A 123,599-nucleotide genomic window follows, 5' to 3' on the forward strand; every position below is an offset into this window, starting at 1 on the left:
TTTTATTCAAAATTTTGGGATTTTGATAACAAGGCTACGAAAGCAACCAAATTATCATTCTAACTATTATTAAAACTCGTGGGTTCATTATTTTCGAACTTGGAATAATTCAAAGTCACTTGCATGACATTTTTGTTGTTTTTAGGTGGAAGACAATCACTAACAATGTATCTTTTTTCTCGACTTTTATTGCCTTCAACTTAAAAGGATTTTGATAGGCTTCTTTCTTTGGTTTTCTTTAGGGTCACCCTTTTAGGCTTTTTAGAGGATGGAAGACTTGTCGCATAGGCTTGTGGGGAACCAATAAGCTTGTCTACTCTCATCAAAGTCAACATTCTTGCCCCACTGCCTTGAGTCTCTGTAGAAAAAAATCTCAATATTTAAATTTTGATAACTTTATAGTACAAATATCTTCGTAGGTAGTGTTTTGGGGAAAGAATTGTAGGACAAATTATGGGCAAACATTGATGAGTGAACCACTGAAGAACATATATGTGAATCATTGGTGAGTTTCCTGAGTGTTTGAACTATCACAGCCACTTCATTGAAAACTTGAAACATCTGCACCGTGTGGAGGAGGGATGTTCATGGTGTAGACATTTTTTTCCTCTGGAGAAGATGATATTAGGGAGTGGAGAGAGACATTCAATGTGTTGAAAATGGGTTTGGAGTTCCAAGTGGACTGACCCCACATGACCCAATATTTTAAAATTGAAGGGAATTGTTTTAAGGAGTTTTTTAAGTACCCACAAACTGCTGCTGACAATAAGCAAACCCGAATTCAAATGCTTTTCAAAATCAAGGTACTGCTTGGCGTTGTGCATGACAAAAGGGTGCATTGTAACAGCAAGGTTGGCTCCCTATGAATTGGACCCTTAGTCGGAAATCTTCGATACGAAATTATCATCATTGCCTACACATTACCAACACTCTTAGAGTCCATACTGTTATTGAAATTGATCATGGTAGTTGACCGCATCCCTTGAACCATTGGTTAGTTTTTAGTTGCCATTCATGGGTCATTCCATTGGTTAGTTCTTTTGTTCTCACTCCTTTGGAACTCTTCAACGACTTTAGGAGATGTGACAACAAAGATGACCTCAATAACCAACAAATTTTTTACTTATTGGCGGTTCAGGAAACTCATACCAACAGCCGGCCGTGATGGGTGTAGTATTGTCTGCAATATGCAAAGGTTGAGGCTTGTAAAAAACCCGAGAGAAATCTAAAATTGGTTGATTAACATAGAAAGGGTTGTTGAGTGTTATATTATCAATTTTCCTAAAAGCTTAAATTTGCAGGATGACTTGGGTTTAATATGCATATTGTAACGTTCTTCCCCATGTGTGGCCCCATCCTCACACATGGAGAGAGAAGAGAGAGACACAAGCAAATGCAAACAACCCTTTTTAGACTTACAAACATGCAAATCGCGGAAAGATGACTCACGAGACCTTAGTGGCCTTTTAGGTTCAATATGCATATCTTAACGTGGAGCAAGTGCGATTGGTAGAGGATGGATGTTTCTCACCATGGCTTGTGGAAATATGCAGTGAGGAATTAGAAGGGCTTTGTTGAGATTAAAGTTTGCAATAACATATTACAAAATAGTAGTGCCTCTCTTGAAGTTTATTCTGCAGCTCACACTTCTAAAAAAAATTATCCAAGGAGAAAAGCCCACCAAGTGCTCAATTGATTAGGTGATTGACACACGATCCCAAGTTCTATTCCTACCATTGGTTGAATGCATTAAGTATCCAATTATGGCAGAAGTGATCAACACACTGAGATTTGGGTCCTTATGGAAAGGACGAAGGGCTCTAATGCTAGTTGTGATAGGTGCGGTCAGCACTCTAAGGTTTGAATTCTCATAGAAAGTTGAAAGGGCTCAGTCATGAAAGTTGCTTGGTTATAAAAAGAAAAATTATCCAAGGGGAATGGAAATCTAATCCTCGTGTTCTTGATCACCCAATACTGGTTGAGACAGATGCGGTCATAAAAAAAAAAATAATCCAAAGAGAAAAGAAGTCTAATCTTCGGCCCCACTTGCAGAAACTTACAACAGCTCACGTATTGGGTGCTAGTCTTTTTCTTTTGTTGTTCATACATATGATGAAGTTGCCACAGCAACAACTGTCTTATCAATCATCCTTCCAATTCTTTGGCTTCAAAAGAAGTCCTCCCATTTTGCTTCAACTCATCTATATTACTAAAAGTATTAACAAACTTTTAAGCTGTATTTTAAAATTTCATGCTTTAATAACAATTTTTACTATTTTTTAAACACAATATTCTTAATCAAAGCATGTTCAACTTGATTAAAGCTCTCCCTCAGATGATTATGAACTCAATATATTCCTCCAGTTGCAGCCTTAATTTCAGCACCAGATATGAATTACAGTCTGGGATTGATTTATGAGTATAAATCCTACACCTCAACATACCAGTGATGAAGAACAGAGCAATTGAACTAAAAATCATGCTCTTCAATGAGGTAGGAAGGAAAAAAGCAAAATACCTCTTTTATTTCTCCTCAACTCAACTCCTGAGAATTGTATGGAGCATTATCAAAATCATATGAATGAACACTGTCTAATGTCTTCTCATCTGTCCTTTCCCTGAAATATTTTCAGAAATTCAAAGTTAAATATAGGAAGCAACCATGGGCGAATGAGGGAATTCTGAAACTGATTGTATGCCAAGTTGGATGAACACCATATTTCAGAAGGAAACAAGTTTATTGATTTTTTCATTCAAATCTATACATACATTTTCAAATTCTAGCATGAATTGTGGCCAATTATTTATAAGCAAAATTTTCAGACAATTCAAGCCGTAGACTATAGCCAACCAAGTCTTCTTGCATAACTATATCACTTCTTTGACCAAAATCTGTGTGAATAAATCATGGAGAGAAAACCAGAATCAGTTGAAGTCATCTTGCATGACTAACCAAATCAAAAGAGTCTCTTCAATTTTGGCTCAAGTAGACATGTCAAAAATGGCTTGTGGAGAATCAAATAGAGTTCTACAATAGATCAAATTACTTATGAATGTGATGACCTTACCCTATCAAAAGTATCAAAATATGGCTGCATTGATGTATTGGCCAAGTACCAAAGGCCTCAAAGATTGGAAGAGTCCCAGCTAGCATAAACAGCACCAATGATTTTCTCATGCAGTGCAGCACCAGAGCAAACAATGATGCCCCGATCAAGACCTTCTAGGTATATTCCCCTCGAGAAGTCCAGTGGACGCCCTCCAGCATCAGTTACCACACCACCAGCCTCTTCTACAATGAGGACACCAGCAGCATGATCCCATATCTTCTCCTTGTATCCAGCTCTTGCAAACTTCATAAAAATCTCAGCATCTCCCCGGGCTATGGCTGCATACTTCACCATGCTATAGACGCGCAAAGGCTGCTTTCTGCCATTGGAATATAGAAATATATTTATGAGAATCAATTTTAGGCATAGCCCAAGTTAGACAATTTAATGGTCGAAGCCATCCTAACATATTGGTAAAAGCATCCTAAAGGGTGAATTTAACTTCAAATCTTACCATTGACCTCTATGTCTATAACACAATTCAGACTCCATTCTTAGTATATCAAAATCAAATTATAGGCATTTATTCCAACTTTTCAAGTAGACGGTATTAGACTTCAAATTTGTAACAAGAGGGAGATGATGGGCATACAAACCTAAGCCCAACACTGTGAACAAGTCCCTTTGTGAAGGAGTGGTTTGAATTTGCCTTCTCCACCGGTTCACAAAAAGTAGCCATTGCTGGATTGTCAATGGAAGAAACTTTAATCAATCTTGCAGAGTTTGGCCACTCAAGCTTCTGATCTCCCAGGACCATTGGCTGCATCCATGCTTCACCACTTCCTCTCCTTGCATACATAACACATCCCTTCTCCCATGAATCAGAAGCGGGTGGGGACTGTTTTGACATAGCTTGGTAGAATTTATTGTGGTAATTTAGCCATTCCTTGTTCATTGGGTAATTAGGGCAACCAAGAACTCCAATGACAACCTTTCCATCCTCAATCAAGGCTAGAGCTACAGCATACTGATCCCCTCGTACAAACCCTAATGTTCCATCAACAGGGTCAAGTATCCAATGCCTTCCCTTGGGCCCTCCAGTTGAGTTGCATCGGCTGATGGCATCAAGAACTTGTGATGTCCTGAGGGCTTTATCTGGGCATTTGAGACCAAACTTAGGTGCTTCAGATAAGCATTCATTAACTGTGTTCACCACCGCTTCCAATAAATCGGCTGAATCAGGTTTGGAAAGAGTTTGGATCTCTTCTTCTGCAACAATGGACACATTTTGACTTCCAAACACTTCCGCCAATATCCAGCTAACAGTTGCTTGCACACTCCAATCTGTTCATGCAGTGGCATCAAGAACACCATCCCATCAAGCATGAGAATAGGCAAACACAATATAGTACAACAAGCTATAGATTCAAAATCAAGAGGTCGAGAAACTTTATATCCATGGAAATTGAACAGATAGTATATTTGTAGAGAGCATATTATCATTCTCCATATAAAAATATTTACATATAATAATGGGTTACAAAGTAGAAACAAAGCTTACAGTTGCACCAGCACTATGATCAAATAATAGCAGCGCTTACCAATTTCTAGTTTACTATAACAAGTTGATAGCATTACACTATACATGACAATACAAAAACCTTTTATGCAGTAATTTTTTTCATTGTGACACAGTACAGCGACAACGATAACCAACAAGGAAAAATATGAAAGATAAAGGCAATGTGACCATGGAGAAAACCTTACTAGCTATTAAACCAAATTGCTAACTACTATATTAAAAGCTGAAAAGAAGTCGAACATTTTGGTCCCCAAGAATCAAATCTGCAATCGGCATATTTCCCACCAAAGAGACAGACAAAATAGCAGCATAGAAAGCAGGGTATATCAGGAGAAGAAAAAGAATTTAGTACCTTCAAAAAGGATAGTGTACAAGGATTTGGAATCTGAATTTTTTTCATAGGCAAATGGATGACAAATATGCATTAATTGACACCAAACAGAAAAGATGTGCTATGCATTAATTGACACCAAACAGAAAAGAGGTGCAATCCTAGTACATGGGAAGTAGACTAGGTGCACCAAGGTTGAAAAAATGGAATTAGCCAAACAACAGCCATATATTAGAAGACAACCCCCTCCACAAACTATCTACAAAATCAAGCAAGGAGTAGATCATTTCCAAACATAAACTGCACCCCCCAATGCTAGCAGCTCAACAAAGAAAGCAAGGACTAGGAAAAGAGGGCTTTCACCGGCAATAAAGTGCAGTATGAGCCTTCAAATATTTTTATCTTCTTCTCTTTCCAAATAGTTCGAAATAAGAATAAAGAGGCCATTTTTTGAGCTATCTTTCTAATTTTACTGGCAAAACTGTCATTCCACCCATAAAGACACACAAAACTTCTTTGGGAGGGCCTAACAAAGAAAACACCATACACGAAAAAACGACAACCACCAGAAATGGATGAGAATATGGTTGATCTAATCTTCCTGTTGGTTTCAAAGACAAAACCTATTTAGCAAAGGCCAACCTCTTCTCTTTAGATGATCAACTATGATGGTTTTTCCCTACACCACCTCCATTTTTTTTTATCAAAGACAAACAATTGTATTAAAAGAGAAAAACATGAGAAGGATGAGAAGTTCTCCCCATGAAGTACAAACCTGACCAAAAAACTAAAACCTCCACTAAACCAGGAGGGCTATACAAAAAGGACAAAAGGCCTATACATGTATAGCAAACCCAGACCCTATAAACCCAACCCTAGGGTGTACAGATCGACAGCCAGCAAAGCTATTACTACATCGCCTCCAATTCAAAGAAACTAATCTTGGAGAGCACCTTAGAAGACCAAATCTCTCCAGATGGAAAAGCGGAAACAACTTTTGGACACAAATACTTGCAGCAGGACCTTATTGAGACAATGTCCTTCCTGATTCCTCCCCATCAACTTATGGTCAAAATTAACTTTAAGGAGAATCAAGCTCAAAAGGTGCAAAAACTCCTCCACCATCTGCAATTCTCAATCAAAGGGGCTCCTACTAAACCTAGGACGCTAGGACTACAAAAAGCTCTCATCTGGGCCCTCTACATCTCAATGGTCCACCTCTATGAACAGATGAAGCAAACAGCACCAGAAGAGATACTCTCTAAAGTCAACTCCCCATGCCACATTGGATTTTTCAATAATGTCAATTATAATCATATATTATAGAAATTAGCATTTATTTTAATGTATTATTTCAAGAAGATATAGGATAAAATACTGGGAGGTTCTTTTACTTTTCTGCAAGAAATTTGACATATGCTGAAGGTTACCAAGGAAACAAAAGCTAAACGCAATTTCCTGCCCATTTAGTGATTCACATCCTGTAACTTTGCATTTATGGTGCTGCCATGTAATACATCACACTAACAAAGTAACTGGTTCTATTCCATTTCTGATCATGACTTCCCTTGTTCAGTTTATAATCAGGCTGGAAAGAATGAGAAACAGAGAATGATGGGATCCTAGCATGGCACATGTTCCAAAAGGACAGATTTTAAATACACTAGAGCCAGTTTTAACTACAACACTCGATATGCTAAAAAAAACTAGCTTATGCTCCTAAATAAACCCAATTATGTCAAATATTCTGTGCTTCATTCATCGATTGGGTCATAAGCATCATCTCTCATGCTCATTCTTCCATGTTTAACCCTTCCTATGAGAGAATAAGAAAAACTACAAATCTAAATCTGTTAGAATTTCACTAGTCATAGGTTTTATCATAAATACCATTTTGGCTTGTCATGGGCTTTAGAGGCCTAGGCCAAAACGTTCCACAGAGCACCAAACATGGAACAAATAATTTTTTAGAGCTCCTTGGATGGTTCATGAGTGCTCAGGGCAGTAACTCCCCTCAAGAATCGAATATGTCCTCCATAATCCTCACAAAAAGATTCTTCAGTAATTCAATCCAAATTAAAGGAAGAAAGAGGAAAAACAACAAAATCTAAAAATATGCAGGTTTCCTTCAACCCCCACCCCTCAAACATACAACACTTCACCACCTGGCCGGTACAATACTTAAACAGAAAGCAATTCAACATCAACCAGAACAAGTTTGTCAACATTTCCCTAAACTTTGTGAAGTTAAATTCCGGACTCCAGTGTAAATATATGCAGGCACACTACAAAGATTTCTGTTTGAATGGAAAATGAACTTATGAATAGTATGTTTTACAATGTTTTGGCTCCCAAAATGATAAACACACATTACCTAAACCATTCTTTATTACTCCTAAGACCAAAATTTTTTATTTATTTCTGTCTCAGCAACCAAAAAACTGAAAAATATATGTCAGTCAGACCCCACACCCCAAATGCAGGTCATTTCAAGCCTAACAAAATGCCCCTCATTTCAAGCATAATTGAGAGGAGGTTTTTGCACAATCGGACCCCAGATAAATGAAATCCATGACCCAAAATTCTAATTTTCATTTTTGTTCTCACATTTTCTCAGCAAGCAAATAGATCATAAACACAAAATCGTCGGTAATTAGACAGCATATTCCAAATGCAAATCACCCAACACCCAAAAACCAAAACCAGAACCAAAACAAACCCAATCACAAACACAGAATTCAAAGCCTAACCCGCAAAAGAACAGAACCCAATTCAACAAAATGGGGATTGAAAACAAAGGAAATAAAAAAATACCTGCAACTGTAACAGGTGAATCATCATCCTTGGACTTCACCTGCTCACTGCTCGTCCCAACCAACCCATCCTGCACTCTCTGGCACAAACAACACGCCATATGAACAACTCTAACGGCAACAGCCAATTCCTCTGAGTACATGGCATTATCCATGGCTAAATTTGGACGATTTAAGCCCATACCCAGATGCGAATCAGCCTAATGTGAGAGACCCACCTCCAGAATCATGCAAATTTTGATTTTCCTAGATGTCTCTGAGTTTGATTTAGGAGGGCTCCAAAACAGATATTTGGAGCCCAAATAACGCTGTCGTTATCTTCATTCATTTTTTTCCCATTTCAAAATAAAGTCAAGAAACTCGGTAGACGATTTGATTAGAGTTGAGACGACGTAATCGATTATGATCGATTCCACTGAGATTACAATTACGCCATTTCCATGTGACTGACGTGAGGTTTCAGACCAATCTTGGACCTTTCAAACACGTATTCCCAATTTAAGGATCCATAAAAATGAAAAATATTCTAAAATCAGCATTTATTTTTTGGTGAACGAAATAATAGCTTGATTTGTATTTTCCAAAAAATGTAATTCCCTGTTTTAAGATTTTTTTTGTGAAAAAAATAAAATCATTAATAGAAATAAAATATTTTCAAGATTTTTAAAATCCCTTGAAAATATTTATAGGAACAGCATTTTTAGGTTTTTCCTCAAAGAAATCGTAAAAGCAGTTATGGAAATAGTCTTTTCCATGTGTTTTACAAACATAAAAACATTAATAGGAATCAATGGTTTTAGAATTTTTTTTCTTCTTCTTAGAATGCTTAAAATGTTAATGGGAATTATAGTTTTAATTTTATTTCATAAAAAAAGTATTTAAAAACACTACGGGAAAAATATGTTTTGGGTTTGTAATATGTAAAATATGAGAACCCAACTTCCAATTTTTTAAGACAACTCTTTCCAATCCTAAAAATAATTTCGAATCCATTTATATCCAAATTACCCTCTTTTTTCTTGCGCTCAACTTCCGAACAAACCTTAAAAAAAATACAATTTTTATTTAATAAAGTTTTTAAATACCATACAATAAATTAATAAAATTTTATCTAATTTAAATTTTAAAAATATCTCAGGTACCCATAAATTTAATACAAATTATTTTTAAAATACAATTTTCAAACCTCAATTAATCACACAAACAATATTAATTACTTTTTCTTTCACTTTTATTATGAAAACAATTTTTTTTCAAAAAAATATATCCTAAGACCTAAAATATGGTATTTGGAGGTTAACATTTGTGGGTTTGGTCAAAGATGGACAAATAAAGAAAATGATTCTATATTTGGAAGGTCAGCGGCCTTGAATAATTATGACCAAATTTTAGGTAATTGACCATTAGCTTTCTACAAGCATCTTCCAAATGAGAGGAAAACAGGTATTTAGGAATAAAATTAGTGTAAAGAAATAAGATATAATATATAAATGTATTTGATTTTAAATTTCATGATATTATTACAAGGTTTGTGATGCAAATTTAGATAATTTAAGATTTTAATTTTTTGGGTATAGTATTATTCAAAGGATTTTTAGAAGCAATCAAAATGTATACAAATCTTAAAAAGAAATAATCATTTATCCAAAGATTATGTAATGTGGGTTGGGCTTGGAGTTGCTGTGCTACAAGCTTAATGGGCCAAAACTGATCTTGGGCCCAATAAACAATTAAGCCATGTAATTTGGTTTCATCCCCAGAAACCAATTCGAGCAAATCCCTACATCAACTCATCGGAGCTCAAGCTCTTCCTCTTGTTTAAACCTTTTTCTTTTTCCAAATTAGCTACCTACCACTAACCAAAGACAACTATTTGATATGGAATAATTGATTACTCAATGTTTGTGATTGCAAATGGATTAGAGGGTTTTCTCGGCAACACTCATCCTTGTCCTCTTAAGTTTCTTGATCTGCGGCAACTCATCATCAACCTAGAGTACTCTTTATAGCAAAGATACAATAGGTTTATCATGAGTTGGTTCTATGCATCCTTATTTATGAATATAATGACTCAAATAGTTGGATGTAACACTATTAGTGAAATTTGGTTAGCATTAGATCAGATCTATGCCTTAGCTTCAATGGCTAGACTTACCGAGCTACGTACTCGACTCAATCTCTAAAGAAAGGAGGTATGTTTACCTTGGAGTATAAAAAATTAATAGACTTTGTAATAGGTTAGTTGCTAATGGTGAACTTATTTCTAGAAATGATCAATTGATTTACATGTTTAATGGTCTTGACTTTAAATATAATGCCTTTGTAACTTTTGTAAATAATCGATTTGCTTGCCTAGTTTGGAGGCGATACATAGCTTGTTTTTGAGCTACGAGTTTAGACTTGAAGAAAAACATATAGTTATGCAAGCTAACAATGCTCGGGTTCAAGCTAATAATGCTTAGGCTCAGTTGATTGCCTTTCATCACAATAAGAAACTCTTCAAACCCTCATCCCACTTCTCCAATCCAGATCCCCATCTCTCTATTAAGACAAACTTTTATTAGCAACATCCCCATCCTGTTGCAAGCTCCTTTCAAACAAGAATCTTGGGTACACCTCAAGAAAATCTTTTTCCAACAATTAGCTATCCAAACATATCAATACTCTTAATGGTCCTAAACCATAATCTGAAATTTGTGGTAAATTTGGCCATACTACTTTTATTTGATACCATAGAGAAAACCTTAATTATCAACCTCAACCTCTAAAGAATTTTAATACTATCTTCGCTTCTGATTCACCTTCTCAAGCCTTCTCTCATGTGACTAGTCATTTTGCTACATCTTCCCCTATAAAGGATCACCCTTGGTTCATGGATTCTAGAGCTAGACATTATTTTGTTCCATACATCTCCATGATATAGAATCCATTCCCATTCACTAGTAATAAGCAAGTCATGGTTGGCAATGGTAAGAAAATTCTCATATCTCATTTTGGCTATTCTCTTTTATTTATCCTCTTATCCTCTTAAATTGGATAACATTCTACATGCTCCTACTCTTTCAAACAATTTTTAGAGTGTAACTAAACTTTGTGTTGATAACACTGCATTTTTGGAATTCTATCCCCACTTCATGCTTGTGAAAGAACAGGTCTCAAGGAAAGTTCTTCTGTAGTCTAACTTGTTAATGCTCTTTATCAAGTTTCTTTAGCTTTAGCATGTCACTCCAAAGCTTCTCCACATACTTCCAATTTCTCTAAAATATTTCTCTTCAGCACTCAAGCAATCAACCTATGGCATCATCATTTAGGACATCCCAATTCTAAGATTGTCAAAAGAGTCTCAGACCTATGTGATTCAGGTATCAAACATTTTGATGTGGATTTTTTCAGTTCTTGTTAGTTTGCTAAAAATCATAGGCTTACTTTTGTAGACTCTAATTCTTGAGCCACATCTCCTTTGGAGTTAATACATTCTGATATTTGGGGTCCCCCTATTAATTTTGTGAGTGGTGTTCAATATTTCTTGTTATTTATTCATAACTATTCATGTTGCACCTAATTGTACCTTCTTAAAACTAAAGATGCGACTCTTTCCACTTTTCTTTAGTTCAAAATCTTTGTAGAGAACCAATCTGATGATAAGATAAAAACATTACAGACATATTAGAGAGAAGAGTATAAAACAGTCTATTTTCTTGGCTTCTTATGATATATCTCATCAAGTTTCTTGTCCTTGCACTCCCCAACAAAATGAACAAGTTGAGAGGAAAAATCATCATGCTTTAGAAATGGGATTAACAATGCTCCATGTCATCAATAGGCTTCCTACACCTATTCTTAACTCCAAAAGTCCTTTTGAGATTTTTTTTTTAGAAAATCTCTTAATATACCTCATTAAAAATTTTTGGTTTCGCAAGTTTTCCTTGTCTTTGATTGTATAACTCTCGTAAATTGCAGCCACAATGAACCGAGTATTTGTTTTTGGGCAACACTTCCCTAGGATAAGGGAACTTATGTCTTGATGTCTATGTAAGTCGTATTTATGTTTCAAGACACGTGGTCTTTAATGAAGTAGTTTTTCCTTTCAATACTTTTAGGTCTATATCTTCTCCTTCTGATATTTTTCCTATTATTTTTTTTTCTACTCATTTTCCTTCTACTATCAACCCCTAATTTCCAACTTCATCATTCTCTTGTAGACCATATTCTCTAACTACTTTTTTCTATTTCTTCTGCTTGCTTCCTTATTTCTCATCATTCTAACCCACATTCCATTTTATTATCATTTTCTTCCTTTCCTACTAATCCCCATTACTTTTCTAATTCAGATTCTTTTCAACCTCTCTTATTCTTCTACTTAGTATCTTACAGTATCCATAGGGCCAAATTGTTTAGTCTCTCTACTTTAGACACCTCACTTTCCATTTTGACATAACCTTATGGTTACCAATAGGCTTGTAACCATTCTATATGGCAAACTGGCAATGCAAGTTGAGTTTGATGATTACGGGCTAATGACACTTGGTCTCTTATCCCAGCCCAACTAATTGCAACCCAATTGGATGTAAATAGATGTATAAGGTTAAGCTTGAACTGGATGGCAATCTTGAGAGATTTAAGGCTTGTTTAATTGCTAAGGGTTATACCCAAACTGTTTGATTGAATTATTTTGAGACCTTTAATCTAGTGGTTAAGCCTATAACAATTTAAATTGTTTTTACTTTAGCTATGTTTAAGCATTGGTCTATTAAACAATTAGATGTGCATAATAATTTCTTACATGATGACTTGGGAGAAGAAGTGTTTATGATTCAACATACTAAATTTGTTCATTCCAATAATTCTTCTTATGCGTGTAAGTTGAAAAAGGCTCTTTATGGTCTTAAGCAGACACCATGAGCCTGGTATACTAAACTCAATTCCTTTTTAACTCGTTAAGGTTTCACATAATCATAAATAGATTCCTTAATGTTTATCTTTCACTCTATACTATTATGCTAGTTGTTTTGACATATGTGGATGAGATATTGTTCACGGGAAATGATTTCAAACTATTAGCCAATCTAGTTTTTGCTCTTCACACTATGTTTCCACTTAAAGATTTGAGAGATTTTCGTTTTTTCTTGGTATTGAAGCACAAAGAACAACTAGTGCTTTGTGTTTTAGTTAGGCTAAGTACATATTTGATCTTTTAGTTAAAGCTTCAATGGTACACTCTGAGCTAATCCTTACTCTAATGGCTTGTGATCACACTCTATCAATTCGTGAAGGTCAACCTCTTGAGGATCCCACTCTCTATTATAGTATGGTCAGAGCTCTTCAATAGTACACACTAAATTGTTTAGAGTTTCGTTTTGCGATCAACAAGGTTTGTCAATTTATGCATAGTTCTATCGATGTGCATTGGTAAGCAATGAAAATGATTCTTTGATATTTAAAGAGTATTGTTTCTTATGACATCCTCATTGCAATTTCATCAAATCCTCATTGACATATTATACAAATGTTGATTGAGTCTCATGCTCTAATGGCAAGTGGACTACTAGCGACGACTGCACGTTGCTTGGTTCTAGCTTGATATGTTGGAGCTCCTCTAAATAGAAAGTGGTTTCTTATTCAAGTACAGTGGTTTCTTATTTGAGTATAGAGGCTTAGCAAATACTATTGTAGAGTCAACTTGGGTGTAGTTTATTCTTCATGAATTGAAGCTTCCATTCTCACATCCCCTTTTACTATTATGTGACAACATTAGTACCACTTATCTTGTTGCCAATCCAATTCTACATTCTCAGGCAAAGCATGTGAAGATTGACTATTATTTTGTCGGTGAAATAGTATCAAATGTCTCCTTAGTTGTTCACTTTACTCCATTTGAACCCAACTTGTTGATGTAATGACTAAAGCATTGCCTACACAATAGTTTCTTGCATTGCAAGTAAACTCACAGCTTTCCCAAGATCTATGATTTTGAGAGGGATTGTTAGTACTAATACTGTATTAATTAGTGAAAATTAGTTATATAATACTCTCATATGACACTTAAAGAGTCGGTTAGCCTTCTTTGTCTCATAGTGTTATAAACCTCTCTACTTTTGCTCATTTCAATATAACAGAGGATCAAAATCCCTTTCTCATAATCTTCGTTCTCTTCTCTACTCTTTCTCTAAAATAATCTTTTTACATATATATCTTTGTTGTCTAATATAGAATAATACATATCAAGAACACATTCAATTTAGATTTTGCACTGTAAAAATTTCAAATTCCAATCACGCAATTTACTTTATAATTATTTTAGGTTTGGACATGAACTAATAAAATTAAGTCCAACTCATAAAATGGTGGTGAATCTTATCAATTTTTTTTTAGTATAAATAATATAACATGTATTAAATGAACTCAATTGAAGAGTACCTCAAAAATAAATAAACATCCTTAAATTTTTTTTAGATGTTGTGCCCACTAGAGAATTAACTTGGGGAAGTGGTACAAATCACATTCCCTCCAAGTTTTGAATATGACCGATCTCAAACCCTACTATACAAACCCATCCCTATAGTATGTGACATAAATATAGAATTGATACTCCCAACAAACGCAACAGTCCAATTGAGCAATCATATCCTCTCGCAGACTTTGAAGAATGTGGAATGCCTAAAAATATTCACATGGGTCCCTCGATTTTACACCTTCAGGCCAAGTGATGACCACTGCCCAAAATCGTGCCACAGGATTTATTAGGCCGGCCTAGTTCCTGTTCCACCCCCACATGCATGATGGTTGGCCGTTGATTTTTCATACTTCTTTATGAGACCTGATGCAAGGGATTAAATTCGATCCAAGAAACCATTTTCTGCAAAATTCTGATGAAAATTTAGGAGCATTAATAATAATTAAATAAAAAAAAAGGGGATTAATGAGGTGGTACGTTTTTTACAGGTTTACAGTTACAGTGGTGTCACAGGCTCACGGCTGAGTGCATTTATCACCCCAACCATATTCTCTACACGTGGCACCCACTCACACGTCTATCATGATAGCTGTGCAGGTTCCAAGCTTCAAATACGTGAAAGTCTAAATCGGCCTACTTCTTCTACCCCAAAATAGCCACGTGTCAACCATCAAATGGGCAGCACCATTTTGATGAAACCTAAAACTGTTCGCCATTTAACGTATCTTCGTCTATATAAAGCCAACAGCCCCATATCAATCTAAAGCGCCACCACCATCCCTACACCGAAGGCTGAAAAAACTTTTAGGGTTTAGGCCATGGTGTGCTTCTGTTTTCTAGTGGACCAAACAAGGAAGGTGAGGAGGAGCAAGCCGGCGGCCGGAACATGCTCCCGGTGCGGCAGCGGAGCGAGCGTGGCGGATATGAGGACGGCCACCAGGTTTTGCCACGTGCCTTTTTATTGGAAATCTTGGAAGGCTATCATGTGTACATTCTGCGGAGCTATTCTGAAATCTTATCGATGAGTTTGTATTAAGGCATGGGTACTTTTGCTTCGTCTTAGTATGAAAAAAAAAACTTGGATTGTATTGATGGAGGCCCCGAAGCTTTCTGGATATGATGAAAGTTGATGGAAGAGTCTTTGTATATTAATGGAAGCTCAAGGTTGGGTTTTGAGTGATTTTGTTTTTTTTTTTTTGCTTTCATTTTCTTCTTCATGGGTGTTTTTGCTTTGATTTTCTTCTACATGGTTTTATTTTTTGGGGGGGGAAACAGTTAAGAGTTAGGGGTTGCCATTAATGAGACTAATGGACCCAAAACTTTCTTCAAGCTTATTGGTCCAATGGGTTTAGAGGCAACTTTCATGTGATAAATGAACGAATTTGATGTCAAAAAGTTGTTTTTATTTTTTTATTTATTATTATTATTTATTTAATATTTTCATCTATTAAACATATTCTAATATCATTTTTTATTTTTGAAAATTAAAAATAATTATAATTCTTGACAATAAAAATGTACAAGTGTATTTGAAAAACTTAATTGGCAATAAATATTTTTTGTTTATTTCTTAAAGAGGAAAATGATTAGATTTGAGTGGGGAGTACTGTCTTTGAAGTGATATTTATTTTTGAATTAATTGGTTAATTGAGATAAAATAATCTTTATATTTGTAAATTTATCATTTTTTATATTTTTATTTTAAAAGTAATCTATTTTGTATATAAATGTTTTTTTATTATTTTAATAATTTATAATGTGTTTTAAAAAATATTATTTAAAAAAAATTAATGAAGACATTTTTGTTAAAATGAAGTGAAAAAAACGGATGAATGTTTAAATTTCTAAAATTATGTTAGAAATTTCTTTTGTACTTTTGCATTAGCATGACTTGCTCTTTGAATGAGCAGTGAGCACCAAAGTAATATATTTGGTAATGATTTTTTGTGTTTTTAAAAACAAAAACAAACTAAAAAAATAATTTTTTATTCTTAAAAACAAAAAGTATTAAGCTTTCAAATAATTTTTTTTTATCATTTTTAATTGTTTTCACATTTTTTTAAGGATTATTTTTTAAAAATAATTAACAAATTTAAAATAAAGCATTATATGTAAAATTTATTTTTAAAATTATCAAAAAAAAAAGGTTAGAAATATTTCAAATTTTCCAATAATATTTGTTTTATAAAACATAAAAAAATTATTTTTAAAAATTATTTTCAAAAACTATTTTTCATAACCTCAAAAATAATTATCAAATATGACATAATCGGTTGAATTTTTATTATATTTGATTTTTAAAATATTTTTAAAGATAAATTAAGTAAGAGAATTTGAATTTGTCCTTATATATGTCCCTTTCCCATTGAGACAAAACCTAGCTAATAAAAGCCTAAAAAAGGACCAATCAGAAACTTAATTTAGCTCTAGCTATTTTCAGCTTACTTGACCATGAGTCTTGTAATTATCATTATATTTACGTAGTTTCCATCTTTGCAACTAAATAGAAAGGAACAAGAGCCAATCACTAATGAACATTGAAGCCTTCCAACTAATTTCTTTAATGGCGGAAAAGAAAATAAGTTGCTCACGTGACCCATGCATTAGCTCAAAATTAAGTATGAATTTGACCACTCCTCCCATGATAAGGGGAGAAAATGGAGTCAATTAATGATACAACCTCCTGAAAATGATTAATTTAAGGTATGTTTGGTCAGAAAATTCTTAAAGAAAAAAAATATCAAATATAATTAAAATTAATTAAAAAAATTATATTATTTGGAATTATTCAATTTTAATACAATGAAGAAAATGATTTATTAATTTTTTTTCTTTGATTTTTTTTTCTTATACTTTTTTAGATATTTTTTAAGAACCAAACCCCAACACATGAATTCTTATAAGCTATGTAAGCTATGTTTGTTCCAAAAAAGTGAATAAAAATATGTAAATTGATTAAACAATTCCTATTATAATTTACTTATAATGTTTATATATATATATATATATATTTTAATGAGTAAAAATTTATAAATAAAAAAATAAAAGGAGGAGATCATATTTATGAGGAAGAGGTAGTACCAAGGAGAGTGAGGAAGCATTAATGAAAGGAGTGGAGTGCGTCTCCATGTATCATGGGCAGAAGGGAGAGTCAACTGTGAAGGCTAGCCGAGTTCATGAACCCCTCTGCCCTCCCCCACACTCACTCCTCTTGATTCTGCCACCCATAAATGAAGACTATGAATCAGCCCCCATGACCCAACGCTTAAAATAAAAGACATTGAAGAAAAATCTGACCATTTTTGTATAATATATATATATATATATATATAAAAGAATGTGAATAAAAATATGATGTGTAAAAGTCAAGGGCCGTACACAGGGGGTGGGGGCTGTGGTTCATTGACTAAGGGCGGATGGCTCGAGGGGCATGACCATCATGTTCTGGAGGAGTTGGAAGCTCGAAGCACGCATGGAGATTGGAGACAATGTATATTTAAAATTGGGCTTATGGGGTAGGGATGACTGTGTGAGCTATGAGAATGGGTGTCTAGTTTCAATCCATTTAAGATTGAGCATCAGAAAAATATTTAGAAAAATACTATCCAAGTTTATTGGGATTAATGCCTTTTTGAGGTATCCACCACTCTTGCCATTTCATGTATTTCCTCTTCTTATAAAAATATTAATATTTTATTATTATTTTAAAAAAATTCAAATATATTCATAAATAGAGTGAAATTTAATAAAAGTGGGACTTGAATTCTATATCAATTAAATTTTTATTTTTATTCTAATTTAGAAGAAATAATTTAAATATGTTAAGATGATTAAGGAGTTATTTGGAATTATTTTTTAGAATAATTTTATGTTTTTTATAATAAAAAATATATTTGATAATAAAAATTTATTTTCTATTTTTTGTTCTTAAAAAATTAGACATGATATTTTTAGAAAATATATTTCAATTGTTTTATATTATTTTCACTTGTTTTTTAAGAAATAATTATATAAATGTGTAAAATGATTAAAAATAAAATATTAAATATAAAAATTATATTTAAAAATATTAAAAACAGATTAAAAATATTTTAAGTTTTTTTTAAAAAATTGTTCTATGAAAATAAAACAACAATTTTTAAAAATTATTTTTCATAATTATTTTCAAAAATAGTTATTAAACATGTCCTAATTTTCTATTTTCATTCTTTATTTCATTATTTTAAACATGAAAAACAAAGATAGATGAGGAGAATTAAAATCACAATAAAAATAAATATAATAATAAATTAAAATAAAATATTTTTCTCCATTCCTTTATATATATATATATATATATAAGTTGTGGGTATGAGTCATGAATTTCAAAGCATTAATCGCAAGTGACAAAACGTTTGTGTGGTGTGTCATACTTTTCTTATGTCTCTTGTTTTTTTTTTTTTAGGTTGCTTCTCTTAGAAGGTCGGTCATGTAAGCTGTTGAACAGCTGAGGTGGCAATGAGCAGTCTGACGTGTGATTCAAATATCCCCTTGACAACAAGGTCTGAATAGTGAAGATACGTGTCCAAATTTAACTACAATGACATCCACGTGGGCATGACTTCTTGGATTCTTAAATCAACATGGCACGTAAACAAGGAAACTTATACAAGAAGTTTGGGGTTAGAAAAACTTTGGTTTGTGACAACTGTTCTTCAAAAGCTCTTTTAAAATAAAAAATAATTTTTTAATATTTAGATTCCCGAAAGTATTAAAAAAGAAAATATTTACTATTAAAAAAATCAAATATAATTAAAATTAATTATAAAGACATATTTTAAATTTATTTAATTCTTATATAATAAAAAAAGAAAAAATGAAATAAGTTTAAAAAATTATGTAAAACAATTTATATATATTATTTTTTATTTTCTTTTTCTTGTAATTCCCCACAAATTTTTCAAAACCCAAATTTTCTCATTTGATTGCATGATTATTTCTTTCACTTTTCCTTCTTTTTCCCTTTAATTTCCTTCAAATTTTCGAAACCCAAGTTTTCCCATTTGATTGCATGATTGCTCAATTCTTTTTCATTTCATTTTTACTTGAATGCTAATGCAAAATAATGAATATAAATAATAAAGAAAAACAAAATAAGAACACCCAAATTTACGTGAAAAATCTTAAATGAGAAAAAATTATATATAAAAGAGAAAAAAATCAATTATATTAGAAAAAAAAATCTAATTTAATATGCATAATATTAATGTTTTATCATTTATTAAAATTTTATGCAAAATTATCATAAATATTTTCTCTTTTCCCACATAAATTTCCTCAAAATTTCTGCAGGATATTTTCAATATCTCTGTAAAATAAGTTTTCTTTCAACACAAACAAGTAAACAAAATCCACGAAAAAACAATTCTCTTTAACAAAAACTTCGCACTGCCTTCAACAACTAGTCTTCTGTTTGGTTGCTGAGAAAGCACAGGAAAAAGTTAAAACAACAGAAACTAATCAAAATAATTTAAAAAGAAAAAAAAAAAAAAAAAAGACCCATTATCCATTTGCGCTTGCTGGGCCAGCCAGGACATCGCAGAACCTTCCTTTCCATAGCCATATCATTCTTCACTTCATCATAAGATTCCTTATCTTAATTTTTGTACTTGCCTTCGACTCAGCAGTTTCCTTCAATAAAACCACAACAAATGCAAAGAAAAAAAATGGTAACGAGCAAATGATACAAGAAATGGACATTGAAAATGGAGGAATCTTCACTCACACTTTCTCAGTTGAATACACCAACATCCAAGACAGTTCTCACACTGGCAGGGGCCATGTGCAGTTGGTGGGTGGCAAATTATTTGATATTCACATTCAAATGTTCAACATCAAAGAACTTGTGCCCTACAATCACCAAAATTTCCTTAAAAATCTGTTCGGTAATACCAATGTAAAATAAGTCTGACTTGTTGCATAAATTTTTTTGTTTTCTTAAGCCTTTGTTAATCAAGGGCATAAGCGTCGCTTCGGGTGCAAAGGTCTCTTGGAACCCAAGGGTGGTCACCTTCAGTGTAAATGTCATCTAGAGCCTAAGCACAACACAAGCTTGACCCAAGTCCTATTCCTAATTCCACCTTCTTTTCTTTTTTCCCTTCTTCCCCACTCATTATTTTCCTTACCCACTTCATTTTCTTCACTTCACGTTCATCCTATCTTCTTCCCCACTTCAAGTTCCGGTGGGTGGGGTGGGGGAAGGAATAGAGGGGTGCAACTGTCGGGAGCCATGGCTGCTCCTCATACGTTACAAGGTACTGAGGTAGATAAATAATCTAGGTCCAACTACTTTCTTTGGTAGGTATTTCTTTGGTAACTTAGCTTTTTCGGATAACCCATCTCAAATAAAGCCCAAAGTGTGATTTCTGTTGGGCCTGGGCCCAACACGACTCAACCCAAGAGGACCCGACCCAGGAGCACTACAAGTCAACAACTATCATTATCTGCATTAGCATGGGAAATGATTGGGTTTATTGTGGGATTTTACCTAAAGAATTTCGGATCAATCGATGTGAAACCATGCATGAAAGTTCGAAAGACCCCACACAAGCGCATCCTTATTACAGCCATGCACGGACCACCACAAGGGTAATATCGTCATTTACTAAGTTGTTCTTTTCAAATGTAGGAAACTTCTCCACCTCCAGTCTCCAGCTCAAAAAGACCAACGTCAGTTGACTTCAAAAAGACACTTGATTTTCTATTTATTTTTTAATTAAAAATAAAACTAAAAAATCACGACGCGCTATTCACGGCCACAACGTGAATGACGGTGCGTCTAACTTCAAGTGACAGCACATTTCACCAAAAACCAAAAACTGCACCCCACGTGGCGCTCCCTTTGGCTGAATCAGACAGTTCCGTGACGGACTTGCTACTCGGATTCCGCCTCATCTCACAACGTCCCTACCCTAACGTGACACGTGCCTGTGCCTCCTCCCTGGACCCTGGTTGAGTGAGGGTACGTGGCGTGGTGTTAGTTAGCTTTCCTATAAGTAGGTGAAAAGCATGTGAATTAGTCTTCTCCCTGTGCTGAGGCGTCTAGCTCTCGTTGGGGAAAAAAAAATAATAAAAAAAGAGAAAAAGAAAAGATATAGATTTATGACGGAGAAATAATAATGAAAACGGAAACTGATGGGGACGTTAGGGATCGTGGCCATGTGCTTGAATGCGGCGGTTTATAGAAAACAACTTAGCTTCACACGTCACTTGTAACGGTAAATCATTTCAAGATTCCATCGTTACGCCTCCTAAACGCCGTCACTTCATCTTCACCCAACCCACACACCCGTTACCGTTACTTTTCCTCAAAGCCGTGAAGTTGTTAAAGTCGTTAAGCATATCACAGATGTGCATGATAAATGGGTTGGATTTAAATGTGGTAATGTTATATGGTGTTTACATAAAAAGTTTTCAATTGTTTTAAGTTATTTTTACTTATTTTCTAAGAGGCGTTTCAAAAAATAATTATTTAAATATAAAAAATAATAAAAAAGTAAAAATATTATTTATGAAAAGTTTTTAAAACATATTTAAAAATATAAAAATAAATTAAAAATATTTTAAAATTTAAAACAGGTATTTATATTATAAAATATTAAAGAATAATTTTTAAAAATTATTTTAAAAACTATTTAGAAATATACTTCTTATTCAAGTTTGGTGACTCAATTTCTTTTTGGTCAAACTTGAAAAAACTTATGTGATGAATCTAAAATTATCAACTTGGTCCCGTAACCCACCATTGATCCCTTTGGGGGTGAAGGGATTTTGCCTTATGATGTGAACTTGCTTTGTTAATTATTATCATGATGATGTTAATTTTTTGGTGTATATATATATATGATGTATAGAGTTTTAAAATTATGATGATGATTATACCTTTATAGTACCCATTCACGATTTTTCCTTTTTGTATCAATTTTTATAATATGGTGGATCTTCTTCTTTTTTACGTGTAGTTATTTTCATTTAAAGTTTTTTCACATAAATCTGTATATTCTTATTCTGTATTTCTTATCGTCCATTCTATTTCGTAATACTTCCCAAGCATGATTTTAGTCTTATTCTTCTAATAGGAAAGACAGGATGAGAGAATGGCTCCTTGGCCCAAACGAAGCATCACCAAAATAAAGGCATAGAGTGGAGGACAATTCACAATGCTATAGAGTGGAGGACAATTCACAATGCTAGTCAAGAAACATTATGATCAAAGTGAGGGACAACTACCCTTTTAGCTCGGGTCATGTGCTTCTCCAAATTAATGCATAGCCTTAATATGGAGCGGCAGCCGGACAAGACGCGTTACGATCCAAGTGTGTCCCCACCATTCCATGTGTAAAATGAAGTCATCGGTGAACGGTGATCAAGTGGGAGTTGAAGTCAAGAGATGCGGCAGCTCAAAATCATGCCATGCACCACCCAAAAATAGATGATCATTTCGAATAATTAAATGAATCATATTTGATAAAATAATTTAGTAGTGAAAAATGACAACTTCAATAGCTTAACAACAATAAATAGCAAAAACTTTAATGTCATTTGTTGTTATAAAACACGAAATTGAAATTAATAATGTTTATATTTATGGATGAGACACAAATTATTAAAATATTAAAAAATATATGCAAAAAATAAATACAATTATTATTACTAAAACATTTTTTTTTGTAAAAACTTTACATTTAACATGCCTTTAAAAAAAATTTAAAATAATTATGTACCGACATTGTCCAATCCTTTTAGCGATCATTGTTTTTAAAATAATTTTTGGGAATTATTCTTCAATGTTTTATAAAACAAATATAGTTGAGAAGTTGAAATGTTTTAACATTTCTTTTTTATGTTTTTGAATGTGTTTTAAAAATAACTTTTATATGTAGTTTTTTTTTTCATATTTATATAATTATTTTTAAAAATGAATTTTAGAAAATAAATAAAAGATATTCTTTGAAAAAAATTATGTTTTTATTTTTAAAAACAAAAAATTATTTTCTATTTTATAGTTGTTTAACATATTTTATTGTTTTTTTTTTCAAGAACATTGACCGTTACCAAACATGTCTTTAATTTCTTGCCAACTTCTTATTACAATCATCTTTTTTTTTTCTTTGGCTTGGCTCGTATAGATTTATCGATTATTTTAAATTTAATTGTTTTATCAAATACTTTAACGCTTAAAAGTAAAAAGTAAGAAATATTCTTTAACTCAATAAAATTCAAATTAAGTCATATTTTATTTAATATTATACTATTTGTTATAGTGTAATAATGTCACTCGAATATGTCACAACTCTTGAAATAAGCATAAAGTTAATTTATTTTATCGGATATTAATTGATTTTGAGATCAATGTAATAATCAAAATTCAATATAAAAATTGCTATCTCAATCAAGTACGATGAGTTCCAATCATTTAAATCATGAAACATCATATTGAGGTGTCATGATATGATCTATGTTGTCCTCATCCCAAACCCTAGAGGAGAGGAGATGAATCATCCAAATGCCCTTGCCTTTTTGAATAAAACGTCTTATAAAATGATATTTTAATATATTAATAAACGCCTTATAATTATGTTCGCTTATAAAATGTTATTTTAATTAATTGATGAACACCTCATAATTTTCTTCTTTTAGAATAGGGTTCCCAAATTTGATGTTTCATTAGCTTTTATTGTGTCACACCCTAAAGTTTGAAGTCTATGATATATTTCTTGATTCCAAACTTTTGGTGTGACAACTAATATATCAATTACGTTCAAAGTCCCTGACAAATGTTTTCTTAAAAGCTTCAATAAAAAACATCTTACATTTAAGCTATTTAAGCTATATTTGATTTTAGGAAATTTGAGAAAAAATACAAAGGAAAAAAAAATGATTTAAAATCAATAAATTATTTAACTTATTTTAACTATTAAGATAAAATAATTTGAAAATATATAAAATTTAATTATATTTAATATTTCTCTATAAAATAATCAAATATGAAAAAAATATAGTCTTTTTCATATTTTGCAACAACCAAACAAACGCTTAATAAAAATTGACATTCGATGCTAATAAAAATGGTCAAAGAGAATATTTTTTGAAATAAAATCATTAACAAATGGTTTTTTACTAAACATCTATATAAAAAAAAATTGTAGATTTTATGAAAATTTGTGGCCAATGCTAAAATAAAGAATGATTACTTTTTATTTATTTATTAAGTGACGCATTATTAAAAATAATATTTTAAATTATATTTAAATATTTACTATTTTTATTTTATAAAAAATGTCATTATTTTAAAACTATTACAAGGTTTTTGGTAAAACCAATAATTTAATTTAAATCATTAAAGAAATTAAATACGTTTTGTAAAATAACTAAATAATTTAAAATAAAAAATTTTAAATAATAAATAAAAATAATTAATTATTTTTAAATTCACATTTTTATTTTATTCTTTTATGTCTCTAGCTCATAATTATCTTCTCAATTTCTTTTATTATTTTACTTTCTTCACTGTTACTTAATTTTCTTTAATCTAATTATTATTTATAAAATAAATATATTAATTTGATGATTTAAAATAAATTTTAAGTTAATTTTAACAAATAATCTTAATACTTAAAATAAAAATTAGATAATAAGTATTAAATTAACAAGTTAAATATAATTTAACTTAAAAATAATAAGTGTTAAGTTTTACCCCCCATCTCTTAATTTCATGCTCACGAGAATTCCTAAATATTATATATCAACTAATCATTTTAACGATACGAAATCATGTTTAATAATTTTATAAACAACAAAAGTCACGCCCATTAACGCCGTCAACTGGCCACAGCCGTACGCCCTCCCACAAACGGTAACACCATACACCACGGTCAAATGACGCCGTCATCTGCTTCCTCTCCTTCTCCAAAGCGCGTAAGCATGGGTCCCAATGATCGTTGGTCCCAGCAGAGCAAACCCCATCCCGCTGTTAGCGCATGTACATGTGTATGAATCTCTCTCTTCCCATAGGCCTTAAAAATTCAAAAAGAGAAAAATGAAAAAGGAAAAAAATAGAAACAAAGCTCTGCTGCAGAAGTTTCATGGAGATTTCTGAAATTTAATGCAGGTCTTGGTCAAGATATTCGGTATAAAATTCAAACTACAATATCTGTAAATAACAGCTGTTAATTTGGGTGTATAGTTTGGTGATTGTCTGTGTGTTTTTATTTTTATTTTTTTTGTTCTTTTCTTTTTCATGTTGGTAGTCTAGTGGGTCCTCCCTTTTCTCTGTATATGACAGCCTAATCAACAGCCTGGAAAGAGTGGGTGCAGCTGAGCTAAAAGGGCGTGGTTGATGGGTTTTCATGGCGCCATTCATGTAATCTCAACTGGGTTTCCTCCCTCAGCCAGACCCAGTTCAGTGGATTTGCTGACTGCAGGCATTTGGGTGTCTAGATGAGGTAAGGGCACTGTTCTAAAAAAGCTTTGATCTTTCTCTGTTTTGTGTCACAACATTTCATCTGCACCTGAGTTTTTGGTCCTTATATTAGGCAAAGCTGTTGATTTCGCCGTGTTGGTCTGTAATTTTTAAGAGATTTTAGTGCTTTAGTTGCTGCCTGAGGTAGAGGGTGTCATTGGTTTTGTTAGATCTGGGGTGTTTGAAGAAAAAGGGTTCTTTAGGTGGGAGCTATTAGGGCATTGAGGGCTTACTTGTAGGACCTTTTGGGTCTTGTTGAGTTGAGTTTTTCAGATCTTTGGTGGATTGGAGGCTTGGGAATTTGAATTGGTGAGGTGTTAGGGTAGTTTCTGTTCTTCAAGGACTCAAGGGTTTGGGGTACCAGTACCACAAAAATGGAGAAAGTGAAATGGGGGCCTTTGATTCTAGCCGTTATTCTTTTGGGGTTCATTGGCCATGGATCATATGCCTCATTCACCCCCGTTGATAACTACTTAATTGCCTGTGGATCTTCAAAGAACCTCACATTCCAAGGCCGTACTTTTGTTCCTGATTCAGTGCAATCTTCAATTGTATTGAAAAGTCAAGCAAATTCTGTCACTGCTGTCTCCAGTTCCACTGTCTTGCCTCCCATTTATCAATCTGCTCGTATTTTCTCCGGGATAGCTTCTTACAAATTTGAAATTGAGCAGGAAGGGCGGCACTGGGTTCGTCTCTATTTTTACCCTATTTCCAACTCCAGCCATGACTTGACGTCAGCCTCAATAACTGTAGTCACTGATAGTTTTGTGCTCTTGAACAATTTCACTTTCAAGAACTATAATGGTTCTTACTTGTTCAAGGAGTATGCAATCAATGTGACTTCGGATACCTTGACCCTCACCTTCATCCCTTTAAACAATTCGGTTGCTTTTGTCAATGCGATCGAAGTTGTCTCTGTTCCAAACGAGATTTTTCCTGATCAGGCTCTGGCTCTGTCCCCGTCTGCTCCTTTTAGCGGCCTTTCTGAACTTGCCCTTGAAACTGTCTACCGGTTGAATATGGGGGGTCCTTTGCTCACTGCTCAAAATGATACACTTGGAAGAACTTGGGAGAATGATGAGAAATACCTCCATGTGAACAGCTCTGCCAAGAATCTTTCGGTGAACCCTGGAAACATAAAATATACTACTGCTGTCACAACAGAAACAGCGCCGAATTTGGTTTATTCCACTGCCGAATCCATGGGTAATGCAAATGTAAGCAATGGGAACTTCAATATAACTTGGGTTTTCTCTGTCGATCCAGACTTCATGTATTTTGTTCGGGTGCATTTCTGTGACATTTTGAGCACGTCTCTGAACAATCTTGTCTTCAACTTGTTCATAAATTCTGATATTGCTCTGGAGAGTCTTGATCTCTCAACCTTAACTGGTGATTTGAATGTACCGTATTACAAAGACTTCATCTCCAACTCTTCAGCAGATTCAGATGTTTTGACTGTTAGTGTGGGTCCAGATACAATGGCTGATGTTACTAATGCAATTATGAATGGCTTGGAGATCATGAGGATCAGCAATGGAGCTAAAAGCTTGGATGGGCTTTCTTCAGTTGAGAGTCTCCTTCCCCAACCACCCACAAAAAGGAACATGATAGGAATCATTATTGGTTGTGTTGTGGGAGCTTCTGTTGTTGTGGTGTTCATAATTCTCTGTATTTGCTGCTTTGTTGCCCGTAGGTCGAAGACCCCCACCCAGGGGCATCCATGGCTTCCCTTGCCCTTATATGGAAACTCCCAGACCATGACGAAGATGTCCACGACTTCTCAAAAGAGTGGAACAGCGAGCTGCATCTCATTAGCTTCCACCAATCTTGGCCGGCTCTTCATGTTCCAAGAAATCATGGATGCAACAAACAAATTCGATGAGAGCCTGCTTCTTGGAGTTGGTGGTTTTGGTAGGGTCTACAAAGGAACGCTTGAAGATGGGACTAAAGTAGCTGTCAAAAGAGGAAACCCCAGATCTGAACAAGGTCTTGCTGAATTCCGAACTGAGATTGAAATGCTATCCAAGCTCCGTCACCGCCACCTTGTCTCTCTTATAGGCTATTGTGATGAACGATCAGAGATGATTCTGGTTTACGAGTACATGGCTAATGGTCCCCTAAGGAGCCATCTTTATGGAACAGATCTACCATCTCTCTCCTGGAAGCAACGACTTGAAATTTGCATTGGAGCTGCAAGGGGGCTTCATTATCTTCACACAGGTGCAGCTCAGAGCATAATTCACCGTGATGTGAAGACAACAAACATTCTCTTGGATGAGAATTTTGTAGCAAAAGTTGCTGATTTTGGCCTCTCAAAGACCGGTCCTGCCCTGGATCAGACCCATGTAAGCACTGCTGTTAAGGGTAGTTTTGGGTACCTTGATCCTGAATACTTTAGAAGGCAGCAGCTCACAGAAAAATCTGATGTGTATTCATTTGGTGTGGTCCTAATGGAAGTCCTCTGCACCAGACCAGCTTTAAACCCTGTTCTACCAAGGGAGCAGGTTAATATAGCAGAATGGGCAATGAGCTGGCAAAAGAAGGGTATGCTGGATCAAATCATGGATCCAAATCTGGTTGGGAAGGTGAATCCAGCTTCTCTTAAGAAGTTCGGAGAGACAGCTGAGAAGTGCTTGGCTGAGCATGGGGTTGACAGGCCGTCAATGGGGGATGTCTTGTGGAATCTAGAATATGCTCTCCAGCTTGAGGAGACGTCATTGGCTCTCACAGAACCTGAAGATAACAGCACAAATCATATTGCAGGTATTCAGTTGACACCAATCGAGCAATTTGAGAACAGCGTTAGTATGATCGATGGGGTGCACTCTGGCACAGACGATGATGCAGAAGATGCAGCTACAAGTGCTGTATTCTCTCAGCTAGTAAACCCTCGTGGAAGATGAGAAGAAACAATTTCCATGATATTGTGATCTCAGCTGCTGGATGCCCCACTAAAGATTTGGCTGACCTGGCCTCGAGAGTACAATCTCCAAGTAAATGCATGAAGGTTATTTCTAAGTTCATTGTTCTGGGCTTTTACCTCATTTTTTCATCCATAATATGTTTTCGGTTGTAATATAGTTGATTGATGGGTGCCAATTAATCCATCAGAAATTGTGCCTAGACCACAAGGATTCTATTAATGTCTTGATTGAATTCATTCTGAGTATATGGATTGTATTGGCATTATAAGTTTATGTTCACAAAACGAGTACAGAAAATAAGGCAGAGTATGTTATCTCTGTAGCAAAAAATTTCTTGTGATTTTATATCATCTTTGTGTAAAATTTCTTATTGGCTGCACTAGTATTTTTCAGAATTATGAGAAATCCATTCTAGGTTAGAAAGATGATCTTCTCTACCTGACTCTGGAGAAAATGCAGGGATGAAGTGAGATCAAAGTGTTGAACCTTAAATTTTTCTTTATTGGGAACCAAGAATACCCAGAAGTCTAATCAGTGAGCCTAATGTAATGCTTTAGCCTTTAGCTAGCCTGGAGTTTCATTGTTTTGGAGATGGAAAAACAATAATGAGTAACTCAAAATCTTGAAAATGATTTTCCTTGCCGTTTCTGTGTTAACCAAATGATGGTTATGAGAAACCTTTTATGAATGGGGCTGCCAATGTTTATGAATATTTAGGTTGTCTCTTAACTTCTTAAGTTTAGTGCCTTCCCAAATCCTCGAAATTGCTTAGATCGAATACATACATTTATTTTGCCAAGCAAAGGTAGAAAACACTGCATTGATTTTGCATGTTTTGATTGAACAATGAGAAGGAAGAAAACTCCATACTGAATGAACTGGAATTCATTACTTAGGGCAGGACAGGGGGCTCCTTGCTCTCTGCCAGCCAACCCCAATTATTCTCAAGAGGCATAAACTTCAATTATTCTGTCACTGTATGATTCATTTTCTACAGACTATTCCCATCCCACTGGTGGCTCCACCAGTGCAGTCTAGTGTACCATAGTCCATAATCAATGTGTCCTTTTGGTCGAAAACTCCTGCTGGTGAGAACAAACAAGAATGGCAATCTGCAGAGAGAAGTGATGTGGTTCGGTACTTGTCTTCACCTCCTACTACTGGCATTGCTACGCCGGGCTTTACTGGATTCTCAAAATCTGGCTGGTAAGTCTGGCCTAGGACTCCCTCAACCTTGGACGAGAGGCCAAAGAATCTGAACTGTACTTCCAAGTGGGCAAAACAGTCATCAGAAGGTATCTGGTAGTTATGGATTCTATCATCCTCCTTTGTAATGGGCACAACATTGATTAAAATCTCTGCAATTTCTGGTAGAGTGACAACAACACTGTTTCTGTTTGATGTTCTTTCCACTTTCAGGTCATTTTCTGAGAAGTTCCATGCAGAAAGATGGCCTTCTGGTATATCTAGTTCCTTCCCATCATAAGAGAATTTCAGATGGTCAATCTCATCATCCCAGGCCGCTGCTCGGGTAGCCTCCAGAGAGAAGGTGTGGGAGTCAACAAGGATTCCCAGAGCTTGAATCCAAGTATAGTCCCGGGTTCTCCCAGCTGGACGGAGGCCAATGAAGCGGGCATTGATCTGGAGGTTGAGGTCAGAGACCAAGCTGAAATGCTCATTTCTCTTCCCATGGAAGTAGAAGACAATGCCATCTCCACCAATGAACCGTGGATCCAAGCACGCAGCTCCAGGACTGTTACAATTTGCTTTACGATCTATGATCATCAAACCAAAACATAAGGTCAGTACCAGACGTTTGAACACAGCCAAAGAAGTTTAAATGATGAAAGTGAAATAGTTGAAGAGAAGACATCTCACTCTTGCACTCAGCCTGGCATAAGGGTGAGTTACAGTTGATATAGCAAACTTTAGCTTTCGAGTTTGTTGATGATGATGTTGGGCATTCACTTGGGCAAGTTATCCGCTTAAGAAAGCATGGACTGTTGCGATTTGTGCAGGTTCGGCTTTCTGCATTGATTTGTGTTACACCAGCTACAAAGCATAGCAGAATGATCAACAAACAATTGCTGCTCAAGATCTCCATAGCTCGTCTTCAATGGCAGATTGATCAAAACCCATCTCTTTCATGCTGTTTTGTAGAACCAGACAAGTGGGGTTTGCTTATAGTGCTACTCTATCCATCAAGTGTTCTTTAAGCTTTCTTTTACATAGTCTTTGACTGAAATTTGAAGCAGGAACATGGGCATGGTTGGATTTCTTAAATACTTTGCTTGATTAATAATCTTGGTCAATGCTTTGGGTTAATAACTTAGTTTTATAATTGGCAACTTGAAAACAGAAACTTTGGAAGATCAGAACACTCCAACTCTATATGTGTGTAAATTATGACAATATGAATGCATCCATGGAAAGTTAAGAGGCCTTATCAAGTAAAACCAACGTGACAAAGTTCTGAGTTGCTGGGTGTGGGCTGCAAGATCAAGCAAAGTGCCTCAGGAGAGGCGCTTGTCCCATGTGTTAGAAGCATGGTGGCTTGTGTTTCGCAGGGCTGAACCGACATCGAAACCTACATTTGTTTGCTTAATCGTGTTTTCTGCTTTGTGTTTCCTGATCCCGTATGAAAGGATAAATCATTCTTACCTTTTCTTGCAGATACAATACTAATTTTCAATCCTGCATGTAGTTGCAATCTTGCTTGTTACAACCGCTCTTGGAGTTCCACTCTTTGTATTTTAGGCTGGGCTCCTCTGATAAAGGCTCAGTGATGCATTCCAATGCTAGTAAACTAATAAAGATTCTATTTGGTAACTGCTTTTAAGAATAATTTTGATTTTTTTTTTTATGAGAACCGTTATTAAAAATTATTTTTTGATGTTTTATAAAATCAAAGTCTATTTGCAACCATAAATATTTTTAACCTGTTGAGTTTATGTTTTTAAAAATAATTTTTACATGTAGTATTTTGTTTATTATTTTTAAAAATAATCTTCTAAAAATAAGTGAAAATAACTCAAAAATATTATGAGAAACACCATACTTTCTGTTTTTAAGAACATGAATTGTTTTATGTTTTTAAGAACATAAACTATTTTCTGTTTCTAAGAAGGGGAATTGTTTTTTTGTTTTTTGGTTGTCAAATATGTTTTTTTGGTTTTTATTTTTAAAGAACAAAAAATTACTTTTGAAAACGATTATCAAACAAATTCTAAATGTATCAAAGTGGTATAAATGATTAAAACATATTTAGAAATCTATTCATATCTCCTTACGTGTCCTATTGGGGTGTTAAATGGGTTGTGTTTTGTTATATTAATATCAGTGTCAAAGGTAAAATCATCGTAAGATTGAGAAAATCAGAATACTATCTATTTAATAATTGTATCCAATTTTTTTTGAAATGAAAATCATCTGATTATTTTGAAATAAAGATCATCCGATTACCATGTAGGTGATATGACATGATTCCTATGACTTATTTAATAAATAAGTTGAATTAAGTTGGGTTGAGATATATTAAATTAACTCAAAAATTAAGAGTAATTCACATAATTTTCAACCACTATGATTCATTTAACGCAATTATAACTTGTTTAACTTAGTTAAAGCTTTAAATTTATATGAATTATTAATTAGTTTATTTTTTTTAAAATTGATTAGCTAAAAATATAATAAAAAAAATTATGATTGTGAAAATAGGTTGTTTGAAGTGGATCAACATAAAAACAACACAAACACGATTAGCCTTAATCTAAAACCTTTAAATTTTTGTTGTTTCAAGTCTTATATGGTTACTCATGTAAAAAATCATCCACTCTAATGTATATTTAGGGGTATGAACTTGGGCTATTAACCAAAAATTCGACATGACTCCGTAAAAATTTTTCGAGTCAAAGCACAATTCAATTTGTCACTAAGCTCTATCCTAACCCAACCTGACCTCTCTAAGGCTAGGCTAGTACTGATTTTGAAGCTAGAGCCCCAATTGAGTATTGAAGTTCGAGCTCAACCGACGAGGTTTTGAAAAATATCCTTAAAGAATGTCTATGCAAAGGATTTTGAAGGGGAATTTAAAGACCGTATAAGACAATGCCACTAAGTCAAACCATATCACATATAAGTAAAATAATTGAATTTTATTAAATGTATGGCCGTATGGGCTTCTATAGAAATTGAATTTCAATCGAACCCAATAGGATGGTTCATCTTGATTAAGGGTTGCTTGAACTAAACCCATACCCAAGCCTACAGTGAGCTTGACCGGTTTATCTATGCTCAAGCTAATTCCAATCTATAATGTTAAAATAACATAGTATGAGTTGGTAGATTGTTAAAAGAGTAATTCTATTTCACATACTATGATGGTTTATTTGAAGAAAAAGATATAAAAAAAAAGACAATATAATAAAAGGGTATTTCATAAAGCTTAATATTTATTATTTAATAATTTAAGTTAATTTTAAGTTAAATTATATTTAAATTTTTTACTTAAATCTTATTATTTAATTCTTACTTTAAATATTAAAGTTCTTTGATAAAAATAATTTAAAACTTATTTTAAATCATTCAAGTGACATATTTATTTTCATAAATTATAATTAGGGTAAAAGAGATCAAGTAACATTAGAAGTCGTGGTGTAGTAAAGGAGATTGTGAAGATATTAAGGACAAATGAGGATAAAAAGATAAAATGAAGATATGAACTTAAAAATAAGTTTATTATTTTTATTTATTATTTAAAGTTATTTTTAACTTTAACTTATATTATTAAATTATTTTATCAAATTCACTTAATTTATTTAAAGATTTAAATTAAGTTATTAAATCATTTTAATTAATTAAGTTGGTTTACCAAACACCCATTAATAAGTATTTGGTAAAACTTAATACTTATTACTTAATGACTTAAATTGACTTTAAATTAAATTATCTTTAAGTTGTTGAGTTACTTTAATTATTAAGGTTGTTTAATAAAATTAAGTTAAAACTTATTCTAAATTATTAAATTGATATATTTATCCTCTTGAATTATAATTAGGACAAAGAAGGTCAAGTAATAGTGGATGACGTAGAGTAGCAAAGTAGATATCATTAAGATAATTAAGACAAATGAGGGTAAAAAGGTAAAATAAAGATTTAGACTTAAAAATAAATTAATTATTTTTACTTTAAATCACATTATTAGTTATTTTACTAAACATATATAATTTATCTAATAACTTACATGAAGTTATTAAATGAATTTAAGTTATTAAGTTGGTTTATTAAACACCCATTAATTAGTTTACTTAAAAAAGGGAAAAAAAAAGAAAAAAAAAATTCTAAATCAATAAAAAAAATAAAGTGAGTGAAAAGCAAAGCATTTATTTTCCTGCCTCATTTCACTATTTAAATCTTAGGGAGGAGGCAAAAAGATCATCTATCATGCTACCCTATGATATATAAGTTAAGATGCTTTTAGGCTAATTTGTTATTTATTTCTCCATTTAATATTAATTAATTATTTCTTTTAAATACATAACCCAACTCATCAAAAGTTCAAAACCCATGTCTGAAGAATTTACATTGGAGAAAATGAGAAAGGAGGTACAAACTCAAGCCAGAGTTGGAGCTGGGATTGAAGCCTTGTGGATAGCCTTGGCCAAAGATTTCAGGCTAATCATTTAAAAAATTGTAACAAATTTAGTGAAAGACGTGGAAGTCATTGAAGGAGATGGTGGCCTTGTCACTGTCTAGCTCTCTCTTCAATTTTGGCTCTGGTAGGACTAAATCTTTTAATAATTACCTCATTTTTCTAATGTTTTCAATCATATATTCCCTCTATTTTTATGGACTATCATTATTATTTGGTAATGATAATTTTGTGAAATACATGATGGTAGATGTAGCAACTATGAGGTATCAGAAGGAGAAGAATGTGGAGCTTGATGAGGCACTGCATCAAATTGGGCTACAAGTAGTAAAAGGGGGTCACTTGAATAGTGGGTTTTCTTCATATAAAACAACAGTCCAGTTGACTGCCATTGGAGAGAAAGAGACTCAGATTGTTGTGAAGGTGGTGTATGAGATTGAAAGAGAAGAGACCCACATGCCTAATGAGACTATTAAGTCAGTATTGGCTTTCATTCAGTGCCTAGAAAATCATCTGTTGAATGGTTCTTCATAGAATCCTGTTAAACCTCCATTCATGGAATATTCGGATTCGTGAACCATGGTAGTCTATGTCTCAAAAGGACTAATAATATTTAAGTTCAGATTAAATTTTTTTAACTTAAACCCATCTAAGAGTAGTGAAATCGGACAACTCATCTCAGTTGCACCCTACCTTGAAAGCACTGAAATAAATAGAATAGGAATATTGTAAACATTGAACTCCCCAATTGATTAGTGTACTGTCTGTGATGTTGTGATGAGTCTGATGACCCTTGGAGCACCAAATCTTGGAGTTAGGGTTTGGTATCTAATAGAAAATCCACAAATGGATATGAACAACACACACTTTTATTTAATTACCTTCCAATAGCTTTCCTCAAAGACATACAAGACATAAACACAGAAGAAACATAACATAGAGCAACAGACACGACAACATATTCCCATTATTCCCAAAGAAGCAAAAGCTTCGATAGATCACTTCCTGCAAACTATTCCATTTCCACTGCCAGACTGGTGAGTGCAGTCTAGTATGTTATATCCAATCAGTGGTGAGTCCTCTTGTTCTGCAACTCTATCAGGATTGAACACACATGACCTGCAATCAGCTGAGAGAAGAGACGTGGTTCTGTACTCATCTTCACCACCCACCACCGGCATTGCCACACCTTGCCGCGCAGGATTCTCAAAATCAGGCTGGTAAGTCCGGCCAAGCACTCCGCTCACCTTAGGGGACAGGCCATAGAATCTGAACTGCACCTCCAAGTGGGCAAAGCAGTCATGGGAAGGCACCCGGTAGCTATGAATTCTGTCATCTTCCTTTGTCACAGGCACTACATTTACAGACATCTCAACAACATTAGGGAAAGTGACTACCACACTGTTCTTGCTCGAAATTCTCTCCACTTTTACGCTCTGGTCCGGGGGATTCCATACGGCAAGAGGGCCTTCAGGAATCACTATGTCGTCCCCATTGTAAGTGAACTTAAGATGGTCGATTTCATCATCCCATGTTGCTGCCTTGGTGGCCTCTACAGAGAAGCTGTGAGAGTTGAAAAGGATGCCCAGGGCTTGAATCCATGTGCAGGCCTGTGGCCGGTGAAATGGGCATTGATTTGGAGGTTGCGGTCAGAGACTAAGCTGAAATGCTCGTTGCTCTTGCCATGGAAGTAGAAAACAACGCCGTCTCCACCTATGAAACGCGGATCATAGCATGCTGCACCAGGGCCATTGCAGTTTGGCTTCCGATCTATACCAACATCAGTACAACAGAAGTCATATAAAACCATTTCTAACAAACACTAATTGATAGAACAAACAACTTTTATTTCAAATCAAAATGAGCATCATCTTTTTCGAGCATTAAATAGAAGTGGGTCTTACGTTTGCACTCGGCCTTGCATTGAGGGGAGTTACAATTGATATAGCAGACTTTAGCCTTGGGGTCTTCAGAATAAGTGTAGGGGCACTCAGATGGGCAAGCCAGCGTCTTCTGATAGCATCGGCTCTCCTTGTTGGTGCACTCAACATAATATGCTTTCACTTGTACTACACCTGAAACAAAGAACAGAAGAAAGACCCATATGCAACTGCTGATTGAGATCTTCATGATTCTTCTTCTAACAGTTGAAGAAAGAACCAAAAGAAGAACTAGAACTAAGCACTGATACAAGAAATAGTTGCCTCTTGTGCTGTATTTATAGAATTCATGAGGAGCAGGTGCTTTCTGGTGTTAAACAATTTCTGGGCTTGTGTTTATCTGATCTTGAACTCAAAGTGGAAGTATGAACACTTTGCGGGGTTCTTAATCTTGGTCAGCCCTTAGGGGCTCATAACCTTCTCTTCTAAGCACAGTACTCATGCAGTTCTTTATTTATGAGGAATAAACAAATAAGAGCAACCCAGTAATTAAAAAAGAAGTTTTTAATTTGAAAAAATAGCTTATAGGTTTGTTGATTTATTTTTAATTTTTGGAAAAATTATATCACCTGTCTCATTATTATTACATTGAAATAAGAAAAAAAGGAAAGATCATTCTATTCAAAACCTTAATCATAAGCTTGATCTATCCAACTTCATGGAATGCACCTTTTTCATATAGAGAAATGTGCTTTCAAAAGCTTATGATAACCTTAATTATAAGCTTGATCTATCCAACTTCATGAAATGCACCTTTCTCGTATAGAGAAATGTGCTTTCATATTTTATTCATCCCCAAAAGTTTAGAGGAAGAAAGAGTTTTTTTTTTTCTCTTTCTCTCCCTCTATTTGAATTCATCACTTTTTATAAACCAAAGATCAAGATCTCTCTCTCTCTCAATAAAGGTTTGAGAATCTGTGTAAAATATGGCTGAAATCCTCAGTAATTGTAAAATATGGTTAAAATCTACGGTTGAAAGATCCTACAAACTAGGAAAAAATAAATATACATAATAACAAATAATCTAAGATCAAGGAAAGAATCAAACAGTAGAGCTCTCTCTCTCTAAGTTTAGCATGTTATGTCGTGGACAAATAAATTTCAACGAAAAACATTAAAAATTCAAGGATGGTTGTAAAAATTCTAACTAATCTTTCAGAATTAAGCATGTTATGTTGTGGATATCTCATTCATGTTATGCCGTGGATATCTCATGTATATATCTATATATATATATATAGAAAAACAAATAAATTCCAACAAAAAACATTAGAAATTCAAGGATGGTTGTAAAAATTCTAACTAATCTTTCGGAGTTAAGCATGTTATGTTGTGGATATCTCATTCATTTTCTTATCCTTTCATACTTAGATATTCAAATGAGAATGAGAATAAAATTAAAATCAATTTTAAAAGAAATAAAATTTCATTTATAAGTGAGATTTCAATGAAGTATTTTGATTTTTTTGTACAAGTAATTCTTAAAAATATTTTTCAAAAATTAAAAAATCAAAAAATTTTTTGGATAAATTATTTTTTAAAATATTTTTATTTAGATTTTGTAAAAAATATATATTATAAATTCCATTTATATGATATAAGCTAAATTTAGTTCAAGTCATTAAAAATAAAAATAATTTTGTAATTATAAATAAATTTAAAAATAAAAACTTATTACTAATATTATTTTATTCTAAATGAATTTAAAAACAAATAAACTTTAATTTTTTAAAGTATAAATGAGTCAAATTTTTTATTAGATGCATACCTTTAATACTCACTTAAGAATATGATATTCTGAATTGTTTTATTTAGTATTTGAAAATTTTTTATTTAATGTATAATTAATAAGTTTTTTTTTTAAATTTAAAGATTTATTAAAAAAAATTTAATCATTAATTATGTCTATTAATTTTTATAGTTATTATATACATTTTTGAGTTTTAAATTATTTTTAAAAAAAAATTATTAAATTTATTACTTTGTTTTTAAAAATTGCTTCTCAAAAACGATAATTAAATAATGGTATAAAATTTTAAAATAAATTTGTTTCAAATCACACACCAAAATAATTTTTTATTATTTAGCAAAAAATCTCTCAATTTTTTTTAAATGAAAATAAAAAATTACTTTAAACTATGCATAATGTTAGATTTTTTTTAAAATAAAAATAAATATTTTAACATTAAAATGAAAACAAATAATCATTTCAACCTTACATTTCTAAATAAAACCTTACATTCCTAAATAAATCAAAACGAAAAAATTGAAATTATCGAATTTATTCATTTTCAAGAATGAAAAGAAAATATTCATTTACATTCTTTATTCTCATATATCAAAATCTTAGACTAAAAAATACAAATTTGAAAATATTTGCATTATAAAATTATTATATTAATTATTTATTTTAAAAGTTTAATTTTAAAAATCTAGTCATCAATTATGATTTTATATTTAAATTTAAATTATAGATGATGGCTATGATTAATTTGAACTTTAAATCCGTTAGAGACTATATTTTTGTTCATTTAAAAAAAATTCAAAATTATAGTTAATAATTATGATTTTGTCACGTTATTTTTAGGCCACGTGTATCTGAAATTTAATTTACTTAAAATTAATTAATCAAATAATTTTATTAATTTTGTTTTTTTTTTATAAAACAACTACTATTTTATCATATTAACGGGCTGACTCGACACGTGGGCCTGGATAACTGAGTTAACCCACTACCACTCTGTTCAAGATCGCGCCAGAAAAACAAAACCCTAACTCCCTGTCAACTGACCCAGGAAAACCCAAATCTCAGATTCAACTCAGATGCAGAACGGTACGTTCTCTTCCTCTTTTGGTTCTTCATGAGCCTATTGCATGATTTGCTGTTCTATTTTGGGCTCAAGTTTTTCATCAATTTGACCAGTCAATCCAAAGTTAGGGTTCAAATTCAATTCTTTATTTGAATTTTCTTGGGTTTAAGTCACTGATTTGAGTGAAGTAAAATAGGGTTTGGATGAAAATCTTGACTTGAACTGAATTTGGCTTTTTAGTTCGGGTTACTCTGTTATTGGTTTGGGTTTTGAGTGTCTTGGATTTTATGAAGACCATGTGCGTGGATGATTAATGGGTCTTGATGGAATTGGTAGAAAGAAAACTCCATGTTGTTGTTGTGCTGATGTAGTATGTAGGGGTAGTATTGAAGGGAAATGTGCTCTTGATGGTTTTGTGAGATCAATGCTTTAAATTTGAGTTGAAAAAAGGTGGGTGAAAGGACCTGAAACGAAATGATGGATTCTCTGGGTTCGGGTGGGCCTGGCCCAAAGCGTTCATTGAGGAAGAAGGCGGGTTTGAAGAGTTATGATGAGAATTTGATGGATGATCTTATAGATAAGCATTTGGGTGGTTCCATGAAAAAGAAGAATAGAACGACACAGGACATAGAGAAAGAGACAGAGACAGAAGCCATGATAGCACTATCTGTAGGGTTTCCTATAGATGCATTGCTTGAAGAGGAGATTCAAGCAGGAGTAGTGAGTGAATTGGATGGGAAAGAACAAAATGATTACATAGTTGTGCGGAATCATATACTTGCAAGATGGAGAGATAATGTGCATTCATGGCTTTCAAAAGGTCAGATTAAAGAAACTGTGAGTAGTGAGTATGCTCATTTGATATCTTCGGCTTATGACTTTCTTCTGTATAATGGGTATATTAATTTTGGTGTTTCACCATCCTGTATGTCCCAAATTCCTGAGGAGGCTACTGAGGGATCAGTGATAATTGTTGGTGCTGGGCTTGCTGGATTAGCAGCAGCAAGACAACTGTTGTCATTTGGTTTCAAGGTTGTGGTTTTAGAAGGTAGGAATCGACCAGGGGGAAGAGTTTATACACAGAAGATGGGCCAGAAGGGTAATTATGCTGCTGTGGATCTTGGTGGCAGTGTTATTACTGGCATCCATGCCAATCCATTAGGAGTTCTTGCTAGACAACTATCCATTCCCCTTCATAAGGTTAGAGATCGGTGTCCCTTGTACAAGCCAGATGGAGAAGTCATTGACAAAGAAATTGATTCAATGATTGAAATCATCTTTAATAAGTTGCTCGATAAAGTCACCCAGTTAAGACAGATAATGGGTGGATTTGCAAATGACATTTCGCTTGGTTCGGTTTTGGAGACATTAAGGCAGTTGTATGCTGTGGTTAGAAGCACAGAGGAAAGACAATTGTTTGATTGGCATCTTGCAAACTTGGAATATGCAAATGCTGGATGTCTTACAAACCTGTCAGCTGCCTACTGGGACCAGGATGATCCTTATGAAATGGGTGGCGACCACTGCTTTCTTGCTGGGGGTAACTGGAGATTGATCAAGGCATTGTGTGAAGGAGTTCCTATATTCTATGGAAAGACTGTTCATACTATTAAGTACGGAAATGATGGTGTTGAGGTGATTGCTGGGGACCAAGTGTTTCAGGCAGATATGGTCCTGTGTACTGTGCCTCTTGGGGTCCTAAAGAAAAGGGCCATAAGATTTGAGCCAGAATTACCCGTAAGAAAGCTTGCTGCAATTGATAGATTGGGTTTTGGGTTGCTGAATAAAGTTGCCATGGTTTTCCCTCGAGTTTTTTGGGGGGAAGACCTGGACACCTTTGGGCGCCTTAGCAATTGTAGCCATAAACGTGGAGAATTCTTTTTGTTTTACAGTTATCATACTGTTTCTGGAGGTCCAGTACTTGTTGCTCTGGTGGCTGGAGAGGCTGCACAAGCATTTGAATACACGGATCCTTCCACTTTGCTACATCGTGTTCTAAACATACTCCGAGGTAATACACAGCTTTGCAGGGGATAACAGAGTATCAATGCACTTTCTAGTTTTTCCACTGGGCCTAACATAGTGTTTCACATTTTTCTTGGCTATTTTTTCAGGGATATATACTCCAAAGGGCATCAATGTGCCTAATCCCATACAAACAATATGTACAAGGTGGGGCAGTGATCCCCTTTCCTATGGTTCATATTCTCATGTCAGGGTACGTTCCTCTGGCAGCGACTATGATATACTTGCAGAAAGTGTAGCAGGTCGGCTGTTCTTTGCAGGCGAGGCCACAAATAGGCAATACCCAGCCAGCATGCATGGTGCCTTTCTGAGTGGCTTAAGAGAAGCTTCATGCATTTTGGGAGCTACAAGGTCTCATCAAAGTAATTCCAGGAAATTAACGCAGAAAAATATTGGACCAAGCAATGATGTCTTGATAGATCTATTCAAAAGGCCCGATCTAGCATTTGGAAAGTTTAGCTTTATATTTAACCCATTGACAGTAGACCCAAAAGCAATGGGGATTATGAGAATTAGTGTTGGAAATTCCAGTAGTGAAAACAGTAGTGAAAAGGAAATAGAGAACAGTAGCCAGAATTCTCCAGACCTACCATTGCAGCTTTACACCATGTTATCTCGCGAACAGGCACATCAGCTTCAACTGATTGCTGGAGAGGATGAAAGTAGGTTGTCTTTCTTGCTTAAAGATCTTGGGCTGAAGCTAATGGGACCTAGTTCAATGGGAAGCATAGGCAACTCTTTGGCCGCCACCATTGCTAGTGCACGAAGAGGCAGGGGCAGGTACCGAGTTTCTTCTAAATATGATTTCAGTTCAATGCACTAACTTTCAGACAGGATTAATCTGGAGTTGTCTTATGTATGCATATCTTCATGAAAGGGATGCCGAAAGATGGGTATCCCTTTCACTGATTCAGACTACTTGTATATATATTCTAGCTAAGGAGGTTGGTCATTGGCTGGAGGATAAATCAATTTGTTGAAGCTTAGATGGGGTAGTTCATTTGTATTGTTTTCTTAACATTTCTAGATCCGAAGGTGGCTAGTTATGGGGGGTTTCATGTGGGTCAAAGTTTTGTAGTTGAGGAAGAAGCAAGAAAAGAGTATCTCAGTAGTTCTGCTTAATCTTGGAAATCTCATGTATTCCAGCCCTATGCCCATAGATTTTATTGTAGGAAATTTGTTGTATTTCTTGGGAACTTCTTGCTTTGTTGAAGTTCATGTGCATTTAAATTTCTAAGGTGGCATTTGGATACAATTTCTATTTTTTATTTTTTTAAATAGAAATTTTTATACTAAATAGAAGAATTTTATACAATTTTTTTTTTTTTTTTTTTTAAAAAAAGTGTTGTTAAGTACATAAGGTATCTATTTAAAATAAAAATAAAAATAGAAAATGTATCCATGTACTAAATGTTGTATTTAAAATTTTAGTTTTGGAATATTAATCTCAAGAGGGTCGTGATATGCGTATTCAATTTTTCATAATCTGATATGTTTCGAGTCTTTGTCTTGAACATGACACTTAATCAACAAAATGCCTTCATCTCTTCATGATTAGAAGGAAGAGGAGTTGACTGAAGATGTGCTATGTAACTTTTCCAATTTTCGAATAAGCATTCGGGTGGAAGTATTTGGTAACATGTCCATGTGGGAGACAGATATCTTTTAATCTTTTATTCAAACATAAGATTATAAGTTTCGCAATTCCTAGAAAAAGAGAGATTCAACCAAAAATAAAAAATGAAGAAAGTATAAAAAGAAAGAAAGAAAAACAGAGTATAATGATTGAGAGTTGGATATATTTGGTAATAGATATTAGAGAGAGATCCAGAAGAGATATTCAAACATAAATTTAAACAAAAAAAAAAAGACAAAGAATAATGATTGGGAAATACACTCGAAGATTTTCAAAGATAACGTTATTTATTTGATTACAATACTTGAAAGAGATGAGAGAGAAATCCATTAGGAGACATTCAAGAATAAGTTGATATATTTGGTAAAAGATCCCTAAGGGAGAGAGACAAAGTGTAATGATTGAAAAATATACTTACATTCCAACATAAGGTTATATTTTTGATAACATATACTTAAGAGAAGGGGAGAGAGAGAGAGAGAGGAAGGATTAATTGAAGAATTGGTATGCGAGACTTCAAATAAGCATATAAATAGCAGAAGGAAAAAACCGAGAAGCAAAAAAATGATGATTGAGAAATGTAATCAAAGATATTGAAACATAAAGTTATATGTGTGATGCTAGATCTCGGGTTTCAATTAAGCAATACACATAAAAGAAGGAAAAAAGAAAGGATGCAGAGTATGACTATTGAAAATGTATTTAGAAAAATTTTAACATAAGATTATGTATGTGGTAATAGATTCTAGAGAGAAAGAGAAAGCGAAGTATAATGATTGAGAATTGCACTTAGAGAAATTCAAACATAAGGTTAGACAATCAGTAAAGTATGAGGGAGAGAGAGATGATGATAAAAATAGAATATAATAATTAAGAAAAGAGGTTCAAACATTGGGTTAAATATTCGGTAATAGAAGAAAAAGGCAAAAAGTAGAGTATAATAGAGAGAACATTCTAAACATGTAAACTATTGTTGCTGGTTGGTAACAATTGTCTCAGAATTTGGGTTTTAATGCTATGGTTAACAGTTGCTGGTTGCATGAAAAACACCAAAGGATTCTCCTCAAGACTACCATCCAGAATTTCATGGTCTTGTTGAATGTAACAAGAAATGAGGCTTTTATTATGGCTGAAAATAATAATAATAATAAATAAATAAATAGAAGAATTCTCGTAATCACATCCTTTAACTTACAACAGCTGAAACCAGAAGATTCTTAAAAGTAAAATCACCTGAGAGGAAAGTTTTTTAGCATAGTGCTTGCATTTGTTAATATATAGTATGACTGCTATTAGTTTGAAATTTCAAAAAACGCCCCCCTCCCCCCTCCCCCCTCCCCCACACACACCAAAAAAAAAAAAAAAAAATCATTTAACATGATTGAAAGATTTCTAATTTTAAAGGTAAAATGAGTAAAAATCTAAAGATGAATTTTAAGGTTATTCACAAGAAGGTAAAGACTTTAAAAGATGATTTTGAATGTTATCAATTAATTATGTTTCTTGCTTTTTTTCTTGTGCCTTTTTCAAGTTAACCATCTTTTAGCATAACAATCTTCCCTATCCAATATATTGCAAAGCACTAGGCAAAACCCAAAAATATTATTGTTTCAAATATTTTATTCATAAATAAAATAATGAATATTTAAAAAGTAAAATCATAAAGAAATAAATAAAAATTGTGCTCTAATCTTTATGCTCAAAAGACCTCAACTTAAATATATGAGTCTATAAAAAATATAAATGGTCATTTATGATCATTTAATCATATTTTGATTTTTCATAAGTTCATATTCTATAGTAAAGAACACAAACACACTAGTATTTATGCTTCAAACTTTAAAAGGACATCAAAAAGTACCATAACATATAAAACATTAGACTAGAAAATTTTCAAATTTTAAAAATTTAGAAACAAAGTTTAGAGCACTACGATAGACCAAATCTTTAATTCTAACTCAATTTAAGAAAAACAACTCACAAATTTACATCAAACTTGAGCTAGAAAAATAATGCATCCAAAGGACATTTGAATTTCTTAAATAAGTCTATATTTAAAACTCATATGATGTAAGTTGTAGGATCGTAGACTAGGTCATCACAAGGCACAATAAATAGTGCAAAGTCTATATTAAATGTACAAAAATTGTGCATAGGCAACTATTCCAATAGGGAATTAATGCAAAGAACAAAACTCATAACTGTCATCAAGAGGCACATTGGTTTTTGCCCAACTCCCTTGTTTAGGGGCCTTGAAATTTTGTGATTTCAAGGCCTTAAACAATGGGATTTAGTCCAAATTAAAAACAGCTTGCACCATAGGATGGTTGTGAATTTTGGTTTTTGATGTGATTCCCTCCTAAAATGGATGTCCATGATCAAATTTTCTGATTTAACCTAGGTCTCTTGCACTATTCACTATGCTTTGCCATATCATGTAGGGCCCTATAATCTAAAGCCTTACAATAATCTACATTGATTATGCAAATCAAGACTAAAACTTCAACTTTCCAATTAAAAAAAACAAATATTCAACTATCTAAATTACAAACAATGCTTACTAATGAATAAACATGATGCTAGAACTTTACCTTGAGCCATTTTAGAAAATCAAAATGAATCCGAAAGCTTCCTGCACTAATTCTGAGTTGTGGAAGCCCTAGATGATTCTTAACCTTATGCTTTTTACTCCCTTTTAGTTCTTATGTTAGTGTTGGATTCTCACAAACCCTAATACATGAGTCAAGAAGAACCATCGTTCTTTTAAAGAAGACCTCAATTAATTTTTCAAATATTAAATGAATCCTATGGGATACGCAATCTCAATCTTTATTATTCATAATTATAAAGTGGAATTTATTACATTATCAAAAATGAAATTCAAATTTTATAAAAGAAAATTCATAAATGAAGGGTGATATCTACCTAGATTACATACAAATAAATTAATAAGCTAAAAGAACTACCCACAATAAAAGGCAATTTAAGAGTAAGTTTAATCCTCACCACTTGATTAATTGTTACCTTCATGTCAACGGTAAGGTGCACCATTTTATTATAAAATCATCAAACCTTTTTAATTGAAACCAATTAATTTTCTTGACTAAATGGTAAAAAGACGTTAGTCATCGTCAATGGTGTTTTGAAAATAGGAAAAAGTATCTCTTAATCAAATAAAAAACAAATAATTTGAATAGGGGTAAAAAAATTTCCCTTACGTGCACATGAGGAAAATAATAATAATTTGATTCACATGTACCAAGGATGAAAACTCAAATATTACATTTTTGAAGTCTTTATGCTCATTTTAGTGATTTTGGTTTGTTAATTGAGAATTTTTTTTAAATACCCGATTAATATTTATAAAAAAAAAATTAAAAATCTTTCTTAAAAGGAAGATTGATCTTCCTTAACTATTTTTTATCTCAATGTTGAAAGACTACCATGCCCATAATATTTAAATGGCTAATTTTTTTACATCTAGGCTAAGAATAGTCTTTCCATGCTAAGAAGACACTAACTAGTGAATTTTAATTTTTAGAGAGATGGTAGGTTGAGAAGGGTACTAGATTAGTTAAAAAAGTCTTAATACAAAAAATTTGTATCATGTCATTGAGATCGCAATAGTTTTGGAAGACTATTATTTTTATTTTTATTTTTAATATTGTTTTGATATTATTATTTTTCCCCCCTCAATATAACAACCCAAAATCACCAAATAAAGTATAGATAAGATTTCTGAAATGTAATTTTTGAGTTTTCATCATTGGTATGTGTAAGTCATGTGGACACAAAGAAAAAGTGAAAATAAAATATCTATTTTGGTCAAATTATTTTGTTTTCTTTTTATATGACTATGAGATACTTCTTACTATTTTTTAAATGCCATTAATGATGACTAAAATTCATGAAAATTAATTTATTTTCAATTAAAAAAAAACTTGGTGATTTTATGATAGAATGTTGCACCTCATAGTTGACCCAAACCTAACAATTAAATAAAAATTGTAAGGTTCATGTTTTTCTCTTAAATTGTCATTTTTTTAAGTAGCTCCTTTTAGCTTATTTAATCTATCTATGTAAAAGGAATGCAATATATGTAAGTAGATACTACTTATTTATGCATTTTCTTTTCTAAAACTTGAATTTCATTTCTAACAATGTAATAAATTCAACCTAATTCTATATAATAAAGATTGAGCTTTTGCATATCCCAAAGGATTCATTAAATACTTGAGAAATTAATTATGGTCATCTTTAAAAGAATTGTGATTCCTCTCTTGACTCATGTATTAGGGTTTGTGAGAATCCAACTCTAACATAAGAGGTGAGACAAAGTAAAAAAAAAAACATAAGGTTAAATATCCTCTAGGGTTTCCATAATTTCAAACTACTACACAAAGCTTTCAAATTAGTCTTGATTTACTGAAAACGACTCAAGGTAAATTAAATTCTAATATTATGTTTATTCACCACTAAGCATTATTTAGAACTTATATAGCCGAAGATCCATTTTTTAATTAGAAAGTTGAAGTTCCAATCTTGATTTTCACAATCATAGTAGATCATAAGGCTTTAGATGATATGGTTTTACAAGATTATTAATTGGAAAACATAGTGGATAGTATGGGAGACCTAGGTTAAAGGTAGCAAATTTGGTTATGGACACTCATTCTAGAAGGGAATTAGAGTAAAGAAGAAAATTTATAGCCAACCCATTGTGTAAGCTATTTTTCAACCAAATGCTTTGTTTAAGGCCTCAAAATTTAAAAATAAAAATAAAAATTAGACCCTAAACAATGGAGTTTGACTAAAAAACATTGTGTATATGACATAATTTTGCATTTTGTTCCTAACACTAATTTTCTTCTGGAATAGGTGTTTATGACCAATTTTGATATGTCTAACCCAAGCTTCACACTATTTATTGTGCCTTCTGATGATCTTGCACACCATATTATCGAGGTTCTTGCAATATACATCATATAGATTGTAAATATAGAATCATTTAAGAAATTCAAATATCATTTGAATGCAATATTTTTTTTTACTCAATCAAAGTTGATGTAAATTTGTAATTTCTTTCATCACATATTTGGTTGGAGTTTAAGGTTTGGTCTCTTCAATTATGAATCCAAGCTTTGTTTTTAAATTTTCAAAATTCTATAGTGTAATTTTTTTAGATGTTTAGGTGATTAAGTAGTACTTTTAGTGTTTTTTTTCTTTTAAATTCTAATGCATAAATATTATGGTTAATTTCACTCACGTCCTTAAGGTTTGGTGTAAATACACCTAACCACCATAAGTTTTGAATTTTATCAATTAGTACCCCTATAAATTAATTTTTATTAATTTCATTTATTTTTTAGAGAGATTTTAGATATATATATTTTTTAAATAGGTGTGTTTAATAATTCTCTAAAAATTAAATTTTATATATGAAATACATTTATAAAGATGTTAATTGAAGAAAAAATATATTTTATAAATAAAGTAAATTTATGGAGGTGCTATATGACAAAATTTGAAACCATTGGTGTGGTTTAGTGCTTTACACTAAATTAACCTCAAAGGTTGTGAATGAAATTAACACTAAATATTATTTTGTTTGCTTTCTTTACCATAGAGTTCATGCATATATATGAAAATCAAAATATAATTAAATGATCTTTTATTTGTTTGATCTATTTGTGTTGAGGCCTTTCAAATCAAATATTAAGGTGCCAATTTTGTTTTTATGGTTCTGCTTACCATGCACTAAAAAGATTTGAAACACTAATATTTTTAAGCTTTACCTTAGTGTTTTGGAATCTATTTGATGGGGAATGTAGTTCTGCTAAAGAAAGAGGAAAAAGAGAAAAAACATAATTGATTTATAACATTAATTTAAAATCATCTTTAGGTCTTTAGCTTCTTATTGAATAGCTTTATAATTCATCTTTTAGATTTTTATCAATTCCACTTTCAAAATTAATTTTGCTTTTTTTAATAGAAATTAATCTTTCAATCATGTACTTAAATGTCTCTATTCTACTAGAATTTCTTCAATACCTTCTTAGAGATATGAAAAGCTTTATTATTTTTATATTCAACAAGATCATGACTTTTGGGTGATTTCAGGCAACGACCAACTATTAACCAATGCATAATTAGAATCCAAATTCTTACAATTGTACATCACATACTGCTCTCTTCCCTTTCTTCGCTTTGCTTTATGACAAATTGTAAAACATTTGAATCTTATTTTATGAAATTAAAAAAGTAAATGGGTGAATGGACGTCAAAAGAATGTATATTATTCATGGTATACATTACAACCCTTAAATATATACATGACTTACCAAAGAATACATGGAACTATACAAAGTATACATACATCACTCCTAAACATAACAATTGATCATTGATGACTACTCTTGAATTGTAGGAGAAATTGATTATCTCCTAATAGAAATAACACATTAGAGATACACAGAAATTTCTGATCAGCCATATTGAGAGGGATTACTCTATGGATCAACACAATTCCAATTTTTGTTGATGGAGGCATCATGGTGGATGCAACACTCCTTCGTTCAAAGATTGTAACCTGTGCTCTTTATTGCACGAAGAACAAAGATAAATTCATCATAGCTCTTTTGGGACGTGAGTGCCCATTCCCTCCTTCCCAAGTTTCCTTGTGGTATAGTTGAACCCTTTTGTCCTTGGGGCCAGCCCCTAATTAATGCAGCTCTTCCACTTCTTTTTTGGTTGTCCTCTTCCAAAATGACTCTCAAACTGGGCAAGAGTCAAATTGTCTGGTAAAAAAGGAACAAGTTATGTACCAATTAAGCACAAACAAATCATGCATTGATCCTTATCATAATGTCATAATTTTGCTATGAAAAACTAAGCCAAACATATGATCCATGACTAAGATGAAATTGGACTGACCATTGGTCAAATTGACGTCAGTTATGCCAGTGAGATCTTGCTTCTTTAATAGCCCTGGCCAAGAAAAAGAACAAAAATGACTCAACACAAGAATTCATACATAGATCAACACATACCCATCTGTATAATTTTTGGAAATTCACCTAAGATTTTACATGTAGAGACCAACCAAGGAAAATGAAGCATAGTTTAACCATGGAGAACAACAATCAGCAAGATTCATTCAAAAGGCAATATTTTCTAGCAGATTTCACTGAAGATTGCTGGATTTTGATCAGATCGAAAATATTATCCAACAAAGCAGTGTACTGTAGAGATGTTTCTAGTTTGACAAAAGTTTTCTATGCCATGTTATTATTTCAGATCTAGAAGCAGTTTGCTAGTATTTCAAATGCTTAGATCAGTAGAATCATGAAACAAGCATGTAAAAAGATCAAAACCCATTTCATACAAAGAGGAAAAACTTGTCATAGAGAGAAAGAGAGACGTGCCTTATGAGCAGAGATCTTAAAGTTCTTTGTCAGTAAATATCTGTTCATTCTCATTTGTTGCTGCATCAACTACTGTAACTAAGAGCAATTAAAAACAATAGCAATATAAAATCTTCATCAAACCCACCAACTTGGTGAGAAAAAAAGCGCAGAACCGGGAGCCTCAGAAACAAACTTTGTACTAAATTCATCCATGACGTCCTGTAAATACATGTATCATTACAGAAAGTGTAGAAAGGGAAGAGCAGCATTGGTTAACAGTCAGCTAGTTGAATGAAATAACACCAAAAAGCATTCTTAAAATAAAATATTACTGCTATTAATTTAAAATTTGAAAAGGGTAAACAACCCCAAGAAAAAAACATTTAACATGATTGAAAGATTTCTATTAAAAAAGAAAGCCAATTTTAAAAGTGAAATATATAAAAATCTAAACCATGAATTATAAGGCTCTTCAAAAAGGATATTTTAGAAGAAACAACAATTCAAAAATTAAATAAAAAAAAACAGAAAAATGAAGTTGTTTTTAACCTTGCTAAATCATTGATTCGATCGACATTATCTTCAATTTTTTCAACTTCCCTTCATCATCATCAGAGCCACTTTCACCTTTATCTTCACCTTCTCCTTCACCTTCACCTTCACCTTCACAAAGAAGCATCTCTGAGTGACTCATGACAACAAGAGATATAAGACTCATCATATATTATCTCAAACACTCCTAACATAGTTAAAGTTTAATGTTTTATGGGAAAAAAATCTTGTTATCCAATCTAATTATATCAAGTTTGGATTATTATATTAAAAATTTTCACTATGATTTTTCATTTTCTATATTTGGATTCTTATATTTTAGAAAACTTTAATTATGATGAATCCATAAAAGGGAATGTTTGGCAACTTTTTTTCTATTCATAAGGACAATTCAAACATTTAAAGAAAATTAAGAATATATTTGGTTCTCGGAAAGTATTAGGAAAAGAAAAAAAAAACGATAAGAAAAATGATTTTTTTTATATTTGGTTTTGCTATGAAAAATGTGATAGGAAGTCAAATATAATTAAAATTGTTAAGAAATTTATATATTTTTAAATTATTTAACTTTTATATAGAAGATTCAAATAAGTAAAAAAGTTTAAAGTATTACATAAAAATAATTTATTAACTTTATATCTATTTCTAATTTTTCTCATTTTTCTTTTCTTTTACTTTTTCACTTTATTTTCTTTTTCCGTCTACTTTTTATTTTTATTTTTTTTCCCTTGCAGTTTCTTTCAAACTTTCTAAAAACCAAACATAGCCTAAAATAACTTTATTCAATTGTTTCCTATGGCTATGTTGGGTTTTCAAAAAATTTGAAGGACAACACGATGAAAAGAAAATAGAGAAAAAAATTAAAAGGAAAGAAAAAAATTAAGGAAAATGAAAATAAATCTCATTTTACTTGTGTCAACTTTCCTATATAAAGAGGTTAAATAATTTAAAAATATATAAATTTTCAACAAATTTTAATTATATTTAATGTTTTCTTTTTTACTATTTTCTATATTAAAACCAAATATGAAAAAATCATTTTCTTTAACATTTTTTTTTTCTTTCTTTAGTACCTACTAGGAACCAAACATAGCTTAAGAAAATTAGCAATAACAATGACAAAAGTAGTGCTCTTCTAAGGCCAAGCTAATATTGAGCACCAAGATCCCACTTTCAATGAATTAAACAACAAGAAAAAAACAAAAAGGGTTTCTCTGAATTGAAATGGTTAATATATAAAAGAAACAACTTGTATAAAAGAAATTAAGATGGAATTGCATCAACAACTATGGGCCAAATTGATGCTTGTAAGGTCTATGAGATCTTGTGTGGGTTGATTGTGTCCTGACCAAGAAACCTCCTTCCATGGTTTCTAACTATTCTTTACCTTCAGTGGGTGTACCAAAATAAGATATTACTTATGCACTGTGAAGCATATTTTAACACTAAATACTTAGATTGCTAAGATGAAGGTTGTACAATTGCTAATAACATAGAATTAAAGAGAATGTCAAGCCCCAGAGTCATAATCATATCAACATGATCTATTAACTAGAACACCCACTAGCTAGAAAAAGTATTGCATCTTTTCATGCATGATAAACCATTATAGAAAAAGAACAAAAATGACTCAACACAAGAATTGATATATAAATCAACATATACCATCTGTACCATTTTTTAAAATTCACATAAGATTTTACATGTAGAGAATCAACCAATAAAAAAAGAAAAAGAAAAAAAAGAAGCATAATTTAACCGTCAGGAAATGCACTAAAAAGTATTTTCTAGCAGATTTTGTAGAAGATTGGTGGGTTTTTGTTCAGAAAATATTATCCACCAAAACAGTGTAGAGATGTTTCTTGCTTGACAAAAGATTTGTATGACATTACTTCGGAAAAGCAGGTTGCTAGTGTTTCAAGAACTCTTGTACTAAAAAAATCAGGAAGCATATGTAATAATGATCACAACCTATTTCATATAAAGAGCAAAGACATGTGACAGAGAGAAAGAGACTTGACTTCTGAGCAACCAGCTACACACTCGCAGGAGATCTCAAGCTGACCTCCCACAAAAATCCTAAGCCTTCCTGTTGTATCACCATACTTCCTCGAGGTGTAACCGCAGGTGACCTCGATATAGTGCCTTTTGTCCTTACAACATTTATGTACGTCTTTCAGTTCTCCAGTTAATATCCACTCATTTTCATTTGTACCTGCATAAACCACTGGAACTAAGAGCAATTAATTAAAAATAATAGAAATACAGCATCTTCACAAAATCTTCCAAGTCATTGAGATCGGCAATAGTTTGGGAAGACAAATCTTCCTTCTTTTTTTTAATATTGTTTTGATTTTTTTTTCCCTCAATTTAACAACCCAAAATCACTAAATAGAGCATAGATAAGACTTCTAAAATGTAGTTTTTGAGTTTTCATCATTGGTATGTGTAAGTCATGTGCACACAAGGAATTAATAATGCCATTAATGATGCAATTATTAAAAAAAAAACACTTTGTGACTTTATGGTAAAAGGTCGCACCTCATAGTTGACCTGAATGTAAAAATCGAATGCAAATTGTAAGGTTCACGTGCTTCTCTTAAATTGTCATTTGTTGTAAGTAATTCTTTTTAGCTTATTTAATTTGTTTATGTAAGAGGAATGTAGGTAGATATTTCTCCCAATTTATGTATTTTCTTTTGTAAAACTTGAATTTCATTTCTGACAATGTAATAAATTTGACCTAATTGTATAAAATGAAGATTGAATTTTGCATATCCCAAAGGATTCATTTAATACTTAATTAAGTATTGTGATCATCTTTAAAAAAATTGTGGTTCCTCTCATGACTTGTGTATTAGGGTTTGTGAGATTCCAACAAACATAAGAGTTGAGATAAAGTAATTAAAAAAAAAAAAACCATATAGGGCCTCCATAACTTGGAACTACTGCATGAAGCTTTCAAATTAATCTTCACTTGCTAAAAATGGCTGAAAGCAAAGTTCTAATATTATGTTTCTTCATTGCTAAGCATTGTTTAGAATTTATATAACTAAAGATCCATTTATTTAATTAGAAAGTTGAAGTTCCAATCTTGATTTGCACAATCAATATAAATAATAAGGCTCTAGATTATATGGTTTTGCAAGATTATTAATTGCAAAGCATAGTAGATAGTGCAAGAAACCTAGGTTAAAGTTAGCAAATTTGGTCATGGAAGCCCGTTCTAGAAGGGAATTAGAGTAAAGAAGAAAATTTATGGTCAACCCATTGCCTAAACTATTTTTCAACCAAATTCTTTGTTTAAGGCCTCAAAATCACAAATTTTTTAGGCCCTAAACAATGAAGTTAGGTAAAAAAAAAACATTGTGCATCCTAACATAATTTTGAGTTTTGTTTCTAGCACTAATTATCTTCTGGAATAAATGTTTATAATCAATTTTGGTATGTCAAACCCAAGCTTTGCACCATTTACTGTGCCTTCGGATGATCTTGGACACCATATTGTCTAGGTTCTTACAATATACATCATATAGATTGTAAATATAGAATCATTTAAGAAATTCAAATATCATTTGAATGCAATATTTTTCTGACTCAATCAAATTTGTGATTTCTTTCATCACATATTTGGATAGAATATAAGATTTGGTCTCTTTTAATTATGAAGCCAACTTTTGTTTCCAAATTTTGAAAATTTTATGATGTAATTTTTTTAAATGTTTAGGTGATCAAGTAGCACTTTTAGTGTTCTGTTTTTTTTTTTATTATTATTATTAAAGTTTAGTGTATAAATATTAAGGTTAATTTCACTTCCACCCTTGAGGTTTGGTGTAAATACACCAAACCATCTTAAGTTTCAAATTTCGTCAATTAACACCCTATAAATTTATTTCATTTTTAAAATTTATTTTTTAGAAAGATTTTAGATAGGTGAGTTTAACAATTCTCTAAAAAAATAAATTTCATACATGAAATACATTTATAAGGATGCTAATTGACGAAATTTGAAACCAATGATGGTTTAGTGTTTTTACACTAAATTAACCTCGTTTGAAAAATGTAACCGATTCTTTCGTTTCCTTGGGTCACTGGCCATCCGCCGGGGGTTTCGGGTTTAATACCGATATTTTAGCAACAAATCCAATAAATCTAAGTGTAGTGCTTGGTGTATTGATCTTTTTTGGAAAGGGAGTGTGTGCGAGTTGTTTATTTCAAGAATAGGCTGGACTCGACCAGCTGCACTTTTTTTCGTTATAACTAGGAACGAAAGGTGCATGATCACACCTGAATAAATTAAGAAATCATATGTAAGAACCATAGCATTTCGTGATTCATTGGTAAATATATTTTGATTCTCTATCAACCAATGATGCGGTACCATTAACATGGTTAAAGCTAAACCGTTTGAAGTCCAGACCCAGCATGGTATTCTTTCTACCACTATATTAATGCGGAGGTAGTTTCAAAATGAATAGTTGGAAATTTTTTCGGTATAGAACACTCATGTCGATAAAATGATTTGAACCATTTATTGGAAAAATGGGTATTTCGTTCCCTTTTTTTTTATTTTATCCAATGCTGAATCGATGACCTATGTCTATGTGGGGATTATGGATGAAATTAACTATAAATATTATTGTGTTTGCTTTGTTTATCATAGAGTACAAACATATCTATGAAAATCAAAATATAATTAAATAATATCTTTTATTTGTTTCATAAGCCCATGTATTTGAGTTGACGCATTTGAAGTAAAATATTAAGGTTCGAATTTTGTTTCTATGGTTTACTTTTCAAATATCTATTATTTTATTTAGGACTAAAAGATTTGAAACACTAATATTTTTAAGTTTTACCATAGTGTTTTGAAATTTATTTGATGGGGAAGTTAGTTTCGCTAAAGAATAAGGAAAAACATAAAAACATGTATAATTGATTTATAACATTAAATCAAAATCAGTTTTAGGTCAATTGCTTCTTGTTGAATAGCCTTACAATTTATCTTTTAGATTTTCATCTATTTCACTTTTAAAATTAATTTTTCTTTTTTCATAGAAATCTTTCAATCATGTACTTAAATGTTTTTTTTCCTGGCTCTCCATCTTTTTCAAATTTTAAATTAATAGCAATAATATTTTATGTTAACAAATGCAAGCATTGTACTAAAAAACTTTGGTCTCATGTGATTTTGCTTTTAAGAATTCTCCATTTTCCATTGTTGTAAGTTAGAAGGGTGTGATTATTTAAAAATAAAAATGATAAAATTGCTATTAATCTTTACTTGAATTTCTTCAATTCTTTTTGAGACATATGAAAAGCTTCATTATTCTTATATTCAACATGACCATGTCCTTTTGGGTTATTTTAGACAACTAGCAACCGTTAACCAATGCATAATTAGAACCCAAATTCTAAGACAAATTGTACATCACATGCTGCTCTTTTCCCTTTCTACATATATATTCTCTAATAGTACATGCACTTATAAGTTTTGCTTTATGAAATTAAAGCAAGGTAAATGGATGAATGGTAAAAAAAAAATGTATAGTATTCATGGTATATATTACAACCCTTAAATATATACATGACTTTCCGAAGGATATATGAACTATACAAGGTATACATACATCACTCCTAAACATAACAATTGATCATTAACTACTCTTGAATTGTGGGAGAAATTAATTATCTCCTAATAGAAATAATGCATTAGAGATACACAAATAAATTTCTAATCAGTCATATTGGGAAGATTACTCCATGGATCAACACAATTCCAATTTTTGTTGATGAAGGCATCATGGTGGATGCGACACTCCTCCTTCGTTCAAAGATTGAACCTGTGCTCTTTGTTGCAAGAAGGACAAAGATAAATTTATCATAGCTCTTTTGGGACGTGAGTGCTATCAGCCTATTCACTCCTTCCCAAGTTTCCTTGTAGTATAATTGAACCCTTTAGTCCTTGGGGCCAGCCCCTAATTAATGCAGCTCTTCCATTTTTTTTTCGTTCTCCTATTGTAGAATGACCCTCAAAGAGGGAAGAGTCAATTTGTCTGATTAAAAAGGAACCATTTATCAGTTATTTACAAACTAAGCATAGAAAAATCATGCATTGATCCTTATCATATTGTCATAATTTTGCTTTGAAAAACTAAGCCAAACATTTGATCCATGACTAAGATGAAATTGGACTGACCATTGCTCAATTGATGTCAGTTATGCCTGTAAGATCTTGCTTCTTTATCTGCCCTGACAAATATTTCTGCCCAAGAAAAAGAACAAAAATGACTCAACACAAGAATTCATATATAAATCAACACACACCCATCTGTATCATTTTTGGAAATTCACATAAGATTTTACATGTAGAGAACCAACCAAGAAAAAAAGAAGCATTGTTTAACCATAGACAGCAATCAGAAAGATTCATACAAAAGGTAATATTTTCAAGCAGATTTCACTGAAGATTGCTAGATTTTGATCAGATCGAAAATATTATCCAACAAAGCAGTGTTCTTCAGAGATGTTTCTAGTTTGACAAAAGTTTTCTACGTCAGATTTTCAGATCTAGAAGCAGGTTGCTAGTGTTTCAAATGGTTAGATCAATAAAATCATGAAACATGCATGTATAAAGATCAAAACCCAATTCATATAAAGAGGAAAAAGTTGTGATGGAGAGAAAGGGAGACGTGCCTTCTGAGCAACCAGCAACACACTCGCAGGATATCTTTAAGTTCTTCTCCGGTAAATATCGGTTCATTCTCATTTGTAGCTGCATCAACCACTGTAACAAAGAGCAATTAAAAACAAAAGAATATGCAGAAAGGGAAGAGCAGCATTGGTTAACAGCTGTCAGCTAGTTGCATGACACCAGAGAGCATTCATTAAAATAAAATATTACTGTTATTGATTTAAAATTTGAAAAGGGTAAACAACCCCCCAAAAAAAAAAAAAACATTTAACATGATTGAAAGATTTCTATTAAAAAAGAAAACCAAATTTTAAAGTGAAATAAATAAAAATCTAAATGATAAATTATAAGGCTCTTCAAAAAGGATATTTTAGAAGAAACAACAATTCAATTTAAAAAAAAAAAGACCAATAAATGAAAGTTGTTTTTAACCTGGCTAAATCATTGATTCAATCAACATTATCTTCATTTTTTTCATACTCCCCTTCATCCTTAGAGTCACTTTCACCTTTATCTTCACCTTCACCTTTATTTAGAAGCATATGGGAGTGACTCATGGCAACAAGAGATATGAGGCTCATTATATATTATTTCGCGTAGTCTTAACATAGTTAGAGTTTAATGTTTTGTGGGAAAAAAAATATGGTTCCTATCTATTCCAATCTAATTATACCATGTTTGGATTCTTATATTAAAAAATTTTCACTATGATTTGTCATTTTCCATATTTGGATTCTTATCTTTAGAAAACTTTAATTATGACAAATCCATAAAAGTGAATTTCTAGCAACTTTTTTTTCTATTTATAAAGAAAGCCCAAACTTCTAAGAAAAATTAAGACTATATTTGGTTCCTAAAAATTACTAGGGAAAAAAAAAAGTTAAGAAAAATGATTTTTTTTCATATTTAATTTTACTATAAAAAAAATGAGATAGAAAATCATATACAATTAAAATTATTAAATTTTTTACATATTATTAAGAAAGTTATATCTTTATATAGAAGAATTAAATAAATGAAAAATGTTTGAAGTAATATATAAAAATAATTTCTTAACTTTAAATATATTTCTTATTTTTCTTCATGTATTATTTCTTTCTACTTTTTCTCTTTATTTTCTTTTTTCTTCTATTTCTTCTCTTTATTTTCTTTCTCTCACATCTTTCTTCAAACTTTCGGTTGTTTCCTATGACCATCTTTGGTTTTCAAAAAATTTAAGGGAAAACATAATAGAAAGAAAATAAATTAAGGAAAATTATAAGGAAAGAAAAAGTAAATAAAAATAAAAATTAATCTTATTTTACTTGAGTCAACTTTTCTATATAAAGGATAAATAATTTAAAAATATACAAATTTTCTACTAATTTTAATTAGCTATAAACAATGACGTAAGTGATGCTCTTCCAAGGCCAGTTTCAACGAATTATACAACAAGAAAAAAGAGAGGGTTTCTCTGAATTGACATGAATCGACATGGCTGATATATAAAAAGAAACAACTTGTACAAAAGAAATTAAGATTTGGAACTCCTCCATCGCCTGCCTCTTTCGAGTAGATCATTGAAGCAAAGGACGTACTGGTGTCCCTGCTACCGCATTCTGATAGAAGTCGACGCAGGTGCGGCAGTTGCATCCCATGAAACGACATTCAGGACATCCAAAACACACGCATAGTTCACATCCACTACACATTGGAGAGTATGGACAGCCCCTCAGCGTTTTTCGGCTCTCTCTCTCATCCTTATCCACACATGTTAGGCTGAAACAAGAAAGGTCCATATTAAGTTCATTGGCAAATTAGACAGGATAACAATGTAAGACTTGTTCTTAGATTGTAACACAGCATCATCAACAACCAGAAACATTTTAATCAAGCATTTGTGGATCTCTACTGTTCTAGCATCACTATAATATCTGCTTTAAGACAGGTTGTAGTACATTTGAATCTCATTTGATGAACTAATGCATTAGAGATGCATATAAAGAAATTGTTTGATCAGTCATATTGGGAGGGAACCTACTCTACGCGATCAGCACAAGTCCAATGTTTGTTGATGGAGGCCTCATGGTGGATGCGACACTCCTCCTTGGTTCGAAGACTGAACCTGCGCTCTTTGTTGCATGAGGAACAACGAATAAATTCATCACGGTGGATAGCTCCTTTAGGACGTGAGCGCCCATTCTCTCCTTCCCAAGTTTCCTTGTAGTATTTTAGAAGAGCTGTCTTGCAGAGTGGAACCTTTTTGTCCTTGATTAGCACCCAAATGCAGCTCTTCCACTTCTTTTTCGGCTGTCCTCTGGCAGAATGACTCTCGAACTGAGCAGGAGTCAATTTATCTGGTTAAAAAAGAACCCCTAATCAGTTATGTACAAAGCACAGTCAAATCATATATTGATCCCTAATCATCATCATCCATGTTGTAATTTTGTTTTGAAAGACTTAGCCAAACATTTGAACCATGACTAAGATGAAATTGGATTGACAACTATGGGCCAAATTGATGTAAGGTTTATGAGATCTTGTGTGTGTTGACTGTGTCCTGGCCAATAAATCTCCTTCCTTGGTTTCTAACTGTTCTCTACGTACCTTCAGTGGGTGTACCAAAATAAGATATTCCTCTATGCACTGTGAAGCATATTTTAAAACTAAATACTTAGATTCCTAAGATGAAGTTTGTGATCACATTTAAAGTTCTATATATATATAGAGAGAGACACAACCATTTTCTACAAACTATTGAACAATCACCAACATAGAATTAAGGGAGAATATCAAGCCCTAGAGCCATCATCAGATCAACATGATCTAGTAACTAGAACACCCACAAGCTAGAAAAAGTACTTCATCTTTTCTTGCATGATAAACCTTTATAGAAAAAGAACAAAAATGACTCAACACAATGATCGATGAATAAATCAACATATACCTACCATCTGTGTCATTTTTTAGAATTCACATAAGATTTTACATGTAGAAAACCAACCAATTAACCAACAACAAACAAAGAAGAAGCATAGTTCAACCATCGAGAAATGCACTCAGAAAGGTTCTTACAAAAGGTAATAATTTCTAGAAGATTTGGTGGGTTTTTATCAGAAAATATTATTCAACAAAACAGTGTAGAGAGGTTTCTTGCTTGACAAAAAATTTGTATGATATATTGTTTCAGAGAAGCAGGTTGCTAGTGTTTCAAAAGCTTGTACTAAAAAATCAGGAAGCATGTCTAAAGATCACAACCCATTTCGTATGGAGAGCAAAAACATGTGACAGAGAAAGAGACGTGCCTTCTGAGCAACTCTCTACACACTCGCAGGAGATCTCAAGCTGACCTCCCACAAAAATCCTAAGTCTTCTTGTTGTATCACCATATATACTTTCTGGAGGTGCAACCGCAGGTGACCTCAATATAGTCTCCTCCTGTCCTTAAAACATGTATGTCTTTCAGTTCTTCTCCGGTAAATATCCACTCATTTTCATTTGTACCTGCATTAACTACTGTAACGAAGAGCAATTAAAAACAATAGAAATACAAAATCTTCCAAGTTCTCTTTAAATGAAATCATCTAGAACCCATATATTACAGACATCAAACTTGCCAACTTGACGAAACAACCAGATTTTTAGCACAGTGCTTGCGTTTGTTAATATACTATTAATTCCAAATTAGAGAAGGTTAAACAACCCAAAAAAACCAAAAAAAAAAAAAAAAAAACAAAAAACAAAAAACAAAAATCTTAACATGTTTGATTCCAAAACACTAACCCAAAAATATCAGTGTTTGAAATATTTTATTCATAAATAAAATAATAAATATTTTAAAAGTTAAAATCATTAAAAGAAAAAATTATGTCCTAATCTTATACTCCAAAGGCCTCAACTTAAATTCTTGAGTCTATCAAAGACATAAATGATCATTTAATCATATTTTGATTTTTTTCATATGTTCGTATTCTATAGGAAAGAACGCAAACACACCACTTTTTATGCTTCAAACTTTAAAAGGGTGTCAAAAGGTACTATAACATCTAAAAAATTAGATTATAAAATTTTCAAATTTTAAAAATTTAGAAACAAAGGTTAGAGTACTACAACGACCAAATCTTTAATTCTAACCAATTGTGATGGAAAAAAAAAACTCACACATCAAATTTGAGCCAAAAAAAAAAATAATGCTTTTAAATGACATTTGAATTTTTTAAATGAGTCTATATTTATAATTTATACAATGTAAATTGTATGACCCTAGACTATATGGCATGGCCTACTAGATCATCACAAGGCACAATAAATAGTGCAAAGTTTGGGTTAAATGTACAAAAATTGGTCATAAACAACCACTCCAAAAAAAAATTAGTGCAAGGAACAAAACTCATAACCATCATCAAGAGGCACACTGTTTTTTGCCAAACTCCCTTATTTAGGGCCTTGAAAATTTGTGATTTTGAGGCCCTAAATAATGGAATTTATTCAAAATTAAAAACAGCTTGCATCATAAGATGGTTGTGAATTTTGGTTTTTGACATAATTTCGTCCTAAAATGGGTGCCCATGAACAAATTTGCTAATTTAACCTAGGTCTCATATACTATCCACTATGCTTTGTGATATCTCGTATGCCATGTAATCTAAAGCCTTACAATCTATATTGATTATGCAAATCAAGATTGAAGTTTCAACTTTCCAATCAAAAAAACTAATCTTGAACTATCTAAATCATAAACGGTGGTTACTAAAGAATAAATATGATATCAGAACTTTACCTTTGAGTCATTTCAGAATATCAAAGTTAATTTGATAGCTTTGTGGAAGCCCCAAATGATTCTTAACCTTATGCTTTTTCCTCCCTTTCAATACTTATGTTAATATTGGATTCTCACAAACCCTAATACATGAGTTGAGAAGAACTATCATTCTTTTAAAAAAGACCGCAATTAATTTATTAAATATTAAATAAATCCTTTGAGATACACAAATCTCAATCTTTGCTATTCATAATCATAAGGTCAAATTTATTACATTATCAAAAATGAAATTCAAATTTTATAAAAAAGAAAAAGAAAAAGAAATACATAAATAAGGAGTGGTATCTACCTACATTGAATACCTTGTATACAAACAAATTAAATAAGCTAAAACAAACAATAAAGGGCAATTTAAGAGTAAATGTAATCCTCACTACTCATGTTTGATTAATTGTTAAATTTACGTCAATTGTAAAGTGCACCATCTTATTATAAAACCATCAAGCTTTTTGAATTGAAATAAATTAATTTTCATGAATAAACAATGAAAAGACTTTAGTCATCATTAATGGTGTTTAAAAAATAGGAAAACATATCTCTTAATCATATATATATATAAAACCAAATAATTTGAATAGGGGGTAAATTTTTTCCCTTATGTGCATATGAGGAAAATAATAATAATTTGACTCACACGTGCCAATGATAAAAACTCAAATATTACGGTTTTTAAGTTTTTATGCTCATTTTGGTGATTTTGGGTTGTTAATTGAAAAAATTCAAAAAAGAAAAAAGATTACCCAAACAATATTTTTAAAAAAAAATTAAAAATCTTTGTTAAAAGGAGGTTAGTTTTCCCAAATTATTTTTTATCTCAATATTAAAAAACTATCATACCCTTGATATTTAAAGGATTATTTGATTAAAAGAGTCTTTGAAAACCCAATTTTTGAAATTTAACCTACCACCTTTTTTTTGTCTCATTTGGACAAAAATGCTCTCATTATTTTCTTGTAAAAATAATCATCTCTTTTAAAACTTATATGCAAATACCTGAAATGACAAAGGATATTTATATAAAAAAAAATGAGTTACTTTTCAAAAAAAAAATATATGGGAATGGTTAGTTCACAATTGAGGGATTATTTCATCCCTTTTAATCAAATATTTCACATTTAAATGGCTAATTGTTTACAACTTGGCTAAGAATAGTCCTTGCATGCTAAGAAGGCACTGACTAGTGAATTTTAATTTTTAGAGAGATGGAAGGTTGAGAAGGGTACAAGACCAATTAAAAAGTCTTACTACAAAAAATTTGTATCTTGTCATTGTTTGCATCCAAAGAAAAATGTAAAGTAAAGGGATTTGTATATTAATTTATTAGGATTGAATTTGTTTGTGTTCTATGAGCATAGAATAGGTATGAAAAAATTCTAAATGATTAATTGAATTATGTCTTATAGAAGGAATTAGGCAATGTGCAGATGACTTGCATGTACCAATATAGCTATATTTATAGGGATGGCCTTATGTTTCAATTGTTTAAAAATAAAAAACCAACTTCAAGTAAAGGTATACTAGCTATTAGAAAGCATCTAAAAATTCTCTTTCAAGACAGGTTTTAAGTACTTTAACATTTTTCTCTTCCTATTTTTATAAAAAGAAGTATTCTATTATGAGATTTTCCTATAGAAATGCATTTTTTATATTCCTTACACAAATTATTCCTATGTAATGAAGGGAAAATAGGGGAAAATATTTTGAAAGAATGTAAGTTTTCATTTTGCTCTAATTGGGGCTTTTAGATTAGCTCTAGTATTGTAACTACTCCTTTTAATATAGAGAATTGATATCATCTTTTTTTGTTATTTTTTTTCAAATATGAAGTGTAAGTGGGAAGGAAAGAAAATGAAAAATGAAATAAAAAGAGGAAGAAATATTTAAGGGAGAGGTGGGGGGAAATAATTAGGGTTAGGATTTCAATTAGGGTGGATAGAGGTTAAAGACAAGGATATGCCATTTTCATTTAAAAAGGAGGGAGAGAGAGAGAGAGAGAGAGAGAGAGAGGGAGAGAGAGGTACATATTTTAGTAATATTAAACTTTATTTTATATTGATGTATAAATAATTTGTTTTATTTTATTTTTGATAATGATAAGTTTAAAGATGAAGCTTTAGGAAAATATCATCTTTAATCTTTCTTGACACGTAAAAAACCGTCGTTGTTTCCTTTTCTCATACTGCACTAATTCATATTTAGAGTGGGTGTCCATGACCGAACTTTCCATCTTTAATGGTCATACCATGCACTATTTAGTACATCTCACTATAAACTCGTGAAGTCATAAATAATATCTTGAGCCTTATAATCCATATGACTATAGATCGTGCAAGTCAATATTGGATCTTCAAATACATAAAAGTGCTTATTAAATGAACTAACATGATATTAGAAATTTACTTAAGTTAGAATTTGCTAAGGCCCTAGATGACGTTTAACCTACATTTTTTAAGCTCTCTTCATGTTTGTGTTAACATTGGATTGTCACATACCCTAATTGATGAGTCGGGAAAATAAACAATTTCCTTTTAAAGAAAACAACATCTAATTTCTCAAGTATTAAATAAATCTTTTGGAATTCACAAAATCTCAATCTTTATTATTCAAAATTAGGTCAAATTTATTACATTGATATAAATGAGGAATGATATTGGCCTACATCACACACCTCATACATAAGGTTGATCTTAGATTTAAATTATGAAATTTAAATATTAGAATTTGGACTGCAAAACCAGAAAGGCCAAGGAACCAAGACCGAAGCCCAGGCCCTAGCAGGGTCAGGACTGGGCCTGGAGCCCAATATCAGTCGGGCCCGGTTTATTCATAAAGCCGGACGCAGACATTCGCTTCCCTACTCACAAAGATGATGATGGTATCATACGCTACCCCTGCTTACCGTGTTCCCATCCCTGCTTATCCTGCGCATACCCCCAAACCCACCAGAGCCATATTCTCGGTTCGCTCAAGCGCTCAAATCCCAGTTCCCCTTCGTCCTTAAAAGAAATCCCTTTTTGCAATGTGCCTTGCTATGTCGAGTAAATGTTTGGTTGCTGAGAAAGTGTATTAAAAGAAAGGAAATTGAATTTTGAAACTCTGAATTTTTATTTACATGGGACCAAGAAAACTAAAATGTCTGTTGGTGAGTTCTCTTTATATGGATATAAAACAGCATAATAGGATTTGAAAATTTTCTTTTCTTTCCTTTTCCTTAGTAAAAGTAGAAACCAAAATTCCATTTTTTTCCAAAACCCTATGATAAGCCTTCTCTTTTGCCCTGGCTTGCTGAAAATGTGAAGCCTAATGTTTGCCTTATGCACAGAGAGCCTGTTTTTGCAGCTAACATGCAAATTTTAACATATTTATTTTGCAGGTTGTGAAAGCAGTGGACTCATTGTATTCAGAGTTCAGAGCTATGGACAATCTGGTTGCCCGCAACACAGCCCGTGTTCTTAAGGCTTACCAGAATGCCCGGGTAGGATATCATGTAAGTGAGAGATTATTGAGATACTTTCTGTAAAATGGTGTTTTGATGAATGGTGTTTATTCTATTTATACTTGGGCAAAGAATATGTCAATGAACATTGCTGTTGCCATAGTCATTAATATTGTGGATGAGCTTATCTGGGTTTTGCGGTGTTCAAGTTCAGCTTGGTTGGATTCGGTCCCAATCCAAGCTTCATCCTAGCTCAGATCACCCTTTTCAAGATTTAACTGAATTGAACCTTCTTCATGAGCCTAACAGTACTTGTTTGGTAGCCTACTTAGTTTCATGCTCATCTTAGAATTGGAACTTATTGTATATGCATATGTGCATCTGTTTGTTTGACTCCTATTCCTTTTTAATGGTAAACTCTAAGAGGCAAGTTTTTTTTGTGTTTAATGTGCACTGTATTGTAATTATGTTTATGTCAGCACTTTGGTGGATCCACCGGCTATGGTCATGAGGAAACCAGGGGTAGAGAAGCACTTGACAAAGCTTTTGCATAAATTTTAGGGGCTGAATCTGCAATTGTCCGTTCACAGGTTTTCTTCATGCTTTCTGTTCTTCTACTGCTTGGGGTTGTCTGCCACTTTGTTAATAGACATTGCTATTTTGCCTCTAGTTTTTTTCAGGTACTCATGCAATCACTTGTGCTTTGTTTGCCTTCCAAAGGCCAGGGGATGAGGTAAGCTATCTATTGATTTTCCCTTCACTACATTCTTAATTGAAAGTTATGTTCTGTATTTATGTAAAGCTTTCAGCTCAGCTTGTCAATGAGATATGCTTTAGAGTGATATAATTATCAGCTTTTAGCAGTTGCTGGTGGTCCTTATGACACCTTAGAGGAAGTTATTGGAATTAGAGATTCTCATGGGCTATTTTGGAGTGAACTACCTACGAGAAGTTCCAGTAAGTTACAACTCACAAAGCAAAAAAAAATTTCAACTTTTCCCAGTTGTGTAATTTATCTGACACATGATGGTTCAGCTTGCTGAGGATGGGGGACTTGACTGGGATGCACTTATGGGTGCTTTGAAACCTCAAACAAAGCGTGCACTCATACAGAGGTCATGCAGATATTCATGGTGCCGCAGTTTAAGCATAGATGGAGACAGCAAGAGCAATAAAGATGATCAAGGTAAAACAATCAAGATGTGTGGTAGAAATTATCATAACTATAATTTTACCTGATATGGATCAGTGAAGTGGGATCACAACCAGAAGCAGCATAGGATCCAGGTTTAAATGGATGCATCAGCCTCAGGCTTGCATGGTATTCCCTATGTTTAAATGCTAGAAACCTGATCAGACATGGCTGAAATTTGACCAATTCAATTAAGAACAGTTTAATAAGTCATACTTTTATCACATATTCTATTACCATCATTTGCAGCTTATCAAATTGGAATCTATATATAAAAGGAGTTTCTAAGTAGTACCTTGAGTTTTTCCACAATATTGACAGCCAAAGTTATCCCACAATTCTATTAGCTCAAGCAGTTGATTAATATGGCTTTTTCTTTTTCAAGCAAATGCTTCAACCATTTTCTGTAGCTTTCATACTCATAAACTTCCACCCAATCATCAGTCATGCATTTTTATGCAGATGCAAAATCCAAACTGCTTGGTCATGGTGGATAATTGCTATGGTGAATTTTCAGAAAATGTCGAACCTCCAATGGTGGTATGTCACAGAAACTTTATTTATTTTCTCTAATGGGTAACATTATACTATTAATGATGAGCAGGGTGCAGATTTAATTGCAGGCAGTTTAATAAAAAACCATGGTGGAACTATTGCACCCTGTGGTGGATATGTTGCAGGAAAGGAAAAATGGGTAAAAGCAGCAGCAGCTCGTCTCTCTGCACCAGGGCTTGGGATGGATTGTGGTTCAACCCCAGGTGATATTATGCAGACTTTCTTTCAGGGGTTGTTCCTTTCACATCAAATGGTTGGGGAGGCAATCAAGGTATTTGGAATCTGCTTGTTCTAAGTTGATGCAGTATTGTTAATTACACTTGTAATGACAATTTTTTCTTCTTTATTGCAAGGGGGGCTTTCTGATCGCGGAGGTCATGGCTTCTAAAGGTTTTAAGGTTCAGCCACCTCCTAGAGTACCACGGCATGATACAGTACAGGTTTGTGTTATCCTAGTTTGTTTCCATTCTTTTAAATTGCAACATTCAAATGGTTCATTCTTAGATGAGTTCCAGTCCATTTGGCTAATGATCAAGATTGTTGGCTTGGGTGAGAAAATCTTTGCTTGCACCCATCAACTAGTTGCTTCTGTTATTCTCTATTCTTTTGTAATTGGTGATTAACATGGTCACTGTTGTACTGTAGTACTCCTTACTCATAGTGTATGCCCCATAATTAGATTAGTTTTGATAAATATTAAAGATTGGAAAGAACTTTGCAAACTAAGCTTAATTACTTTGTGCTGTTTTCCAGGCAGTACAGCTTGGAACCTGAGAGTGTCTTCTTGCTTTCTGTGAGGCTGTACAGAGAAGCTCCCCACTAGGTTCATTCACCAGACCAGTCGCAGGTTCCACTCCTGGATATGCATCTGAGGTCTTGTTATATTTAATTTTGCATTCAAATATGATAATGTTAAGGGATCGATTTTAATTTTTAACATTTTCTCCCTCATGGCAACATCAGTAACAGCATCTGTATAACCCATTTCTAACTAACAAATGGCACGTAAAATGCCTCATGAACCTGAGGACCTGATATGCACTGGAGGTTGATGTAATGTTTTAATGAACCAGAAGCTCTTTTAAGCATTTAGAGGCATCATGTAGTATTCCAGTTCCAAATCAAGTAGAACAAAATGGTGTTGCTAGTAGCATCATACACATAGGATAAGCAATTAGGAGCTTGCAGTCCAGAACCATTCAATCCATTGCAGAATTTTTGGAGTCTTTTGATCTAAATATTACATTTTTCCTTGGGCAGTTCCTGCTTTTTGGTATTTGTATCTGATACAGACATACGCTATCTTTTCCTTGTCATATTTGTAATGTCATTACATTACATTACATTCAACTGACAAACCTGATGATGTACCAAAAGGCAGTGAGGCAATCTCTTTTCTTTCAATAATGAAGCCAATGGAATATTTTATATTGTTCTTTCTCATGGTTTAGGTTATCTTTGCTGATGGAACCTTCATTGATGGAAGTACAAGCGAGCTCTCATGTGATGCTGAGGGAGCCATTTGCCATGTTCTGCCAGGTGCGTGGCCGCATCACCTTGTTTTCCTTTTCCGGTTCAGGCTTGACAATCATCTTCTACCTAGTCTTGAGCCACCCAAAGACATCAACAGAAGAATAATTAAATGTCTCACTGTGCTTGTACCCTTTTTTCCTCAAATCTTCCAATGCAGGGTGGTAGCCACTGGACACAATGGGGACTGGTTCTAGGAGAGGTTTTGAAATACATATAATGTATCTGCTTTCTTCTGAAGTTACCATCTTCAACAATCTCACTGGAGGATCAGTTGAACACCGCATTGCAATGTGACTGACAATATCTTTTTCCTGGCAGAACTCAACTCAATCTTGGCTTCAAGGTAATAACAAATATGACTCTTTTCCCAATCAGCAGGTGGGAATTTGAAGAACTCGGTCTGTGACTCACCAGTTTATAAATGGAGCTGCTACCTGACTTCACAGTTACATGGGTGCTGTTCAAACCAGCTGTGATTTTTTTTTTTTTTTTTTTTTTGGGATTAAATTTTGATGGAGTTGCCAATGCAAGTAAAGCGTTCAATACTTCTGGACAGTTCTCAATTTTAATTATTTATTCAGCCATTTAACACTGGGTTAGCTCTTTCTTAAGCTAATTTACACACTTTTAAAATTAAAAAAAAAAAAAAAAAAAAAAAAGGAAAATAGAGTTCATAACCGTAAGAACCTGTTTGATAGTAATTCTAGGAAAGGTTTTTAACATTTTTAATACTTGAAATTTTTTATCATTCAAGTGTTAAAAATGGTAGAAGTGTTTTCTAAAATCGTTGTCAAACATATTCTAAATATTCAAATCATGATAATTTTATACTTGGATATAAGAAAAGATAAAAATTAGGGCAATTAATTAGAAATATGATTAATTTTTTAGATGATAAAAAAATTATGTTCCATCTATAAAATGCCACATAATCAAATAAGAACTAATTAATATGGATGCTATTTATGAGGCAAGTTCTCTAAAACCTCATTTTGTTCCACTTCAAATTATTGTTGAATTTTTATCTCAACTTAATTTTTTAATTTAATTTATAAATTATATATTGAAATAATTTCCATTTATTTTTTTTTTATTTGTTTCATAATAATGTTGAATTTTTGTTTTTTTTTTTTTTTTTTTGGTTATTTGATATTATTATTAATTTTGTTTTTTTTATTATTGGATGCAAATTTATGTAAATGAGTTGAATTTTTTTATTTTCTCCTAAAATTAATAGAATTCAATGTTTCTTTTTCTTCTTCTTTTTTAGGAATTATTTGTCTAAAATAATTATAACATAAATATAAGATTTAGATTGTAATAATTGTGTTGATTAATAAGATGGATTTATACTTGGAAAAGAAATGCAGACAAATATTATTAAAAAAAAAAGGAAATAATAATGCAATTATTACAATAAATAAAAATATACTAAAATAAAGATTAAAATCAGAAGGAAAACTTCTCGAAGATTCTCAATCCAACGGACGATAAGAAGTCACCACGCTTCTTAGCATGTGGACGCCCTCTTCGTACTTTTTTCCAACCTCCATAAGTTGATTAACTTGATTTACACACTTGGCCGAATTTTCATTTTCTGTGGTTTCGATTCTTCTGAGACGCCAAACACACGGTGAGTGATCTTCTTCACTTATATTTCATACTCCATTTGGTTTGGGACAAAGAATAGGAAATTTGTCTGGAAAATACTGGAAATTATTATTTTCTCGTGATCCAATAGTGGATAATCAAATTAAGAACTTCAGTTTCTTTTATTTTCCTACATTTTCTAGCTGGAAAATACACTTATCTAACGTTGTTCTCTTCTTAGTGACATTTTCTAGGAAATGTAGGTGAAATAAAAAATCCGATCATGTAATCATATTTTCTGTCAAGAAATGGCTTTGCTGGGAACACGAAACCTCAAATAAAGAGATGTTTCTGGATACATGAGATAGTTGTCTCAGAAATCGGAGATTCTCTTTATTGACATTTTATGATCCATGTTAAAAGTCTCTTTTCCAAAAGGGCGTCACATCTGATTTTGCTCAGCAAGATTGTGGTTTTGGGCCATTTGGCATAGCTTTAGATCATGAATTGAAGCTAAAACATCCTTTCTAGGTACTAATTCTGGGTTTTCGTTTTGTTAAAGGACAGATATAGCTACAATGAATCCCGGACAACTTACTCTGCTGGGATCCAGTTTCTGTGTGATGCTAACTATGCATTTTACAGTACAACTACTCTGGGAACATTCTTTCTACTGGAAGAAGCCAAAGGAGCAAAAAGCCATATTAATTATCATTTTCATGGCTCCCGTATATGCTATTGTTTCCTTTGTTGGTTTGTTAGATTTTCAGGGGAGCAAAGCATTTTTTATGCTCTTGGAGTCGATCAAAGAATGTTATGAAGCTCTGGTAAGACCATTGAATGGGGCATTTGAATTTGAAATAAATTGTTATGCTCTTTTTGTCAAAATTTTAATGTAAAAAGTGTACCCACGAGTTTAATCCTTTATGGCTAATAATTTTCACATTTCATTTGTGGCAGGTTATAGCTAAGTTCTTGGCTTTGATGTATAGTTACTTGAACATATCCATTAGCAAAAATATAGTTCCTGATGAAATCAAAGGAAGACAAATTCACCATTCATTCCCCATGACTCTCTTCCAGGTAAAGTAGTCTTATTAATGGTTTCCTGTTTCATCCATTTGTTGTGCTTTGAAAATGATATACGCATTCTATTTCTAGAGCAGTAGAATTGCATTGTAAATATTGGTTTGTGATGTTAATTAATAGCATGATAATCATGGAGTACCCATTTTTTTCCTAATGAATATGACTCTTTTAGGTAGTGGTTTTTTACATATCTGAGATGGAGAGTGAGAACCTGTTGAGAGGGGATGTGGAAGCAAATTAAGGTGTAGGAAGATAATATGAGGGAATGACATGGGGAAGTTTCTGGAAGGAGATTTTAAAGGTTCATCTGAATATTAAAGGGGCTGTCTTCTCCATTGGAGATGGTATGAGAGTTTTGTTTTGGAATGATGTATGGCACTAACCATTGGAATTCCTTATCAAAATTTTTGAAGAATGGAAATTGGAACCAAGGCATACATTCCCAGATACTGTGTAGAATCTGTTCCAGTAGGAATACGGTTACAGGATGGAGTCAGGGATCTTGAGGTGGAGTAACTCTAGGAAATTTCAAGTTCAATATTTCTGTAATCCGGTCTTCAGTAACACAAAGCATTCCTTGTAAAATTTGTTTGGGAATTTATCTTCATTACAAGCGGCTTATTGGTTGGTGATATCAAATAAACTTTTGACAATTTACCTCCTGATTAAAATGAAATGACTAATTCCAAACTGGTGCATCAAGTAAAACCAAGTTGCCTAATCAGCAGATCACTTGCCTTCAGCATTGCTTAGTTTATCATCAGGTGTGCTCTCTTAACTTCAGCTACATTGGTAAATATTAGGTGATAGTGAAATTTGAAATTTATCTGGTGGCTGATGCATCATGCCCAGAGATAGAAAGTTCTTGCTTGTGTAGGGGACTATCTTTTTGGTGGTTCTGGAGGAAATATTGATGAATCTTTCAATAGAGGAAGCCGGTCTTGGGAATAATAATGATAATGATAATGAATCCTTCAACTTGTTTGGTTTGAGCACATTTCTAACCGGTTCATTTTGGTTTCATGGATGAAACCTTTCACTGGTTATTCTTCAAGAAGCTCATATAATGAAGTGGGCAAGAAGTTTACAAATCTTGTTCATGTTCAACGTTACCATAAATGTCAAAGATTCTAGAATTGACTAGGGTATTAATCAACTGGTTTTCGCTATTCAGCTTGGCTGGATCATTGGAAAGTTCTTAAGCCTGACATGTTGGACCAAGCTAATATTTGAATGCCAACTTTTTTACATGTTTACAGCATATATATGGGTGTGCATTCATTTAGTGATTTTTGGCTGGATCTCTGTCAAACTAGGCTGTGTGCTTTAACCTATTTGTAACTTCAATTGGTCTTGGACTCATGAATGTATATTTGACACATTGTCCTTTTGAATTGCAGCCTCACACTGTCCATTTGAACCATCATACATTGAAGCTTCTCAAGTACTGGACATGGCAGTTTGTTATAGTCCGCCCTGTGTGCTCCATCTTGATGATAACTCTTCAAGTTCTTAGGACATACCCCAGTTGGGTCAGCTGGACATTCACCATCATCCTAAACATTTCAGTTTCGGTGGCTTTATATTCTCTTGTGCTGTTTTACCATGTCTTTGCCAAAGAGTTGAAACCACACAAACCTCTTGCCAAGTTCTTGTGTGTTAAAGGAATTGTATTCTTCTGTTTTTGGCAGGTATGCTTTTCATCCTCATTCCCTCCCATACTTGTCAAATTTTAACTACTTGACTCTATCATGCCTTTCCACTTAAGGAACCAAGGTCATGCTTTTGGAAGGTTCTGAATTTTGATGAAATTTCTTAAATTTTGTTCTGGTTTAGAGTCATGATGAGTGTAGTACAAGATCTCAAGATACATACAAAATGGTAATCTGATCAAGATATCGAAACCTTATTACAAATGCAAATCTCCATCAAGTGGATCCACAGTTACCACCTAGGTTTCCAAATTCATTACCGGACAGCTCTGATGTTTTTAACAAATTTGAACTTTTCTCATATCTCTTCATGGTCTCATTTATTCAATAATTCCCAAGAAATAATATGTTGACAGGCTGTCTTTATCTGGTCAGACCCATGAGTTCCATAATGGTCAAGTAGAGAGCCATTTATCTTATTTTGTTCTTTAAGTACAGAAATCAATTTATGGGCTTGTGAGCTAGGTTGGTGAGTTGTGACATAGGTAGCTATCTCTAAGCCTTCAAAATCACCGTGTTTTAAATAACAAAAATTGATAGTTCAAATATTGATTTTGAATATCTTACAGTAATTTTCTCAGACTGGTAGCCCTAAACCATTGCCACCAATTGGCTGTTTACAGAACCTATGACTTAGAGATAATTTATTCACTCATGTACTACAAGGTTATTTTTTACAAAACAGCTTATTTGATTTTTTTTTTATTTTTTTTTTTTGCTTTTCATTTTGCAGGGAGTCTTGCTCGATATTCTTATGGCAATGGGCATGATCAAATCTCATCATTTCTGGCTAGAAGTAGAGCAAATTGAAGAAGCCCTACAGAACGTGATGGTGTGTGTGGAGATGGTTTTCTTTTCCATTTTCCAGCAGTATGCATTCAATGTAGCACCATACAGAGATGATACAACATCAACCATGAAATCAGACAAGAAAAAAGATTGATTTAGAAACCAAATATGGAGATCCTTCTACTGTTGGATTTGGGTATCAATCTTTACTTGTTGCATTATGTACATTGGTCATATATGGTCACTTAATAGTCTGTATTTATAACTCAAAGGAAGCTGAAGGTATCAAATAAGAAATATGTACCCATAAGGCAGCTGTTTTCATGTAGGTATCTTGGAACAATTCCTTGCTCTGCCCATGCTTTTGTTTCTTCCATTTTGAATGAAATGCCTTCTTATCATTCATTGTTACTCATCTGCCCTGAAACAATGGACCCAGAATCAGTTTCTTACCTGCCAAACAACTGTCTAATATGCAAGTTAAGGGGAGAAATTTTCCAGTCTGGGGCTTTGCTGCATACCATGTGTTTGGCTCTCTTATTTGAAGACAAGACATTGATTTATTGTCCAAAGCCCTATTTCTTTTCTTTTTTTCTTTTTTTTTCTTTTTTTCTTTTTTGGTATTTTATTGTATCATGAAAACCATAATCATACCTTATTTTTAAACTCTGTTGCTAAAGTAATTTATAAAAGTAAGCAATTCAAGACCCAATTATATTATAATTATTTACGAAAATAAAAATATTTAGAACTTAGTAGAAACTTTTAAACAAAATAATTTCAATATTTTAATTAACAATGGCAAGAAAAGAAAATAGAAAAAGAAAATTAAAGAATTTAAAATTTAGATTTAAAATCAATAAATTATTTTTATATATTACTTTAAATTTCACTTATTTTAACACTTAAAGATTAAATAATTAAAATATATATATAAATTTTAAATTAATTTTAATTATATTTGATTTTATTTTAAGTCTTTTAAAGTTAAAATTAAATATAAGAAAATGTTTTTTTAAAAAAATATTTATGTTTTTAGTATATTTTTTGGAGTTTGGATAAATAATTATAAAAAGAAGATGATTGAGAATATTGTGAACCTAATGAATTGTAGACTTTAGAATTGTACATTCGAGACTCTTCCTCAAGCCACGTATGGATGAAAATCTCTGGTTAGAGAAGTTGCTTTCCACTCTCTGACTATGCAGCCGAAAAAAAATCCACTTGGGTTTATCCATTTTGGAGTTGAAGCTCATGAATAATCCTTCATAAAGAAACCCAAAAGAAAAGTCTGTGCTTTGATTCTGAAGTTTCCATCCTTGCCATGTCAACAGGTTTACAAATTTGCATCAATTTCTCCGCCTTCAGCAGCTTGTGTAATGATTCGTGCAAGAAGCAAAGCTATTCTGGGTTGAAGCTGCCACAACCCATCAAATTTTACTGTCTTTCAAGGACAAAGAATGGTGCCTTTCATCAAAATGAGTTCAAATTGAGGAGTGGTGGGATGAGATGGTCTTTCTTGCGAGGGAGCGGGGGTGGAGCTGGGGTTTTTTTGAGGGATGAGAGGTGGAGGAGGAAGAGAAGAGTGGTTGTGGTTGGGTTTAATCAGGGTTTTGGGTTTAATGGTGGTGGCGGTGGTGGTGGGAAAGATGATGGTGGCACTGCTAGGATTTTGGGCAATCTTGCTCTGGCAATTGGGTTGACGTATCTTTCAGTGACTGGGCAGCTTGGTTGGGTTTTGGATGCTATTGTTTCCATTTGGGTATTTCTCTCTCTCTCTCTCGCTAACATATAATCTGGGGTAGGATTGATTGGGTCAGTATCTTCTTCGTTTGGAATATTATTTGATTAATTTTCATGTGTCCTTGCAACTCTGGGACTTGGCTTGTGGAAACTTTCTTCTTTTGTTCTCCCTTATTGAAATACAACCTGGGTATATGTAGTAAGATTTATCACTCTCTTGTTGAATTTTCTCATGTTTAGTTATACATTTTGATGCATTATTTTGTTGTTGATAAATTCACTTCTCTATGTTGCAATCCTGAAAACTTATCCAACTTTGTGAGATGTCTTTGTTGATTTGCTAAATTGATGGAACCATGTTGAGCATACTCTGTTCAGCAATTCTGAAAACGTATCCCAACTTTGTGTGATGTGTTAGTTGATTTGACAAATTGTTGGAGCTAAGTCAAGCATACAGAAGTTGCTGTAACATTATCATACTTAAATTGATTTGGTTTTGGAGTTTTTCTATGACATAAGTATTATGGCTGTAAGGATAAACCCTAGTATCTTGTCACAAAGCAGTAAAGAAATAGAGCAAGCTATATAACTATTACAAAACACAGCAAGTTTGTGTGGTCAAGATAAGAAGAAATCCTCATGCTATGAGAAGTTCAAAGTATAAATTTGCAGTATATCCCTGGAATCTAGTAATATGTTTGATACAAACATTTATCAGAACAACAATATCATCATCCATTTTACCATACAGCAACTATTTGGGAGATTTTCTTATGTATGGATGATTTTGCGAGCATAATTGGTGCTGTCTTTATTTGGTACTACTCAATTTGACATTCACATGAAACTATGTGTTTGGATCTCATCGGGTGACACTTATTTTGCAGCTCATCGCTGTGCTTTTACCAATCGTGGGCTTAGGAGCTTTTCTATGGTGGGCAGGAAGGGATATAGTTCAAAGCACTGTGAGGCTTCTTTAACTTGTGGTTTTGTGTTGCCTATTGAATGTATCTCTGATTTCTTCTTTTGATTGTTTTATGGGGCACATGAAACAAGTATACTAGTCCAAAAAATTAGAATTTAGCCAATCTTGTGGATATGTATGATATGATCATTTGTTGTATTTTGAATTGGAGTTTAAAACATATTTTGCCCTAAGTGAACCCTAAATGTTGATATCTATATCACAATTTAGCTGTCTGCTAATAGGTACTTTTTCTGTTTAAGTTTATGCTTGTGGCATTACCACACCTTTTCAAATTCTAATATTTGGGGACTGAGAAAGAAATTTGGTGATGATGATGGAAGGGCTGTTTGTTCATTAACATTTTGTTGCCAGAATGTGTAACCATACAAAGTTAATGTCGCATGTGGCAGTTTATGTAGTGTGGAATCAATTTATGGTCCCAATAATTGATGGAACTCATCTAGTTGTAGAAACATTTGGAGGATGGACTATTGTTCAGAGATTCGAAGTTGATCTGATTGTCCAATAGAACTATGTATTACTCGACTATTGTTCAGAGATTCCAAGTTGATCTGATCATCCAAAAGCACTATATATTAGTTACTTTTAAAACCATCGAATAGCATATACAGAAAAGAACACAAGCATTAAGTGAATATTTAGCATCCTTGTGCTGATTGTCTATATTACCCAGCAAAGATTTGCTCTATCCCATGGATTGTCCTCCTAAATTGGTCCAAGAGACTGATATATGAAGCGATGATGTTCCATGTCACTAATGGATCTATGGTTATCCTGCACAATCCCCAAGTTTGTTCAGACATTGATATACTTTTATCCATCTCATAGTGATGCTCCCTAGCATATAGAGTTCACATCATTTTTTCTGATGCTACCATGTGGTTTGTTTATTTATTCGAAAGACTGTATAATTTGAATGTGATGCACCTTTGCTATATGTGAGGAGTATCTTTGAACTGGCTCTGTGGTTTCCAGCATTCGTTAATTACCTCTCTGTTTATGTGCAGTGTCCAAACTGTGGAAATGAATTTCAGATTTTTAAGTAAGAATAATTTCAAACTCTTTATGATATAATGCCAAGTTATGAAGTTTTCATGTCTATTTTTTCTTCCCTTCTCAAGTTGTTTAACTTGGCCGGGAATGTGCATCTGTTGCAGGTCTCTTATGAACAACGATTTGCAGTTGTGCCCCTACTGTAGTCAACCATTCTCAGGTAATGCCATGCTCATCTGATTGATTTAAAGTTCTCTAAATGTGTGAAAATGCTTTATCACCGTTTTACAATGGTAGAAATGGGTGATTACTGGAGACCCTCTCTCAGTTCTACTCGATTCCATCTCCGAGTGGTTTTGCTGATAGATTAAGTCAAATAGACTATATTCATGTTTAATGTCCTTCGCTGTTCTGGATTGGAGTTATATCTCTCACATATGAGTTTATTGTCCGCCCATGAAACCCAGAACTTGATTGAAATTATAATAATCAGATAATTCTCTAATTTCCAAAGTCCCCATATTTGATTACCAGACTTGCCCTGTTTGGTGATGATGAGACTGAAGTTTACCTTTTTTATTTTTAGTTTCTTTTTCATTTCAGTTGGTAGTAATTGGATTAGATTATGAGCTTTGTCAAAATCAAGATTTTAATTTATCAATTCTGAAATCAATTTCAGTCCTGACAACATTGCAACGGAACCCAGAAATTCCAAGTTTCTCTGAACATCAAAATCTGTTAAATTACTAAAAAAAATTATGTGGATATGTCCAAATTGGTTTTGAAACTATAAGTTGAGAATATCAAGAAAGAGCCTGAAACTCAAACAAATAATAAGCCATCTTTTAATGGAATCAAACCGTCCACCCCAATCCCTTGCCACCTAATTCAGACCTTAGGAGCAGAATGCTGAGATTGTCAAAGTTGAGCTCATTACTAGACCTTAATCCGGGCTCTTTGATTTAACGACAAGAAGATATTTGATATTATCCCTTTTTTTATCTGGAATACTCTCAGATGTATTGTTTGAGCATGATGAATGAACCACTGGTTAATGGCCAATTGATTTTTGTTGTACAGCAATATATTAGATATCTCTGAGATTGACTTGTAAAGTTAACATCTGTCAGATCTCATCTCTAAGCTATATTTGTTAAACTTTTATCTTATAGCTGATGGGATTGTTCATCACTCTAGTATTTAGTATAAAAAAATGAACAAATATATATATGCACACATTATTCAATGAAGTAGATTCCTGTCTTTGTTGTATCAATGAAGTTAGTCTCCTCATCTTTCTTTGTCAAACATATTTTTGTTGCATTTCAGTGGAGGATAATAAGTTTATAAAGGAACCTGTGAAATTCTCCAACCAAACTACAACATTCGAGCAAGCATTCAGTGACTTCTTTCCTGGCTCTAAGAAAGGTAGCCCCTTTATATTCTGCAGCTTTTAGTCCTAATATTTGTTTCGATCTTCAATGTTATATGCCTATTGAGTTTATACTATCTCTGTGCTCCAGACTTTTTGAGGACCATACAATATCTACCTGTTTTCATGAACTAAATATAATGAGTTTGTCACTAGAAAATTCAAGAGAACCGTTGAGTTGCTTAAATTTTTAACCACGAACCAAAAAAATTTCTTGAATTTTTTTTCTGTGCTTTGCACAGGAAAGGAATCTTCCACAGCTGTAGTTGACGTTGAAGCAGAAATAAGGGATGCAGAATGATTCCTTCCAGCCATACAACTCCTGGTATGTCTTGAATTTGATGATCTATCAATATCTGTCCACCTCTTAATTTTTATCTGGGCACATGCTGCTCATATTTACCATTGAAGTATGTTTAACAATGCTACAATGCTGAATTTTTGTCAGGGCCTCTGCCAACTTTTATCATTGTCGCCAACCAGTTTATGATACCAGTCTTTGATTCAATAATCGAGCTTATTGATTTTGTCAACTTGTTGTATAGAACTAGTTATAGAACCCCAGTGGATGATTACCAATTTCTTAATGCAATTTAAATCCTGTTTTCGGGTTGCAGCTCTGTTCCTTGAGTTATTCACAGGTGGGTAATAACTTGGGAGTTCAGGAGTTACAATAGGAGAAAATTGTTGAATTATTAGTAGATAAATTCATACCATGCACAAAATTCAAGGATCTTTTCGGATTCTGGCCAGGCCGCTCGATATTTATAAGGCATTATATCTCTCCAGGTGCTGCCCTTGCATGTTAGTTGTTACATCAGGTATATTCTTGTTGGAACAGAATAAAGATGGCCAGACTCATGCTGCCGAGAAATGCAGCAGCCTCAGTGAAGAAGCTTTTGACCAAGATGATGTCTTTCTGCCATACCTTTTGTACATTAGTTTTTGGTACACAGACTCCATGATCTTTTCCCTATGGTATTGTGTATTTTTTGAACTTGTAGGGCACATAAAAAAAAAAAAAAATTGGCCACATCACCTAGGGCTTTGTAATAATTTGCTCCAGCAGCTTGATGAATTTCAATGCTTAAGAATGTCTCTTTTTATCTTTATTGAGAAAAGGAACAAGGGCTTTACTCTTAAGATGTGTATTTAGAATGCAATAAGGTTATCATCATGGCCACAGGGACAAGCAGAAGAGAAAATGATCAGGGTCTCAGCATTCATCACATATCATATTTTCCAAGAGTAATGTACAACCGGAACTACCCAAAACCGGAATCTCTCAACATATAAAGCACCCTCTAGCCCTAGAGCTACTACTTAGCCCTGGAAAATCTCTTTATTTCTGGATGATAAAACCGACGCCGATCTAATGGGAAGCATCTCCAACTTTCTGCCAAGAGATGAGGTAAGTCAGATTCAGAAAGATTATAGTGATTTCCAGTAGCATTTTGGATGGGTTGAACCATTCCAATGGTGGTAAGTTTCATGATGGCCCAGCATTGAGGAAACTAATTGGCACAATGGTATAAATCAATTGGGAAATTAACTGGCACCATGATACAGATCAACATAAAATATGGAATCAGAAATTTCAGCACAGCAGAAAAAAAATTGCCTTGCTTGCCTAAATACCTGGAAATCAAATATGAGATCCAAACTGGAAAAATGAAGTTCTTTTTCATGCCTGCTAAATCATCATGGCAAAAAACAGCTTTGCTCTTCCTTATCATGCTAAAACATTGATCCATGGAATTAAAAAAATGTTCACAAAAAGGATTAAGTCAAACAAATTTTCGATTATGGCCTATGTCACCAAGGGTATGATAGGTTAGATGAAGGTGAATAAAGGATCTAGGGAATGACTATAGGAATGCCCGCATCCACAACAACAAAAATAGTGGGGAAAAAAGACCCAAAAAAATAGCAAGCTAATAAATTGAAGATACAATCAAATACCTCTTCTTTGTTGTCCTTCTTGCCCTTGGTGAAAAACTTATAGCCCCCATAGAAGAGTAAGCCCCAGCCAGATAGGGAGACAATAACAAACTGCAAAATGGAAAGAGCTCCAGTATCATAACAGTACCCCAACCATAGCTCAGATAATTTATAGATTATCTAGAACATCATAGTGACCTAATCAGACAAAATGAGAGGCAAAATAAGTGGAACCATACAAGTCTAACATCAGTTCAGAAAATATTCTGATGTCATAGGTTCTATATCTATTGGAAATACCCCACCAAATCATAATCGTCCAGCACCTGCAGCAATTGGTCAGGGCGGAAAAGGAAAAAAAATGAAATGCATTTAGTTTAAAGTTCACACCTTGAACAGAACACATAGTAGGGAGAATACCAGGTGCTTATCTCATAAGTCCCAAGTAGTTGGGATTTAGAGCTCTTTTAAGTTGATTCGAATAATCCTCCTTTTCAAAGACTAACCTCATAGAAACTCAGTCGCTTCAGTTCATAGAATAAAGCCCACATTTACAATAATTTAGCAATTTCAAATCCGTTTTATTTTTCTCTTCAGAAACTTGAGCTGCCAAGATAACTAGGACTTTAATTTGAAAGATAATAATGTCTGATTATTTTTCTTGCCGTCTTTTACATGTTTCTAATGCAAGCCTTTTTATTACCTATCAAAAAAAAAATGTCTGATTATTTTTCTTCACAAGTGGCTCCAATAGGTCAGTCCTCAGATATTTACATTATTTTCCAATTTACTAACTTCCTTTTCACCTATGGATAGTGGGTAGAGGTCTGAAAGAAAATCAGAGAAATTTGTGTGGGATTCCTGGGCTGGGACAGTAGGACGGAGACCATCAATTTGCAGGAGTGATGCTCAAGTTCTTGTTGGAATGTGGTGATTCCAGCTGTTGTGAATATAAGAGATTGAGTAGTAGCCTATGCAGTTACAACTGACGGGCTTAGAAGCAACAGAGACATCACAAGATAATCCTGGATAACAATGATGATGCATAAGCTCCCGCCCCTCACACAGGAGGTAGAAGGCAAAATGGAAAAACCTTGTTAGTTGCATGGTTTTCATATCAGGGGAAGACATTGAACATGTCTGAGTAATGGGTTTTCTCAGGATCAGCTATTTAGTTGGCAAACATACAAGCATGGGAAAGACATTGAACGTGTCTGAGAACGTGAGTTTGTGTGTGTGCACGTGAGTGTGCTCATATGTAGATTACACTGTGTCTGCATGGGAAAGACATTGAACATGTCTGAGAACGTGAGTTTGTGTGTGTGCACGTGAGTGTGCTCATAGGTAGATTCCACTGTGTCTGTGTGTGTGTGCGCGCACACACACACACATACAAGCAATGCATGTGGATTGTGTATCAAACTATCATGATATTTATGTTGGAAGAAGTCCCATAAAATATGCAAAGTTTTCAATCATACTATATAAGATGACAAATACAAAATATCAAAACATGTATATAAACTCACATGCTCTTCTTTCCATTTGGATGGGCTCAAGGGATCCTGCCAAAAGTTCACCTTCGGAGGTCCATGATGATCTATAATACAACCAAAAGTAAATATAAACAGTTTCGGAAGATAAATAATAAACAAGTTCAGTTTTTCAGTAGCAGAGAAATATCATTTCCCTTTACCATTGCCAGTTAAGATCCTAATTCACAGGTTCATGTTCTAAGAACCAGTCCTACTACAGTACCGAAAGGTACATTTTTTATGGGTACCAAAAAGGCACCACCATGTGCATACCTTCCATCCCATAGCTTTGCACCCGAGTCACATTGATTTATACCATTTACCATGATCTCATATGTTTATACCATCATTCAATGACCTTCATTTCATCACACACATTCAATAGTTGATACCGGAAGTTCATACCAATTCAATGCCTTAGGTGGTGTTTTTTTTTTTACTTAATTCTAAATAGAATCTTAATGCTTAATAGTATTAAATATTAGATTGTTTGTTTTTATAGTATTTTATTTCTATTAAGTTTTAAAAGGTAAAAAAAAATCAATATGTTTTTTTTTCTATTTAGAAAAAGCTACAAATTTTGGCTTTTTCCATTTAGTAAAAAGTTTATAATAAGTCATGAAAAAGTAGAAAAACAAACAACCTAAATTCCGAAAACAAATTACTTTCAGCAAAAACCCAAAAAAACAAACACCACTTTAATATTTTCCCATAAGAACATATAAAATTCATAAATTCCACAACCAAAAAAGGCATTTCCCTTTTTTATTCAAGAAAAACAAAACAACAGAAGACGGTGCCACATGACTCACATCCAAAACCACTTCGGGTTTCATTTTGTTAAGAACCTGTCAAATTACTTTGGGTTAATGCTGTATAATTAATTCCCCAAATAATGGAAATTTTTCAGAAAAAACGTTTCCTAAAATATTAACAAACCTCATAATTAAACTGTTTGGTTGCTAAGAAACAATAACACAAAACAAGGGTTTTTAAGTTTTAAACTCACTTCGAACTAAAGCCCAGACGGGTTTTTGTGTGTGTGTGTGTGTGTATACACTCCCAAATAACGAAAAATCGTAAAATTCAAGAGGTCGATTGCTTTTCCATTCTTCTGTTTTCTCGGCAACCAAAGCATAAAGCAAGAAAAAGACGACAAATTGAGAAGGTGAGAAATAAAAGGGAGAAACTTACCGCCACCGCTGGCTAGACCTCGCCGATGGATTAGAGAAGTAGCCTGAGGAGCGGGCCTGGGAGAGGAAAGCCGAGTCAAGTTCCAAGCTTGACGAGCCACAACTGTCCACGCCGCCATTGGCTTGAAGCCGAAGAGTCGAGAGTGAGTGTCTGAGACAGAGCGGGAGGAGAGAAGACGGGAGAGTTCTTTTCGAATGCCTAAATTACCCTTTTCTTCTACATAACCTCCATATTGTACAAATCAAAACGTCGCCGTTTTCGCTTGAACTAGGGAGAATTTCTTAGTGGAATCCAAATTAGTAAATTATTTCCAAAATTTAACATTTATGCCCTGAATTTGCTAAATAATGTAGTTATTGGAATATATCAACAAAGAAAAATAAAATAACAGTATCGAAAATTTTCAGATTTTGAAAGTGAAGGCCGAAGTGCCAAATTAACCCTAGATTTTCTAAAATATTTTTAAAAAATATTTCCGAAATAATTGAAAATGATTCCACCATATATGAAAATATTTTTAAAAAATGGGCAATTGCATTGTGATAAATGTTTATAGTTATTTCCATATTCAAAAATAAAACATTAATTATATGTCATTTTTAATTGTTAAACTATGTGTATAAACTAATATTTTTAGATCAGTTTGATAATTATTTTTTAAAATAGTTTTTTATTTTTCAAAAAAATACATTTCACAATCAAAACTATTTTCTTATTTTTTATTATTAAAAATTAAAAATATAATATTTTTAGATAATATCTTTTAATTATTTTTGTTTATTTTATAAAGAGTTTTTTTAAAAATAACTATTTATTATAAAATGATTAAAAATAAAATATTAAACACAAAAACTATTTTTAAAATATTAAAAACAGAAACTGACTTATATTCTATAAACTATTAAATAACAATTTTTAAAAACTATTTTTCCAAAATAGTTATCCAACCTTAATTCAGTTTTAAAAAATATTTTCAGGTTTTTGAAAATTAAACTACCAAACAAATTTTCCATATTGCTTTCGTTTTTTCTTATTTTAAAAATAATGGTTCTTATTTAAATTAGCAAACAAATTCAAAATTTTTATTGTAGAAAAAATAAATAGATTTCTTAAGCAAAAGAAAAAAAAAAGACCTTGGTGAGAGTGATAAAACAATATGAATTTTTCTTTTTTCTTTTTTGTGATTACCTCCTTTTTTTTTTTTTTACAAGAAAATAACAGTTTTCATTTACATAATTTTTGGAATATTTTTATATAATATTATGATTTACATTCTTTTTCATTTATATTTCTATTTTTGGAACATTTACATTTCTATTTTTGGAACAAGCCCTAAAGGTTCTAAGTATTAGTAACCACCCTATATTACCATTAGCAAGATTATAAAGTGAAAACAGGTGATTAGCATTCGTTACATACGCTTCCAGTCTAAGAGTCGACAATTGTTTTTAAACAAGAACTAGCAGAGCACTCTCACCAAGCCTAGCTTACAACAGAGCATGCCATTACACGATATTTCAGTAGCAGACACAGCATGTCGATCCACGATATTCCACAAACCTCCGCATACCCAACATACGTTCACTTTTATATAGTGTACAAGACTTGACATTCTGCAATGAATTTAGTCACATATCAGGACCTGTAAAGAGTATCACACAATCTGCAAAAGCTGTGTTTCATAAATATTCAAACCTAGAAATTACTGCTATTTTCCAAGGACGAGAAGAACTGAAATCTATGTACTGATTCTACTGAAAGTCAAACAGTCAATTAGCCCTAAAGCTGAAGCAGTTAGATAATGGAAGCCAACTAATGCTTAACACCATTAGTTGTTAATAAGAGAATGGTCAGATAGAAGGTTCAAACCGGGGCTTCCGGAAACCAAGGATTCGATATCTTATCAAACTACCCATTAACCCAATACCCTAAGTAGTTAAAGTAATGGATCAACAGCTAATAGTCAAAACAGTAGTTAGAACGAACATATTCTTGAACATGGCTTTTTTTTTTTTATCAGAAACAAATATTTTCATTCATCAAACAATTGATAAATATAAGAAGCATGAGCAATCCTTCAAAGATGAGCAACAGATGGTAGAATGTAATCAAGAGATAGAACCACAAAAACTAGTCCCCCCTCATAAAAACCTGCATATAAATAGGAGCAAAAAAATTGGACACTCAAATGGAAAGGAAATCTCCAACAAAGGAGATCGTATGCTCTACTCCTTGCTTGGCTAACTGATTTTCGACTCAGTTTGCTGAACAAGGAATCCAAGAGAGAACAACCCAACTCATTTGCATTATCTATGATTTTGCACATCCAATTGTCAAACTTTCATGAACTCCTTTCCTTGTTATTCACCCAAGATATAACGGTTGCAGAATCTCCCTCTACAATTTGACTGGATAGAGATAAAGCTATCCAAAAAGAAGATTGATGATGGGTTTTTCATATACAACAGTTCTCCTCCAAAAATCTAAGAACAGGTAGTTGCTAACTTAGAATGCGAATTGATGAAATATTACCAAATCAATAAATTCATGATATTAAGAACAGAATAAAATATACCATGTGTAATTTTAGTGCAATTGGGCGGACTGAAAAGCAGTCAAATCAAAAGGCTCAAGTGGGGGAATGAGTGCAGAGATACTACTACATAGTATCATATAAAAAACAAATATGATTAAATTTTAATGCCTCCATGCTTTGGAATATCAGATGTAGGGGGGCAATCCAAGAACATGTTCATAAAACAAATAAAATACGATTCTAATATTAACCCACATGCTTCATAAAAAATTTGGGCAGCCAAGAACAAGTCCATAAATAAGCAAAGCTGAGACAGGAGTGTCATGAGATGCACAACCAGAAGGGATAATATACAGAATAGAACTAGAAACATATTTCTCTTAAGAACTTTTTCATGGGCAATATGTGAGAAAATAGAAAGTCAAGTTCATTACTTCAATGTTTGCAGCAAGGAAGAATGCACTTATTTGTAAGTGTAACGAGCCATGAAGAGAGCTCCAAAGCATGAGAAATTCCACCATACACAATTGAGATAGTGAGGAGAAAAGCATCAGAAGTTCATTGAAGGATGACGTAGAATGGAAGCTTAGGAAAGCTCACAAAGATCTTTTAGGTTGCTCCATCCTTAGGAGGGCAGTCATGTATTTCAGTATATTCCAAAAGATAGAAGCAATGAATGAATATATAAGTAAATCCAAGAGTTAATACAGATCATAGCAGGGAAAACTACAAACTTGATCCTATTCCATATGATAAATTCAATATAAACTGACCTCTGCAAACATAAGTTGGATTCTTGTTCACAGAGAAAGCCCAGCAAAAAGCAACTCCAACTCCGCATCTTGTGACGTAGTTCTCTGTCATACAAAAGAGAGGAAAAAAACAAAAGGGCATCAAATTTTAAATTAAAATTAGGGAAACCATAAAGAATCAGTAATAGTTCATTATGTAAATTAGTAAAATGTACTTCACCTGATTTAGTGAATGCATTTCCCATTGTGCTATAATTTGAAAAGGAAGGTTAAATCAACCAACCAACAACATATCTATTTTATATATATATATATATATATATATATATATATATTAGTGAGCTAAACTAGCTACTTTAGGCTGAGAATTTTATTCCAAGCATTCTTGAATCAGACTCTACACACCTCCTGCAATTTATATTGGCCTTGAAGACTTGAGATCCTCATTTTCAAACGAATATTTCAACCTTTGAACCAAGAGATCCTCATTTTCAAAGGCTATCTTGTTTCTTTCCTTCCAAACCGACCAAAATAAACAAAGAGGAGTTGCCCTCCAAGCCTTTCTATGCTTCTTGCCCACAAAGGATCCATGCCAACCTAGGAGGGTGTCTCTAGCCGAATACGGAAGGACCCACGTCACACCAAACAACACAAAAACAAGTTCCCACAAAACCCTAGCCTTGGAACAATGGATAATAATGTGATTAATCGACTCCTCTTCAGCACAACAAAGGAAACATCTGTTAGCTATGGCCTACCCCCTCCTTTTTAGTTGATCCAGGGTTAGAACCTTCCCCCACGAAGCTTCCAAAGCAAAGAAACCTACCTTAGTGGGAACACAAGGGCTCCAAATGATGTTCCACGGAAACGGGACTGCAATTCTAGGTTCAAGAACACTATAAAGGGATTTTACGGAAAAAATTCTCGTCCTTAGTCTCTTTCCAAAGCACCCTATCCTCCAAGTCAATGACTAACCTCTCTCCTTGTAAAGTCGAAAGGAACCTCTCCACCGCCTCCACCTCCCAATCATTGAAAGATCTACAGAAATAGGGATTCCAACCCCACCCCCCCCTTCTTCCCCTAAAGAATCCCAACAATCCGTTACCCACGCATCTTTTGAATCCGCTAAAGCGTACAAAGAAGGAAAAGAATCACAAAGGGTATTGTTCCCGCACCAATTGTCCTTCCATAATCCCACCCCATAGCCCTCCCTTACTTCATGGGTACACCACTTTCCTTCTTCCATCTCAAACTTCCTACTACTGACCAGCCTCCACAAAGACTCCCTTTAGACCGCAAAGTGCCAACTCCACTTGCACAAAAAGGCCCTGTTGAGAGTAGAAAGGCTTCTAGCACTCAAACCACCCTTCTTTTTATCTGAACAAACAATTGCCCACTTAACAAGATGAGGCTTCTTCTCCAAAGCTCCCCCACCCCAAAGAATTTAGATGTAAGAAAAAGGCATTTGTATGAAGTTTGGGATTTTCATATTTCTCTCTTGAACAATACACAAACACTATTCCCTAAACAGCTTAAGCTAATCAACAATCAAGTTCAAAGGCTACTGCTAACATAGAAATCAAAATCCTTATGACACATGAAGGCCACAAGAAAACCACATGACCCAATCAATATAATTTGATTTTCTTCTAGACAATCATGATACATCAAATCTAAAATAAGAAAAAGTAAAAAAATGATGATTTTTTTTTTTTTTTAAAGATAAAATGATGTATATTAAACGAGAAGAGGAAGCACCAAAAATAGTGCCCTCAAAGTATACAGGGTATACAAAAACAGCCCAAAGTTGCAATCCGAGGGGGAAATGATAGAAACACACCACCTTCCCTTACTTAGAGCCTAACCAATCTAAGAAACTTACAAGAGAAAAAGGGCTTGAAACTAAAGACACCCTAACCCAAAAGAATATTTCAGTCTTTGAAGCAAAAACTCCTCATTCCCAAAAGCTAACAAATTCCTTTCCTTCCAGATTGACCAAAATATACATAAAGGGGTCATTTGCCAAGCCTTTTTACGAACTTTCCCCACAAACGCTCCATGCCACCCAAGAAGAGTTTCCTTCACTGTACACGAGAGAATCCAAACCACACCAAATAGGGAGAAAAGAAGATTCCACAGAACCCACGTCCTTACACAACGAAGTAAAAAGGTGATCCACCGTTTCTACTTCAGAGAAGCATAGAAAACACCTATTTGCCAATGAGTACCCCCTCCTTTGAAGTTTCTCCAAAGTTAAGACTTTACCCTAAGAAGCCTCCCAAGGAAAGAAGGCCACCTTAGGAGGCACACTCACCCTCCAAATACTACCATTAAGGAACAAAGGAGAAACTCCGGGCTCCAAAATAGAATAAAGAGACTTGACTAAGAAAGTGCCACACTTTGATGTTGTCCAAATCACTCTATCTTCCTCCTCCCTTGGCACCCGGAAGGCTTGGATCTTATGCAAAAAACGCTCCACCAACTCAATCTCCCAATCATTAAACGCCCTTGAGAAAAGAGGGGTCCAACCATCCCCATCACTATCAGGGTTCCAAACATCTGACACCCAAGCATCCTTAGACAAAGAAATGGAAAATAAAAAAGGGAAGGACTCACAAAGTGGCTCATCTCTACACCACTTGTCCGTCCAGAATCACTCTCTGCCCACTACCCACTTAGTAGGCTAACCTACCATTTAAAAACAACCAATCTTTCCTAATTGCTTTCCAGAGCCCAACACCATATCTCCCACTTACTGCCCGAGTGCGCTCCTCTTCAACATACTTGTGACTGATGACTTGCTTCCAAAAAGCCTCTCTTTCATTGGCAAAATGTCAATTCCACTTACTTAAGAGAGTTATATTCATCATAGCTAAATTTCTCACACCCAAACCACCTTTCCTTTTTTCCAAGCAAACCAAGTTCCACCTAACAAGATGCAGCTTCTGCACAAGAGCTCCCCCACCCCACAGAAAATCCCTCCGAATCTTCTCCAATCTCAACTTCACTTTTCTTGGCAAGTAAAAGAGAGACATGAAGTACATAGGCATGCTAGATAGAGTGCTTCAGATTAGAGTGAGTCTCCCTCCTTTTGAAATATACTGCTTCTTCCACATTGCAAGCCTTTTTCGAAATCGCTCTTTAACACCATCCCACACAGCCGTTGATTTTAAGGGGGGGCCCAAAGGCAAACCCAAATAGCAGGAAGGGAGACCACCCACTTTACAACCCAACTCCAAGGCCAAGTCCTCTATATCATGCACCCTACCCATCGGGATTAACTCGTTCTTCTCCTAATTGATTCTCAACCCTAAACAAACCTCAAACCACATGAGAAGCCAACTTAGATAAGTCAACTGGTCTAGAGACTCCTCACAAAACACCAATGTGTCATCCGCAAATAACAAGTGCAAGATTAGAATCCCCTCACCACTCCTACCTCTCACCCTCCAGCCCCCACTAATAGCCCTTCTCAATAAACAACTAAACACCTCCATGACTATCACAAATAAATAAGGGGAGAGGGGATCTCCTCGTCTTAATCCCCTTGAGCTTTGGAAAAAACCGAAAAAGAGAACCATTTATTAAAATAGAAAATTTCACAATAGAGATGCATCATTCTATCCACTTTATCCATCTCTCCCTAAAGCCCATCTTTTTAAGCGCTGCCATTAAGAAACTCCAACTGGCATGATCATAAGTCTTCTCTATATCCAACTTACATAGCACACCCCCTACATTGCTTTTCAACCTTGAGTCCACAGCCTCATTTGCAATCAAAACTGCATCTAAAATCTGTCTACCCTCCACAAAGGCATTTTAGGACTCCGAAATCACTTTCCCCGTAACCTTTTTTAATTCTATTAGCCAACACCTTGGCCAACAACTTATAGAGGCTGCCCACAAGGCTGATCAGCCCAAAATCTTTCATATCTTCTACAGCTCCCTTCTTTGGGACTAGAACCAGGAAAGTAGCATTCAATGACTTTGCAAATCTGCTCCTCTTATGAAATTCTCTAAAAAAACCCATAATCTCAACCTTCACCACATCCCAACAAAACAACCAAAAAGTCCTGGTAAAGCCATCCGAACCGGGGACTTTGTCTTTGCCTAGATTTGAGAGTGCTACAAACACCTCATCTTCCGAAAAAGGAATCTCCAGCCCCTCAGCCTCACTCCTAGCTAATCGCATAAAAGACAATCCGTCAATACAAGGACGCCACCCCCCTTCTTCTGAATACAACTTCTGAAACGCCCCCACCACACTATTTTTTAAATCATTCTCCTCCATATGCCAACAGCCATTCACTTTCAACTTGGACAGTCAGTTTCTTCTATTGTGAGCATTCGCCATCCTGTGAAAAAATTTGGTGTTATTGTCCTCCTCCTTCAACCACAATTCCCTAGACTTTTGTCTCCAAGAGATTTCTTCCCTCAACACCCAAGACTTATATGACTCCCTAGCCTCCTTTCTAGTTTCACAATCTTCCAGATTCAAAACTAAATCTGAACTAACACGAAATTGCCCAACAATAGATTAAGGAAAAAAATTTACTGATTTTTAATGCTCAGACATCAACATAAGAGACTGTAAAGCTGATTGCTTGGGCTTCCTAAGGATCTGTGAAGAATTTAAACTTGAATTGCTGAAAGCCCACTTCTGGGTACATTTTCCAACCCATTATTGAGGCCATGATTCCAGTTGGTTCTTATCAAACTTACACCATTTCTATTCATTGCTTGTGCCTCACAAACAAGGGAATGGATAGGAAGGCAGAGCTGGCGGCATTTAAGTGTGAGGATTGCGATGATCTATTCAAATTATCGACTGTCCTCGCCAATTTATAAGCACAAGAACATCTATATGGACAAATATTGTTCATTAAGTTTTTTCCTCACACAATTTATAACTACAATTTTTATAAAACTGATATATAAGATTATTTATCAGGACCAAAGTATGTCCAACACAGTCTCAAAACCATTACTTTTCCTACTCCTAGTTACCAATCTGAACAATTATCTAACATATCTCGAGGGTGACTGACCTTCCCATATACATTCTCTCACCTGATCTCATATTCAAAATCATATCAACCCAGCAACTATCAAAAGTTTGCAAATGACTACAAAAGCAATAATTCCCAAAAAAATCAATATATATTTACAAAAGTAATAAGCCCCAAAAAGAACAACATATAATTTACATTAAAAATATTATTCGAGCTATTCCAGTGGTTGTTTACCTGAATGGATATAAGTTGCAATATTTTGTTAAGGACTCGCAGGCGATGCGTTGCATAAGTGCTGTTTGTAGGAAGTTGGTTCATTCTCTTCATTTCTTCATGAACTGCTACCTTCTTCCCTTCGGAATCCATTTGCTTCCATTGATGTTGTGCTTGAGTACTAGTTCCACTCTCCATAGTCTGATCAAGGACGCTACTGCCCTTAAAATGATCAAGTGGGTTCCTTTTTCTAGTAAACCTGGTCCAGAAAAAACAAGAAAATGATTTTTTATTGTGGGCACACCAACGAATAAACAAACACAAAGAAATGCATAAAACTAATAATATGATAACAAAACAACAAATGACTAGTCAAGAATGTGGCCAGGTCTATCCATGTGAGTACAGTGTATACACAGACAAACAAACAGTCACTACTTGCTCCATACACCAAAGTGACTTAAACTAAACAATTTATAATTCCATGTTAATTTTTTAAGATTGAACTTGGACATGAGCATTACTCTTCATACTTGGTACAAGAGACACCAAAGACCATCCCAAAACCAGGTCCTAACTCACGTAGATAGCACATATAATTATCTTCTTCTTAACAAGGCAAAAGGTACAAAATTTATTGCTTGAGCAAAATTGGTACCTAAGAGATGGGTCATTAGGCTATTATAACACTATTGTCTCACTAAGACTCCTGTGTTTTACCAATCTTTTAGCCTCAAAATAATGAAGATGGCTTGGAGTTGAATGTTATGCCCTGTTCAAATGAGGTCATTGCTTGTATTTATAGTGAAGCATGAAGGTCCTAGATGCTGTCCACATCGAGTTAAAGTCACTTTTTGAAGCTTGTTAGAGATTGTCAAAACATTCTCAAAGAAGTGTAAAGTTCTTCCAAGTTGTGTAAGCCCATTCAGTGTTAATGGCAATCTGTCCCAAGGAGCCTATAAATAGGTGAAGGCCTCTCTTGAGGTGTAGCAAAGAGCTACACTTGTAATCTTTTATGAGAATAGTCTTGTATTCTTTGAAGTGTTCCAACTGTGTTCTCTTCATTTATTCAACTTTTAGACTCTGCAAGCATGCTTAAGTTGTGCAAATTGGAATTGTCTAAATGTTGCATGGAACTTAAATCAATGATATTGACAGTAAAAATTTTAACCTCAATTCCTTCTCATATAAGTCATCAAAGTCATGATGACTGAAAACATATCCGACCCCAGCTAATTTCCTTCGAATAAATCTTGAAAACATGTCCAATCCACAAGCTATAAGCAATTTTGCCTTGATTTTCAAAATTATGGAAAAATAGAAAAACCATAATCAATCGAGGAAAAATTAATTCAAATTATAATTGGTAGTTCAATGGGCTATTGTTTCTCCAGCTTTGTTCATATCTTTAAATAGCGAGTGAGAAGTTAAATCATTTTTATCACATGAAAATTTTCCCAAATCACAACCAAAACACCATAATAATACCATTTTTCTTCCTATCTAGTACCATCCACAACCGAGACCGAATCTAAAACAAAATACGAACTTTCCATGATGTTTGATTTCACCACACTATTCTGTAGCTTTATTTCATGTCTGATTTCACGATTCAATTCTGCGGATGTTGTTATCTTTCGCTTTTCTTAATTTTCCACATTTTGTCAACAGCCAAACGAGGTATGGATTGCAACATGATCAGGATTTCATGAATCATCAACATTTAATTAAAAGAAAATTTCAAGCAAGTTTTCGATATAATTGCACCCTGAAACATCCATCACAAAGTCAACCGCAAATCCGCAATGCCGAACAGAAGCTAAACTTAGTAACAGAAAAAAAAAAAAAAAAAAAAAAAAAAAATGGAAACAACGTAGGCCTAATGGTCCGTTTGGTCGCTGAGAAAAAACACAGTAAAAAAATTTCCGATTTTTCTTTTTCAACGTTTTCCTCCGATTTCTCGGAAGCCAAACAGAGCACGAAAGACGATAAGCGTAGAAAAAGTACTTACAGGCGGTGCTTTCGGAAGGCCCCTCACAAGTCTCTACCTTCTCTCTAATCGATACGTTTTTAGAGGAAAAAGGGCGGGTTACACCGCACCCCCTAGAATGTTCTATACGATTCCAATCAAAGAAACTTATTTTAAGTAAAGAAAAAATAGGTTTTTCTTAACCTTTTTTAATCAGTGCCGTGTGTTTTGGGAAACTTGTTTTGAAAACTATTTTTATTTTTTAATTTAAAAATGATTTTTAAAAACAAATTTAAAAAATACGGTCAAACAAACTTTTAAAAAAAAAAAAAAAAAAAAAGCGATGAAAACTACTTCAATCATTCTCTAAAAATTATTTCCTATTTCATTTTGTTTTTAAAAAATAATTTTTAGAAAACAACAACCAAACAATATCAAAATTCTTAAAAACAATTTTCTTTTATTTTCAAAATCAAAAAACTGTTTTTAAATCATACCATTAAACAAACTCTTATTTTCACTTATTTTCCTAGAATTGTTTTGAAAAATAATTATACAATTCAAAAATATTATACAAGTAGAAGAATGATTAAAAATAAAGCATTTCATATAAAAATTAGTTTTAAAATATATTTAACAACATAGAAAATTCCAAACATATATTTGTTCAACAAAATATGAAATAATAATTTTTAAAAACCCTTACCAAATAAACCCATTTCACCCACCAATTTCATCATTATGTGAACTTTATTTATACATCCATTTAATAATAATAATTTTACTAATACATTCAACTACAATTTAAAACTATCTAAATTATATTTCTCCTTTTTCCTTTCCCGTTCATCTTCTTCCTTTTTTTTTTCTCTCAATTTATATTGTTTCAATCATAAATCATAAGACCGTTTTTGGTTGATTGGATATAGCATAACATAGGATAATAAAAGGGATAATATATTATATCACATGTGTGGTTGATGATGAAATAAAATGAGTTATCTCATCATTTGTTCTATCATATATTGAACCAAAAATAGGATATGATAAGTAGTGAAATATATCCTTCGTCTATAATATCAAATTTCATTTGATAGGAAATGCATTTAAAGGGATATATATATATATATATATATATATATATATATATATATATATATATCCCTTTAAATGCATTTCCTATCAAATGAAATTTGATATTATAGAATATGTACTTATCTTATCCTATCACATAAGAAGAAAAAAAATCATCTTCTCTAAAGCTCATTTGATAAAAGAAGAGTGATCGAAACCATAAATTATTATTTTTTTTTTTATACATTTTGTTTGAATTATATAATGTATCATATGAATACTTTTAGGGCTTATTCTTTATGTAATTTGTGACAAAAAAAAACCTTATTGTAAAAACAGTTCAAAAACAATTAAAAAGAATTTAGAATTGATTTATAGGTGAGAAAATCATGAGGAGAGTACAATAGAAATAAATAAATAAATAACTCGTTTCATGGTGTTCAAACCTAGAAGACCGAACTCTTGGAGAGATTCGGACCTAAAAGTTCGAATAAAAAAAAAATTCAAAACGGGAAGGTTGTACACAATAGAAACGTTGGGATGTATAAAGACGAACAAAGTTCAATTATTTGGTCAATAGAGTGTCTAAAGGTATAGTTTTGGGTGTTCGGATGTATAATTCTAAACATTATATATATGTCTGAAAATATAGTGTCAAACGCTTATAGAACATCGGACTTTATAACACCGAACACCATTAATAACACCTTCTTCTTCCAACTCAAAAAAATACAAAAAGAAATAAAGTAATATTATAACAAACATACTTCTACACTTATACTATCATTTTATTTGTTTATCCATAGCGAGAAATAAAAATTTTTAAAATAAATTTTAGTAAGGGCATGGAGATGTTAGAAGATGAGTGAATGAATAAGAATATCGTAGTTTAGAAACTTTGTTAAGAGATGTTTTTGTTCTAAAATTATTCATTATCATGGATGCAAGTTGCAACTATCAATGTGATAGACACAAATGTAATTTCCATCTAAAAAATTTACCCCTTTATAATTTTTGCTCAAGGAAATGTAGTAAAACTATCAACCAGCAATTACCAATTAAAAGAAAAAAATTCAAGAAATAGAAAATAATAATAAATTTCACATAAATATAGAGATATTTTCACTTATCTCCCTTGAGGTTTTAGTTAAATACAATTAATCCTCAGTGATTTGAAAATTCATCACATACCTCATTTATTTTAAATTATAGGGGAGGTGACTGAAAATTTCAAATGAGAGTGATAGGGGAGGCACATGATGGAATTTAAAATCAATGGGGTTTGGATATATTTAGCCAAAACCTTAGAAGAGATCAATGAAATTAACCCTTGGATATTTGGAAAAACTCTAAACCTGTCTAAGCTTTCATGAGAAGAAACACTATTTCCACTTGCATATGGTTGAATCCATTGAGTGTGTTAGTGATCAAAACACACCACTAGTAAGAGATGTGGCATTAATTAAGAATATGTGCTCACCTACCATAACATGCCTAAGTACATCATAGGATTGGACTCTCGTGTATAAATAATAAATGGTGCATGACATTGTCAAAAAATGGCTTGTTACTATCTATATGGACTTAATTCCTATGATCTTATTATTGCTTGTCGGGTTATCATCATTTTTTATTTTATATTAGGCGTCAACTTCATCCATTCTTTCGCTTGTTTTTATTTGATGATTTTATTGGACGATCAAATTCAACTATTTCCTCGCAAAATCTAAGGATATGGTCATTGACTAAAACAATTATCGTACAATATTTATACATTGGACTTATATGTTTGTCCTTTCTATTATATATTTTACTCTTAACTTTAGCTATTGCAAATTGACTATGACAACACAAACACAAATGGTATTAATCTCATCTATAAGTGGATATCTACTAAGAGGTTAAGTTCTAAGTTGCCTAATCTCATAATTTGTCTACAAGGCAACACATTCAGTCTTCATGATAGATCGTGTCACTTGTCACAAAATAATTGAATTTTGGAAAACCAATTTTCTCCTAGTGGAAATTTCTTGGCTTTTTTATTTAATTAGTTTTTGTTGGATTCCATATGGATTATGGGTTAGTTTTCAAAGTTTAGAAGCTCATACATAACTTCAAGTATTTTGGACCAAGATATGAGTGTGACTTTAGTTAATGTAAATAGTTTTAGTCGATTTGATAATTTTCTAAATTTATAATTTTTTTGTTTGAAGTTAGTGAATTGATGTGATAATTTAAAAACATTTTTATTAAACTTTGTAGATATTATGTCTCTTCTTTTATCTCTATTATTTTTGCTATTTTTATGATGTAATAATTTTATTTTTATGGATATATTTGATATTATTATTACAATATTTATAAATTTTTGCTTGAAGCCACTATTGGATGCCATTTCCCGTACAATCACAAAAAGAATAAGAAATCAACTTTTTTTTTTCCAAAAAAATCAAAAGAAAAAAAAAAACATATATATAAATAAGGCAAAAGTCAATGGCATGAAAGCCTCAAAAGTTTGAAGAAGAGCCCCCATTGGAGGGTTTTGACTAAATCATTAGATTGAAGGCTATTGAAAGCCAATTATATGAAACACAATTGACTAAGACACCTCAACAAAATCAAACTTTTTTTTTTTCCTTTTTTATTTTATTTATTTTTTACCTAATTTATTTTCAACCCCCAAAAAAGGGGTTTGTTATCACATGGCCACCTCATAGAACTTTTTTGACACCCCACTTGTTGAGTGGACACACAAAAGATTCCCACTAAGTCCTTTCATATTTCACTAAATTTTTGGATTGGAGGCCATCTTCCTCACTTGTAATCATGGGGTTTTTGATATGTTGCCTGCTAATAATATTGCATTTTGGTGCACAAAAAAGATAGGTTAGAGGCAAAATTGATTAGCTTTTAACATTTATAGTGCTAGTTTGACCTTTGAAGAAGTGGGGGCATGACCAATGGAAGGTTTTTATTTTTGTTAGTTCTTTAAAACATTTATTTTTATATGAAATAGTTTTCTTATAGACAATGAATATTAATTTCATATATTTTAAGGAAAAATAAGTAATTTTTGGATACCATTTTCATAAATAGTTTTAAAAAACAGTTGTTAAGAGTATCTAGAAATATTTTCGAAAACTGTTTTAAAAAAAATAGTTTTTATTTTTAGACCTAAAGTTTGTTTGGAACTTAAAATATTTTCAATTTATTTTTTATGATTCCAATTTTTTTAAAAATAAATTTTATTCACATGATTTTATTTTCAATTTATTTTCATATTTATATCATTATCTTTAAAAATAACATTTTGAAAATAAGTAAAAATTAGCTTTAGAAAATAAGTGAAAATAACTTAAAATAATATTATAAAAAAATATCACATTTTTTTTTATTGTTAAATATATTTTCTTATTATTTTTTGTTTTGAAAAACAAAAAATCATTTTTGAGACAACTATATCGTAATTTTGAAAACCCAAATATGAAAATATTTTTCTCAATTTATTTTTATAAATGTATTATATACACTTACATATAATGCAAAAATATACAAAGTATTCTTCATATTTTTAAATTTTTATTTGAAAAACTCTAAAAAAAAATTGAAAATACCTCAAAATTGTTCTAAAAAATAAATGATTCTAAAAAAAAAATCATAATAATAATAATAATAATAATAATAATAATAATAATAATAATAATAATAATAATTATCAAATAAGCCCTCAATTTTTGCTGAAATTTCGTGGATTAGTATTCATAAAAAATTGGTCAAACAAGTTAAATAATTAAGAAATGACATTAAGACATACAATGTTTGAAAATTAAAATATTAGATTATTGTATATAAGGCACATATTATTATATTATATACCCTCATAAAATATAGATAAATTTTTTACTGCTATATTCGTTTAAGGTTTCTTAGATAAGCTCCCTTATTTTATTTTATTTTTTAATAATAAGGTATCACATCCTGTATGTAATATACATTAGACTTTTCAATTCAAATAAGCATTTTTCCAAAATTTATGGAATTATTAAGGGCTATTTGATCATATTTTTTTGAAATTTATTTTTTAAAACTATTTTTTACCCTTTTAACTTAAAACCAGATTTTAAAAATATATTTAAAAAAATATGACCAAACAACCTATATTTTTATTTTGTTTTTAAAAATTAGTAAAAACAATTCCTACTTGTTCTCTATTTTACTTTCTTTTTAAAATTATTTTCAGAAAATAACTATAAAACAGTATTAAAAATTTGTCGACAATTTTTTTTTTAAATAAAAAACTATTTAAAAATCACATGGTAAAACATGTTCTAAATAAAAAAATAAAATAAAATAAATTAAGGCTAATGTATGATTCTTATTATGACTTCTATAGCATAAAATTATAAATTAGTTTAAAAGGGTAATTAAATTTTACAAGGGTTATTTGATTAAAATAGTCAATAAAAACCCAAAATTTAAAATTCAACTCTTTCTAATTTTTTTTTTTTAATCTCATTTTGACAAAAAAAAATTTCATTATTTTTTTTGTAAAAATAATATTTTATTTGAAAACCCATTATAAATACTTAAATTGATAAAGAGTATTTATAATGGGTTAGTTTTCAAGTAATTTTTTTTTTTTGTTATTGTAATATAATTTTTAATCTATCAAATACATAGTCACAATAGAAAAAAAAAAAAAAGTCTTTTATTTACTTTTTGTCATTTCCCAAACGGGGCCCTAAGATTTGCCAGCCATCACGCGTGAAGGAAAGGAAAATCAACAAACATCAAATTCCCACACGTGCCAAGAGTATAGAAAATCAAAGCAAAAGAAATGAAGTCAAGGAGAGAGACGCGGTTGCCATTTTTCTCTTCCCCTTTTCTTTCTCTCTTCACAGGTTTGGTCAGATAATCGGACGGTGGAGAGAGAAAGATCACGCCGTTGATTCATCACCGTCATCAGAGATCATGAACGAGAAGGCCAACGTTACCAAGGAGCTCAATGCCAGGCACAGAAAGGTTTGATTCATCTCTAGTTTGTTTTTTTCGTTCTTTTTTAGTTTATTGGGTTTATGAGCCAATTGTTTCCTTCTCTGTCATGGGGCCTGATTCAATTTTGTAATTGTCTGTTGGGTTTCTGGGAAATCTTGGGAGGTGAAGGAAAATTCGGAATCTTTACAGGAGCGGGGGTTGGGTTTGAATATGATGTAATAAGATTCTACCGTGTTTGTTTCCTCCTTTTTTTTCTCTTTGGTTTCTCAGCAACGGAACGGGCGATTATTGTATTGGGTTGGTTTGGTTTGGATTTGATCTGTATGTTTTGGTCCATAAATGCGCTAAATCTGATTTGTATTGAATGATTGATTGATCCATTGATGCTAATTCTGATGATGTTATTCTCAATTTTTCAGTTTGGTATTTGTGTGATTGATGAGGGATTTATGTAGAGTTGAAGTTGGATCATTGGGTTTCCAATTGTTAGTACCATTAATTTTAGTTCTTATTTTGCACTACATTTAAGCTATTGCTCCGATTTCAGGGGCTGATTTTGTATGAATAAATGGTGGTTAGGTTAAAATGTTCTGTAGAGCCGTCTGCCTTAATGATTCACAGTCTGATTTTGTTTTTGTATTAATTTTAGAGTCATTTATTTGATGTGCCATTTATATTTTAAAGTTGTAAAATTTGGTTGAGAATTGTGTCTGGAATATGTAGAATCAAGAAAAGGGTACAGTCAAGGGATACAAAATTTCCTTTTTGGAATTTTATTTGGGTTTGTGGGTGTTGTTTTGTTTTTCTTTCCTTTTTTAATCTATATTTAGTAGTTCATGCTCGCAAATCTACTTTTCGCTCTGGAATTCAGATATGATCTACTCCTACTGTTCATTCACCACATCGTTATTACACACATGCCAATTCGTCTAGTTAAAACATTTGTTTATCATATTCTCAGGGATTCAGTTCTTGTAACAGCTGCCACTGTTTTCAAGTGGTGCTTTGGCTTAAGCACCTTTGGTCCATCCCCAATTGCATTAAGTGAACTCTTCAATTTGATGCACATCATGAATTTGGAGGGTAGCATTAGGCATAATTACAAAATTTATCAGTCATAAAAGCTAAGGGTGGTAAACATAGTCGGTTAGAAACACCACCTAAAAACTAACAAAGGGCTTGCTAAGGGTGGTAAATTTAGTCGGTTCGAAACACCACCTAAAAACTAATGGGGGGGTTCTTTCTCCTTTCTCAATTTAACTATCTTCATGAAATAACCCCTCCATTGACCTCTGAAACAACCTCTAAAGTCTGCACATGACTAATCAGTACAATGAAATTGCATTCATTATGCCAACATCACTTTATGTCACATGCACATCATGTGTGGTAGATTACTGGTGAATATGTACTATGTTCACATTAATTATTTCTCATGAAAGAACTTTGATATGCTAACATCTGTTGATCATATGTGTCAATATGCACTGAAATGGAGGTCAGATTTCCACCATTGAGTTAAATTTTGATGTGGTAGATATGAGACCATGGCTCATTTTTTTGACTCCTTAACTTGGGAGAACACTTCCCAAAGAAGAAGTATTCGATGAGACAGCCACTTCCATATGCTCATTAGTGCAAATGGAATATTAAGTATTGTTTAGCTGCTTTGTATACATCGTGTATACCCTTATTTATTTATAATGCATTTTCTTTATCTATCAAAAAATTAGGATATTAAGCATTCTTTAAACCATGGACTAACAAATGAGTTCAATACTTAAAACAAATTATTTACAATTTTGGAATGAATGAAGTTCTATTGGAGTAAAAGTTACCATTTATAATTGCAGTGATGTCTTGTTTCAAGTAAATACTATACTAGCCCCTAGTTTTGTTTTCATTCTTTTCATCTTCATGTTAAAGGTGTCTTATTTATCCTTGTTTTTACTTGTGATGCCTAAAATATTGAGGCATCTAAGCGGTTATGACAACATGAATGGAAAATTGCTTTTACTAAACTTAATCAAGGAAAAAAGATTGATGTTTTGACAATGACCCCGTCATATCAATTTTTGATAATGACCTGTCATTTTAATGCCATATTCAGATGAATATATATTTTCATCAGAAACAAACAAGCATTTTTAATATGATTTGGTAAATAACAAGATGATCTATATTACAAACCAACAATCAAAACAATCCAAACTCAAGAGAATTGATGGCAAGAAATCCAATGATATTTTTGTATGAGTATGTGCTAAAATATCTAACCATTGTACTATTGCTCTCATCTTCAGACAGAGTTAAATTGATTGTAAGCTAAAACCATGTAGGTGGGTGCCAATGCATCTGATTACCTCACAAGAACAGCCTTTATTAAATTGTAAGCTAAAATCATGTAGGTGGGTGCCAATGCATCTAATTACCTTGCAAGAACAGCCTTTATTAATAGGACAAGTATGTATCTTATGCCAGTGGGTAATTGTAAAAATCATGCTGGTGCCGTATTTACGCTGTTGATCCATGTTATTTGTTGGTCTTTGTTTACTTTGTACACAACTTTTTCTTGTCATCCTATGCACTTATAATATGCTTTCTGAACAAGCATCTTTTGTTGGCTTTGTTAATCCATCTATGTATTTTGTTGATTTAAATTGATTTTCCTTTTTAATGTCCATAATTGCAGATACTAGAAGGCCTTCTTAAACTGCCTGAGAACAGAGAATGTGCTGACTGCAAAAGCAAGTATGTATCAAAACAATCCAAAAGAAAGGCCCTAGCTACTAAAATGGTCAAAACTAAATTGGGAAAAAAAAAGAATTAAATTAAGAGTGATGGATCTTCTGATCAGTAACAGTTATCTTTAGTTCATTACTTTCTATCTATATGAGTTGCTAATAATGAATTTTTTACCATGCAGAGGTCCTAGATGGGCTAGTGTGAATCTAGGCATATTTATATGCATGCAATGTTCTGGGATCCATAGAAGCCTTGGGGTACACATATCAAAGGTGATCAATTTATTAGTTTTATGCTTTGTTTAATGCTGGAGTAAAGCTGAATATTAGCGGTTTTCCTTTGGTTGGTAATCCATAAAAAAATCCAGTTACTTTTGTAAAACCCATAGAAAGAAGAAGACACGTATGATTAAGCTTTGTGAAAACCTTAACTGGATAAGCAATATATCTTTTCTTTTTTTTAATATTTGGGGCAGCTGTGTTGTGGGTGTGTCAGGCTGGGGTTTTTTGTGTTTCTTGGTGGGGTTAGGGTCTTTTGTCAAATTGGTAAATTGATATGAGAGACTGTTAGTGCCCACTTGGATACTTATCTTCCTTTCCTTTTTATGTGAGAATTGATTTAAGAATAGTACAACAATATGGGGAACGAAGCACCTGCACTACTGTCTATGGAGTTCCTTGATGCCTAGACAAGCCAACCATCCCCTAACAAAGAAGAAAATCAGCCACTGCTTAATTTTGATTAGTAATAATGTGCAAATGAACACTTAAATAGCATTTGTAGCTCTTTTGTTTTCTTGCTTTTTTTTTTTATTTTTTATTTTTTTAATTTTACAGGCTTTTGAGTACTTTCATTGTTAAGAATAATAATATATTTGTTTATGTTTATTTTTTGATAGGCAAGAAGGGGGGTGTTGGGTTTGGTTGGGTACATATATAGTTATTTATTTATTTATTAGAGAAAGAAAGCTCCTAGCAAAGAAGGGGTCCAATACTAGTGCAAGTACCACAGAAAAAAAATACAGAAAAGTAATTACAACAGGCCTTAATTCCTGCCCTTGCGATCTAAAATAGAAATTCTCAACCCCCACAGCTCTCTTGACTAAGCAAACAGAGATTTGAGAAGAACATCTTTCAACTTTTATGTGGAACACTCTAAATCATAAAGAATTCCTATGATTCTGCTCTGTTCAAATGTACCATAAAAGTCCTTCCCAACAAAATCGCCATGCTAAGCTGAAAATATATTTTTCATAGAATGAGGTAAAACTTAAGAAATTCCAAACAGGACAAGAAATTGCTTCCTGTATACCCCTGCATACATAGTGTATGCCTCCTTGTTAGATGCCTTCATCAAAAATGTGTTTGTCTATCAAGAAAAAAAAATCCACAAATTGGCTTGGAACCACAATGGGAAAGAATATGTTGAGCTGATTCCTCATCTTGCTTAAAGCATACAACATCTACAGTTCATGTCTTATCCAAAGACCAATCCCTTTTCGTGAGTCAATCCCTTGTAAGAATTTTATTCCATAGTCCTTCCCAGAGACAGGAACCAACCTTAAAAGGAGCATTGCAGTGCTACACCGCCTTAGATGGGCACCTGAGCACTCAGATTTGCTGAAAGACTTCAGTGAAAAGCATGTGTTTGAGGGGTCCTCCATGCCAATCCAACTTTCAATCCCACCATGAACAGATTCAAAATGACTACACTAACTCCTTCCAATCTTGCAAACTCTTCAAAAATTTTGATTCCAATGACATCAACCATCCTCATTCTACAAATCTAGCGATGTTTTTTTATTAGCAGCTATGTTGAAAGAGTCCCAGAAGCAGTCTCTTGGAACAGTCCTTCCTTACCACACATCACATGAAAACCTAGTGCGGAGGCTGTTTCCCTCTTAGATATGACACCTAGACTGGAAGATATCAGTCTGTCTGCTGATAGCTGTCCAAAGACTTGTTCCATAAGCCCATTCCTTTTTTGCTAGAAGGCGAGCGTACCAATCTCCATTAGTCTCCCCAAATGTGCACAAAACAGCTTCTCTTTACAAATGTTTTGCTTTATGTTTCCAAAACTTTTAAATATTAGCTTCCCTACACAAATGTCCTGTCTTATAGAAAACCCTCCAAAACAATTGTGAAGCAAGGTGTTAATCTTCAAAGTGTCTCTAATGCCACACTGGTTAGACTTTTCAGAACAGACAGTAAAACCTAACCAAGAGCAATTTTCCTTCCCTGTGCAGACCAACCCTCAGGACTTCATGTCAAGTCATCTTCAGCCATAGCCAAACCACACTAGGGATCACAAAAAGGGTAAATTGACAAGTTGGAAAAGGAGCATCAAGCTGTCCTACTCCCCTGAATTCCCCTGGCAAGTGTCTGGCGACTTCTTAAAGCACTCAATGATATTCCCAGGAAAACAGTCTTATGTAAGATGGTTATCATAAGAAATATCAATTTGATTATTCCCATTCAAAGTTGTGAACAACCAAAGAGAAAATAACAACACTATCTTATCGAAATATGATATATGTTTAAACTCAAGATATTTTTGTCATTGCACTATTGCTGCATTACATTGCATATCTCATAGTTTGGCATATTGCCTCATTATGTGGAAATAGAAATGCTTTCTTTATTGGCCTGTGGAGGATCCACACAATCTTTTTTATTTGTGTCTCGCTTTAACCAATTGAGATGATGTGCAAAAATTACATGATATGTTATGATTTTTGTCACTTCTCAATATAATATGTGCTTAGTTCTGTGGAAAATATGGAATTTACTCAACTGGAGCATAAATCATGTTTTTGCCACATGTCTTCGAGATCTAGACCCTTCTAGTGCACCTTGACCATTGATAATACCTTGTGTAGTAATTAATTATCCAACTATACATGCCCCCAAGGGGGGTACCCATCCCTCTATGGTGGGTTAGGTGAACCTCCAATTGGCTTTTGCTTTTGCTTTGTAGTCAGTACATCAGCTTCTGTTTTTGTTTATCCACTGATTCTTACTGTGCTTATATTCTGAAGATCCGCGGCCCTCAAAATATGGCTGCCAACATTTGTCCTATAAAATTATTTCCTACATTTTGAATGTTGATTATTTATTTTCTGCATTATGTATTATATATTCATATTGGATGTTGGTGCAGGTGAGGTCTGCCACACTGGACACATGGCTTCCTGAACAGGTTGCATTTATTCAATGTAAGCTTCATTAGTGGTTCATGTGCTCGGGATTTTTCTTCTTGATGTTGATTCCAGCTTGAGAAAGGGTCTACTATAAACCAACATGATTCTTGTTCATGATGCAGCTATGGGAAATGAGAAGGCAAATAGTTATTGGGAAGCAGATCTACCTCCAAACTATGATAGAGTTGGGATTGAGAATTTTATCCGTGCAAAGTATGTGCCTCTGGGTCATTTCTGTCAGCTAGTACTTATCGTCCTTGATAAAATTGCAGTGTATTATTGTTCTTTGGTCTCATATTTGGTTCCAGTCTTAAAGGTGCATATCTATAGTCTAATCAATGCATATTTTTCCAGGTATGAAGATAAGAGATGGATTCCTAAGGATGGAAAACCAAGATCAACTTCTCAGGGTCGAGAAGAAAAGGCATCCGCACATTGGCATAGGCCTGGGGATAGAGGTGGGAGTGGAAATACCAGCAATTCTGAGAATTCATTTGAGGAAAAGAAGAATGTTCAGGGACCTAGTATAAAAGATAACGGGCCTGCTACAAGGATTAGCCTTCCTGTGCCTCCTAAAGGACCTGAGCCAGTATGTGAAGTTGTTCTTACATGCATTTGGTCACCTCTATATTTATTGTTTTTACTCTTTTGTTTCCAAGAAACTGTGTCTAAATGTTGTTGCCTGTTGCATTTGTTATTGGGTTTGTGATACGAAAAATCCTCTTTCTGCTGCTGACTATGAGAATGAGGTGTGGGTCATGTAGATCATTCTCCTATTGACATTTGCTTAAGATATGATGATTTAAATATCTGGTTAGGTGGGAGTTCTTGAGACAAAAACAATGTGGCATTTTGGGTTTAACATCATAACTAGGTTGATATTTTAGATTCAATTGAACATATGTATTTTTTTATCATACATCTTTTTACACCGCGTGGCTATGCTCTTTGAATCCTACTGCATGCATCTCATTTCATCAAATTGCTGTGGGGGTTTTTGAATGACATCTCTCATTATTTTCCCTCTATCACAATTTCTAGATATCACAAAGGACATGAAGTCTTTTAATGCTCTCATTGTACATACATGTGCAATATGGAAGTTATGAGCGATGAGAGAGAGTGAGAGTGAGAGTGAGCACGCGAGTGATGACGATGAGGGTGAGAGCAGAGCGGAGAATCGTGGGAAAAGGAAGGGAAGTAGCTTTGTGGTGGAGTCGAAGGTGTTCGAAGTAGAAGCCGAGGAGAGAAAAGGCAAGATCCAAGTTGTCATTGTGGAAAGCAAGGGAGGGGTCTTGTCTTGGGTTCGCCTGGGGCCGGTGAGCATAAGGTTTTTTACAGAAGGTCTGGTTCAGTGCATAAGGGATGGGAAAGAAGGAAGATGGGAAAGGGAATGGAAGGAAAAAGGGAGGAGTTACTCTCTGGTGAGAGAGGCCAACAGGGCAGGGTGCTTCCTTCGTTTAGGGGTAACCGATATGGAGAAGAGGAGATATAGCATTTGCATTCCGAAAGGCAGGGGGGAGAAGGGGGGATGGGCTTCCATGGTGGAGTCCTTACGAAATGTGGGATTTTGGTTTGATAATAAGGAGAATAATAAAAAAGAAAGGGCCACGGGCAGGTCGTATGTGGAAGTGGCAAAAGGACTAAGGAGCAGGGACGTTACAAGGGTCAGAGTGGAGGTAAAAGGGGAGGAAATAAGAAGTAATCTGAGTAGATTGGAACACTGCTTGGTAGGAAAATGGAACACTAGTTCAACACGAGAAAAGGATTTGGAGAGATTAGGGTGGTCAGTGGCAAGTGCATGGGGGTTGAAAGGAAAATTAGGCTTGGCAAGACTGCGAAAGGGACGTGTTCTTTTGGAGTTTGAATTCGAGAAGGAAGCTAGAAATGTCCTCGCCTCTGGGAAGAGATCAGTGGGAGGGCTTCAGATGGGATTGGAGCAATGGAGTCCGAAATCTGGGTGTTCAACAGAGGGAGAAGCTAGGAATGAAGCTTGGGTAAGGATTCTAGGTCTCCCAATTTCGCTATGGGTTCCGACAATTTTGAGAAGAGTGGGGGAAGCGTGCGGTGGGTTTTTAGGCTTTGATTCTCAGACGGAAAGGATGGAGGAGCTTGAGTGGGCTAGGGTTTTAGTAAAAACGAATGGCGATGAATTGTTGAGTTTGTTGGAGATTAGGGTTGAGGGGGAGATCTACGCCATGTCCCTGTGGTGGGAGATCTCCCTGTCGCTGAGGAAGAAACAGGGGGACAATTGAGAATGGTCTGGGCGACAGAATGGGGAGGTTAGGGATGATGGTGCCACACGCGCTGGGATGCGCGTGGGAGAAATGTCGGATGCTTGGCCCGAGGTGCAGCCTCGATTAGACGATGTGACTGGAGGGCAGGTAAGAAGGGCGGGCAGTGAAGAGTTTGAAAAATGGGCCCATTTCGGGTTGGTGACCCGTCCCACTTCTGGATCTACAGGTGATGGGCTGATTTCGTCTGGCCCGGCTGAAGGTCTCGTGGGCTCGAAGCTGGCCGATGGGCTCTCTGCGCAAGGCCCTTTACTTTTAAAGGGGGCTACGTTTGTTGGTGTTGGGCCAGCGTGCGGGCCGTCTGAGGGGCGGGCCACAGATGGGTTGAAGCTTTTGTCTCGTGGGCCTGCAATCACGCTTGGGGGTAGTCCTGGGCCTTCTCAGGCCCAGCTCCACGATAGAGGGCTCTTTGTGAAGTTTTGTGCCTCAGCCCGTCTGGCTTACAACCTGGAGATGGAATTTATAAGGTGCCGAGAGAAGGATGAAAGGAGGAAGCGGCAGTCGAAATCCCAAAGTTCAATGGCAGATTGTGCGTTAGTGGAAGAAGCTTCAAGGTATGGGTCTAATTCAAACTCGTGGGGTTTAAGGGTTGCGGGGGGTCTTCTCATTCTTCTTCTTTTTCTTTTGGTCGGACTCCGAAGGGGGAGTTTTACGACCATTCTGGGGTGATGAGGGAGAACCTTCAGGAAGGAAACATGCTAAGCTTGGCAGTTGCAGGGGGGTCCACAGTGAGTGGCAAGGGTTGCTGGGATTTGGTTGAGGTTAATTGCACCGCAATTGAGGTACAAAACCCGGAGTGGAATTCAGTTTGGGCTGAGCCCCAAGATCTCAGGGGCGAGAAGGAGATAAGTTGGGAGGAAAGTAGTCTGGTCAAATTTAGCAAGTTTTTGGGATTTCCAACAGAAGGCCTGGAAAAGGAAATCTTGGTTTTTTTGATCAAGATTAGAAAAAGGCGGGAAAGGATACACAACAAAGGTATGTTGGAGAAATCGAAATTCGAAAAGGAGCTCAAAAGGCTGGAGTGTTCAATCAATTATGAAGGGGAAATTAAGAAGAACTGTCATCTTAAGGGTAGAGGGGGTCAACTAACGATTGGATAATGAATCTCAAATTATTGAGTTGGAATGTGAGGGATGTGAATGACAGTAATAAAAGGAAAATAATCAAGTCTTTTGTTAGAAAACAGAAGGTGCACTTGCTTTGTATCCAGGAGACAAAAATCCAATTAATGTTTGAAGGGGTGGTGAAAAGTTTAGGGGCGGGGAGATTTTTAGACTGGAGAGCTTTAGAAGCTTCTAGATCGGCAGGAGGTGTTTTGATTTGTTGGGACAAAAGGTCTATAGAAATATTGGATTGGGAGGAGGGCCAGTTCTCAATCTCCTGTAAATTCAGAAATGTTGAAAATGAGGTAGTCTGGGTGTTTACGGGAGTCTATGGCCCTTTCACCAAAGAGGATAGGGAGAGCCTGTGGGATGAATTTGGGGCAATTAGAGGAATTTGGGGAGAACCTTGGTGTGTAGGGGGTGATTTTAATATTATTCTATCCCAAGGGGAAAGAAGTAGACAAGGGAGGGTTACCTCAGCTATGAGGAGGTTTGCTCAGGTTATAGATGATCTCGAGCTTGTTGACCCCCCCCTGCAAGGAGGAGCATTTACTTGGAGTGGAGGTCTTCATAATCAAGCCTGGGCCAGGTTGGACAGATTCCTTGTGTCTCCCAGTTGGCTTGATCAGTTCAGCAATGTGATCCAGAAAAGACTGCCTTGGCCCATCTCGGATCACTTTCCTATTCTAATTGAGGGGGGTGGCATAAGAAGAGGTCCTTCACCATTTAGGTTCGAAAATATGTGGCTTAAAGTGGAAGGGTTTAAAGACCTCATGCGGAGCTGGTGGCAGGGGATGTTGGTCAGAGGAAGGGCTAGCTATAGGCTGGCTACAAAACTGAAGGTGATTAAACAGAATTTAAAAATCTGGAATAGGGAGGTGTTTGGGAGTTTGGAAAGTAATAAATTTGCAGCTTTACAACAAGTGGAATACTGGGATCAGGTGGAAAGTGAGAGAAGGTTGACAAAGGAGGAAATCTCTATTAAAAAAGAAGCCAAAGAGGGATATGCTAAGTGGGTAAACCTGGAGGAAATACACTGGAGACAATTATCAAGGGAGTTATGGCTAAGGGAAGGGGATAAAAACACGGGTTATTTTCATCGTATGGCAACTGCGCACCGAAGGAGGAACTCCATGGACAGAATAAAAGTCAATGGGATATGATTGTCAGAGGAGCAAGAAGTAAGGACAGGGATTGCAGACGCCGTTAAACAGTTGCTAACGGAAGACTCGGAGTGGAAGGCAGATATAGGGGGGTTAAACTTGAACCAGATCAGTCAGCAGGAAGCGGAAACCCTGGAGTTTTCCTTCACGGAGGATGAAGTTCATTCGGCCCTAATGGATATGAATGGGGATAAGGCTCCAGGTCCGGATGACTTCACTGTGGCCTTTTGGCAATGCTATTGGGAGTTCGTGAAAGAGGAGGTTTTAGAGATGTTTAAGGAGTTCCATGAGAAAAATTCTTTTCTCAAGAGCCTCAACAAGAAGTTTTTGGTCCTTTTACCAAAAAAAGGAGGGGCGGAGGAGCTGGGGGATTTCAGGCCTATCAGTCTTTTGGGGGGGCTGTACAAATTATTGGCCAAGGTGTTGGCCAATAGGATTAAAAAAGTGATTGGTAAAGTGGTTTCCCCATATCAGAATGCATTCATCATGGGTAGGCAGATTTTGGATGCCTCCTTAATTGCAAATGAGGTGATTAATTCTTGGCAAAAAAGGGGAAAGAAAGGCCTAATTTGTAAATTGGACATTGAGAAGGCATATGACAGCGTTAATTGGCATTTCTTGATGAGGGTATTGCAAAAAATGAGGTTCGGGTCTAAGTGGAGGGAATGGATGTGGAGTTGTATCTCAACTGCTAAGTTTTCAGTTTTGGTAAATGGAGTGCTTGTTGGGTTTTTCTCTAGCTCAAAGGGGCTATGTCAAGGTGACCTCCTATCCCCATACTTGTTCGTCATGGGAATGGAAGTGCTGAGTGTTCTTATTAGGAGGGCTGTGGAAGGGGGATTCATTTCTGGGTGCAACATCTGGCGGGGTAGTGGGTCGGTTGCCAATATTTCTCACCTTCTCTTTGCGGATGACACAATAGTGTTTTGTGAGGCAAAGAAGGAAGACATGACCTACTTGAGCTGGATCTTATGTTGGTTTGAAGTTGTTTCAGGGTTAAGGATAAATCTGGTTAAAAGTGAAATTATTCCAGTAGGGGAGGTGAAAGAGATACTTGAGATGGCTGTGAAGCTTGGATGCAAGGTAGGTCAGCTACCCTCAGCCTATTTGGGGCTGCCCTTGGGGGCGCCCAATAAGGCCTCTTCCGTGTGGGATGGGGTGGAAGAAAGGGTAAGGTGGAAACTTGTCCTTTGAAAACGGCAGTTTATCTCCAAAGGTGGAAGAATCACCCTCATAAAGAGTACGTTGGCTAGTATGCCTTTGTATCAATTGTCCCTTTTCCGCATGCCTAAGATAGTGGCAAGAAGGCTAGAAAAGTTGCAAAGAGACTTCTTGTGGGGAGGGGGAAATATGGAAAGAAAAACCCACTTAATCAATTGGGAGATGGTGTGCGAGTAAGGAGAAAGGGGAGGGGGGGAGGGCTTGGCTTGAGGAAGCTAGTCCCCTTGAATAAAGCCTTGCTTGGAAAATGGGTTTGGAGATTCGCTCGGGCCAAAGACGAGCTGTGGAAGCAAGTGCTTACGGCAAAATATGGGCAAGAGGAACTTGGGTGGAGGACTAAGAAGGCAAATAGGGCGTTTGGCGTAGGGGTTTGGAAGGAAATTCTGAAGGAATCTGATTGGTGCTGGGATAATATGGCTTTCAATGTGGGAAAAGGCACCAGAATTAGATTTTGGACTGATCTTTGGTGTGGGGATGTGGAGTTGTCCCTAAGGTTCCCTCAGCTCTTTGTCGTGGCTGCTCATAGGAACACCACAGTGGGAGAAATGTGGGATCAGAATTCTGGTGAAGGAGGCTAGAATTTAAGGTTTATTAGAGACTTCAACGATTGGGAGTTGGACTTGGTAGGTGAATTACTCCAAGCCTTAAGGGGCCAAAGAATTACCTTGGAGGAGGACTTGGTCTCTTGGAAGGGAGGAAAAAACGGGCAGTTTGGTGTTAAGAATGCGTACAGCTTGTTGATCAGCCACATTGGCTCCGTTTTCCCCAAAAATGGCATTTGGGTGGATAGAGTTCCAACTAAATTAGCGTTCTTTGCGTGGGAAGCCACATGGGGGAAGGTTCTTACCCTTGATAGACTTCGAAAGAAAGGGTGGCAGCTTCCTAATCGATGTTTTTTATGTGGTATCGAAGAGGAAAATGTAAATCATTTGCTCATTCATTGTACAGTGGCCAGAGTACTGTGGGAGATTGTCCTTGGTTTGTTCGGTGCCCAATGGGTTTTTCCAGAAATTGTAAAGGATGTACTACTTAGCTGGAAGGGCTCGTTTGTGGGTAAAAAAAGGACAAAAAATTTGGAAATTCATTCTATTATTTATTTTTTGGACGGTTTGGAAGGAGAGGAATAGATTAACTTTTAGGGGGGGGGGGGAGTTAGCTATCCAGAATAAGAATTCTTTTGTTTGTAATGTGTGGGGTTGGGCAAAATTGTATAGTGGAGCGGAGCCACGCTCCCTTATAGGATTCTTGGAGTGGTTAGCCTCCATTTAAGGGCTGGTGGGCTTTTTGTCTCTTTTTGGTTGTGAGGCCTTTGCCGCCTTGTATACTCCCTGTATGCTATGCGGCTTTTTTGCCTTGTGTTAATATATTACGTGTTTACTTATAAAAAAAAAATTGTACATACATGTGCAATACATTACCTTGTATTAATTATGTAGTGTCAAAGATAACCAATGATAAGTCTACATTCTTTCATTTGAGTAGTTTCTGCTGAGATTTTACAATTGCTCAAGTATTTCAATAAATATGAATTCTTCATTGATCATATATGCAATTTTCTGGGTGCAAAACACTCAAATCCAGCTCAGGTATCTTTTATGAGTTTTGGTGTGAGGACCAGCCAGGGGTATGCCCAATATATATATCAGATATAATGAGACATTGTATAAACATAACACCACTAGAATGCATGTATTATGTTTTAAATCAAGAGGTGTCAATAGGATTCTAACAATATGTTGAACTGATTAAAATTCAATCTATGCACTGTATCAAAGGAAAAACTACAATGATTCAATCTATGCACTTGGGACTTTGTTGCCTAAGCTATTTTTCTTACCCTCCTCAAATGTCCCCTCACTTGAGCTTATAGAGGGGCAGAAAGCTTCCAGGACCCAGAGGCATCTACACATCTTGATAAAAGGGTAAAAGTCCTTGGAGTAGTGTAGAGGATTCTAGAGAATTCTTATACATAGCTTTTACATGACTTGTGTGTGGTAGTCTCTAGTTTCCGTGTCATACAACATTGCTTAGCATTGAAAGCTAAGTTTGAGGAAGGCTGGCTTAGCATCTCCAAGCGTCTTGAGTTATCAAAGTGTCACATAGTTACTTCGGAAACATTTGAGTTGGTGAACTAGGGTCCATTCCTTGGTGCTATGGCTACTTGTTGGAATGTCAAGCCTTGAAGAACATGTTTTGAGTCTCCATGCGGCTGCCAGTTTAACGCAAAAATGCTGAAGGATAGTCTGTTGCTAATCCAACCATTGCAAAAAACCCGATAACAGGACCTGGTTATGATTTTTTTTTTTCTTCCTTTAACAAAGAAACAGAAAGGAAAAAAGAAAAACTTCCTAGACCCATGGTGTCTCTAGATTTGGTAAACGCATCTTTCCTAATGGTTCTAGTTGATACTCTACTTGTTTCTAAATGATGTTGGCATTACCTTTAGTTGCATTGAAAAAGAAGGTTTGAAGCTTTAGAACTATGATGCTGACACCTGATTTATGAATAGGTTGCCCCTATTCCAAAGCCTCATCAAGTTACTCAGAAACCAGAACCATCAGTGCCACAAGCTGAATCAGCTAAGCAGGCTGCAGATTCTACTCCAGTAGTTCCTCCCCCTAAAGTTGATTATGCTACTGATCTTTTTAACATGCTTTCCATGGATGATCCTACTGAAAATGGCTCAGAGGCAGCCTCTGCTGATGATAATGCATGGGCTGGTTTCCAGTGTATGTCTTAGTTCTCCTTTCCCCTTCACAAATTTTCTTCTGTTTTTTTTTTCTTTTTACCTTTTCTTTTTGTTTCTTAAAAATTATAATGGCAATAGTTTCTTGTTAAAATTGTTATACGATGGTTCAGCTAATATTACCATTGATTTTGACGCTTAACAACTTGCAGCTGCTGAACAAACTTCATCAGCTGAGAAAACTGCTCCTGCAAAACCAATTGAAGGTAATACCCAGTCCACTTCTGGAATTGAGGATCTATTTAAAGATTCACCTTCAATCATGCCATCTGCCTCAGATAAGCCCCAGAAAGATGTAAAGAATGATATAATGAGTCTTTTTGAGAAGGTAATATGCTACAGCATCATGTATTTGATTCTTGTTGCTTTCATCACATTGATCATATGATGATAAAGTTTGATGACTATATATACATATGTATATATATGGATATCCTGCTTCAGTTTTCACTTTGTGTTAGAGAACTATTATTATAATATCTATTGCTTTGAGTTCTACTAGGAAAATAGATATGTTCTATTTAATGTCTTACATAAATGAAATGATACTGTATCATGTAATCTAATGGTTTGGATGTCTTCCAGTCCAATATGGTGTCACCATTTTCTCTTCATCAACAACAACTTGCCATGCTGGCGCAGCAACAGTCCCTTCTCATGGCTGCTGCAGCTAAATCCACGGGTGTGGCCCCAAAGTTTCCCATCAATGCACAACAACATAGCTCAAATGGTACCAATTTACCCACTCAAAACTGGCCAAACATGGGCTACCAAATTCCTGGAATGATGATGCAAGCTGCAGGGAACAACGATATGCAGAAATTTATGCAGGTAGACTATATATATTGATCCGTAACTTCAATTAGAATTTCCGTAACCCCAGTCTCATTTTGTTATTTTTCATCTTGAGTTAGGCTGCAAACATGGGGCCAACACATCCAGCTGGGAACTCAGTTCCATTTGCAACATCCAGGTATATTACATATTGTAGTGCTTTAATGTTCAAACCTAGATTATTTATTAATTTATTTTTCTGGAATCAGTATGATGAATGAAAACCACTATATTTCTTTTCATGGCATTTTTAGAAGATTGTATCTTGATTCTCTTGTCATGTTGAAAAGCGTATTTGCTTTACTTAGGTACTGCTTTAAACAAAGATTATATCATCAAAATCAAGATACACATTAGATCGAGATTTCCAAGTCTTCTATATTTACTCAAAGACTTCATTTCATATCAACTGATCTTACCTTTTCTTCATCGCAGTGTGTATACTATGGGCCAAGTTGCTCCCACCAATGGTGTCGCAACCACTAGCGTGAGTAGACCGCCATCAGCATCACCAGCTACGCCTCCTACACAGCCAGGAAAAGAATATGATTTCTCGTCATTAACACAGGGCATGTTCTCGAAACCCTAAGTAGCCTTGGGGAAAATGACATGAGTTTGTTCGTATGAATATGATACCACAGTAGTTATTGCCAGAAAAATAGCAGCTGGAGTTTTTTTTGCTCCTGTATGGAGATGTTGGGTGGGGGTGGGGGGTTGTAAACTATATCTGTAGAGGCAATTTTCAGTTTTTTCCCTTTTGTCATTTGGGTGGTGGTTCATTTGTATGAGTAGTCTTTGGAGAATAATAAAGATGGGTTTTGAAGTGTTTGCATGCATGCTTGTGAATTCCGGTTCCATAATTGCAAACCCTTATGCTCAATTGATTAATTACACATTTCTGATGGCCAAACTTATATATTCATCTCTCTTGTAGTTTTAAATATTGATGATCTTCTTTTGCCTCGATTGCCTCCATTATAAATAAATAAATAAAATTATTTTGAAAGCTTTTTCTTTCCTCTGAACAACTCTCCCTTGCCCTCCCACCACCCCCCTTTCCTCTACATTTTCCGTATTTTCCCTCATCTTTTTTCTTTTTTCTTCTTTCTCCTTTCCCATCCTAGTCCACACGCTCCTGTCATCCAGTAGTGGTTGCCATCGACGCTCCTGTCATCCAGTAGTGCCGTTATTGTCGTCATCTTCGGAAACCACAACATTTTCCTTCCTCTTTCATACTCATAACCTATCACACCATTTTCTTTCCCTTTCCTCTACATTTATCCCATTTTCCCTTCATCCAAACATTTTTTTATCCCATATAATAAAATATTTCTTTCTTTTGTTTTTCTTCTTTCCCTCTCACATTCTAGTCCACAATTACCGCAGCGCCATCTCTGAAAACCATATCTAAAAACAATTCTTAAAAAGACCAACTAATGAGGTTCTATATTAAAAATATGATAGAAGATATTAAAAAGTTTTATTATTTATAAATTTATTTTTAAAAAATTAAATTTTAAAATCATAAGGTATATTTATATTTTTTTGTATAGAAGTTATTATTTTTTATATAGAAAATTTTAGAAATGCATCCAATTTTAATTTTTTATTGTTAAAAATGAGGTATTTGATAAAGATGTAGAAGTTGTTCTTATAAATTGAAAGATTTACTTAAAGTGATTCTTAAAACTGATATAAAAACTCTCTCTCTCTCTCTCTCTCTCTTTTTTTTTGTATTTTTAGTATAATTTAAAGTTTTTATTTAGATAGGTTTTTATATTTTAAGTATTTATTGAGATTAATTTTTTATTTTCTATTTTTAAAAATAGAAATTAACAATAAATTTTATATAAAAAAATATGACTTTTTTAATAGGAGCATGAATATGAATTTATGTGTTCAAAAATAATTTTTAAAAATCTTGAAAGTTGAGATAGTAAAATTTTATTTATATCTTAATTTTTTAAAATTCTTACTTTTTAATATAAATTTATAAAATTTATTGTATATAATATAAAAATTAATATGAGCCTTTTTATTTTAAAAATAAAAACTACAAAATATATTCAAACGGACAACAACCATTGATATCCACAATAGAGGTAAAAGAAAGAAAAAAAAAAAGAAGACGACAATTTAGAAGAGAAAATAACAAAAGATGAGAAGTGGGAAACTAAAGACCAGTGAGATCATATATTTGGTTTCACACTTGTCATTCATCTGTCCACTGGACGGTGCATATCACGTGGACTTGCAGTTAGCCGGCAACTCCACACCTCAAATCTCTGACCCCCCATTGGGCCCATTCCCATGCCTTTTCCGTCCAAACGTCCAGCATTCACTCTAGCCATTTTTTCAACTCCCTTCATCCTCTTCTCCAATTGACATGACAGAAAAAATTTCATATTCCACCATTCCGATCGGCGGTGGGAGGGGCTCAAGGAGAATCACACAAACACTTACGTCCTATTCTTTTCAATGTCCTCTTCATTGTCCCAACTCAAAAAATTTCCGCATAATACAACGAACAAATAAGACTTAGCCGCAATGTCAGTCTCCCAATCTTAATCAATCCAACTTGTTGCATATCATCCAAGCATGAACCGATGTCGACAGGCCATTCCTTAGAAACGACTTATGACCGAGCTGCCTGAGCGTTTTATAATCACACACATATGGAGTAAACAAGACCACGCATGGCCGTCACATGACTTTTATAGAACGCCTTTCTTATTTGACCACCTACTTAATTACGTGTACGGCCCTTCCCTCTCTACCCATATACGCACCAAACCCAGTGGACCTTAGCGTATTCTCATCGTGCCGTGATCAAAATTTTGATCACCCATCATTAGTTTTCAGCTAAAATCAATTGATTAGACCTCAATATTTGAAAAGAGTCCCACTATTGAAAGTCAAAGTGAAACTCCCAAATATTTTTAAAAAAGAAGAAAACTTCTATTTCTACTCAAATATCATGCACATGGAAATCTTTGTTTTATAAAAATTGAATTATTTAAAATACAGTTTTCAAACGTTAACTTAATCACAATGATAATACCATGGTCTAGAGTTTGTACGTGCGGTCACGTGAGACGTCAAATCTCACGTGCCTTGTCCCCATTTCCCAATGAAAATGAAGTGCGTTAGAAGATTCTTTATGGTGCTCTCATCCTATGGGCCCAACACCTTTCACCTCCTTTCATCTTTCCCTGTCCATTTCAAGGTATTTTGACATTACGGTGGGCCATGCCGTACCAAATCACTCTACCTTTCTCATTTAGCTCCTTTCTATAAAAATATAAAATAAAATTTTATTCATTTTTATGGTGACTTTTAGAGGTTGGTCGGTTGGCCCAGAAGACCGCGCCACCGAGGCCGAGCCTCTGGGCCAGTAGGCTCCTGGACGTAACGGTCAAGAATATGGCCGTTGGGGAAAATCCTTATAAAAAAATTCAAATGGTCTGACAGCGCCAGCCGCTTCCGTGCCTGTTTTAGACCATGAAAAGCTAAACCAGCCGGATTAATTTAGACGCAATCATCATTATTATGTTTACAATTTTTTTTTAAATTAATAATTTTTATTTTTTATTTTTCTATCTGAATGACTATAAGGAATTGCATTTAATTTCCTATTATTTAATTTTTTTTGTGGGACATGATAAATACACATACATGAGTATAGTGAATTGCATTGAATATTCAAATATGAAAGTAACGGCAGTATTTCGATGTGCCAGAGATTAATTAGATTTATTTATTTTTTTAAATTAGGAAAATAATGGAAAAATTGAAAAAATAAGGAGGAAATTGTTGGCTGATGTTTACCTGGAAAGGTCGACTTCTGCCACATGTATATTGATGCCACGAATCACTGTTGCATAACACCACGTATTATAATCTTACGTGGACCACCTGCCACATGTATCATTCTCGTGGCCCAGTCCTATCTGGCTGGTCTAATAAACGCTGTGGGCCCCATCCCATCATCTCATCTTCCCCGTTTATATATCGTAATTTGCTCCTCTTTCTCAAATCTTCAGCGTCTCTGTCTCTGTCCAGGGCCTTTGCCGGAAGGGGTAAGTAAAAATACCGACTAGTCTCCAAGCTTCGGCGCCGGAAAAAATGGCGATACTCTCAACGGACTCAACGAACTGGGGGTTGTCCCTGAAAGTGTTGCTCATATCTACTGGGGTGGTGTCCATGGCTGTGGCATTGAAAATCTCCGTCCCGGTGGTGGTGGAGTTTGCAGTCTCGGAAGTTCCTTCTATTTGGAGCTTTGTTCTGTCCTGGTTGAGACCTCCGTATCTCTACCTTGTCATCAACTTTATCATCATCATCATCGTCGCGTCCTCGAAGCTTCAGCACAAGGTCGAGGAGCCGCCGGAGACAGCCGGGATTACGATTTCCAGCGCTGTGGTAATGGACTACGCGGTTCCGTACAACGGGGTCGTTTCGAAGAATGTAGTGGAGCTGCGGCCGGAGTTCGGATATGTTTATGACGCGAATGCGGTGGTCGAAGCTAGGGCTCCAGATGCCAAGACGGAGATGAACGATAGTGATGAGTTCACCATCTCGACGACGTCGTGGAGACTGGAGAGGAAAGATTCTGTGGAAAACTTGATTCCGGCTGAGAAACCGCTTGTTTCTATGAGGTTCGGTCACCGGAGAGCCGTCAAATCCAGTCCTGAAGGTACTTCTGTTTTTTTTATCTCTCTCTCCCTCTTGATCGAACAGTGTTACTTAGATCTGTAAGCTAGGGTTTCGAGCAAGAAAGTTAGGGTTTTGTTTTGGATCCCGGCGCATTTAGCGGATTTGACCGTTACTGTTACATTTCCAAATATCCAGCTACAAATCCTGCACCGGTGATTCTCCTGAATGCTATCACTGGTGTTGAAAATAGATGTTCCAGACCACCTATACCCTGTAGTTTCAACAAATGAAACCAAAGAATCAGATATCTCCGGTATCGGTCAAGGTCCAGAATAATCCGGACCAGCCGTCGCCGCTGGTATCACCACCATCCGAACTCTCTTTTTTCAAATCAGATTTACTCTTGAAAGTCCAGACTACCCCCACCATTGCCTCAAAAGCCTAGGCCTTAATGGGTTTTTTAATTAATATTAATTATTTTTCCTTGTTTCTTTGGCTCAGCTGGGAAGGTACTGGGAGTATCCAAGCCGAAACGGCACGATACGTTAGAGAGCACGTGGAAGACGATAACGGACGGGCGTCCGATGCCATTAACGAGGCACCTGAAGAAAGCTGACTCGCTGGAATCACAGCGCTGCAGCATCGATCTGACGCCGCAGAAAGTGAGGAAATCGGAGACGTTCACCGACCGGAGTAGCACGAACTCGTCGGTGGCGTCGTCGCCGGGATCGGGGAAGATGAAAAGAGAGCCGTCGCTGAGTCAGGACGAGTTGAACAGGCGAGTTGAAGCGTTCATTAAGAAGTTCAACGAGGAGATGAGGTTGCAGAGGCAGGAATCCTTGAATCAGTACAATGAGATGATCCGCCGTGGAGCGCGGTAGACTTGGGGAAAAATATTGGGGGGTCTGGAAAGTGAATTAAAGTCTTTTTAAAGTCATGTTTCTGCTTTTATTTTTAATCTGGAAGGAATTTTATTTTCCAGTTTGTTCATCCCTGCGGCTGAAACCATTTTCCTGGAACCTTGCCAGGTTTCATCATCTCCATCATCTTTGTGAAGACAGATATGGCTGTTTGAATTGAAGTTTGTTTAATTTTTGTAACAGATTTATAGGATTTGTCACAACTGTGGAAGTTTCTGGAAGGTTGTATCTCCTTCTAATACAAGTTTCTTTTCCGGAGTTTCATTAACTCCTTAAATATTTCTCTCCAATCACAATCAAACACAATCTTTAGTTGGTATCAGAGCTACTTCTTTTCTTTTTATTTTTCATCCCTGCAAATGGATGGGCGCGTAAGACATATCCTGCTTGCCACTTACGATTACCCTGAGCACAACTCGCTTGATCAAGCTCGAGCATGACAACCATTTGCTCCAGAGATCTCAAGTTCTGCCTGTAGTTCAAGGTCATATAGCCTTTTAACTGTTGGCTCCACCGACTCCAAATGTTGGTAACAAAAGACCCCTAAAACTGTTCTTGATCCTATGTTTGTTGCCTTGGATAACATTGCAATGAAGATGGAATATGGAGGCCAAGAGAAACTTACTATTGGTAATGGTAAGCAACTTTCCATTCCTCACATATACTTCAAGCTATTTTCCCAACACGTTTCTCTTCCTCTTTTCATATCGAAAATGTCTTACATGTTCCCTAAACTACAAAGAAGTTTAACCAATATTTCCCAACTTAGAGTAGATAAAAATGTTTTTTTGTGGAATTTCATGCTAATTGTTGTCTTGTTAAGGACAAAATTATGGGAACTATTCTATTTTGACCAAAGTTTAAAGATAGTTTCTACTTGCTACATGATCCACAATCAAAGGTCGATTCTCAATCTAAACTCCTCAAACCTGCCAAATCTTCTTGTTAATTCTAGTCATGTTGTGTCAAGAATGATCTTACTTTAGCTTGTTTTTCGGTTCTTACATCTTTGAATTCCAATGTATGATATCAAAGATGTAACCATCCTTTGTTAAGGTTCTTAGTCAAGTATGAAAGTTGGGTGATTCTTCACTAAATAAAAGTCTTGATTTTTATACTACTTGTCAATATGACAAAAGTCATGTACTTTTTCTATTTATGAAACCAAAAGTACTTCATCATTAGAGATTATATAATGATTTTTGGAGGGCATAATTTCTGAAAGTGTTGGATATGGATATTATATTCATCTTGTTGATAACTATCCCCATTTCATATGGACTTACCCCCTTGAACAAAAATTCAAAGCCATTTTTACCTTTAACTAATTCAAACTCCTTGTTGAAAAGTCCTTGAACAAGTCCATACGATTGGGGAGGGAGGGAAGGGGAGAGTTGAGTTTCGTCCATTAGTTGTCTTTCTTTCACAAATCGAGATTCAATTTCATTGTGTCCATCAACAAAATGGTCAAGCCAAAAGGAAGCATTATCACATTGTCGAGCTTAGGTTGACTTTGTTAGTTGAAGTTTGCACGCTCTTATCCCTTTAGTGGGAGGCTTTTCATATTGCAGTTGTCTTGATTAATCGTCTTCCAACTTTGGTTTTTTCAAACACTTTCCCTTTCCAAAAACTGATGACTCACTCCTTTTTCGTACTCTCAGCTACTTATGTCACCCTCGTATGGCCCTACAATATACATAAACTTCAATTTCATTCTTTCAAATGTCTTTCTTGAATATAGTTCAATTCATAAAGGATATTTGTGTCTACTTTGATTGACTATTCATTTCATGGAATATAATCTTCAACGAGTTAGATTTTTCTTACATGGAGTTGTTCTCTTGTCTAACGGGTGCTTTTCCTCTTCGACCACACATATACTTCCAACTTTGTATTTAACCTTTCGTGTAGGAAGAGTATTTTTGGTGAGTGATGTGTATAAGTAAGAAACTATGACTACTCTTGAGAGAATAGAAACCTACATTTCTTCACAGTTCCATGATACACAAGTCGAGCCCTTAATACCTTCTATTTTAGATGTCACTCCACCTTTGGAGACTAATCCACCCTTAAATCCCATTGTGGTTGAACCACCCTACAAATAGATCCTACCACTAAACTAAATCTTTTGACTCATCCCATGGTGATCCAAAACAAAGTTGGAATACACAAGTCCAAGTTGATTAATACCCTTAAGCATCTGTTGCCTATTTCTCTTGGTCCTTATGAGCCTTTCTTAGTCAAACAAGCTCTTAATTATTCTAATTGGAAAAAACC

General features: G+C 34.1%; 12 protein-coding genes and 2 pseudogenes across 21 annotated transcripts; 8 read left to right on the forward strand and 6 right to left on the reverse strand.

Moving 5' to 3' along the window:
• Window positions 1–2,239: 2,239 nt before the first annotated feature.
• On the reverse strand, window positions 2,240–8,255 carry LOC117908445 (PAP-specific phosphatase HAL2-like). 2 transcript variants are annotated; one of them, XM_034822024.1, is made up of 5 exons: window positions 7,778–8,255; window positions 3,707–4,394; window positions 3,069–3,429; window positions 2,770–2,892; window positions 2,240–2,618 (listed from the first exon to the last, which is right to left on the reverse strand). In XM_034822024.1, the coding sequence occupies exons 1-3, from the start codon at window positions 7,956–7,958 to the stop codon at window positions 3,126–3,128; spliced, it is 1,173 nt and encodes a 390-aa protein (XP_034677915.1). In that variant the 5' UTR covers window positions 7,959–8,255; the 3' UTR covers window positions 2,240–2,618; window positions 2,770–2,892; window positions 3,069–3,125. The 2 variants fall into 2 exon arrangements, with proteins under 2 accessions (XP_034677915.1, XP_034677913.1); XM_034822022.1 differs by lacking the exon at window positions 2,770–2,892.
• Window positions 8,256–15,003: 6,748 nt separating this feature from the next.
• LOC117909338 lies at window positions 15,004–15,410 on the forward strand. Its single transcript, XM_034823339.1, has one exon. The coding sequence runs from the start codon at window positions 15,049–15,051 to the stop codon at window positions 15,253–15,255; it is 207 nt and encodes a 68-aa protein (XP_034679230.1). The 5' UTR covers window positions 15,004–15,048; the 3' UTR covers window positions 15,256–15,410.
• A 9,893-nt stretch (window positions 15,411–25,303) lies between these two features.
• Window positions 25,304–30,940, forward strand: LOC117908700 (receptor-like protein kinase THESEUS 1). Of its 4 annotated transcripts, none has more exons than XM_034822381.1 (2): window positions 25,304–25,398; window positions 25,519–29,007. In XM_034822381.1, exon 2 carries the CDS (start codon window positions 26,105–26,107, stop codon window positions 28,634–28,636), a length of 2,532 nt encoding a protein of 843 aa, XP_034678272.1. In that variant the 5' UTR covers window positions 25,304–25,398; window positions 25,519–26,104; the 3' UTR covers window positions 28,637–29,007. The 4 variants fall into 4 exon arrangements, 2 of the variants coding, with proteins under 2 accessions (XP_034678272.1, XP_034678274.1); XR_004650237.1 differs by adding an exon at window positions 30,676–30,940 and having other exon boundaries at window positions 25,323–30,559; XR_004650236.1 differs by adding an exon at window positions 30,077–30,940 and having other exon boundaries at window positions 25,323–29,952.
• LOC117908701 lies at window positions 29,525–30,761 on the reverse strand. The gene is made up of 2 exons (XM_034822384.1): window positions 30,536–30,761; window positions 29,525–30,432 (listed from the first exon to the last, which is right to left on the reverse strand). The coding sequence occupies exons 1-2, from the start codon at window positions 30,759–30,761 to the stop codon at window positions 29,642–29,644; spliced, it is 1,017 nt and encodes a 338-aa protein (XP_034678275.1). The 3' UTR covers window positions 29,525–29,641.
• A 4,220-nt stretch (window positions 30,941–35,160) lies between the features above and the next one.
• On the reverse strand, window positions 35,161–36,483 carry LOC117909392 (annotated as a pseudogene).
• Window positions 36,484–38,986: 2,503 nt separating this feature from the next.
• On the forward strand, window positions 38,987–42,337 carry LOC117908438 (lysine-specific histone demethylase 1 homolog 2). The gene is made up of 2 exons (XM_034822018.1): window positions 38,987–41,068; window positions 41,172–42,337. The coding sequence occupies exons 1-2, from the start codon at window positions 39,532–39,534 to the stop codon at window positions 41,903–41,905; spliced, it is 2,271 nt and encodes a 756-aa protein (XP_034677909.1). The 5' UTR covers window positions 38,987–39,531; the 3' UTR covers window positions 41,906–42,337.
• Window positions 42,338–59,386: 17,049 nt separating this feature from the next.
• On the reverse strand, window positions 59,387–60,859 carry LOC117909092 (protein ULTRAPETALA 1-like). Its single transcript, XM_034822993.1, has 3 exons — window positions 60,854–60,859; window positions 60,700–60,787; window positions 59,387–59,706 (listed from the first exon to the last, which is right to left on the reverse strand). Exons 1-3 carry the CDS (start codon window positions 60,857–60,859, stop codon window positions 59,387–59,389), a joined length of 414 nt encoding a protein of 137 aa, XP_034678884.1.
• A 4,194-nt stretch (window positions 60,860–65,053) lies between these two features.
• LOC117908707 lies at window positions 65,054–69,478 on the forward strand (annotated as a pseudogene).
• Window positions 69,479–70,426: 948 nt separating this feature from the next.
• On the forward strand, window positions 70,427–74,479 carry LOC117908603 (transmembrane protein 184C-like). The gene is made up of 5 exons (XM_034822256.1): window positions 70,427–70,520; window positions 71,045–71,304; window positions 71,438–71,560; window positions 72,967–73,257; window positions 74,012–74,479. The coding sequence occupies exons 2-5, from the start codon at window positions 71,056–71,058 to the stop codon at window positions 74,219–74,221; spliced, it is 873 nt and encodes a 290-aa protein (XP_034678147.1). The 5' UTR covers window positions 70,427–70,520; window positions 71,045–71,055; the 3' UTR covers window positions 74,222–74,479.
• Window positions 74,480–75,199: 720 nt separating this feature from the next.
• Window positions 75,200–80,335, forward strand: LOC117909393. Of its 4 annotated transcripts, none has more exons than XM_034823424.1 (7): window positions 75,200–75,829; window positions 76,698–76,775; window positions 77,806–77,840; window positions 77,956–78,011; window positions 79,121–79,219; window positions 79,466–79,548; window positions 79,977–80,335. In XM_034823424.1, the coding sequence occupies exons 1-6, from the start codon at window positions 75,392–75,394 to the stop codon at window positions 79,522–79,524; spliced, it is 765 nt and encodes a 254-aa protein (XP_034679315.1). In that variant the 5' UTR covers window positions 75,200–75,391; the 3' UTR covers window positions 79,525–79,548; window positions 79,977–80,335. The 4 variants fall into 4 exon arrangements, with proteins under 4 accessions (XP_034679315.1, XP_034679314.1, XP_034679316.1 ...); XM_034823423.1 differs by having other exon boundaries at window positions 80,013–80,335; XM_034823425.1 differs by having other exon boundaries at window positions 80,065–80,335.
• Window positions 80,336–80,422: 87 nt separating this feature from the next.
• On the reverse strand, window positions 80,423–84,097 carry LOC117909394. 2 transcript variants are annotated; one of them, XM_034823427.1, is made up of 4 exons: window positions 83,894–84,078; window positions 82,694–82,764; window positions 81,186–81,275; window positions 80,423–80,619 (listed from the first exon to the last, which is right to left on the reverse strand). In XM_034823427.1, exons 1-4 carry the CDS (start codon window positions 84,009–84,011, stop codon window positions 80,596–80,598), a joined length of 303 nt encoding a protein of 100 aa, XP_034679318.1. In that variant the 5' UTR covers window positions 84,012–84,078; the 3' UTR covers window positions 80,423–80,595. The 2 variants fall into 2 exon arrangements, with proteins under 2 accessions (XP_034679318.1, XP_034679317.1); XM_034823426.1 differs by lacking the exon at window positions 80,423–80,619 and adding an exon at window positions 80,626–80,960 and having other exon boundaries at window positions 83,894–84,097.
• A 1,133-nt stretch (window positions 84,098–85,230) lies between these two features.
• On the reverse strand, window positions 85,231–94,507 carry LOC117909576. Of its 2 annotated transcripts, XR_004650399.1 has the most exons (5): window positions 94,418–94,507; window positions 92,428–92,665; window positions 87,203–87,286; window positions 86,864–87,053; window positions 85,231–85,506 (listed from the first exon to the last, which is right to left on the reverse strand). XR_004650399.1 is itself a non-coding variant. In XM_034823634.1 (4 exons), exons 2-3 carry the CDS (start codon window positions 92,602–92,604, stop codon window positions 87,230–87,232), a joined length of 234 nt encoding a protein of 77 aa, XP_034679525.1. In that variant the 5' UTR covers window positions 92,605–92,665; window positions 94,418–94,507; the 3' UTR covers window positions 85,231–85,506; window positions 87,203–87,229. The 2 variants fall into 2 exon arrangements, 1 of the variants encoding a protein (XP_034679525.1); XM_034823634.1 differs by lacking the exon at window positions 86,864–87,053.
• A 5,776-nt stretch (window positions 94,508–100,283) lies between these two features.
• LOC117908827 (ADP-ribosylation factor GTPase-activating protein AGD5) lies at window positions 100,284–116,663 on the forward strand. The gene is made up of 11 exons (XM_034822601.1): window positions 100,284–100,471; window positions 103,137–103,195; window positions 103,371–103,461; window positions 106,349–106,403; window positions 106,511–106,601; window positions 106,743–106,977; window positions 114,679–114,898; window positions 115,068–115,243; window positions 115,501–115,746; window positions 115,830–115,888; window positions 116,185–116,663. The coding sequence occupies exons 1-11, from the start codon at window positions 100,421–100,423 to the stop codon at window positions 116,336–116,338; spliced, it is 1,437 nt and encodes a 478-aa protein (XP_034678492.1). The 5' UTR covers window positions 100,284–100,420; the 3' UTR covers window positions 116,339–116,663.
• Window positions 116,664–119,790: 3,127 nt separating this feature from the next.
• Window positions 119,791–121,641, forward strand: LOC117909683. The gene is made up of 2 exons (XM_034823782.1): window positions 119,791–120,442; window positions 120,904–121,641. The coding sequence occupies exons 1-2, from the start codon at window positions 119,875–119,877 to the stop codon at window positions 121,281–121,283; spliced, it is 948 nt and encodes a 315-aa protein (XP_034679673.1). The 5' UTR covers window positions 119,791–119,874; the 3' UTR covers window positions 121,284–121,641.
• Window positions 121,642–123,599: the final 1,958 nt, after the last annotated feature.

This window comes from Vitis riparia, chromosome 19 (genome assembly GCF_004353265.1).
Source record: "Vitis riparia cultivar Riparia Gloire de Montpellier isolate 1030 chromosome 19, EGFV_Vit.rip_1.0, whole genome shotgun sequence".
NCBI classification, from domain to species: domain Eukaryota; kingdom Viridiplantae; phylum Streptophyta; class Magnoliopsida; order Vitales; family Vitaceae; genus Vitis; species Vitis riparia.

Coding starts and splice junctions, on each gene's coding strand:
- LOC117908603 (XM_034822256.1), top strand. CDS start 71,056: ATGAATCCCGGACAACTTACTCTGCTGGGATCCAGTTTCTGTGTGATG. Junction 71,561..72,966: donor TCCCCATGACTCTCTTCCAG/GTAAAGTAGTCT, acceptor TTTGAATTGCAG/CCTCACACTGTCCATTTGAA. Junction 73,258..74,011: donor TATTCTTCTGTTTTTGGCAG/GTATGCTTTTCA, acceptor TTCATTTTGCAG/GGAGTCTTGCTCGATATTCT.
- LOC117909683 (XM_034823782.1), top strand. CDS start 119,875: ATGGCGATACTCTCAACGGACTCAACGAACTGGGGGTTGTCCCTGAAA. Junction 120,443..120,903: donor CGTCAAATCCAGTCCTGAAG/GTACTTCTGTTT, acceptor TCTTTGGCTCAG/CTGGGAAGGTACTGGGAGTA.
- LOC117908701 (XM_034822384.1), bottom strand. CDS start 30,761: ATGGAGATCTTGAGCAGCAATTGTTTGTTGATCATTCTGCTATGCTTT. Junction 30,433..30,535: donor ATGCCAGGCTGAGTGCAAGA/GTGAGATGTCTT, acceptor TGATGATCATAG/ATCGTAAAGCAAATTGTAAC.
- LOC117908700 (XM_034822381.1), top strand. CDS start 26,105: ATGGAGAAAGTGAAATGGGGGCCTTTGATTCTAGCCGTTATTCTTTTG.
- LOC117909338 (XM_034823339.1), top strand. CDS start 15,049: ATGGTGTGCTTCTGTTTTCTAGTGGACCAAACAAGGAAGGTGAGGAGG.
- LOC117908438 (XM_034822018.1), top strand. CDS start 39,532: ATGATGGATTCTCTGGGTTCGGGTGGGCCTGGCCCAAAGCGTTCATTG. Junction 41,069..41,171: donor TGTTCTAAACATACTCCGAG/GTAATACACAGC, acceptor CTATTTTTTCAG/GGATATATACTCCAAAGGGC.
- LOC117908827 (XM_034822601.1), top strand. CDS start 100,421: ATGAACGAGAAGGCCAACGTTACCAAGGAGCTCAATGCCAGGCACAGA. Junction 106,602..106,742: donor GAGAATTTTATCCGTGCAAA/GTATGTGCCTCT, acceptor ATATTTTTCCAG/GTATGAAGATAAGAGATGGA. Junction 115,747..115,829: donor ATATGCAGAAATTTATGCAG/GTAGACTATATA, acceptor ATCTTGAGTTAG/GCTGCAAACATGGGGCCAAC.
- LOC117909092 (XM_034822993.1), bottom strand. Junction 59,707..60,699: donor ACTTAGGATTTTTGTGGGAG/GTCAGCTTGAGA, acceptor TTTTTTAACCAG/ATAAATTGACTCCTGCTCAG.
- LOC117909393 (XM_034823424.1), top strand. CDS start 75,392: ATGTCAACAGGTTTACAAATTTGCATCAATTTCTCCGCCTTCAGCAGC. Junction 78,012..79,120: donor CTGTAGTCAACCATTCTCAG/GTAATGCCATGC, acceptor GTTGCATTTCAG/TGGAGGATAATAAGTTTATA. Junction 79,220..79,465: donor CTTTCCTGGCTCTAAGAAAG/GTAGCCCCTTTA, acceptor TGCTTTGCACAG/GAAAGGAATCTTCCACAGCT.
- LOC117908445 (XM_034822022.1), bottom strand. CDS start 7,958: ATGGGCTTAAATCGTCCAAATTTAGCCATGGATAATGCCATGTACTCA. Junction 4,395..7,777: donor TTCACCTGTTACAGTTGCAG/GTATTTTTTTAT, acceptor CTGCATGAACAG/ATTGGAGTGTGCAAGCAACT. Junction 3,430..3,706: donor GTTCACAGTGTTGGGCTTAG/GTTTGTATGCCC, acceptor TTCCAATGGCAG/AAAGCAGCCTTTGCGCGTCT.
- LOC117909394 (XM_034823426.1), bottom strand. CDS start 84,011: ATGGCGGCGTGGACAGTTGTGGCTCGTCAAGCTTGGAACTTGACTCGG. Junction 81,276..82,693: donor CCAAATGGAAAGAAGAGCAT/GTGAGTTTATAT, acceptor TCCATTTTGCAG/TTTGTTATTGTCTCCCTATC. Junction 80,961..81,185: donor AGAAGGACAACAAAGAAGAG/GTATTTGATTGT, acceptor TCAATGTTTTAG/CATGATAAGGAAGAGCAAAG.
- LOC117909576 (XM_034823634.1), bottom strand. CDS start 92,604: ATGGAGAGTGGAACTAGTACTCAAGCACAACATCAATGGAAGCAAATG. Junction 87,287..92,427: donor TGCAACTTATATCCATTCAG/GTAAACAACCAC, acceptor TTTGTATGACAG/AGAACTACGTCACAAGATGC.